This window comes from Coregonus clupeaformis, chromosome 10, assembly GCF_020615455.1.
Source record: "Coregonus clupeaformis isolate EN_2021a chromosome 10, ASM2061545v1, whole genome shotgun sequence".
Lineage (NCBI taxonomy): Eukaryota > Metazoa > Chordata > Actinopteri > Salmoniformes > Salmonidae > Coregonus > Coregonus clupeaformis.
In genome coordinates, this window is record NC_059201.1 from 53,952,295 (window position 1) to 54,096,473 (window position 144,179).

General features: G+C 42.1%; 2 protein-coding genes across 8 annotated transcripts in view; one reads left to right on the plus strand and one right to left on the minus strand.

Moving 5' to 3' along the window:
* Positions 1-9,379: 9,379 nt before the first annotated feature.
* Positions 9,380-72,967, minus strand: LOC121575568 (ral GTPase-activating protein subunit beta). 4 transcript variants are annotated; one of them, XM_041888746.2, is made up of 30 exons: positions 72,851-72,967; positions 64,819-65,032; positions 57,882-58,084; positions 50,221-50,390; positions 49,709-49,895; positions 46,659-46,790; positions 46,004-46,185; positions 42,830-42,975; positions 42,338-42,554; positions 36,761-36,962; positions 35,219-35,386; positions 33,003-33,117; positions 32,453-32,600; positions 32,176-32,237; positions 31,640-31,778; positions 29,200-29,333; positions 28,416-28,598; positions 27,853-28,004; positions 25,087-25,274; positions 24,716-24,822; positions 24,167-24,322; positions 23,176-23,385; positions 19,223-19,381; positions 18,186-18,363; positions 16,402-16,524; positions 14,917-15,053; positions 13,848-13,953; positions 13,523-13,601; positions 11,997-12,145; positions 9,380-11,225 (listed from the first exon to the last, which is right to left on the minus strand). In XM_041888746.2, exons 2-30 carry the CDS (start codon positions 64,993-64,995, stop codon positions 11,011-11,013), a joined length of 4,524 nt encoding a protein of 1,507 aa, XP_041744680.1. In that variant the 5' UTR covers positions 64,996-65,032; positions 72,851-72,967; the 3' UTR covers positions 9,380-11,010. The 4 variants fall into 4 exon arrangements, with proteins under 4 accessions (XP_041744680.1, XP_041744679.1, XP_041744678.1 ...); XM_041888745.2 differs by having other exon boundaries at positions 24,716-24,819; positions 32,173-32,237; XM_041888744.2 differs by having other exon boundaries at positions 24,167-24,319; positions 32,173-32,237.
* A 65,506-nt stretch (positions 72,968-138,473) lies between these two features.
* LOC121575570 (thymocyte selection-associated high mobility group box protein TOX-like) overlaps positions 138,474-144,179 on the plus strand; it is a 160,928-nt gene continuing 155,222 nt past the window's right edge. For all 4 annotated transcript variants that reach the window (XM_045223084.1, XM_041888747.2, XM_045223085.1 and 1 more), the window contains exon 1: positions 138,474-139,053. In XM_045223084.1, coding sequence (XP_045079019.1) covers positions 138,949-139,053 — 105 coding nt within the window. In that variant the 5' untranslated portion in view covers positions 138,474-138,948. The remainder of the gene's footprint in view (positions 139,054-144,179) is intronic.

The following is a 144,179-nucleotide window of genomic DNA, read 5'->3' on the forward strand; positions in this document are numbered from 1 at the left end:
ATTCCTTAAAGAGGTAGGGTTTCAAGTGTCTCCGAAAGGTGGTCAGTGACTCCGCTGTCCTGGCGTCGTGGGGGAGCTTGTTCCACCATTGGGGTGCCAGAGCAGCAAATAGCTTTGACTGGGCTGAATGGGAACTGTGCTTCCGTAGAGGTAGGGGAGCTAGCAGGCCAGAGGTGGATGAACGTAGTGCCCTCGTTTGGGTGTGGGGTCTGATCAGAGCCTGAAGGTAAGGAGGTGCTGTTCCCCTCACAACTCCGTAGGCAAGCACTATGGTCTTATAGTAGAAGCGAGCCTCAACTGGAAGCCAGTGGAGTGTGTGGAGGAGCGGGGTGACATGAGAGAACTTGGGAAGGTCGAACACCAGACGGGCTGCAGCGTTCTGGATAAGTTGTAGGGGTTTAATGGCACAGGCAGGGAGCCCAGCCAACAGCGAGTTGCAGTAATCCAGACGGGAGATGACAAGTGCCTGGATTAGGACCTGTACCGCTTTCTGTGTAAGGTAGGGTCGTACTCTGCAAATGTTGTAGAGCATGAACCTGCAGGATCGGGTCACCGCTTTGATGTTAGCGGAGAACGACAGGCCAAGGTTCTTTGCACTCTGGGAGGAGGACACAATGGAGTTGTCAACCGTGATGGCGAGATCATGGAGCGGGCCTTCCTTCCCCGGGAGGAAGAGCAGCTCCATCTTGTCGAGGTTCAGCTTGAGGTGGTGATCCGACATCCACACTGATATGTCTGCCAGACATGCAGAGATGCGATTCACCACCTGGTTATCAGAATGGGGAAAGGAGAAAATTAATTGTGTGTCGTCTGCGTAGCAATGATAGGAGAGACCATGTGAGGATAACAGAGCCAAGTGACTTGGTGTATAGAGAGAATAGGAGAGGGCCTAGAACTGAGCCCTGGGGGACACCAGTGGTGAGAGCGCGTGGTGCGGAGACAGATTCTCGCCACGCCACCTAAATGTCCATGTAACTGAAATGAAAATCATTGGGTGTTGTGCCTTCTTTGTATGAGTGTTGGAGTGGTGTTAGGTCTAATCACCATCCAGAGTGGGGGTAGTGGTGGTAAAGTAAGGGTATAGCTTTAAAAAATGAAAGTGCATAATGGGTAACGTAGTAAGTTAACTTTCGTTTTTGATGGAATTGATGTGTGACGGAGATGTAGCCGAACTGTGATCAACGCTCTTTTTGTTCCGTTAGCCAACCTCACATGGTGTACAAGTTTAATAAATGTCAACTACTTCAGTGGAATTCCAGACTAACCTGTCATTAGCAGCGGATAAGATCCCCAAATGTGGGAATTACCCCAGAGCATAGGTAAATTGCTCTGGCCCTGGAGCTAGCAAGTGAAGGCTCCCCTGAGCCGTCCCGACTACAGTCTGGAGGCGAGGCAGGAAAGGTAACAATAAGGACAACGAAACGTATGCCATTTAACTGTTGAAAGCGAGGAAGGAATGAAGCAACAATAGAGAGAAAAAGGAGGTAGGCTAATAACATTAGGGGAAATATTATGAAAGTATACAGTATACAGTGCATTCGGAACGTTTTCAGACCCCTTGACTTTTTCCACATTGTTACTTTACAGCCTTATTCTAAAATGGGTTAAATAAAACATTTTCCTCATCAATCTACACACAATACCCCATAATGACAAAGCAAAAACAGGTTTCTAGACATTTTTGCAAATGTATTAAAAATACACAAATGTAATATGACATTTACATAAGTATTCAGACCCTTTACTTTGTTGAAGCACCTTTGGCAGCTATTACAGCCTCGAGTCATCTTGGGTATGACGCTACAAGCTTGGCACATCTGTATTTGGGTAATTTCTCCCATTCTTCTCTGCAGATCCTCTCAAGCTCTGTCAGGTTGGATGGGGAGCATCGCTGCACAGGTATTTTCAGGTTTCTCCAGAGATGTTCGATCGGGTTCAAGTCCGGACTCTGGCTGGGCCACTCAACGACATTCAGAGACTTGTCCCGAAGCCCCTCCTGCGTTGTCTTGGCTGTGTGCTTTGGGTTGTTGTCCTGTTGGCAGGTGTACGTTTGCCCCAGTCTGAGGTCCTGAGCTCTCTGGAGCAGGTTTTCATGAAGGATCTGTCTGTACTTTGCTCCGTTCATCTTTCCCTCGATCCTGACTAGTCTCCCAGTCCCTGCCGCTGAAACACATCCCCAAAGCATGATGCTGCCACCACCATGCTTCACCGTAGGGATGGTACCAGGTTTCCTCCAGACGTGACACTTGGCATTCAGGCCAAAGAGTTCAATCTTGGTTTCATCAGACCAGAGAATCTTGTTTCTAATGGTCTGAGATTCTTTAGGTGGCGTTTGGCAAACTCCAAGCGGGCTGTTATGTGCCTTTTACTGATGAGTGGCTTCCGTCTGGCCACTCGACCATAAAGGTTTGATTGTGCTGCAGAGATGGTTGTCCTTCTGGAAGGTTCTCCCATCTCCACAGAGGAACTCTGGAGCTCTGTGAGAGTGACCATTGCGTTCTTGGTCACCTCCCTTACCAAGGCCCCCTTCTCCCCCGATTGCTCAGTTTGGCCGGGCGGCCACCTCTAGGAAGAGTCTTGGTGGTTCCAAACTTCTTCCATTTAAGAATGATGGAGGCCACTGTGTTCTTGGGGACCTTCAATGCTGCAGAAATGTTTTGGTACCCTTCCCCAGATCTGTGCCTCAACACAATCCTGTCTCTGAACTCTACAAACAATTAATTCGACCTCATGGCTTGGTTTTTGCTCTGACATGCACTGTCAACTGTGGTACCTTATATAGACAGGTGTGTGCCTTTCTAAATCATGTCCAATCGATTGAATTTACCACAGGTGGACTCCAATCAAGTTGTGGAATCATCTCAAGGATGATCAGTGGAAATAGGATGCACCTGAGCTCAATTTCGAGTCTCATAGCAAAAGGTCTGAATACTTATGTAAATAAGGTTTCTGTTTTTTATTTGTAATACATTTGCAGAAATGTCTAAAAACCTGTTTTCATTTTGTCATTCTAGGGTATCGTGTGTAGATGGATGAGGAAAAAAAATATTTTAATCAATTTTAGAATAAGGCTGTAACGTAACAAAATGTGGAAAAAGTCAAGGGGTCTGAATACTTTCCGAATGCAATGTAGCCACTGTTAATCTACACCTGTTGTTTACGAAGCATGACCAATACAATTTGATTCTCTGCTGCTCCCCACTGGCTCCAGTCACAGGGTTAAGGTCTGTAATGCTAGATAGAAGCTGATCCTAGATCTGTACCTAGGGGAAACTTTACCCCTGAGGCACAATCTATCTTTATTGATTAAAGATAGAAAGATAGATTGTGCCTCAGGGGTAAAGTTTCCCCTAGGTACAGATCTAGGATCAGCTTCTATCTAGCATTACAGACCTTAACCCTTAGTGGGAAAAATGCAAAACTGAACCAAAATCAGTCTGCGGGCACCTTCACCCTACTCCGATAGGGCGTTAGTTTTTGCATACTGGTTTATGATTCCTATCTTTCTTTGGAATGGGAGAGGAACATAAATTCCAACTGACCCATGCTTTTATTGGCCATATATGACCTTCATATGAACTTCATATGAGAAAATAAAGTTATAATCCCATGTGACCATGGAAATACACTGCACTTAAACAACACAATGTAACTCCAAGTCAATCACACTTCTGTGAAATCAAACTGTCCACTTAGGAAGCAACACTGATTGACAATACATTTCACATGCTGTTGTGCAAATGGAATAGACAACAGGTGGAAATTATAGGCAATTAGCAAGACACCCCCAATAAAGGACTGTTTTTGCAGTTGGTGACCACAGACCACTTCTCAGTTCCTATGCTTCCTGGCTGATGTTTTGGTCACTTTTGAATGCTGGCGGTGCTTTCACTCTAGTGGTAGCATGAGACGGAGTCTACAACCCACACAAGTGGCTCAGGTAGTGCAGCTCATCCAGGATGGCACATCAATGCGAGCTGTGGCAAGAAGGTTTGCTGTGTCTGTCAGCGTAGTGTCCAGAGCATGGAGGCGCTACCAGGAGACAGGCCAGTACATCAGGAGACGTGGAGGAGGCCGTAGGAGGGCAACAACCCAGCAGCAGGACTGCTACCTCCGCCTTTGTGCAAGGAGGAGCAGGAGGAGCACTGCCAGAGCCCTGCAAAATGACCTCCAGCAGGCCACAAATGTGCATGTGTCTGCTCAAATGGTCAGAAACAGACTTCATGAGGGTGGTATGAGGGCCCGACGTCCACAGGTGGGGGCTGTGCTTACAGCCCAACACCGTGCAGGACGTTTGGCATTTGCCAGAGAACACCAAGATTGGCAAATTCGCCACTGGCGCCCTGTGCTCTTCACAGATGAAAGCAGGTTCACACTGAGCACATGTGACAGACGTGACAGAGTCTGGAGACGCCCGTGGAGAACGTTCTGCTGCCTGAAACATCCTCCAGCATGACCGGTTTGGCGGTGGGTCAGTCATGGTGTGGGGTGGCATTTCTTTGGGGGGCCGCACAGCCCTCCATGTACTCGCCAGAGGTAGCCTGACTGCCATTAGGTACCGAGATGAGATCCTCAGACCCCTTGTGAGACCATATGCTGGTGCGGTTGGCCCTGGGTTCCTCCTAATGCAAGACAATGCTAGACCTCATGTGGCTGGAGGGTGTCAGCAGTTCCTGCAAGAGGAAGGCATTGATGCTATGGACTGGACCGCCCGTTCCCCAGACCTGAATCCAATTGAGCACATCTGGGACATCATGTCTCGCTCCATCCACCAACGCCACGTTGCACCACAGACTGTCCAGGAGTTGGCGGATGCTTTAGTCCAGGTCTGGGAGGAGATCCCTCAGGAGACCATCCGCCACCTCATCAGGAGCATGCCCAGGCGTTGTAGGGAGGTCATACAGGCGCGTGGAGGCCACACACACTACTGAGCCTCATTTTGACTTGTTTTAAGGACATTACATCAAAGATGGATCAGCCTGTAGAGTTTTCCACTTTAATTTTGAGGGTGACTCCAAATCAAGACCTCCATGGGTTGATAAATTTGATTTCCATTGATAATTTTTGTGTGATTTTATTGTCAGCACATTCAACTATGTAAAGAAAAAAGTATTTAATAAGATTATTTCATTCATTCAGATCTAGGATGTGTTATTTTAGTGTTTCCTTTATTTTTTTGAGCAGTGTACAATTACTATATTTCTACTGTAATTTCATTTTAAATGGGTGTGACTACCAGTAAATCTGAGTCGGTCAGTTCAGGTCAAACCCAATAATTAATCTTGGAAAGGTTAAAAATTTGTTTAAGGATGGTCAGTCAACTCTCAGGTTGAGGCCACACAGAAAGGTATGAAATAACATGAATTCATCATTGTCCGTGTTTTCAGCTCATCAAAAGTTCAGTTTATTAAACTTTTATCATACATAAAAAGTGACAGAAATACTATTTTAACTACAACTAACTGTGTAAGAAGAGAACCACACAGCATAAAAATCATAGGAAGTTAATTAAAATCTTTATTCGTTACATTGTGTTACATTCAATATCCAATGTGTTTCTTATGGACACATTTAATAAAAGAGCATAAATACAAACAAGCGGTTATTGTGCCTTTCGTAATGGAGGCGTGACAGACGACTGAAATATACTTCACGCGCTCAGTATGTACACATCTTCCAACTTTATTCAAGTTGATACCTTCAATATTTACAGAAGAAATTAGACATTTACGAAGAACGGGACAAAACCTAGTTCAGTTCCATGTGGCTCCATCGAGATGGTAGAATATTTGCAGAGCACAATAGCTGGCTAGAGTATCGATTCACTTGATAATATAAATGAATTGAAGCCATTTGAACAGCAATAGAGTGGACATTCCAGATTTAAAAAACTTGACACAAGTAAACTGACACCTGAAGTGACATTTTACTAGCCTGGTCGCAGATTTGGAAAGCACAAATTCTTATGTTGATAACCCCAGGAGTTAATACAGAATAATTATTGTATTTATTCCCCTCCTGATCCTCAAAAACACAGGACAATAAAAAAGTAACCTACAAAATGACTAATATTATTCTGTGGAAAAACAAATAACTCAAATGAGCTTTTAGCTTCCCCAAATACAGTAAGGCTTTCAATAGGTCAGTCTTCAGTACGATTCAGCTTTTCCTTTAACAGTCAAGAATATGGAAATCTTTTCAAATTAAATGTAACAAACATAATGAAACACATAATCAGTGATCTATGGAACAAAAGTGGAGGAAATCTTATATCCAGAAAATCCAAATGTCACAGTGGATCACCACCTCAAATATCATGCAAAAGATATAGTTCCGCATTATTTTCAAAAAACTGATTTATACTGAACAAAAATCTAAACACAACATGTAAAGTGTTGGTGGCATGTTTCATGAGTTGAAATAAAAGATCCCATACACACAAAAAGCATGTTTCTCTCAAATTCTGTGCACAAAATTGTTTACATCCCTGTTACTGAGCATTTCTTATTTGCCAAGATAATCCATCCACCTGACAGGTGTGGCATATCAAGAAGCTGATTAAACAGCATGATCATTACACAGGTGCACCTTGTGCTGGGGACTATAAAAGTCTAAAATGTGCAGTCTCTAGTTTTGAGGGAGTGTGCAATTGGCATGCTGACTGCAGGAATGTCCACCAGAGCTGTTACCAGATAATTGAATGTTAATTTCTCTACCATAAGCCACTTCCAACGTCATTTTAGAGAATTAGTATGTCCAACTGGCCTCACAACCGCAGACCGCGTGTAACCACACCAGCCCAGGACCTCCACATCTGGCTTGTTCACCTGCGGGTTCGTCAGACGAGCCACCCGGACAGCTGATTAAACTGTGGGTTTGCAAAACCGAAGAATTCCTGCACAAACTGACAGAAACAGTCTCAGGGAAACTCTTCTGCGTGCTCGTCGTCCTCACCAGGGTCTTGACCCGACTGCAGTTCGGCGTCGTAACCGATTTCAGTGGGCAAATGCTCATCTTCGATGGCCACTGGCATGCTGGAGAAGTGTGCTCTTCACAGATGAATCCCGGTTTCTGTACTGGGCAGATGGCAGACAGCATGTATGGCTTCGTGTGGGCGAGCGGTTTGCTGATGTCAACGCTGTGAACAGAGTGCCCCATAGTGCCGGTGGGTTTATGGTATGGGCAGGCATAAGCTACGGACAACAAACACGATGCATTTTATCGATGGCAATTTGAATGCACAGAGATACCGTGACGAGATCCTGAGGCCCATTGTTGTGCCATTCATATTTCAGCATGATAATGCACGGCCCCATGTCGCAAGGATCTGTACACAATTCTTAGAAGCTGTACATTCCCAGTTCTTCCATGGCCTGCATACTTACCAGACATGTCACCCATTGAGCATGTTTGGGATGCTCTGGATCAACGTGTATGACAGCGTGTTCCAGTTCTCGCCAATATCCAGCAACTTCCCACAGCCATTGAAGAGGAGTGTAACAACATTCCACAGGCCACAATCAACAGCCCGATCAACTCTATGCGAAGGAGATGTGTCGCACTGCATGGGGCAAATGGTGGACACACTCGATACTGACTGGTTTTCTGATCCATGCCCCTACCTTTTTTAAAGGTATATGTGACCAACAGCTGCATATCTGTACTCCCAGTCATGTGAAATCCATAGATAGGGCCTAATGAATGTATTTAAATTGACTGATTTCCTTATATGAACTGTAACTCAGTAAAATCCTTGAAATTGTTGCATGTTGAGTTTATATTTTTGTTCAATGTATAAAATCATCAGTGTCTAAGACAGATCCAGTGACATACACAGTAGTTAACGGGACGTCAGTTGCATCCATCCAACCCTTAACAGAACATTGCAAAACAACTTAATAAAACTGATGTTTCAGCCCTAAATAGCGATAAGTTATGTTGTCTCGAATAAAGTCGAGCACAAATAAATACACTAATTGGTGGAAAAAAGATGAGTACAACCTCTGCAGCTACACACGAGTGACTTAATGCTCTGAATTTGAAATATTATGGCCGTAAAATGCCGGTATGTATTAGCTTCTGTACAGTCATGGTCAATAGTTTTGAGAATGACACAAGTATTGGTCTTCACAAAGTTTGCTGCTTCAGTGTTTTTAGATATTTTTGTCAGATGTTACTATGGTATACTGAAGTATAATTACAAGCATTCCATAAGTGTCAAAGGCTTTTATTGACAATTACATTAAGTTTATGCAAAGAGTCAATATTTGCAGTGTTGACCCTTCTTTTTCAAGACCTCTGCAATCCACCCTGGCATGCTGTCAATTAACTTCTGGGCCACATCTTGACTGATGGCAGCCCATTCTTGCATGATCAATGCTTGGAGTTTGTCAGAATTTGTGGGTTTTTGTTTGTCACCCGCCTCTTGAGGATTGACCACAAATTCTCAAATGGGATTAAGGTCTGGGGAGTTTCCTGGCCATGGACCCAAAATGTCGATGTTTTGTTCCCAGAGCCACTTAGTTATCACTTTTGCCTGATGGCAAGGTGCTCCATCATGCTGGAAAAGGCATTGTTCGTCACCAAAAACTGTTCTTGGATGGTTGGGAGAAGTTGCTCTCTGAGGATGTGTTGGTACCATTCTTTATTCATGGCTGTGCAAAATTGTGAGTGAGCCCACTCCCTTGGCTGAGAAGCAACCCCACACATGAATCGTATCAGGATGCTTTACTGTTGGCATGACACAGGACTGATGGTAGCGCTCCCCTTGTCTTCTCCGGACAAGCTTTTTTCCGAATGCCCCAAACAATCGGAAAGGGGATTCATCAGAGAAAATGACTTTACCCCAGTCCTCAGCAGTCCAATCCCTGTACCTTTTGCAGAATATCAGTCTGTCCCTGATGTTTTTCCTGGAGAGAAGTGGCTTCCTCGCTGCCCTTCTTGACACCAGGCCATGCTCCAAAAGTATTTGCCTCACTGTGCGTGCAGATGCACTCACACCTGCCTGCTGCCATTCCTTCACAAGCTCTGCACTGGTGGTGCCCCGATCCCGCAGCTGAATCAACTTTAGAAGACAGTCCTGGCGCTTGCTGGAGTATCTTGGGCGCCCTGAATCCTTCTTCACAACAATTGCAATTCATCTGATCACTCTTCATAACATTCTGGAGTATATGCAAATTGACATCATAAAAACTGAGGCAGCAGACTTTGTGAAAATTAATATTTGTGTCATTCTCAAAACTTTTGACCACGACTGTAGTATCACATCTGGAAAGGGATGTCAAACACACCAGCCCAGGACCTCCACATCTGGCTCGTGACAAATCATTTTTTTATCATCCAAGATGAGAATTCTTCCAACTGTGAATAACAAACAATCAACTGAAACTCACCTTTAATATCACCAATCAAAATGTGTTTTATATGTATACATATTTTGCATTTTTATCTGATATGGAAAGAAACAAACCAATTAAGGATTTCATTTTCAAATCCATACTAAAGAAAGTATAATCCATCAGCGATTTTGACTTCCTGAAGTTCCATATCGAGACTACCATCAGCTTCAGCGAATGTAAAATGCCACACGTTTTAGAGTGCAAGGAACAGAGAGCTGAAACAAAGAATGCACTAAAAGGTCAGCTTGTTAGTCTCGAAAACCCGACCCTAGGCAACACAGTGACTATGGTCTGGTTTTAATGATTGACTCTTTCGGCATAGAGGAACTACTGTACGTCACTGCCTATGTCGATAAGAAAATAAAATGATATCTGGGGACTCTCCCAAAAAATGACGAGGCAGACATGCCAGAATGTCGCAATTCAAAACCAGTTGGCAGGCAACATCTTTGCAAGGGTTTTAATTAAGGTAGTTGATGCAAACTAGCCACTTGTGAAATGCACTCATTAAAAATGACCTCCATGATCTCCATCTTGCTAGCTACTATTTTGTATTTTATTCAAACGGATAAAGTAGTGGCGTAGGCAGTGTCGTATTTCCTCAATGCCAAAAGAGTACATCATTGAAACCAGACCCTAGTCACAGTTGGTTGGGAGTGCATTGAGTACATTACCAGGGTCACATTCATTAGGGCACACTAGCAAAACGCTGTGCAATGGAAAACACACAAGTTTTGGTAGTCTCTCCCTATTTTAGTATACATTTGATAATAATGAACACAACCCAGATGCCGATTAATATAAAAGGCTCAAACTACCTGAGATTTAAAGTAAAAGCAGAATTCCACACTTGAACTAACTGGTACAATTATGTATGTGGGAAGAGAGAATCCAAATTACTAGCGAAGTCAAAAATGACAATTTACTGAAGTGAGATTTGAGTTTTGTCAATATTAGTTTTTGTAGTGTCGTTGTTTAGTCAAATTAAAAAGTTGGATGTTTTGACCTCTCTTTTCCATTCCAGGCCAACATAATAAACAAAAAAACTGTTAGATATGGGAAAATGGACAAGACTGATGCATTTCATAGAAAAGCAAACTGAAGAATCGGACTTGAAATACCGCAGTGAGATGGCGGTGGGAACTAGTCACAGCCATAGAGTGGAAGCCATTTTGTATTGAGCGCCGATGGCAATCGCTTTGCCATGTGCCGCGTCACAAGTTTATAGTTAGTTGTTTAAGCAGATACCCTCTCCTCACAGCTAAGGTGCTTCCTTTGCCCAAGTCTGACGCCTCACAGCCAGGTGAGGTTAGTGCCACAACCAGACCCCATCAAAGAGTCCTACAAGGCTTGGGTAGAACTAGAGTAAGTTGCAGATGAGCAGTGTTGCAGCGCGGGGTGGGAAAAAACAAAGATGGCAGCTGCCGTGGCTGCGGTGACTCAACATAGAACATTTTTTAATTGTCGACCTCTAGTCGACTTGGAACGTGGCCACCAAGTGCTGATAATATAAATAACGAAGTAAAGAAGAAGAGAAAAGTTGTATAAATATATAGAATCTTTGCAGTCCCTTGTGACAGTCTCTCCCTGTGTAGGGAAGGGAGGTGAAAGTTCAAAGTTCACCGGTGGTGGGGTCACGGTTGAGGCTGCTCTCGCCGACCTCCTGGAAGAGTGCGGTGTAGAACTCGGGCTCCAGCTGCTTGTTGCGGTAGCGGTTCACCACCTCAGCGATCTTCTGTTTCCGACGCACGTGCGGCGGGTTGTACGAGTCGCTCTCCAGCCGCTTGCGCCGGCACGCGTTGATCACCGTCTGCCTTACCAGGAACCCTGAGACAGAGGGGGGAGGGAGAGAGTGAGGGGGAAGAGGAGGGGGAGGGAGAGAGTGAGGGGGAAGAGGAGGGAGAGAGTGGGGGGGTGGAGAGAAAGAGGTGGAGGGAGGGAGAGGGGGAAGCGGGTGATGGAGAGAAAGAAGCGAGAGGGGGAGAAAAGAGAGAGAGAACGAGGAGAGCCAGAGACACACAGTTGATATGTTGACGCTTGCAGAGCAGGACAGTGGGTTGGTTTCCCGGGACCACCCATACGTATGCACACACATGACTAAGCCGCTTTGGATAAAAGCGTCTGCTGAACTGCATATATTATTACAGTCTGCCTCACCAGGAACTCAGAGCGAGAGAAAAGAGAGAATAGAAGAGAGGGAAAGAGGCGACGGATGGCTCAGCACTGACGTGGAGAGAGACGTGGTGGAGCCAGGCATCTGCATCTGGGATGACTCACTCACACATTTGGCATGTGTGAAGACGAGAAGCGGGGGTCTCTAAGATCACCGCCTGGTAACAATCTCTCTCTCTGTCTCTTTCTCTCTCTGGCATAACTCATTTATATTCCTCAACAGTGATACTGTGTCAGACACATGACTGTTGAAGAATGCAGCATCTCTTGCAGACACTGGCAGTTTGCTCGCACACATACACACACACACACACAGTTGTCACGAGTCATTGTGATAGCTCACACACACCTTTCACCCCTCCCCCCTCTACCCATACCTTCACACACACCCCTTCCCCACACACCTCCTCACCCCCAACCTCTCACCTAGTGACCTCCTGCTGACCACCATGCCGTCCACCAGGGGGACGACCATGCTAAACTTGCCCTGGGCCCCGTGCAGCCGGATCCGGAACAGGCCCGTCCTCAGAGGGTGGATGAAGATCACCTGCACATCCTGACCGGACGTTGTGGGTCTAAGGAAGGGGGGGTGGAGGGGGAGGAGGAGGAAGAGGGTTGGACAGGCATAGAGAGAAAGGGAGAAATTAATTTGCCTCTCTTGCACACTCACTGGACTCTACCCACATATATTACACTGACACTCCAATACACACAAACACACACACAAAACACACACATGCATATTGATGCCACACACACACACTTTCACACTCTTCACGCTGCTGCTACTCTGTTTACTTTCTATCCTGATTGCCTGGTCACTTTTACACCAACCTTCATGTACATATATTACCTCAATTACCTCGTACCCCTTCACCTTGACTCGGTACCAGTACTCCTTGTATATAGTCTTGTTATTGTTATTTTATTGTGTTACTATTCACCTTTCTGCTATTCTTTCTTACTTTTGAACTCTGAAATGTTGGGAAAGTGCTCGTAAGTAAGAAAATCACGGTAAAGTCTACACCTGTTGTATTCGGAGCATGTGACAAATCACATTGATTTGATTTGAGAAAGAGGGAGAGAGAGGCAGAGGAGGAAGACGAGGGAGAGAAGAAAGGTGGAACAGAGCAGATATGAGACACTGTCCCCGCTGCAGAGGCGCTATGAGCACCTCTTACCATCCTGCCTTCTGAGGTCAGCCACCATGCACCATATTAGCTAGGTTTTGGTTCTGTACTGCCTCTAGTTCGACCCCTTGCACTTGTCTCCTGTTTTATATGCTGCCCTGGCAAGATCCCCAGCCCCCTGTGTCCCGTGACCTACACTGCGCTGTCTGTGCTACATGAACACTAGTACTCGTCTGACCCCGTTGGTCCCCCGCCACCATGCTGAGCCCACATCAATACGCCTTGCACTAACTTAATAATACATGCCATTTGTATAAGACTTTGCTGTAAAGGACAACTGTCTGGTCTTGGTGGTGGTATATACTTGGAGCTTCTACCTAGAATGTCAGAAGAGGATACATTTCTTTCTAGGGTTTTGTCCTTATCATAGTCACCCTCGCTTGCTAAAAAAATTAATGAACACTGTGAAAATGAATAAGTAAAAGGACATTTTGTTTGACTGATTGATTGAGAAGCCCTCAAATCTGCAGTGCTCCATAATCGTTGTAGCAACTACTTTCTCAGTCCAATTCTCCATCATCTGACTTAACTCTAAGTATAATGGATATAAAATAATAGGAATAGTGAATACAGCTATGAATCCTCTAGTTTCTAGCTGTCAAATCCTTGACGATCCAATGGTCCCTCCCTTGGCCTCCTCTTCCAATGAGCTTTGAGAGAGAGGCGAGGAATAGAGGGAGGAGGAAGCAAGGACTTCACAGCTAGAAAACATTTCAGACACAGTCTCTGTGTTGAGTAGTGATGGATGAGAGCCTTTAGTACCTTGTTGAGGCGCTACTGTTAGCCGTGGTTTCCACTCCAGTGCTCGTCTCGCCCAGCAGGTCGGCCAGGGGAAAGTTCTCTACAACACAAGAATTCAACATACATTGCGGTTAAACATTTTTAGATGCACAAAATCTATTAAGGTGAACTTAAGTCAGTAATTACAGAAATATGAGGACATTCATTTATAAAAGACTTATTAATAAAATATCAAAATTAATAGTTATATAGAATAGACTCATCAACTGGATCCAATTAATTTATAAAGAACCAAAATGGCTGCCAATAGAGGTCAGTTTCAGCATGACGCAGCAGGTTAGCCTACCAATATCATCGTAGCGCTCCACCCAGACCACCAGTACTTTGGTCTCTGGTCCCATTGGAGGGATGGTCCTGCCGGGAGGCATCGTCTTAGACTTCACTGTAGGACTCTGCGGGACAGACAAGCCAAAATCATGTAAACAAGCTAGAACAAGGAAAAACAGCAAAAAAGCTTTGTTGTTGTTTGAATTCCAGATTGTCCCTTTAATCCAACCTGCACATAACGTTGAGGCCTTTACACAATTTTGCCGAGCTATCATTAGTGCTTGAATTTGTTAGAAAAAAATGGCAAAAAGCACACCCCTTGTTAGCTTACAAATTTGAAGGGGAAAAATCAAGCCCGAGGGAGTGTGTGTGGTATATGGCCAATATACCATGGCTAGGGGCTGTTCTTAAGCACAACGCAATGCGGAGTGCCTGGATACAGCCCTTAGCCGTGGTATATTGGCCATATACCACAAACCCCCCCCGAGGTGCATTATTGCTATTATAAACGAGTTACCAACATAATTAGAAGAGTAAAAATAAAAGTTGTCATACCCGTGGTATATGGTCTGATATACCACGACTTTCAGCCAATCAGCATTCAGGGATCGAACCACCCAGTTTATAATAACCGATCTATAACTATGTTTTACTCAGTGATGCTATAGGCTAGAAACAAGCATGCCGCCGGACCCAGCTAGCTCCTATCCCTTGTTAACTTTTAACAATTCGACCCCTGGCTATCACCATTCATTAACCCCAGCTAAAAAGCTGTCCGTTGGAAAAGGCACAGCGTCCCTATTCAGAAGGTGAGAATGAAAACCAGAAGTTAGGGTTGTTTTGGCAATCCAGGAGCAGAATGAAATAACACTGGGGTAGGGTTCAGGTTTAGGTTTAGATGGGATTTGGGCTTTGATCAGGTGGGTCTGACTGAGAAATAGAATACTTGTATTCTTAAGGGGCACTTCACCACTTTTTAACCTACATATATTTTCACATATGTAGACACTGGTATGTTGTTGGAGATAATAATAATAATGTAAAAAAATGATGAAGTGTCCCTTATAATGGTTTGCGGTTCATCTTACCCTCTGTGCGGGGGCCACGTTGTCCGAGTGGTTGGGGAAGAGCTCCAGTGTGAGGTTGGACTGTTTCAGCAGGCTGGGCAGCAGTTCCATCTGAGAGTCAGAGTCCCCCGTGGGGAAACTGCTCTCCGACGACTCCGCTATAGGAACAACACAAAGACAAGTGAGAACACACATATAGTCTGCATCCCAAACGGCACCCTATTCCCTAGATGACCAGGGCCCCTATATAACATTAGTGCACTACTTTTGACCAGGGTTTTGGTCAAAAGTAGTGCACTATATAGGGAATAGGGTGACATTTGAGACACACCATAGATAAACCCACGCCATCAGTCACGGCATAATGTGGCTAAATGTTTTACAACAGAAAAAAAGATGAGGCTTTCTAATTGGACAGATAGTCCCTCCCTGTTTCAGTCCATTTTCTTCTGTTTGGTGCCTAATGAATCCACCCCTGCTCAATGACTTTCTAATGCAATTACAAAGCTCTAAAGAACATTTGTTGAACAAATGAGAGGAAGTCAATAAAGAGAGAAAAGAAGACAGGAAGATGGGAGAGCGAGATGAGGAGAATGGAGAGAAAGGGATAAGTTAAGATAAAGAGAGACGAGGAGTTTTTGGTTTCATTTAGGTTGAGAGGTTTATACCGCATAAAATGAAAGATAGTTGGGAAGATATTTTTGATGTCCCAAAACCATGGCATCAGGTTTATGAACTGATAAACAAAACAACATTTGGCGCATCAATCCGTTCTTTTCAATTTAAACTATTATCTAAAATTCTCCCCACAAAAATAAAGCTCAATATATGGGGGATTAAACAGTCAGCCCTGTGCAGACTCTGCAATGAAGAAACAGAATCAATAGATCATCTCTTTTGGTACTGTCCTTCGGTGGCTCGCTTTTGGAGTCAGGTCCAGAAGTGGTTGTTGAGTCATAATGTCTGTGTTCAGATGGACTTACAAACAGTACTGTTAGGAGATCTGAAAAACGACCATCAATCAAATGGGAAATATGATTATATTCTTAGGTAAAGTATTTATATTTAGGGCAATCTCGGTAGAAATAGTACAAATAGAGAGGTTCAAGACCTTCGTAAGACATCACAGTAAAATAGAAGGATGTATTGCAAAAGGAAATAGTGAAATGGCAATACTGGGAAAGATGGTTTAGTCTGTGGACATCTGAGGGGTGGAATTAAGATTAGAGGGATTGGTTGATTTGACGATGCACTAGTCCAGTAAAAATAGGAGGCTATTTGTATATATATTGAATTTGAATGTTTTCCACCAGGTCCTCTAACCCAGGGATCAGAAATTGTCATTTTATAGACTAATCTGTCTGCTAGTTTCATAGCTGATCTCCCCCCAACAACAACAACAAAAACAGATTAGGAGTGGAGGAGAGAAAATAAGAAGGGAGAGATAGATGAGGAGTACAGGAGAGAAAATAATAGAGAAAGATGGGAGAAAGGGACAAGGCCCACCGGAGGAGTCTGTGAGCGAGGGAACGACAAAGGCGATCTCGGTCAGGGCGTCGGCATAGTACAGCACCTGCTTCTCTCCATTGAACACGCCCCCGCCCGTGTCTCCCAGGGTGACAGTATCATCTGTGGGGACAGAGAGGAACTTCTTTACTACTAGGGATGGGCATTTGAAATATTTTCACTATTCAAATAAGACCATGAACGTTTTTCCGAATACACACGTGAGAAAAAAAGATGTGTTTGCTGCGTGACTCAGCAGAGAGGAGCAGCAGGGCGGGTGAAGGGCAGGTGCCCATGTGTGAAGAGGGAGGGAGAGAGAGAAAGTAGCCATACTTGCGCTAGTTAGACAAACTTTTTGCGGCCATATCTATACCATCTGGTAGTGCCTGTCTTGACTGCATCAAATCGATGTCAAGAAAAGATCTACGCTAGCCAGCTAAGTTAGCGAACTAGCTAGCGAGCAAGGCTAATTGAAGCTATTTTGCTAGGCATCCCGTCCATTTCTACAACAACTCCATTAATTTTAAACAACAGTACCTGTTGAAGGTAACTTAATTCCACAATTTTAATTCCATTTTGCATTGATTAGAAATATCTCACTTCATCTGCCAGGCTACATATGGAGTCTCTGACTGTTAAGCCTTGTTCACACAGTTTTGTTTTTCAAATCCATTTTGGACTACTGACTGTCCAAACAGCAAGTTACAAGTGACCAAATCGGATGTGCTTGTGTTCAGACCTCAGTCATTTGCTGACAATGCAACATTTGTTGTCATAGTAACAGCTGGTGTGTGTGCAGGGGTGTAGGCAGATTGGTGGTGGTGCTTCCTATCACTCAGAAGTTGTGTAGCAAGCTAAGGTGACAACAATGCCTGTGATGGACGTTTCCCAGATGCTTTGAATGTTAAAAATCATAGGGTAAGAACACTTTCAAAGCCTCAAAAGGATAAGATTATCCAACTTTCAAAACAAGTCCTTTTTGGCTAGCCACAGCAGTAACTGGCTAGCTAGGTAGCCGTTTAGCTTTCTAGCACATTCACTAATTTGTTTGTAAACAATTAACAAGCAAGTTAGCTACCACATGTTCTTGTCAAACTGTCAACAGAATAGCTAGCAAGCAACAAGATATGCCAAATAACAAATCCAAAAACCACTTGAGGGCAAATAAATCTGATTTGACCGTTCAGACAAGTCTCATGGCCAGAAATCAGATTTGTATCATACTTCAAACCACCTACTAAGGTGGTTTGAAATGTGGCTTTAAATATCAGATTCCATGTGCTTTTTGGCTATTCAGACTGCAGGAAAAATAACAGATTCGAATCGGATATGCAAATAAATAGGACTTGAGTCACTTTAAACTGCCAATGTGAACACTGCTTTAGTGCCACTTTGATTGCCCAACAATAACAACAAAATACATGTGTGAAATGTGTGATGTGCTGGTTACCGGTATGTATTTTATGGGGCGCATGTCATAAAAACTACATTCAAAAGTTTGTTGTTTTATTAAATTAGCAATGTCAAATGTCATGGTAAACTTATATGTAGCAATGTCACATTAATAATTGTATTTAATTCAGGTAAAGCCTTTTCATTGTTAAAATAGGCCTATAATTAATCCAAAAAATACAAATGAATACTCACGTAAGTAATCGTATACTAATGTCTGTTCGGATATCCGGATATTCTATCAACCGTGCCCATTCCTACTTAATACTGTAAAAATATATATATATTCTCAGGTTGGCATGATAATGCTCTCTCCTCCCTCCCTCTCTCACCTGGTGGGCTGCTGTCTCCATTATTGTTGCTGTTGTTGTTGTTGTTGATGGACCAGCTGGTGTAGACGCTGCCCGTCCAGCCCGGGTGCTGCCCCACCTCCACAGGCCAGCCCAGTGACATCAGGAACTCCAGGAAGTGATGCTGCACGTTGGAGCTTGACTCCACGTTTCTCAGGATCTGGCATAGGACCGTAGAGTTAGTTAGAGGAATCATCATGGATATAACCTGTTTTTGCATGGACATTGCCATTGAGAGCGTCCACCATTTTGAAGTAGTCAACTGGGTGGGGACTCCTATGGGTTGGGAGTGATCAGCCAATGATCAGAGCATTGTCTTATTTAAATTGGATGCTATGGTTTGTAAATGGCTTGAAACTATATCACCACCATCTAGTGGCCACAATAAATGAATGACAAGATTTTAGTTCAGGACTCCAGCACTGCAGATGGCTGTAAATCACCAATATTAGCTTTACAACTTTTTTCAAACACAAAAAAAATAAGAAAATGGACTACTTTAAAAAGGAGATAAGACTCAATGGTGCGGCCTGTGCTTTCACAGACGCCATTATGGGGCAGGTACAAAGATGATTTCTCTAACTAACTCTAAGCATGGGACACAGTGACAGACAGTCCATTAACAGAGGAGTAAATGGTTTTGTATTGTAAAAGTTTGTGGTCAATTGCAGTTGTATTTTGCTGGTTTTATTAATAGATAGGTTTGAAATGAGACAGGGAGTCTGCAGATCTACCAATAGACCAGACTCTGGCACCTAAACGTTTTTTCAACCATTTTAGAATAGTTTAGCGTAACTGTCTAGAAGGAATGTCAGAGAAAATAGACTATAATATCAGGGCATGTAAGAAGTTAATCAATCAAGACTTTAGCACCGGTCCATAACTCCTGTGCTGTGTTCATTAGGGCACACAGTAGCAAACAGTTTAAACGTAGCAATGGAAAACAAGTTTGACCTTTTTCTTCTGTTTCGTTCCTACTGAACACAACCCTGTTGACACCCTCCATTTAAACCTATCACCTCCTGGCTGCTCTTCTGGCCGGCCTTCATGTAGAAGAGGAAGACGGTGTCACAGGGCCGGCAGGGCAGCAGGTCCAGGTAGCTCATGTCGTCAAAGAAGCCCGGCAACCCAGAGTCCAGTGCAATCAGGTGGGGAGGTAGGCGACTGTTGCCGGGCTCCTGGAGGGCAGGAAACATCAAGTTAAATGTGATTGGCTGGTTCATCAGCCAATGCAACCCTAAAATGACTTTACACATGAATTGGCCGGTTTAACTGCTGTATTTGGTTAACTATAATTTGCTACTTGGTGATAACACATAGGATCAAAATAAGCTAAACTAACATCAGCTGAGATTGCACCAATCGGATTCACCTTAATATGGCGTTCTATTTAAGTTGACCAGTTCTGCACCCACATCCTCTGCTGTTGCCTTGCTGCTGCGCTAAGCTATGCAATCCGCTTTTCTTGGATGCTTAATACTGCTTCTGCTGTAACATCACTGCTGCTGTAACATTGCTGCCACCAGTTATGCGTCGTCTGTTTTTGGCTAGCCCTCCACCACCCCAGCTTCCACCTGTTTGGTTCTGCTTTTTGTTCCCATCAGGAGGATTGGTATCTTGCTCACTGCCTGTAGTTAATTATAATGGCAGTAATTGACGCATTGCTCTGGCAGCGAGCTCCCCTGAAGGAACAGAGCCTAACGCCAAGACCAAATGCATTGTCATCTATTTTCTAATAAATGGTTAAACTAAGATGTGAGTTTTCTGTCTGAAATGATGTTTTAACTGAATAAATATAGTCATTTATTGATTGCATACTTTCTAGTTGATATACACTGAACAAAAATATAAACGCAACATTTAAAAAGTGTTGGTCCCATGTTTTAAGAGCTGAAATACAAAATCCCAGAAATGGTCCATAAGCACAAAAAGCTTATTTATCTCAAATGTTGTGCACAAATTTGTTTACATCCCTGTTAGTGACCATTTCTCCTTAGCCAAGATAATCCATCCACCTGACAGGTGTGGCATATCAAGAAGCTGATTAACCTCTACAGGATCGGTGTCCCGTATACAGGACGGTTGAGCTAACGTGCGCTAATGTGATTAGCATGACTGTTGTAAGTAACAGCAAACTTTCCAGGACATAGACATGTCTTATATGTGCAGAAAGCTTTAATTATTGTTAATCTAACTGCACTGTCCAATTTACAGTAGCTATTACAGTGAAACAATTACATTATTTTGTTTGAGGAGAGTGCACAACAACAAAAAACTTATCACGGCAACTGGTTTGATACATTCACCTCTGACGGTAAATAATGTACGTACATTCAGTAATCTTGCTCTGATTTGTCATCCTAAGGGTCCCAGAGATAAAATGTAGCATCGTTTTGTTTAATAAAATCAATTTTTATTTTCAAATGTAGGAACTGGGTTCTACAGTTTGAACCCCTGCTGTCTGGCTCCACACCCACCCCGCCCGGCCATCTAGATGTGTGAAAGTTAGTGTATAAGCTAATGATCCTGTATGACATTCCTGGGAGTGTGTAAACTTACATTTTGTATTACCATATCATTTTTGTATGTTCTCTATAGTTATGTACTTGAAAATGTATCAATTCACCAATTCGGCACATTTGGGCAGACTTCATACAAAATAGTCCAGTATTGCAATGCTTCACTGGATCAATCTGAAGCTTTGCACACACTGCTGCCATCTAGTGGCCCAAATCTAAATTGCTCCTAAACTGCAATATTATATTGTGGCCTTTCTCTTGCATTTCAAAGATGATGGAACCATTTTCTTAATAGAAAACGCATGTTTTTTTGTTTGTATTATCTTTTACCAGATCTAATGTGTTATATTCTCCTACATTAATTTCACGTTGCCACAAACTTCAAAGTGATTCCTTTCAAATGCTATCAAGAATATGCATATCCTTGCTTCAGGTCCTGAGCTACAGGCAGTTAGATTTGGTTATGTAATTTTAGGTGAAATTTGAAAAAAAGGGTCCGATCCTTAAGAGGTTAAACAGCATGATCATTACACAGGTGCACCTTGTGCTGGGGACAATAAAAGGCCACTCTAAAATGTGCAGTTTTGTCACACAACACAATGCCACAGATGTCTCAAGTTTTGAGGGAGAGTGCAATTGGCATGCTGACTGCAAGAATGTCCACCAGAGCTGTTGCCAGAGAATTTCTCTACCATAAGCTGCCTCCAATGTTGTTTTAGAGAATTTGGAAGTACATCCAACCGGTCTCACAACCGCAGACCACGAGTAACCACGCCAGTCCAGGACCTCCACATCCGGCTTCTTTACCTGCGGGATCGTCTGAGACCAGCCACCCGAACAGCTGATGAAACTGAGGAGTATTTCTGTCTGTAATAAACCCCTTTTGAGGGGAAAAACTAATTCTGATTGGCTGGGCCTGGCTCCCCAGTGGGTGGGCCTATGCTCTCCCAGGACCACCCATGGCTGCGTCCCTGTTCAGTCATTAGATTAGGGCCTAATTTATTTATTTCAATTGACTGATTTCCTTATATGAACTGTAACTCCGTAAAAACATTGAAATTGTTGCATTTTGCATGTATATTTTTGTTCAGTAAAGATTGACATAAGCTAGTGCTGTTCGTTAGGCTTACTCCTAATTAGCTGACGAAAAATAGGCTAAATGTGGACAGTTCTTCTAACATCTTCAATATGCACCTCGGACGAGGGACGTGCGCAGTTGCGTCCCCAATGTGTTGGTCTTCACTTATAGCCTACTTCTTAGCTGTGAGAAGGACCCGATCATGTGACAGGCATTGGCTAATAAGAATGTAGATATCAGAGAGCCATGTCTGAGATGACTTCTCTAAGCTGAGTGGCCCTCTGTTAGTGTGTGTGTGTATGTGTGGACACCTAAGCTGAGTCATAGAGCAGGCTGAGCATGTACCACCCTACTAGTCCCCCACTTTTTATGTGAAATCACTGTCACCCACTGATTAACTTGTCATTTTGCAGATAAAAAAAAAAGTTTTGACCTAGTACTATGTCAATATTTATCTTTAGAAATGATCATGACATTTAGCCAATTAATATAATGCAACTGGATTTTACCCCCATCTCAAAAGCGAAATTGTTTAGACCGTTTGGTATTTTGCACAGCTCGCAAAAATGATTGATGTCCTTTATGATATTACCATGTTCATGTAAAAATGACCAAATAAACTGACTGTTTAAAGCAGAACTACCAAAACTATTGGTGAACCTGAACAATGTAATTAAAATCTGAATGATTGAAAACACCAAATCAGCAGTTGGTTGTGTAAAAAGAAAATAAAGTTTGATAGGCTACTGTAGCAGAGGATGCATAAATTCTGTCACATCAGATAAGAGGTATTTTCGTAATAAAACTATACGAGTAAAAAACATTAGTGAACGGTCAATTCCTAACGTTTGAATCGGTTTTCTGACTGATGCATTATTCATTTGGATCGGTTTGGGCTCCCGCGGACCGATGCACTTGTATCTTAAACATTTGAACCGGGGATGATGCGTATCGGTGAACCGTTACATCCATTAAAAGAGCCCCAGAATGAATTTAAGATAACTCAAGAAATCTGTAATTAATTTAGAAGTTTTTGCCGGGGATGTTTTAGTTGCGCAATTTTACATCTAACTAAGGTGTTTGGTGCAGTATTGTGCGACGTGTTGTCTTATGTAAACAGTCGGCGCCCTTGAGCAGGTCTGTCGCACCGTTTATGCTATTGGATAAAGCGCAATCACCGCAGCTGTTCACCCCATGTTAGTGGGCAAATGGACATCAGAATTATCATATTTACACTTTGTAGTCCGTTATGACACTAGAATAACTAACAGTTTCTGACTCATAGGCTGTTTTCAAAGGGATTCGTTGCTTTTTAAAGGCAGTCGCTTTTTTAAAACCTCTCCTCTCCCCCTCCTCCCCTCTCTTTCCCCAGTACCTTGAGTGCCTCCAGTGACAGGAAGCCAAAGTGCGAAAGGAAGAGGCGTGCCGTCTGGAACTCCTGCGAGGGAGACGGGGGCTTGCAGTCCGTCAGCGAGTCTGGGAAGCTCTTGTTGCCCCAGCGCTCCTCGCTGCTGTGCTCCAGCGTCGTCTCGTACTCGATCTGCTTGGCCATCACGCCTCGCAGCTTGTCGTGCTGCATCTCCAGCTGAGAGTGAGGAATGGATAATGGTATTGCCCCTTGACACTGATCTAAGGTCAGTTTTGTATTTTTCACCCTCTAAAAATGGTTATGATTAGAAGTGGCTGGTCATAGATCTGTGCCAAAGGTCAGTGGAGGGGATCCTATGGCTGTTGCTCATTCAGATCTTCATCTTATAGTAGCAATGAAAAATAGTAGTAAAAAATAGTGCCATTGCATTGCTGGCATGTGGCATTGTATACATCCACAGAAATGCACCCATCCACAGACAATCCCCTCCTCAAAGCACCTCACAAAACACCAAACACTCACCTGACATGAACGAACCATCAACGCAGACAAACCTTCACAAAACCCCCAACAAACTCTCACAAAACCAATACAGTGAGCACCCAATAACAACAACTTTCGCTCCCACAGTCATAGTGGGGTTTTGGGAAGGTTTGTCTGCGTTGATGGTTCGTTCATGGATGAGTTCATAGAGAATGAAAAAATCAAAAGTTAGCCTACATTTTGTTTAACATTTGTGCTAGTTGTGCAAATGGTCCCATCTGGGGGCCATATTCATAAATCGTCTCAGAGTAGGAGTGCTGATCTTAGATCAGTTTTTACGAAATAACGAATAACAGGGGGAACCTGATTCTAGATAAGCACTCCTATTTTGAGTCGCTTTGTAAATACAAGCAAGGGCTGATGCAAACACCATCTCTACTCTACAATACAATGCTCATTAGGGCGATGGAGACAGCATGATTCTAATAAGGATGGACAAACGATGCTAGCCTACCTCCTTATCTAGGATATCGTGTAGGTCCGGAATGCTCAGGTCTGCTTTCACAAAAGGAATTTTGTCCACTTCTTCCGGGAAGGGTCTGTGTTTGACGTTTAACCGGATCCCCACATCATTTTTAGGAGTGGGTCGACTCTCTGGGAGAAATACCTGCTACAGAGAGGAGTGAGAGAGACAGAGAGAAGGGGGGGAGAGGGAGATACTTCTGATGAGATACAGACCCCTGGGAAAGGAACTGGGAAGACTCAGCAAGAAACATGAACTGACATATGATCATTTAGCATTGTTAAAGGTCTACGATAAGCATCTGATGAATGTCAATGTCCTGATGCAGAATTTTTTTCAAAATAGATCTGGCACCAGCAATCATTAACTTTGAATGAGATTAGAGATAATTTGTTCATTACAGCAATGTGAAAAAACCTGCTTCCTAACAATGGAGTTGCTAGTTAATAAGACGTCAATGTGAACCTTGACACTAATAGAAATGTGCTGAAACATATCAACATAATTAATATAAAGGGTTAACTAAGGTGTGTGTGTTACCTTCTGGCTGGCACGGGCCCCCCTGGGCTGGTGGAAGAGCTGCATGGTCCAGGCATGTCTCCCAGACATCCCCCTGATCAACATGGTCACGGACGGACAGGGATCTGCTGAGACACACACACACACCAACACACAAGGCAACCAGGTCAACAGGGTTGTGTTCATTAGGCACAAAACGGAAGAAGACATTGTCCAATGAGAAACGCCAATTTTCGTTTTATAGTGCAAAACACTTTTAAACATTTAACATTTGAATAAATATGAGGATGATACCGTGAGGATGATGACTGATAACGTGAGGATGATGACTGAGAACATGTGGATGATGACTGTCAAAATGGTTCTGGGATAACATATGAAGGCTAACTGACTCTGTTCGTTGCCCAGCGGCTGCTCCAGCATGGCCAGGATGACCGAGTTGTCTAGGACGAAGTAGCGGAAGTTCTTGCGGCTGGTAGAGGTCAGCCTGGAGTACTTGATCAGGGTGTCCTCGTTCAGCAGGCTGCAGGGGGAGGCGGGGCCACTGGGTGACGGGAACGCCCCCAGGACCTGCATTATGCTGACAGGGACAGCAAAGACAGGGGATGAGGAGTGACTCCAGAGGTGCTGTGCATTCAAAATACAAAATATATACGAGGCAGGAATCCCCGCTATAAAACATTTCAAAAGCAGAATTGTATGAGTATGAATAAAAATGGCAACCCTGAACTAAGCGGATAAGAATACAGGATAGGTCAAATTACATTTTGGGGAATTATCCATAAATACTGACAGGTAAAATGGTTGAAACTAATTTAAAAGCTACAGTCTGCAATTGGTACATCCATTTTTGGATGTACCAATTGTGGCTAGGCCACTCCAGGACCTTAATGTGCTTCTTCTTGAGCCACTCCCTTGTTGCCTTGGCCGTGTGTTTTGGGTCATTGTCATGCTGGAATACCCATTCACGACCCATTTTCAATGCCCTGGCTGAGGGAAGGAGGTTCTCACCCAAGATTTGACGGTACATGGCCCCGTCCATCGTCCCTTTGATGCGGTGAAGTTGTCCTGTCCCCTTAGCAGAAAAACACCCCCAAAGCATAATGTTTCCACCTCCATGTTTGACGGTGGGGATGGTGTTCTTGGGGTCATAGGCAGTATTCCTCCTCCTCCAAACACGGCGAGTTGAGTTGATGCCAAAGAGCTCGATTTTGGTCTCACTTGACCACAACACTTCCACCCAGTTCTCCTCTGAATCATTCAGATGTTCATTGGCAAACTTCAGACGGCCCTGTATATGTGCTTTTTTGAGCAGGGGGACCTTGTGGGCGCTGCAGGATTTCAGTCCTTCACGGCGTAGTGTGTTACCTATTGTTTTCTTGGTGACTATGGTCCCAGCTTGACAAGATCCTCCCGTGTAGTTCTGGACTGATTCCTCAACGTTCTCATGATCATTGTAACTCCACGAGGTGAGACCTTGCATGGAGCCCCAGGCCGAGGGAGATTGACAGGTCTTTTGTGTTTCTTCCATTTGCGAATAATCGCACCAACTGTTGTCACCTTCTCACCAAGCTGCTTGGCGATGGTCTTGTAGCCCATTCCAGCCTTGTGTAGGTCTACAATCTTGTCCCTGACATCCTTGGAGAGCTCTTTGGTCTTGGCCATGGTGGAGAGTTTGGAATCTGATTGATTGATTGCTTCTGTGGACAGGTCTCTTTTATACAGGTAACAAACTGAGATTAGGAGCACTCCCTTTAAGAGTGTGCTCCTAATCTCAGCTCGTTACCTGTATCGTTACCTGTATAAAAGACACCTGGGAGCCAGAAATCTTTCTGACTGAGAGGGGGTAAAATACTTATTTCCCTCATTAAAATGCAAATCAATTTATAAAATTTTTGACATGCGTTTTTCTGGATTTTTTTGTTGTTATTCTGTCTCTCACTGTTCAAATAAACCTACCATTAAAATTATAGACTGATCATGTCTTTGTCAGTGGGCAAATGTACAAAATCAGCAGGGGATCAAATACTTTTTTCCCTCACTGTATGAGGGTAGAGTTTGCAAAACAAATACCCACTGGATTGATATGTAACTTTCAAAATACAGAAATCCTCCCCGTATGATGCATTTTGTAAAATGCATCATACGGGGATGATTTCTGTATTTTGAAAGTTACATGTCTTGAAAACTTGATTTCTGACAAACAAAACATTTTGGGACTATGTCAACACTAATGAAACAAATACCAAGATAGTTTTGGGGAGGACATTTCCTTTAACTACAAAGTAGCCTATGCTTACCTGGCAGAATGATATCATGATTATTTGCATCAATCCAGTGGGTATTTGTTTTGCAAACTCAACCATCACATGCATGCAAAAACACTGCAACAAAAACAGCCTCTTGCTGGTGCACACTGGAATTAAAGGTTTACAACACCCACACATTTTAATGTAAATTGAGTTTTCCTTTAACATTTAATTGAGAAGGTTTTTGAGAAAGCCTTTCCATCTACCAGAAGACTGTTTACATTAGCATCATCGCTAACGGCTACGCAAAGTGGTAGACCTGCGCACCCCACATACACAGACGAGGAATTCTTGTTGCCTCTTCAGAAAGTTGCCGGAAATACGAATCACTGATGCATTCTGTTCATGTCTTATGATAAACTTTGTTACCAAGTTCAATCCCCTACTAAGTCAAATGCGTTTTTAAAATTTTGTTGAATTCCGTTTTAATATCTGGGTTCAGTGATTCCGTCAGCGTTCTCCATATCGCAGAATTTATAGGGCCCTATACTAGCTTCACTTCTTCTAAGCTTGAAAAGGACAACTTCTAAATGTTATGCAGTGAAAACAGCTAAATATATCCAAATTTGCACTTTAGTAACCACATTGTGGGCCTGTTACAATACATAAATCATGACGGATTTGAAGAATATCCACTTTGTTAGATCAAATTGGTTGAATGTGTGCCAATGAAAGCGTCCTGCGTTCCATTGATATGTTATATTCTTCAAGAATCAATGGCTTTATATCATTAATTTAAAAGTCAGAACCAACCACAGATTGCCCTATTAAGAGAGAGCTAAAGGCAATGCATCTTTCCCTAAGAAACATAAATGTACATTCCCATTACTCCTCTCAGGTGGCACTCACCATGACAGGGTGGCCTCGGCAGCATCCTTCACCCTCATGGAGGCCGGATTGTGCTCCTTGTCCCCTTTGTACCTCACTTCCTGGTCACCGGTCTTAGACTTACTGCCTGATATGCCCAGCTCCACAATCTCCAGCACCTCTATCAAACAGTCCTGCAACAAAATACTATGTAATTGCATGGCACAAAAGTCGGGAGGTGAGTTTAGACTTTAGAGAGCTCAGCTCATAAGGCAGAGAATAATGACTATATAAGAGTCAATCATGACATGATGTTAATGGAGGATTTGGGACCATTTGAATGAAGATTGATTCAAAGGGGAGATTTGACCCACACTTCCCACAACTCAAAAGGTTGATATTTGCGTCTATAGTATTTAGTAGTAGCGTAGTCCAAGGGGTGAATGCTAACTTCCCCTTAAGTCTAATTCCCACTTCGTCATGCATTGAAATCAATGAGAGACAAAGTGAAGAGAGACTCTTCTGTCCATGCTTAGATGGACCGAACAGTAAGAGTAGTATTCAGTACTGTAGGTAGAAAGGAGGTGGTGTTGTTGTTCCCCTACCTTTTCGTTGAGCATGTCGGGGTGCTCCGTCAGCCACACACACAGGCACTGGAAGGCCGCCACGATCATAGAGTGCAGGTCTCGGGAGTGGAGGGGGGCTGGCCGGCTGCACTGATACACAATATAACTGCACACCGAGCTGACCGCACGTTTACGGTCCGCAGACTCCACACTCGCCCTCACCTGAGGAAGACCTTATTACTGATGAATGCGTTTTTTTTTTTATTGATGTGTGTATTTTCTGTAATTTATGTAATTCTGTAAAAGAGACCTTGGTCTCAGTATGACTCCCTGATGAAATAAAGGTAAAATAAAAATAAATAGGCTACTGTTTGTTGTTTCTCATACTATCACTAAGATGGGAAAGGCAAGTCATGTTGGCAAGTCATGTTGGCAAGTCATGGAGTGCTGTGCCCTTGTAGTTATGATGTAGGGCCCACACACTCAATGGTTCCAACCAATATTTTTAATTAGGTAATTCACAACGTTTCCATCCTTGTCTTGGAGCAACTGAGTGTGCTAGGGAGCAAACCACAATAACTGATATATGCATTTGACTATGTGCCAGCAGCGTAACCTTGGCCAGGCCAGCACGTCAGCAGCTTCAGGGCGGCCAGGGAGATGTGAATCTTCCCGTAGCAAAGCGTTTTCAAATGTTGCAAACCCTAAGGAAATGCGCATCTCCACCTACCTGGACTTGTCCAATAAGAACTCATTCTTCATCCCGTTGCAAGATGTTTGAAAATGTTGCATGCCTTAATGAACAGGACCCTGGGGCTCTTACCTTGGCTAGGCCGGCCAGCAGCTCCAGGGCGGCCAGGGAGATGCTCATGTCGGGCCTCCACTGGGAGTTGAGCCTCTGGGTGACCAGGTGGATGCTGCGGATCAGCAGGCCGGCGGCTGTATCTGTGTGGAGAGCTAGGGAAATGACCCCCCCAGATGACGACACCATACCCCGAGCAGAGAAGGAGAGCTAGGGTTAGTAACTACTGGACCAGGCAGAGCACAACTAATAAGCATCAGAAACACACACACACACACACACTTAGGCCTGTACACACACACAGCAACCGGCATGTCGACAGTACTGTATGAGGACAAACAGGCACACCCAAACCATTGTTAATTGAAGTAATGGCTTTTTTGGTAAGTATGAGGTTAGATATTGTGGTTGTATAAACCAGGGTTGGGGGTCAAATTCAGTTTTCAACTCATTGAAATCTAAAAATCCTCATTAAAAATGTTCAATTCATGAATTCACACCAACACTGGCATAAACCATGTCCAACGTTCCTTTTGCCAATAAAGTTGTAGCCAAAACTAGGACAATTTTATCAACCAAGAACATAATAATAATAATAATAATAATAATAATATGCCATTTAGCAGACGCTTTTATCCAAAGCGACTTACAGTCATGTGCGCATAAATTTTTACGTATGGGTGGTCCTGGGGATCGAACCCACTACCTTGGCGTTACAAGCGCCATGCTCTACCAATTGAGCTACAGAGGACCACATTGAGCTACAGAGGATATTTTGGTACATGCCATGTCTTTAGCTGCCACTACATGGCGATGTAATTTCGTTGGTATCAAATAAGTAATTAAGAATCTATGATGTGCTTTAAAGTCTTAAAGATGAATGTCACATTTGCATAAAAGTTACATACAAATCTTAATGCAATACAAAATGGTAGCTATATGATGACTATTTAGCTGAAAGATTCAAATTTACTGAGTTGTTAGTCTAGCGATGATATTGATATCAGCAATAAAATAAAGTCAGAGGAACACTATTTATATGTAGATCTTAAAGTAAAAGTTACTTTCAATAATGAAGAGGCAAGACAGATGGAAGTGTCTCGAGTTGCACACTGTTTGTTACATGTAATTTCTATACCTTAAAGTTAGCGGAAAACTATGTATCTGAAACCAGCTAAGTTGCTTCAATCGCAGTATAGGCTACAATGAATAATTATTGTCATCACAGACAAATAACAAAACCGATGTAGCCAAAAAGGGAGGAAATGACTATACACTTCTTTTAAGACTAAACCACAACCCCCGCCACTCCTAAAAGTCTACATCTTCATAATCTTCTTCATTGTCATTGTCGTTACTCAGAGGGCGTCAATAATAATAATAATCAAAGAATCAACAAATAGTGTTGTATGTAAGTGTTTCACTTGTCTTTCAGACGCTTAGAGGTGTTCATATTTAGATGAAAGACAAGGCAACAGTTAACATTTCAAAGTTTTTCAAAGATTCTGTTTGAAATAAACTTGTCAGAGAACACATAAGAAATTGCAGAACAAATGCTACACACAAGAGGGAGCCTGCATTTAGTGGATTTTTTGTGGATTTTCAGCACATTTGCCCATTATCTACTTATTATTATAAAATATATTTGCAGCCAGTCAGTGGGAATAACTTGGGATGAATCTCAATTGTATGTCCTTGATTCCTCATGTCCTCTCTCCTTACCACCTACTCAAAATGCATTGGAGGAGAAGATCCTAGGGACGGAACCTCAGATCTTCTACTCCAATGTGCTTTGAGAAAGAGGCAAGCAAGGATTATGTGAGGAATCGAAGAAATGCAATGACATTCAACTCCAGGTCTTGGTTCATATTCCAGCTCCCAAAAAAACGACATGCATATGCTGAATACCATAACGCATGCAGTTAAAGAAGATGTTTATGAACAAGTTGCACACGCTGTATAGAGAGAAGAGCTTGCAAGTGACAATACACACAACTGTCTCCATTCTGATAACAGTAGTATAGTATCATTCAAGTGACACGGCATCACTGCAAATATGAAAATAATAATGCATTTTTGGTTAATCAGGGAATCACCTTTACTCAACGTCATATATGTCCACTACACAATTAAAGCTTGGCTGACAGGAATGAAAAAAGGTGAAAACACAGTGTCAACATTCAAAACGATAAAAACATTTTTGTTTTTACATTGTGCCCGTCTAGCTTGTTACACTAGTTAAGAAACTTTGCTAAGGCCTCATCTTCAGAGCTACTAACAAAGAAGGGCTGAGGGTTGGTTGATTTTGGCACACCTAGGTCCAAATGTAATTTGTTTCCTTTTAAGATTCTTCAGGTGCGCATGATTGAGCTTCCCTGGCACACTTGTGCCAATTAAACATATTAACCCAGGTCAGGATTTTGGAAAAGGGCTCATGAGTGCGTTCTCGAAAGGTGCTCACCATAGTCTCTGAGGAGGGCCTGGGCGGGCCTCTCGCTGTCGGGGGTGGTGGCCTCAGAGCTGCCCCCGCTGGCGTTGCTGATGCCACTGTTGTTCCTGCTGTGGCTCTTGGCCAGCGCATGGCTGCCGTCCACACTGCCCTATTGGGGTGGCATTAGAATGTTCAGCGGTCATGGTCTACTCAGATGATTAAAGGAATATTTTACTAGAAAAAACATTTTAGCCTTTTGTTCATTAGTCCACTATTGATAAGGTCCCTTAAACATTTTTGGGGATAAACAGTGTACTAATGAACAAAATACTAAAATATGTTTGAGTAAAATATCCTTTATTTAACAAGGAAAGACCCTTGAGGTTAGAAACATATTTTATGGGGGCGACGTGGCAAGAGGTCATCAATAAATCTGTATTTAAAGGTTACATATTTTTTTATTAAATGATCTCTCTTAGCTACATGTGTAGTTAAGTTTGCTTTATTTACACGTCTTTCTAGTTGAGTGAGCGTTTCTACAGCGTGGAGTACAATAGTCTTACCACCTCCGCTTGGGCACCGATGGACTCCAGGAGAGCAGAGTCTTGGACAATGTTGAGCATGGCACCTGTACAGAAAAAAGGCCTTTAGTCTTTCCATTCTAGTTATGGAATTATATTAATTGATTCTGTATTACGTAAAAAGAGAAAGACATAAAATTACACATTAATAAATAATAATACATTTCATTTATAAACACATTTTTCATTGTAAACAATCAAAGTATTTTTGTTGTTGTTGTTGTTGTTGTTGTTGCTGCAGATAAAATTGAGATCAACTAACCCAGGATCATCTGCGTGTTGGTGGGGTCCGTCTCCGTCTGTAGGGCTCCTATTAGGATGTTGACCAATCGCAGCTTGAGGGAGAGGAAGGTGACGGCCTTGTCATGCAGCGAGTTGTCATCATTGCTAAATTTGCCCTCCAAGAGCACCTGGAACATACAAATGATTCATGAGGTTTACTTTGCACTTAAGCAACCTCAGAACTACAGGGCATTGCAAATGATTAACTAAAACAGACAGTTTAGTCGAAATCCTGAACAAGACAAAACAATTCATGTTGAGATAAGTCCAAGTCCCGGTCCATCTATTTTATCTATAGGCCTTGATCGAAAATGAATGTTAAATATAAGAGCTATATCATTTCCTAATTTTATGCTACTCTTTTCCATGTAATTGGGTTTGATATGAAGCATATTAGCGGTCTCTACACAACCGATGGTATGATGGGACTCGGTATCATCTTAAAAACTACGAGCTCTGAAAAATATCGGACAAATTCCGTTTTTGAAGTCTGCTGTCCCTTTAATTAGAAGAGAGTTTAACAGGTTTACCTCTGACTTGACCTTGCCAAAGTGGTGTGGCAGAGGCAGCATGGACAGCAGGATGTTAATTGAGGCTCTCCTCAGGTCAGTTGGGTTCACGTAGGTCTTAAACTTTGACAGCTCTCTGGAGGGAGGAAAGAACAAGTTAAGTTAACTCAAATGTCAAACATTCAAAAGATACAGCAGTCAGATACCATGTTTAACCAACAATCAATTGTCCACTGATAAGACTCTCAAACAATTGCTTACATTTACATTTGAGCTCGTTTTAAGCATTTACAGTTTGTTAATTTCTGGGCATTTCCCTTGTGTGACAAACATACAAAGGCGGCATACTTCACCCTAAGGGCAAAACAAGTCTATTCTGGTCAAAACCGCATTCCTTATTCATGCAGATGTCCTTAACACAGAAATAGAAAGACCATTTGACTTGAATTGTCTTCCAAACATCATAAGACTAATTAGACAAGGTACATTTCCTGAGGAAAATGTGTGTGCTTGCGTCAACTGTACAAGCAGTAGTGATGTCACGATTTTGCTTTAACACTAATACCAGGTTAAGTATCATGATACTCGATACCAAAACGATACCGTCATCTCCAGAACCACCCTAACATCAACATATGTGAAAATAGCACGTTTCAATGTTTTGTAGTAAAAAAGATTGTAGATAAGTGTTTCAAATGACATAATCAACCATTTAGTAGACAATTAGTAGGCAATTAGTAGGCAATGCCTACTCATAATTGGTTAAAAATCACACGATGCACACCAATGATGTCATTGGAAACGCATCTTGCTCTATCTGTTAAAATAGGGCTCCAGAATTTTTGGAATATTATTTTGTTCAATAGAGATGAATTTACCTTTATGGGCACCAATATCATAGGGTAATTTATTTGGGGCCAATTCACCATATGAGTAAGGGGAAACTCAAAACACATTAACTAGATCGCTAATGTTAAACATAACACCCACTGCTGGTAGCTATGTATTACTCTAACAGAAAATTAAAGGTCTTAAAACTTTGCAGTTGTAGCCTACTACCCAATGAGTCCTATGCACTCACAATGGCCGTTGCGTATTTCGCGCGCTCCGTATTTCAAAGCAATATCAAATATCTTGGTGGTAAAATAGTTGCAGAGAAATACAGTGACAACATTAGTTGCTTCCAAAGCTGTATTTTTCCCGCAATTGGATTTAACTGTTATAGCCTACTAATGCATTTTTTCTCTCAGAGTGCGGGGGAGAGGAAGAGAGTGGCTCTCATCACAGCAGCAGGCCTGAGCGAAACAGCCGCAGGCAGAGACTTTCATTACAGGAATCATAAGGATAATGCACATTACTGTTTGACCAAATCATGGTTTTAGCCTCCTAAAATAATAGGACGTTTGGAGTGAGGTGACCATGTAGAATGTGCAGCTCGCGCCAATGCGACCAATTTTAAAAAAATAACTCAAGTTAAAGGGTCGCAAAATACGACTTAATGGTCACAGTCTAGAGCCCAGCCTCCTGTTGACCTGGATGGAATCATGTGATCCTTCCTTAACACATAGGGGTTTCAGCCCATGCTAAAACTGGCTTTTGGGAACTGGAGTCCTCTATCCATCTCTATGATCTGATCTACAGTAGCCAAGAAGAATGCTAGGAGTCTTTCTGTAGCCTATTCCTAATATGTTTATAATTGAAAGTTTGCCTAAAATAAGCTCAGCGAGTGAACTGATGAGTACTTATTTTTTGCTAGTCTGGACAGTTCCTGTGTGCCGTATTGAATGCATCAACTCACTCACGTACTGCTTATTCAATTGTGACTCGCGTGGTGGTGTTTGAATGAATGGCCAATCATATTGCTCAATTCTAGCTTTTTCCATGTGTAATCTCAACAATGCGGTGCTGACTGGGAAGCGACACTTTTCTATGGCAGACTGTGACAGAGCGCATAAATGTCGAACTAGAACGGCAAATGCGCTGAGACGTTACTGGCCTGGTCGACAAATTACTAGACAGACTTGATCCTGTCATTCAGTGTACGGCATGAGACATCTGATAGAAGAACTGAAAGTAACAAATCTTGTACCGAACCGTTTCTCATGTTGTAATATTTGTTTCTAATAAGCAGTATAAGTGGTGTCAGCGCAGGAGAGTACAGAATAATGAGAAGTATGGGGAATAAACAGTATTGTTCTTTCAGCAAGTACACCAAATATAGATGGTCCATTCCTCACCGGTCAGGGAGGATGTTCTCCAGAGCTGAGATGAAGTAGGGGACCACCACATTGATGCCCTTAAGGTCGGAGCAGAAGAGGGCTGAGGAGTTGAGGATGATGCTGGCCAGCACCGGTCGGCAGATGTAGTCGGAGATCTGGAGGCCCTGGATCAGAACCATGTAGAACCTGGGGGAGGAAAGAGACCGGAGGAGTCAGTCTGAAGCTAGAACACGTGCATGGAAAAGCTGTGGAAAAGGGGAACACAGCCATGTGGAACAGATTTAGAAACGTCATAGTTTAAATAACTACATTCAAATTTTACCATGTTAACTATGTTACTACACTGAACAAAAATATAAACGCAACATGCAACAATTTCAAAGATTTTACTGAGTTACAGTTCATTGTAAGGAAATCAGTCAATTGAAATAAATTCACAAGGCTTAATCTATGGATTTCACATGACTGGGAATACAGATATGCATATGTTGGATGAACGGCACGACAATGGGCCTCAGGATCTCGTCACGGTATCTCTGTACATTCAAGTTGCCCTCTATAAAAATAAATTGTTTTAGTTGTCCATAGCTTATGCCTGTCCATACCATAAGCCCACCATGGGGCGCTCTGTTCACAACGTTGATATCAGCAAACCGCTCGCCCACACGACGCCATACACACGGTCTGCAATCTGCCAGTTAAAGTTGAAACCGGGATTCATCCGTAAAGAGCACACTTCTCCAGCGTGCCAGTGGCCATCGAGGGTGAGCATTTGCCCACTGAAGTCAGTTACAACGTTGAACTGCAGTCAGGTTAAGACCCTGGTGAGGACGATGAGCACGCAGATTAGCTTCCCTGAGACGTTTTCTGACAGTTTGTGCAGAAATTCTTCAGTTATGCAAACCCACAGTTTCATCAGCTGCCCAGGTGAATGGTCTCAGACCATCCCACAGGTGAAGAAGCCAGATGTGGTGGTCCTGGGCTGGCGTGGTTACACATGGTCTGCAGTTGTGAGGCCGGTTGGACGCACTGCCAAATTCTCTAAAACGACGTTGGAGGAGGCTTATGGTAGCGAAATTAACATTCAATTCTCTGGCAACAGATCTGGTCGACATCCCTGCAGTCAAAACTTGAGACATCAGTGGCATTGTGTTGTGTGACAAAACGGCACATATTAGAGTGGACTTTTATTGTCCCCAGCACAAGGTGCACCTGTGTAATGATCATGCTGTTTAATCAGCTTCTTGATATGCCACACCTCTCAGGTGGATGGATTATCTTGGCAAAGGAGAAATACTAACAGGGATGTAAATACATTTGTTCACAAAATTTGAGAGAAATAGGCTTTTTGTGCAAATGGAAAATTTGTGGGATCTTTTATTTCAGCTCATGAAACATGGGACCAACACATTCCATGATGCGTTTATATTTTTGTTCAGTATACTTTAAAAAATTCAATACAGAATCTGTGGAGATTTGGGTACTCATTTAAAAATACTTATATAATACTACTATATTGTGTTTCTGTTTTGACTGTATCACAGTAAAACATGTGGGTACCTGGACAGATAAACGGGCAGTATCTCCTCGCCAGTCTTCTTGCTGCAGAAGATCCTACAGAGGGTCCCACAGGCCTCGGCCCGGCCCGACTCGTAGTTGTCGGGGAACTCGTTGGCGTCGAACATGGGATTGGACACCATGGTGTCTGTGGACATCTGGGAGCCCTTCCTCCTCAGCTCCACTCCCGTCTGAGTGGCCAGGGCTGGCAAGAGAGAGGGGGGGATCACAGGAATAAGGGGGAGAGAAGCATACAAATGGAGGGGGGTGAAGGAGAGAGGGTGGAGGTAGAAAAGAGAAAGGACGGATAGAGAAAGAAGGGGGGAAAGGAAAGTGGCGAGAGAGGACAGAAGACCGGCGGAGAATAATATGAGAGATAAATAATGTGTTATGAAACTGTGGCACTAAAAGGTCATAGGTCAAAAGCGGAAACCACTGACACAAAGTGCATATGAAAAGTACCTGTTTTTCCAATTGAAAAGAAACTGCAAAAGTTGGGGGTAATTTTACATAATTTCCAATAGGACCTCTGTGAGCTCGGTGGTAAAATGAACAATTATTTCCAAATATGATGTTGTGCTAATGGAATCTTCCAATTGAGGATATTTACTTTCAAGTCCATTGTTACTTACTTTAGCCTGACTGCTCTACTGCTGCACCGTAGCGGGGGCGCACCATCCTGGCAGGACATTTCATCAAGGTTCCTTTCATGTGAAGCTGCACTCTAGGTCTCCATCCCAAATGACACTCTATTCCATACAGCAGTGCTATTAGCCCCGGTCAAAAATAGTGCACTTAATAAGGAACAGGGTGCCATTTGAAACGCAGCCCATATGGTTTGAAAGGGAGCATTTACAATACTTCTGCCTGGGCATTTTGCGCCGCCAACAACAACTGATTTGGATTACGTAAAGTTTCATTATGCTTTCTGAGCCAAAAAGATATGTAAAACACACAGCAGCCTATTTTGTGAGCTCTGTGTAGCAGCCTACAAAGAGCTGATACAGGTGAATATGTTTTCTCATGAATGGCTAAATTCAGTTTGCAATGTCTACTTATTAGCTCCTTGGAAATTCACACGAGGCACGATATATAGCACAGATATATGGAACAGACATCCACCACATGCATGGTGTAAAATACAGTACATACAAATTCATGGTAATCAACTGAGGAGCAAATTAAGCCACGGAAGAAAAACTGAACGTTTGTTGGTTACTTTGGAAAATAAGTATTAGTGTGTGAGATCGTTTGGGGAGGACATTACATGTGTATGATCCAGGTGTAGCAAGTCAGTTTGCTTCCAGACAGAATGTGGGGTGGTTTGGGACTGGAAAGTTCAGGGTCGTATTCATTAGGGCATACCATAGCAAAACGTTTTGCGACAGAAAACGAAAACAAGCGTTTCTTATTGGACAGATTCAGGTAGTCCCTCTCCTTGTTTCCGTCTGTTTTCTTCCATTTGGTGCCTAATGAATACACCCCTGGCAACCTCTTCCCCACCCCACCCCACCCACAGGAAGGAAATGGACACGTTCCCCAAGAAATCAGTGCAGCAACAACGACTCAGTGGCGATGACAAAGGGCACAAAAAAAAAAAAGCCAATCGAATACAGGAAAACTGCAAGTTAAACAATTTACGGGAAGCTTGTATTCCTACTTACAAGATTTATAAGAAAGAAGAATTTGGACAAATGTAGCTACAAAATAGAAATAAAATGGGAAACAAATCAAAGAACAGCAGTGATATGATAAGTTATGTCTTATTCGTGCTTCAAGGACTTTTCATTGTGATATTTCTTAACATCAGTGTCAACAAAGATATTGATAGTCGAAACAACAATCATGACAAATAACCAACATGCAAAAACTGAAAATTAAAACTAAACCTGAAGATAGATTATGAAATAGGCCTCCTGGATTAAAAAATATATAATTACTTTACTGACACTCAGCTCAGAATAGAGTTTAAAAACAGTTTATCTTGTCAATAAAGTTTAATGAAAAATGCAACAGCCTAGATTAGGGGTCGGCAACGTTTCTATGACTGGAAGAGCCATTTTTTCCACACAAAATATTTTGTTTTGAGGGAGCCGCACAAGACATTCAAGCCCTTTTCATGTGCAATGGTGGCAATAGCACCACAGATAACAGTCGGATAAAATTACCACGAAATCTGACATTCAGTGTCACAGAGCAGAGCATTGAACACAGCGGCTGTCTGGTGAAGTTGCAGAGAGAATCAAATCTTGTGAACATACAATAACATAGCGATATGACTTTTGGATTTAAAAACCTACCAACAAAGGAAATATTGTTCTCTAGTGATTAATTGAAATACCCACATCAAGCCCAGCAAGAAATGTAATAATAATTTGCAAAGAAAAAGCCATATTATAATAAAAATAAAAGATTAAGATGGGCAGTCTGAGATATGGCTTTTTCTTTGCAACTCTGCCTAGAATGTCAGCATCCCGGAGTCGCCTCTTCACTGTTGACGTTGAGACTGGTGTTTTGCGGGTACTATTTAATGAAGCTGCCAGTTGAGGACCTGTGAGGCACACTTAACCAGCATGGCTACCACAGCATTCTGAAGCGATACGCCATCCCATCTGGTTTGCACTTAGTGGGACAATCATTTGTTTTTCAACAGGACAATGACCCAACACACCTCCAGGCTGTGTAAGGGATATTTGACCAAGCAGGAGAGTGATGGAGTGCTGCATCAGATGACCTGGCCTCCACAATCACCCGACCTCAACCCAATTGAGATGGTTTGGGATGAGTTGGACCGCAGTGAAGGAAAAGCAGCCAACAAGTGCTCAGCATATGTGGCAGTTGAAGTCGGAAGTTTACATACACTTAGGTTGGAGTCATTAAAACTCGCTTTTCAACCACTCCACAAATTTCTTTTTAACAAACTATAGTTTTGGCAAGTTGGTTAGGACATCTACTTTGTGCATGACACAAGTAATTTTTCAAACAATTGTTTAAAAGACAGATTATTTCACTTATAATTCACTGTATCACAATTCCAGTTGGTCAGAAGTTTACATACACTAAATTGACTGTGCCTTTAAACAGCTAGAAACATTTCAGAAAATGATATCACGGCTTTAGAAGCTTCTGATAGGCTAATTGACATCATTTGAGCCAATTGGAGGTGTACCTGTGGATGTAATTCAAGGCCTACCTTCAAACTCAGTGCCTCTTTGTTTGACATCATGGGAAAATCAAAAAATATCAGCCAAGACCTCAGAAAAGAAATTGGAGACCTCCACAAGTCTGGTTCATCCTTGGGAGCAATTTCCAAACGCCTGAAGGTACCATGTTCATCTGTACAAACAATAGTACGCAAGTATAAACACCATGGGACCACGCAGCCATCATACTGCTCAGGAAGGAGACGCGTTCTGTCTCCTAGAGATCGTACTTTGGTGCGAAAAGTGCAAATCAATCCCAGAACAGCAGCAAAAGGTCCTGTGGATATAGATACTTTTGTACCTGTTTAATTTTTTTATAGGAAAAACTCCCCAAATACAGGTGTGCCAAGCTTATAGCGTCATACCCAAGAAGACTTGAGGCTGTAATCGCTACCAAAGGTGCTTCAAAAAAGTACTGAGTAAAGGGTCTAAATACTTATGTAAATGTAATATAAATCAGTTTATTCTTTATAAATTTGCTACAAAAATACAACAACCTGTTTCTGCTTTGTCATTATGGGGTATTGTGTGTAGATTGAGGGGGAAAAAACAATTTAATCCATTTTAGAATAAGGCTGTAATGTAACAAAATGTAGAAAAAGTGAAGGGGTCTGAATACTTCCTAAATGCACTGTAATCTATAAATAGCCAGGGAGCCGCAAGAGAGGGGTTGAAGAGCCGCTAAGAGCCGCGGGTTGCCGACCCCTGGCCAAGATCAACTGAAAGACCACAGTCCATCAAAATGGAGGATAGACCTCAAAACAATGATACTGGCTACCATCCGACCCATTTCTCACAATTGAAGATGAATACTTATATTATCATCATCATCTGCAATAGGTGGTGGCAAACACATTAAGATTGACTGCATTCCCAAATGAAATTCCCTTTGGTAGCTATTGACACTATTAACTGTCCATTACTAACAGTAAGACCAGCTCAGGGTTTTGTTTGTCGAGAGGCGAGTGGCAGCTTGAGCTCAGCCTACAATCCAGGATAAATCAACACCATTACTTTCACACACCTCTTTGCCTGCTACTTTATCCAACTGAAGACCACCACTTGCTCATATCCCATGCTAATTGAAACTGGCTCAATAGTGCCGCAGACACAGCCACACATGTATACAAATGTAGGATCTTAATTTGATTACTCTTTTGTTGCTGAGAATTTTCCTTTACCGCAGGAAATGCAGATGAGCTTCATGATTTACATAAATTCACTGAAAACACACAATAATACACGGTTATATTAACAGTATTGCACTTTTCATATAGCCTAATTTTGGCTAGCTAATAGCCTAACCACCTATGAAGCAACATTATGGACGAAACTATCTATAGCCTGTTGTTGCAGGATTATTTTGCTGCGATAGTACTGGTCAGATTAAGATCTGACATCTGTATACCATTGACTTGATCTCTCTGCTACCTTTCTAGTCTCCTCTTTACTGTCCAGTCCCAATAAAACCATCAAAAAGAAAAAAGAAACCTGTTCAATAATGTAAAGAAAGAGGCTGAATAGAAAAATATATAAGAAAATGAATTTGAACAAAAATAACACTATGGGTGCATCTCAATAGTTTGAAGTGGATTCATCTTATTGTTTCATTTGCTTCATATGCACTGGTGTGAAAGAGCCGAAATGTTGAATACCATTTCCCAGAAGAGCATCCTCCATATCCCTTTCAAATGGGCCACATTCAGTAAATTATTGGAATAGAGCTGACATTATTGTTCTATATAATCAATTTCTATACTGAACAAAAATATAAACGCATGTTTCATGAGCTGAAATAAAAAAATCCCAGAAATGTTCCATACGCACAAAAAAGCTTATTTCCCTAAAATGTTGTGCACAAATTTGAAGATGATTAAACAGCATGATCATTACACTGGTGGACCTTGTGCCGGGGACAATAAATGCCACTTTAAAAATGTGTCGTTTTGTCACACAACAATGCCACAGAGGTCTCAAGTTTTGAGGGTGCAATTGGCCCTTTTGTGGGGAAAAACGAATTCTTATTGTCAAGTGGGTGGGTATATGCCCTCCCAGGCCCACCCATGGCTGCATCCCTGCCCAGTAATGTGAAATCCATAGATTAGGGCCTAATTTATTTATTTCAATTGACCGATTTCAATATTTGAACTGTAACTCAGTAAAATCTTTTAAATTGTTGCATGTTGCATTTATATTGTTGTTCAGTATATATGAATGTTCCACAACATACCCTGCTTTTCACATTTTGCAAAGCTAAAGAAGAGGCTACAATAAAGGAGAGGAAGGTTCTTTAGACTATTGAGTACAGTACAACGCAATTCTAGTCAAACCAGTTTTTGACCAATTGTTGACCCTTAACCTCTGACCCTCGCCTTACCAGTCATGCTGTTGTCCCGGCTCAGGCCCGTGTGGAGCTTGCAGTGCACCAGCGCGGCGTCAAAAAGCCACTGGCCAAACAGGTTGAGGACACTGTTGACCTTGGGCCTGGTGGGGGCGGGCAGCGGCCGGGGCTCCGAGCTGGTCTGGTTGGGGCTGGACAGGGGGGAGGTGGAAGACGGCTGTTGGGACACTTTGGGTTGGTGTGTTATGCTCGCCTGGGTGGGTAGGGAAGGAGGGTGATAGATAACCAGGAATTTATTAAATTAACTATCAAACTGGCACAGTAAAAAAATTAATATTCAGTCACATTAACATTTATTCAAATTTTTTCAAACATTGGAAAAAACATTATTTGGCAAAGGTATGAGGTCTTTTTCCCATTTTACTTCAGTTCTCCATTTAAAATCTGATACAAATGAGCCAAATTAGGAAAGACCAATAAACAGCAGCTCATAAGAAGTACAACTGAGACTCTGGGGTAGGAACCTACCGTTGAGGTTTTACTGGCCGTCTTTGTGACCCCTGTGGGTTTGTGGCGGCGGCTGTGAGGGGGCGTGGTGTTGGTGGTGGGCGGCGGCATGCTCAGTCTGTTGACAGGGGTGGGCGGGGCACTGTCCGACCGAGGACGGGAGACACCTGAGGGAGAGAGAGAAGGGATGAGGCACAGAAAACATTCAGGTGTTTGAAGTGAAAACGGCAACAACCAAATCGCGGCCCGTTTCCCGTCCACTGGAGGGCGATGTTAGTAACATCAACGGTGTGTCATTTTTGCGTTTCACCTTTCCTCCACCGACAGAAAAATAACAGCTCAAAATGCACAAGCCATCTCATGTGGATGGATGTCTTCTTTGTTGCGGGATACTCACCACAGATAAAGGAATGTTAAAAATAAAAATCCACAGAGAAAAATGTCACATTTTCGCTTCATCGCCTTGGGGCGGCTAGACGACCAATTTTGATTGACAACAGTTAATTTATTTAGAAGCTTGGCATAGCCTATCAAACAGTTACAGGCATATACTTACTGTCCACACTTGCAACACTATTCCTGAGTACCACTCTCCATAAGTTCAAGCATAGTGGTGGCTGCATCATGTTATGGGTATGCTTGTAATCGTTAACAACTGGGGAGTTTTTTAGGATAAAAAGAAACGGAATGGAACTAAGCACAGGCAAGATCCTAGAGGAAAACTTGGTTCAGTCTGCTTTCCACCAGACACTGGGAGATGACTTCACCTTTCAGCAGGACAATAACCTAAAACACAAGGCCAAATCTACACTGAATGTTCCCGAGTGGCCAAGTTAGTTTTTACTTAAATCTGCTTGAAAATCTATGGCAAGACATGAAAATGGTTGTCTAGCAACGATCAACAACCAATTTAACAGAGCTTGAAGAATAACGGGCAAATGTTGCACAATCCAGGTGTAGAAAGCTCTTAAGAGATTTACCCAGAAAGATTCACAGCTGTAATCGCTGCCAAAAGTGATTCTAACATGTATAGGGGGTTGAATACTTATCCAATCAAGATAGTGTTTTATTTTTCATGAATTTTTTACACAAATGTTAGAAGTTTTCTTCCACTTTGACATTAGTATTTTCTGTAGATCGTTGAACAGAAATGACAATTACATCTATTTTAATCCAAATTTGTAGCACAACAAATATGGAAAAAGGTTGAGAGGTGTGAATACTTTCTGAAGGCACTGTACATCAAAATAACAAGAAATACAGGGGTAGAGAAGCAAGGTTTTTGAGACTGTTTGTCGCCGCTGTCCTGATAGTGATTATGGATTCAATTGTTTTGGACACAGCCACTAAGTGCATGCAACAGCTAGCTTCACCACACAGTCAGTTTTTGGTGAACCCCAGCAAATCCATCAAAATGCTTCAGCCCCCTTTATGATTGGTTGGGAGCACTCTACTAATGAGTACCATAGGAGGGCATGGAGGAAAGCCTTTCTTTGAAGTTGTTCCTAGACACAGCGAAACCTGAGGGAAAGAAAGCGGTCAAAGCTTTCGCAGCTTGTCATTCTGACACAGTGAATAATGTGTTTTTCCTAGATGTGTAAGGATAGGTTGTTTTTGTGACTGTAGAAGTGTGGCACCATTTGCTATTTGTCTTATGCCCAAACACCACTATAGGGAATCTTGTTTGATATATACATAAACCCCTGTGTGATGTTAGTGATTGGATTTCATTGGGTTAGGTCTGGTTTAGTGGTGTACCTAGAGAGGGAAGTTTGTCATGTATATTGGTCCTAGGAGACATTGTCACTCCTGAGGGGGAGATAGACACTAGTGGTGTTTCTGGGAAAGAAGAAAGAAAGAAAAAGAAAAAAATGAAGCAGAAACACAAAATTATGGATTAGTTATTGGGCTAAATTACTGTTAAACAACTCAAGCTATGTTTGGTATTTATTAGAGACAATATATGTGTTTAGGCACTGTAGAACATAATTGGCCACATAGCTAATACTAGTTTGTGATTTTCAAAATGAAAACTGACACATTAACCTAAATAAAAATCTAAGAAGTGCTACGCTGCCGTTTCTTTAAACATGGGGATGTCAAGAGATTTAGGGAGGTATATAGCCATCACCGTAACAGTGCTTAGATGACGTATAGGGCAAAAATGCAGGGAGGTCTGCTTGATGTTTTTTTTTTTACATGGTTGAAGTCTTCCACTATTATTAGGTGCAGGGCAATGGGCACAAAGCTTTTTGAACAAGTCCGGTTCTTGTTTAAAAGCCAGTGTACAGGCAAATACAATGTGGTGGGAGAACCCATTAATGTAGTTGCTGGTCATAAAATCAAGGTTTTACATTTACATTTTAGTCATTTAGCAGACGCTCTTATCCAGACTTACAGTTAGTGAGTGCATACATTTTACTAAGTAAAATAACATATTTCCATGTTTTACATGATCAATGTCCACAAAATCTAAACCCTTTTACCCCTGATTTGAATGACAAAGTTTATTGAGTACCATAGGAAGGCAGTTTCTCTCGAATCTCTCTCTTTGCGAGTCCGACACCTAGCGAGGAGGAAACATATACATGACCTCTTAGTTAGATGTGATCCAGCAAAACATGAGGACTTGTGTAGATATGAAAGTATTGGATAGGTTCAAGTAGGTTCAAGTAACAGGGCTAAATCTCCAGCCTATTATGGGAGAAGATGGAACTACTACCACATATGTTTTCAGGGCACGTATTCAGAAAGCGTCTCATAGTAGGAGTGCTGATCTACGATCAGGTCCCCCCTGTCTATGTAATCTTATTCATTATGATCTATAAGGCAAAACTGATTCTAGATCAGCACTCCTACCCAGATGCCTACTCTAAACTATTTAATGAATACGGGCCCAGATCTACATGAAGTGCCTAGGGCAGGGTTCTTCAATTCCGGTCCTGGAGGGCCGAAACACTTCTGTTTTTAATTTCTACCTGGTAGTTAATTGCACTCACCTGGTGTCCCAGGTCTGAATTAGCCCCTGATTAGAAGGAGAGGATGAAAAACAGAGGTGTTTCGGCCCTCCAGGACCGGAATTGAAGAACCCTGGCCTAGGGGAAAGGGCTAAGAGTTGTCTCTGGACAGGGCCAAAGTCAAATGTAACAGTATATGCAATGGAGAAAGAAAAATGATAAGGTGAGGTAGTCTTACCCAGGAAGGCATCCACCAGGCAGCTGACCCCCCGCATCGCCCTGAAGAAGATCTGGGGCAGCTGCTTGAGACAGGGGTGCTGCTGGATCACCTCCTGGGGCACGCCGCTCACCCCCAGCAGCTGCTCCTGGAACTTTGGCGTGGAGCTGACCGACAGCGGGTTGCTCAGGTCCACCGGGTTACTGCAAGAGGAGGAGAGGTAGGGGGGACTGTTAGCATAGGGGTGCAAAATGTTGGTCCTGGGCTGGATTTCCCAAAGTCTGTAGGTAAAGTAATATGTTATTTCTCTCCACAACCTAGCCGAAAACAACCGCTAGAGAGTAACAGTTAAATTGATGTGGCCCAATACAAGATTTTCTCAGATCACTTTCTTGGACCATCTGGGGGAGTGTTCTAGAAGATCTTTAGGTTACATTTTTGGAGGTCCATTAAGAGTCTAGAATCATTTTCGGATACATTTTTTGATTTTTTAGTATGTTCTTCATCAAAAAGACCTAAGAAGCTGCTCCCAGGATAGGTTTCTTAAATGATGATTGAAGAAAGTAATTATACTATTTAATAGGGGTGCAATTACATAGAATACAGTATAGATTTTAACAGAAATACCTCCCATACTGTGCCACACATAACAGATAGCTAGCTCCGTGGGTCTCACCTGAGCATGTGCAGAAAGCGGAACCAGGTCTGAGCCACACAGTCGTTGTCCATCTCAGTAGGGATCATGTTGGCGTCCTCATCTGGGACTTTGAACGGAGGGAAGGATGTACCGTAGGTGAACCGCAACAGTCTGTGCCGAAACAGAACATTTAATAAATCGTATGAACACATTTACATAATTAATGCTTAATATTAATTTGTGCTTATAATCCGCTAATAGTCCATTATCAAATACTTTAACCATTAGTAAAGTGTTTATAAATAATCCTGCATGTACGTGTACAGTGCCTTCAGTAACTATTCATAGCCCTTTACATTTTGCTGTGTTATAAGCATGAATTCAAAATGGATTAAATCAACAAAAAATCTCACCCATCTACACACAATACCCAATGACAAAGTGAAAACATGATTTTAGAAATGTTTACAAATTTAAAATGAAAAGCAGAAATATCTAATTTACTTAAGTCAATACTTTGTAGAAGCACCTTTGGCGGCGATTACAGCTTTGAGTCGTGTTCGGTATGTCTGTATCAGCTTTGCACATCTGGATTTGGGGATTTTCTCCCATTCTTCCTTGCAGATTTTCTCAAGCTCTGTTAAGTTATTGGGTAGCGGCAGTGAACAGCAATCTTCAAGTCTTTCCACAGATTTTTTATGGATTCAAGTCTGGGCCACTCAAGGACTTTCACATTCTTGTTCTGAAGCCATTCCAGCGTTGCTTTGGCTGTATGCTTGGGGTTATCGTCCTGTTGGAACGTAAATCTTCGCTCCAGTCTAAGGTAGTTTGCACTCTGAAGCAGGTTCTCATCAAGGATTTGTCTGCATTTGGCTCCATTCATTGTTCCCTCTATCCTCACCAGTCTCCCAGTCCCTGCCGCTGAAAATCATCCCCATAGCATGCTGCTGCCACCCCCATGCTTTACGGTAGGAAAGGCGTTAGACGGGTGATTAATTGTTCCTGGTTTTCTCCAGACATAGCACTTAGCATTCAGGCCAAACAGTTCATTCAGACCACAGAATATTTTGCCTTATGCACTCAGAGTCTTTCAAGTGCCTTTTTTCAAACTCCAGGCGTGCTGTCATGTGCCTTTTTCTCAGGAGTGGCTTCCGTCTGGCCACTCTCCCATAAAGCCCAGATTGGTGAAGTGCTGTAGAGACGGTTGTCCTTCTGGCAGGTTCCCCCATCTCAACCAAGGAACTCTGTAGTTCTGTCAGAGTGGTCACTGGGTTCATGGTCACCTCCCTGACCAAGGTGCTTCTTGCGCAGTTTGGTCGGACGGCCAGCTCTAGGCAGTCTGGGTAGTTTCATATTTGTTCTATTTCCCAATGATGGAGATCACCGTGCTCTTGGAAACTTTCAACACTCTATAAATGTTTTTATACATTGTAGAATAATAGTGAAGACATCAAAACTATGAAATAACACATATGGAATCATGTAGTAACCAAAGAAGTGTTAAACAAATCAAAATATATTTTATATTTGAGATTCTTCAAAGTAGCCACCCTTTGCCTTGATAACAGCTTTGCACACTTTTGGCATTCTCTCAACCAGCTTGATGAGGTAGTCACCTGGAATGCCTTTCAATTAACAGGTGTGCCATCTTAAAAGTTAATTTGTGGAATTTCTTTCCTTCTTAATGCGTTTGAGCCAATCAGTTGTGTTGTGACAAGGTAGGGCTGGTATACAGAAGATAGCCCTATTTGGCAAGAACAGCTCAAATAAGCAAAGAGAAACGACAGTCCATCATTACTTTAAGACATGGTCAGTCAATACGGAAAATGTCAATAACTTTGAAAGTTTCTTCAAGTGCAGTCGCAAAAACCATCAAGCACTATGATGAAACTGGCTCTCATGAGGACCGCCACAGGAAAGGAAGACCCAGAGTTACCTCTGCTGCAGAGGATAAGTTCATTAGAGTTACCAGCCTCAGAAATTGCAGCCCAAATAAATGCTTCACAGAGCTCAAGTAACAGACACATCTCAACATCAACTGTTCACAGAAGACTGCGTGAATCAGGCCTTCGTCCTCGAATTTCTGCAAAGAAACCACTACTAAAGGACACCAATAAGAAGAATACTTGCTTGGGCCAAGAAACACGAGCAATGGACATCAGATCGGTGGAAATCTGTCCTTTGGTATGATGAGTCCAAATTTGAGATTTTTGGTTCCAACCGCCGTCTCTTTGTGAAACGCAGATTAGGTGAATGGATGATCTCAAGTCTAGTCAACCCAATTGAGATGGTTTGGGATGAGTTGGACCGCAGAGTGAAGGAAAAGCAGCCAACAAGTGCTCAGCATATGTGGGAACTCCTTCAAGATTGTTGGAAAAGCATTCATTAAGCTGGTTGAGAGAATGCCAAGAGTGTGCAAAGCTGTCATCAAGGCAAAGGGTGGCGATTTGAAGAATCTCAAATATAAAATATATTTTGATTTGTTTAACACTTTTTTGGTTACTACATGATTCCATATGTGTTATTTCATAGTTTTTATGTCTTCACTATTATTCTACAATGTAGAAAATAGTACACAAAGAAAAACCCTTGAATGAGTAGGTGTCCAAACTTTTGACTGGTACTGTATGTAAATTAGATATTTTTTTTATCATGTTCTCTTATTTAGAAAATAATAGATGATATCCAAAAAATTAACAATACACTGAATTCATACATATTCAGTCATATAAATTGTAAACACCATATCACAACTAATTTTTCTAATCTGGGAGGTAAACCCAGTAAAGTATTCAATAATTTCGCTGTGTATTTCGGACAGAATCAAGGCATTAGAATGTACCAGAGGCTTGTCTTAACCGCCAGAGGGGAGCCTGGCTGGCTGATTTTCTATTTGGCTGGATACTCCATGTGCTTGTAGAAAACACAGATTAGTGGTTGACAGAAATAACTCCTACTGCCTGTCTTACATGAAGGTGTCCAATAAGTAAGCTCACATTTGTTTAAAAAAGTTAACCATATGTTTAAGCTTAAACAAAAGCCTGCAATCCCAGGATTGGCGACCACTGGTCTTGTTGTGGTGTGGCTACCTGGAGGTGAGGGCGGCAATGACCTTGCTCCACTGCTCCACCACGGGCGGGTGGTGCCTCCAGTTGGCCAGCATCTCCCTGGCCGTCTTCCAGTAGGGCGGTGTGGGGAAGCAGCGCATGCAGGCCAGGAACCACACCTCGAACAGCACGCTGATCAGCTTCTCAGCCAGCTTCTCCGCTATTCCACCTGAGCGAGTTGGCGGATGGGGGACGGGTGAGTAATGATGAATAGGAAGAATGGGTGAATTTGCATAATCCAAAATGTCTAGGTGTAGAAAAACACAGGGGAAAAATGCTCCCGCACAGCATCATAATTTGCATCTAAATAGTAATATTAGCAACAAAGTTATTTAATTGAATCAAAGCCAAAAAGATTATGCGGCGAATCCTAACATCCACGTATTAGTCATGGTTTGATATCAATGGGATAAAATGTGACCTAAGTGGAAGTTAGGAATTGCCCCACGACACTACAAAAAGTACTCTAATTGAATCTGTTCCGGTGGGCTGACCTCCGACTGTGGGCGGGGCCAGCAGGGTGTCGTTGATGCGCAGCAGGAAGAGCAGCAGCACCTCCCAGGTCTCCCGGGCCATGCCGCCGCCCGATTCCCTGGCCAGCTTTTGCACCGCCGTCAGCACCTGTTGGCACAGCCGGAAGTGCATGGGGCTGTAATGCTCCGGCCTGAGAGAAGGAGTTAAAGAAAGAGAGTAAATGGACCGTTTTGTAAAGGGAAGCGGTAATATACACGCCATTGACTATTCCCTCTTCAATGCTCCGTTTCCTCTAAGCCTTGTGATTTAGTTTGATGAACTAATGGAGGGAATATGTCCCTATTTAGAATTACCATGTTATTTAAGCAATCTACTACAACTTCTTGAGGTTCAAATAATATCTTATTGGTCGCATACGCATATTTAGCAGACGTTATTGTTGGTAAGGCCTTAACAGGATAGTTCACCCACCTTACAAAATAACATATTGTTTTCCTTACCCTGTAAGCAGTCTATGGACAAAGTATGACAGCAATCCATGTTTTGGTTTAGTTTTCCTGGCACTGTTTTCAAACGCTAACGTTTTAGCATTTGTGGCACAAATCCCATGCAAGTCATGGTACCTACATTAGCATTTTTCGCACAAAATCTCCAAATCATCCTAAAGTATCTAAAATTGATAGTTTTTTTTTTTTTTTCTGGGGGATGGATCAGCTTAATATTGCAGATAGATTGTATCTTCTATCAATGTAATTGTCTGCATCACTTCCAATCCCCCATGTTTTTTATATATATATATATATATATATATATACTCTCCTTTATTACTTTTCAAACCCGCGATCCTTTCCCTACTTGGAGTAAATTAGTGAACAACAATGCCCAGGCCTCTACTTCCGGCCTATACTTACTATCTACACCTTATGGACACAGTTAATTTTACAATAATTCTATTATATATATATATATATATTTTTTTTGCTCCTGAATTTCTTCTACTCTCAACCTCTCCGATCATTTTCATGATGTCCATCCGGTTTGCTTCTATATGCCATATCTTTCTAACTGTGCTCTTTTCCAAAAGCTCCCAACATACAACCTATATACTTATTATGGACACAGTATGCATACATTATTAGCTATCTTTGTTATTATTTGTTGTTATTTGTTATTAGTCTCATCCTTCAACTCTATTCAATACCTCCCATCTATCTCTTAACACCATCCATATAGGATTTATATTTGCCATTTATATTTCAACCGTAAAATTGATTGTTTAGCTAAACAAAGTCACTTATAGATGATTTGGTTATGATGTGCGAAATATTAATGTGAGTACCATGACTTGCATGGGACTCTCCTGCGATCTCTCTCAGAATGACCTTCTTGATCCAAACCAGTCAGGTTTCAAGACTGGTCATTCAACTGAGACTGCTCTTCTCTGTGTCACGGAGGCTCTCCGCACTGCTAAAGCTAACTCTATCTCCTCTTATACAGTGGGGGGAAAAAGTATTTAGTCAGCCACCAATTGTGCAAGTTCTCCCACTTAAAAAGATGAGAGAGGCCTGTAATTTTCATCATAGGTACACGTCAACTATGACAGACAAAATGAGAAAGAAAAATCCAGAAAATCACATTGTAGGATTTTTAATGAATTTATTTGCAAATTATGGTGGAAAATAAGTATTTGGTCAATAACAAAAGTTTCTCAATACTTTGTTATATACCCTTTGTTGGCAATGACACAGGTCAAACGTTTTCTGTAAGTCTTCACAAGGTTTTCACACACTGTTGCTGGTATTTTGGCCCATTCCTCCATGCAGATCTCCTCTAGAGCAGTGATGTTTTGGGGCTGTCGCTGGGCAACACGGACTTTCAACTCCCTCCAAAGATTTTCTATGGGGTTGAGATCTGGAGACTGGCTAGGCCACTCCAGGACCTTGAAATGCTTCTTACGAAGCCACTCCTTCGTTGCCCGGGCGGTGTGTTTGGGATCATTGTCATGCTGAAAGACCCAGCCACGTTTCATCTTCAATGCCCTTGCTGATGGAAGGAGGTTTTCACTCAAAATCTCACGATACATGGCCCCATTCATTCTTTCCTTTACACGGATCAGTCGTCCTGGTCCCTTTGCAGAAAAACAGCCCCAAAGCATGATATTTCCACCTCCATGCTTCACAGTAGGTATGGTGTTCTTTGGATGCAACTCAGCATTCTTTGTCCTCCAAACACGACGAGTTGAGTTTTTACCAAAAAGTTCTATTTTGGTTTCATCTGACGATATGACATTCTCCCAATCCTCTTCTGGATCATCCAAATGCACTCTAGCAAACTTCAGACGGGCCTGGACATGTACTGGCTTAAGCAGGGGGACACGTCTGGCACTGCAGGATTTGAGTCCCTGGCGGCGTAGTGTGTTACTGATGGTAGGCTTTGTTACTTTGGTCCCAGCTCTCTGCAGGTCATTCACTAGGTCCCCCCGTGTGATTCTGGGATTTTTGCTCACCGTTCTTGTGATCATTTTGACCCCACGGGGTGAGATCTTGCGTGGAGCCCCAGATCGAGGGGAGATTATCAGTGGTCTTGTATGTCTTCCATTTCCTAATAATTGCTCCCACAGTTGATTTCATCAAACCAAGCTGCTTACCTATTGCAGATTCAGTCTTCCCAGCCTGGTGCAGGTCTACAATTTTGTTTCTGGTGTCCTTTGACAGCTCTTTGGTCTTGGCCATAGTGGAGTTTGGAGTGTGACTGTTTGAGGTTGTGGACAGGTGTCTTTTATACTGATAACAAGTTCAAACAGGTGCCATTAATACAGATAACGAGTGGAGGACAGAGGAGCCTCTTAAAGAATAAGTTACAGGTCTGTGAGAGCCAGAAATCTTGCTTGTTTGTAGGTGACCAAATACTTATTTTCCACCATAATTTGCAAATAAATTCACAAAAAATCCTACAATGTGATTTTCTGGAGAAAAAAAATCTCAATTTGTCTGTCATAGTTGACGTGTACCTATGATGAAAATTACAGGCCTCTCTCATCTTTTTAAGTGGGAGAACTTGCACAATTGGTGGCTGACTAAATACTTTTTTTCCCCACTGCATCTGCTGCCTTTGATTCTGTGAACCATCAGATCCTTCTCTCCACCCTCTCCAAGTTGGGCATCTCCGGCGCTGCTCACTCTAGGATTGCGTCCTACCTGACAGGTCGCTCCTACCAGGTGGCGTGGCGAGAATCTGTCTCCGCACCACGTGCTCTCACCACTGGTGTCCCCCAGGGCTCAGTTCTAGGCCCTCTCCTATTCTCTCTATACACCAAGTCACTTGGCTCTGTCATATCCTCTCCTATCATTGCTACGCAGACGACACACAATTAATTTTCTCCTTTCCCCCTTCTGATAACCAGGTGGCGAATCGCATCTCTGAATGTCTGGCAGACATATCAGTGTGGATGTCGGATCACCACCTCAAGCTGAACCTCAGCAAGACGGAGCTGCTCTTCCTCCCGGGGAAGGACTGCCCGCCCCATGATCTCGCCATCACGGTTGACAACTCCATTGTGTCCTCCTCCCAGAGTGCAAAGAACCTTGGCGTGACCCTGTACAACACCCTGTCGTTCTCTACCAACATCAAAGCGGTGACCCGATCCTGCAGGTTCATGCTCTACAACATTCGCAGAGAACGACCCTACCTTACACAGAAAGCGGCACAGGTCCTAATCCAGGCACTTGTCATCTCCCGTCTGGATTACTGCAACTCGCTGTTGGCTGGGCTCCCTGCCTGTGCCATTAAACCCCTACAACTTATCCAGAATGCTGCAGCCCGTCTGGTATTCAACCTTCCCAAGTTCTCTCATATCACCCCGCTCCTCCGCACACTCCACTGGCTTCCAGTTGAAGCTCGCATCTACTACAAAACCATGGTGCTTGCCTACGGAGCTGTGAGGGGAACGGCACCTCCTTACCTTCAGGCTCTGATCAGACCCTACACCCAAACGAGGGCACTACGTTCATCCACCTCTGGCCTGCTAGCCCCCCTACCTCTACGGAAGCACAGTTCCCGCTCAGCCCAGTCAAAGCTATTCGCTGCTCTGGCACCCCAATGGTGGAACAAGCTCCCTCACGACGCCAAGATAGCGGAGTCACTGACCACCTTCCGGAGACACTTGAAACCCTACCTCTTTAAGGAATACCTGGAATAGTATAACAGTAATCCTTCTAACCCCCCCATAAAAAAAGGAAAAAAAGGGGTGGTTGTCCAACTGGCTATCCTAAGTTGAATGCACCAATTTGTAAGTCGCTCTGGATAAGAGCGTCTGCTAAATGACTTAAATGTAAATGTAATTTGTGCAACAAATGCGAAGAGCCCGAGCTCTCCTACAATCCAATTAGATGCGAACTGCACGTATTGGACAAAGACTGGGACGCCACTCTTGGGAAGGCAACAGGCAAAAAGCCATGGCTCCATGGTGCGACAATGGGAAAAAGTTGACCCGGGCCAAAGACAGGGTTAGGTAAATAAACCTGAAAAACCAGTGGGAAGACTGCAGGCGCAAACAGTATACGCATAAACGCTCAGGGATGCCAAGGACAGTAGTAAAGCGAAAGATGGAGGAATATTACATCTACACACTTTTCAGCAGATAAAAGCTGCTATAAAAATGATTCTTAAGCACAATAGACACGTCCCAGAACGAGCTAAAAGCTTAGAGACGTGCCCCCCTTAGAGATGGCATAACAGTCATGGTAAACTGTATAACTGCCAGGTCCTTGGCAGGCCGAGAAAGCGGCTAAAGGACCTAACAACGATGAACCTTCTCTTCATCCAAAAGATCCTACAAGGAGCATAGAAAAAAGATTGTAGGAAGGAACAATCTGTATAGTCACACCACTTCTCCACGAAAAAACAGACCAAATGTAAAACAGAGCGTACATAAGGGGCTGGCACTCTTTTCCTTGCTTCGTTCACTAGGGTATGACGATAGCTGAAAGGACTGGTCATAAGCAGGGTTGTAATGGCCAACCGGAAAAACACTGGTGTTTTTTGGTGGAAACTAGGAGAGGAGAAGAAGTAGCAACCGTTATACCCAAAGAGAGATGGTAGGGCAGAGAACCGTAGGCCCTGCACACTATTCTCCTCAACCGCAAGGGATCCAACCTAAGTTGGCCGACCCCTCTTACCTCCCTTAAGAGGGTTAGAGGGGTGGATCCTTTCTGTGGCGCAATACTGCTTCCCTACAGGTTTGGCCTGGTTCAGGGGCTTAACCTGAGTCTTGGCAGACTGCTGCATCGCCGGGGACCTCAGTGCCCCAAGGCCAGTCTGTTGCCCACTCCCAGCTGTGAGGCTGGGGCGAGATGCAGGAACCAACGGAATGCCACAGGGCCCAGGTCTGCGGGGCTGGCAGTAGTTGAAGGCTTCGCCTTCTTTCTTGCGCATGTCGGCTATTGAAAATAGAACCCAGTAGAAAATGGGTGATTTCATAGCGAACTGAAGCTTGTATCTGTGCTTGCGTGTCAATTCTCCGCTATGAGAAAGAGCTGTCCACAAGCCTGATGACTCGCACTCACCAGATGTAGTGGGGTGGCACCCCCTAGTTGCGTCAAAGAGAGACACTTTTATCAAAATATCATGGCCCTGTGCCCTTGTTACGAAGGGACAGAGAGTGATGCATTTCTGGAGGCACAGTGCTGTTAGGCACGGAGTGGGAACAGTGCTTGTTGGTTTAGCACAAGCCGGTACTCGTTAAAACTTAACACTCGCAGGACTTGTTGCAGACCTGCATGAGCATGTTAGTTTCCCATTGCAGGGCCATAATAACTCTGGGGGAAAAGCATTGCTTAACCGGGTTATGCGTGTGCTAGTCGACGCTTAGCTGTGAGGCATTTGGTGTTAGCTAGCTAGTGTTCACCTAGCTAGTTAATAGCCTAGCTAGTTAGTACCACGTTAGCCGAAAACAACAACATGAAGAGTTGTTTCTTCGGTCATGAGAGTCTCTTTTGATCATAGTAACGTGAGGTGTCGCTGGTCAGTTTAGCCAACGAAAACGGGTGAACGTTAGGTGTACTAAACGAGAGAAACAAGCTGGCCAGTAGTAGCTAGCTTTTCAGCATTGCTACGAATTAACCTTGACAGGCGTGAGCTAGGCATCTGCTGAAGCATGCACTGTGTATGAATGCTATAGCTGTGAGGCTAGCGTAGGCGTTAGCTAGCTAGAAACGACCTCGTGAGGCTAAGGGTAAGCTATAGCTAGCACAGTGCTAGCCGAACAGCATGGGTGCGTTGTTAGAATTCGTGATGAAAATCTCCCACGACCATAATGGCGTAAGGCAAACCGTCAAGTCTAGTCAACACAAACGAGTGAACGTAAGTTGCACTAAACAAGAGAAGGGAGCTAGCAATACTACAGTCTGGGCAAGCAGGGAACTTGTTTCCGAGTTACCTAGCCCTGCTAATGCAACCATATGTGCAGGTAGGAATGCTAATGTGGTTAGCTTGCTTTCCAGAAAGCTAGCCACTATAAGCTAGCTAGTAGAAGCCTTGCGGCTAATGCTAGCTAGGATGAGCATAGTAATGTGTAAGCTAGCTAGCAGCTACCTCGTGGCTAAGGTATGCTGTAGCTAGTATAGTGCTGGCTGAAGGGAACCGCGTGGGGGCAGTTCGACTTCGGTAGGTATTCTCTCACGACTACAGAGCCGTGAGGCTAGCCAGTCAGTCTAGTTAACGCAAACAAATTAACGTAGGTTTAACTACACTAGAGAAGGGAGCTAACAATATGACTGTGTTGCAGGTAGTAATGCTGGTTTGGTTAGCTTGCCTGGGCGTTAGCTAACTGGCAGCTACCTCGTGGTGAAGGAGTGTTGTGGCTAGCTCAGTGCTGGCTGAAGGAAACTGAGTGGATGCAGAGTTAGCCTTTAGATAGCGTGCTCCCGCAACCGACTGAGCCATGAGTTAACACAACGGGTGAATGTAGGTTAAACTAGACGAGAGAAGGGAGCTAACAATGCTACCATGTTGCGGGTAGGGTTTGCTAGCCGTGACACTAGCTACCAATGGTGACTGAGAAATAAAAATACATTTCTACACAAAACAAAAAACCTTCCGGTTAGTACTCAACCTCTCAACAGGGTCTGAAGACCTACGCTCAGCAGCGATGTCCTTCACGGTTCACTTGTAGCAGGAAAACAAGTATCCAGTCGATATGAGGAGAACTAGAATAGAGATACTCTTTGTGAGGAAGAGAAACAAAAATTACCAGAGGCCAGGAGAGTGGCTCCTTTTATTGGAGTGGGGATCTCACCTCATTCACCATTCTACCAGTCTCCAACATATGTTTTTGATTGGTACTTTTGGGATTAGGCAGTCCATAGTGAACCCCCATATGTGATACATTGAAACAAGTATTTGAAAGAGAACCAATGTCATTTTGTAATTTGGGTGAGCTATCCCTTTAAGGTCAAGAAATTGTAGTACGTTACATAAGATATCCTCCATTAGTTCATCAAACCAAATCAATACACAACATCATCCATCCTCAAACAGCTTTTGTGAGTGGCCAGTATGCAACACACAACTTAGACACACCGTTAGCGGTTAGCCAGAGCGTAGACACACAGTTAGCGGCTAGCCAGAGCATAGACACACAGTTAGCGGCTAGCCAGAGCATAGACACATAGTTAGCTTGTACCTGGGCAGAAAGAGGTTGTGGAGGTGTTTGAGGATGGTCTGCACGTAGAGGTTGGGCTCCTTGGCGATTGGCTGGGGGATGGAGTCGCGCGGAGACACCAGCGCCATAATCCAGTCCGTGTAGACGTCCACGCACAGCTTGACTGTGTCCCCGTCCAGAGGCAGGGTCAGACCGTAGCACAGCACCTCCATCGTCCATTTCACCTGTCAATCACACCACACCAAGAACTCTGCTGTTAGAAAGAGACATTGCACAATGGACTGCTGCAAGCTAGACAGTCAGATGTCAAGTCAGTCATTGTCAGAATACTTGGGGAAAGGGAGAATGAATGACTTAACACTTGAAAGATGACCACAATAAGATTAACTATTGGTGCATCAAGGTAAACCATTTTCTTTAGGCTTAATTATGCTGATTGTAGTGAAATTAACTTATTTCAAACACAGGGGTAAAGGGATGGTTCATCCACATGAGTGACCGTGACTACATGTAGCATTCTAAACCTAGAGTGTGGATCAAGGCTACTTTCAAAAATGAATTCAAGTAATTCAGAAATGTAGGTGAACTAGGCCTATTGCCTGGTGGAACCAGCCTGATCGCTGTGTTCACCCTTCTGGCATGTCTCAAAAGACAGCAATCAGGCTGGTTCCGCCAAGCTAGGTGAACTACCGTCTTTATCTACCAACTACAGGGTTCTACACTAACTTTTTCGGTTGGTGGCACCAGCACATGATTTGGTCGCACTGATAATTGATAATGACCTGGCCTGTGTCCCATAATGTGCCTGCATTCCATACAGAACCAGGCTAATAATGACTAGCCATCTTTTAAATTAGCATGCCCTTGTGTTCTTACATTGATTTGGATAGATTTACTGTAACAGCAAAGAAAATAGACTTAAAATATAGTGCTAAATGCGAAATTCTCTAGAGGGCAGAATCTGAAAAAAACAATACTTGACACCAAAACGACACCAAAACGGTACTAAAAAAAAACTGGGAGAAGGACTGATTTCCCTCATCTTTTTGTTTTTGTTTTTTGCTCTCAAAAACACAATAATAGAAAAACAACAAAATTGGATGTTCTAAGTTCACAACAATGCTTAAACCACATAAGGGGAATTTTTTCTTGAAAATCTGAGAAATGTAGATTTTTTTGTGTAGTAACACTAACTCAGGTGAGCACCAGCCAGACAGTTGTGCTTGGCTAGCTGGGTTTCTGCAGCGCACTTGTGATGGAGTTTTCAAAACAAATTGATGCAAATAATGATGATTCTGCCAAGTAGGCATAAGCTACTTTGTAGTTATTTACCTTTTAATGGCCTTTCCATCTACCCGAAAATAGTAAGGTCATCATTAGCATCTCTAACGGCTACACAAAGTGGACATATAGGCCCTATGTGTACCGCACACAAAGCACTTTTCAAGCACTTAAGTGTCATTTTTAAGGACCTACACTTTATATTTAATTGTTGTAATAGCCTATTTAAAAAAAAAATAACCCAAAATGTATCCAAAAAAGTATGCATTACCACTAAGAATAATGCATTTTTTAATAGGCCTACTACTAAGCTATATGTAATTGTTTTAAGGTCATACCAAAGATAATTTTGCTATTTGATTTTGAACTTTAAGACCCCTTGAAGTATAAAAAAAGTAATGTAAAAAAGGATTTAATGAAAACACATTATTTTTGTCACTAAACAGTCTCCATAATATACGTCATTAAATTTTTTCAACTGTTACCGGGGGACCTTCAGACGAGTCCTGTGAGGTCGGTGGGCATCCTAGAGCAAAACAACCGACATGTACGTGTTCATGAGTCTCACCTTCATATTAGTGTATAGCCCAAAATGTTTGGACGCTACAGACAGAAGTTGGCAGATCGGCTGTACCGACTTCAGTTGAGTCCCAAGACGTGGGGGTCGTAGAGCCAAACTCAGAACACCATCGTGTTCGTGAGTCTCTCATCTTTCCTTAGAGATCTCATAATAGTTTGTAGGCTAAACCATTCGGACGCTACAGACGATTGTGTGAGAAGGGTGATTTTCGGGATGTCTCATGGTCTGTCACCTTTCACCGCAGATGCGGAAGTGTTACATAGGCGGTGGATTGAGACATCCAATGCAAAAAACTGCTTAAACTGACAGATTATTATTTATTTTTTTACCCCGTTTCTCCCCAATTTCGATCTTGTCTCATCTTGTCTTGCTACTTCCCAACGGGCTTGGGAGGCGAAGGTCGAGTCATGCGTCCTCCGAAACATGAACCGCCAAACCGGACTACTTAACACCCGCCCGCTTAACCCGGAAGCCAGCCACACCAATGTGTCGGAGGAAACACTGTTCAACTGACGACCGAGGTCAGCCTGCAGGCGCCCGGCACGCCACAAGGAGTCGCTAGAGCGCGATGAGCCAAGTAAAGCCCCCCCAGCCAAACCCTCCTCTAACCCGGACGATGCTGGGCCAATTGTGATACAGCCCGGGATCGAACCCGGATCTGTAGTGACGCCTCTAGCACTGCGATGCAGTGCCTTAGACCGCTGCGCCACTCGGGAGGCTCAAACGGACATATTTTTAAATGGGGATTTTTGTATTATGCTAAAGCTGGAGACTCTTAACTCCCTCACTAACTTTAAGCATCAGTTGTCAGAGCACCTTACCGATCACTGCACCTGTACACAGCCCATCTGAAATTAGCCCACCCAACTACCTCATCCCTATATTGTTATTTATTTTGCTCTTTTGCACCCCAGTATCTCTATTTGCACATCTAGCATTCCAGTGTTAATACTAATTGTAATTATTTTGCACTATAGCCTATTTATTGCCTTACCTCCATAACTTGCTACATTTGCACACACTGTATATATATTTTCTGTTGTATTTTTGACTTTATGTGTTTTACCCCATATGTAACTCTGTGTTGTTGTTTCTATCGCACTGCTTTGCTTTATCTTGGCCAGGTCGCAGTTGTAAATGAGAACTTGTTCTCAACTGGCTTACCTGGTTAAATAAAGGTTAAATAAAAAAATTAAAAAAATTGATTTCCACGGGAGCACGGACATCGACCTTAGGGGGTTAAGAATAAATAATAGTCCACACATGCTAGGACGTGATAGTCCGGCGTCCCATTGTGACATAGCTACACGGCTCAGAGACTACCATCTGCGGGGGACGTACAGCACAAAAGCGCCTCCCCACAATTCCCAACCAACGCCTCTCTAGTACATGTCCTCTATTCATTTGAATGTGTGGACAGTTGGAGAAATTGCTTGAAGCGTAAATCATAGTCCACATACGCTAGGACGCGATAGTCGAAAAGTATGAAAGCCAATGGTCCAATATTCTAGAACACTGCTGTGTGTACGCGTACATGTTTTGGATGATAAACGCTGCGCTGAGAATTCAAAAAGTATGAACGCCAACGGTCCAATATTCTAGAATACTGCTGTGCATACACGTTTGGTAGTCTGATAGACCCTTTATGCATTGACATTCAAATTTTTACATTCTAAAATATGTCAAAATATTGTGGGCATTGCCTGACCAAATAGACAACATGCTCCCGATACAAACACACTAATGAAGTCTGTCCATGTGGTAGCTAGTCAGTCTCGCCCTTTGAGATGTTGAAGAGTTATTGAGGGGTTATCATGTATTTAAACGAGAAAGCGACCAAAAAACGGGTTCCCTTTGTAATGGAACACTTTGAATGGAAAACCAAGTTGAAGCCAACATTCGATGTTGTCTTGCTCATAATAGCTGCACATGGTTTTACCGCAACTAGCGCAACAGAAGCGAAGGAAAACAAACCTAAGCACTTAAATCTCTCATAGAAATTCATCACTTACAGTGCCTTCAGCAAGTATTCACACCCCTTGACTTTTTCCACATTACATTTTAGTTGCATTACAGCCTGAATTTTAAATGGATTAAATTGAGATTTTTTGTCACTGACCTACACACAATAAGTATTCAACCCTTTTGTTATGGCAAGCCTAAATAAGTTCAGGAGTAAAAATGTGCTTAACAAGTCACATAATTAGTTGCATGGACTCACTGTGTGCAATAATAATGTTAACATGATTTATTTATGAATACCTCATCTCTGTACCCCACACATACAATTATCTGTAATGTCCCTCAGTCGAGCAGTGAATTTCAAACACAGATTCAACCACAAAGACCAGGGAGGTTATCCAATGCCTCGCAAAGAAGGGCACCTATTGGTAGATGGGTAAAAATAAAACAGACATTGAATATCCCTTTGAGCATGGTGAAGCTATTAATTACACTTTGGATGGTGTATCAACACACCCAGTCACTACAAAGATACAGGCGTCCTTCCTAACTCAGTTGCCAGAGAGGAAGGAAACTGATCAGGGATTTCACCATGAGGCCAATGGTGACTTTAAAACAGTTACAGAGTTTAGTGGCTGTGATAGGAGAAAACTGAGGATGGATCAACAACATTGTAGTTACTCCACAAAACTAACCTAATTGACAGGGTGAAAAGAAGGAAGCCTGTACAGAATACAAATATTCCAAAACATGCTTTAGGTTTGGAACAAGGCACTAAAGTAATACTGCAAAAAATGTGTCAAAGCAACTGATGTTATGTTTGGGGAAAATCCAATACAACACATTACTAAGTACCACCATATTTTCAAGCATGGTGGTGGCTGCATCATGTTATGGGTATGCATGTAATCGTTAAGGACTAGGGAGTTTTTTCAAGATAAAACATTTAATGAATGAGCTATGCACAGGCAAAATCCTACAGGAAAACCTGGTTCAGCCTGCTTTCCACTAGACACTGGGAGATGAACTCACCTTTCAGCAGGACAATAACCTAAAACACAAGGCCAAATCTACACTGGAGTTGATTACCAAGAAGACAGTGAATGTTCCTGAGTGGCCGAGTTAAAGTTTTCACTGCTTGAAACTCTATAGCAAGACTTAAATGGTTGTCTAGCAATGATCAATAACCAATTTGACAGAGCATGAGGAATTTTGAAAATAGTTATGGGCAATTATTGTACAATCCAGGTGTGCAAAGCTCTTAGAGATTTACCTAGAGAGACTCACAACTGTAATTGCTGACAAAGGTGATTTCATTTTCAATATACTTGAAGAAAGTATGGGGTATAGTGTGTAGATGGGTGAAAACCTATTTAATCCATTTTGAATTCAGGCTGTAACACAACAAAATGTGGAATAAGTCAAGGGGTATGAATACTTCCTGAAAGCAAAACTGATCAGAAATGAAATCACAGAATAATTATATTGGAGCAGTAGAACTTATAAAATACCATAATACCGGCTACCATAACTTCAATTACTTTTCAAGGACCAAAATGAAATGTCTGATTTTAAAAAAGGTAGGCTATTCCATGATGAATGAATTGCGCATCGCAAATATTTAACCAAGAAACTGAACTTTTTAAATACTTGGTTTGCATACCCATTTTTGCCTTAGCATTTACTAGTAGATATCATAACTTGGAAATCTTTCTTACTGCTTTCCTACCCCTAGTGCCGTCGGTCTTCACTCCACGCAACAAGCTGTTCGAGAGCTGCGCGCTCTCTCTGCCCGACAGATTTTTATACAGTGCCTTCGGAAAGTATTCAGACCCCTTGACTTTTTCCACATTTTGTTAGGTTACAGCCTTACTCTAAAATTGATTAAATAGTTTTTTCCCCCTCAATCTACACACAATACCCCACAATGACAAAGCAAAAACAGGTTTTTAGAAATTTTTGCAAATGTATTAAAAATTAAAAACTGAAATATCACATTTACATAAGTATTCAGACCCTTCACTCAGTATTTTGTTGAAGCACCTTTGGCAGCGATTATAGCCTCAAGTCTTCTTGGGTATGACGCTACAAGCTTGGCACAACTGTATTTGGGGAGTTTCTCCCATTCTTCTCTGCAGATCCTCACAAGTTCTGTCAGGATAAGAGACTTATCTGGCAAACTAAAATTAGCAGGAAAGACAAAGAGGAGAGACTTAAGGCCATGCATGTATTCTTTGGCAAATGGCTTACATTTTCCTTTGCCTGGCCGTATTACAAACAAGCCTTATCTGGCTGCTGGGACTGAACTGGGGGTGAGCTCAAGGAGCCGTTGTCCACTGGGATGGAGAAACACTGTCACTATAAAGTCGCAGGGGTTGAATGCCCCTGGGGGATACACAGGAAATCCTCTCATTGTTATCAAGCAAGCCCAGAGGCCTGGGGCTGTCCGAGCTACAAGGCAAACATGATGGGGAAGTGAGCAGCACATTTCCCACAGACAAAAGGGGGACCAAGCTATTTTTCACCCAGCAGCAAATCAGAGAGAGAAGAGATTTGAAAACAACATAATTTACAGAGGGAGGTGGTGGTATGTGTGTGTTTTTCAATCAAGCGCAGTAGAAGAAAAGAAAACGTTCAATATCCAGGATGTAGCCTAGTCCTAATGTGCAGGTGACCGTTCAGCCTCCTTGGTTTTCTAAAAATAAGGGACTGACAAAGCCTAGCCTATCAAAGGTGTGTTGGGTTTATCATGTAGCCTATGTTTTTGAGGAAATAGGCAGAACAATGTCAAGATGAACTTGGAGCTAAAGAGGGAAGAAACTTCTAATGAGTGACAATGAAGTTGAGCTTGACATTAATACACCCTACCCATACCTACAGCAAAGAATCAAGTAGGCCTTGTTGGGGAACTACCCTAGAAACCCAACATTCCAACTTCACTTTCAACTGACAGCTTTAGCTAGCTTTAATCCCCTTGAATGTAGCTGTAATGTTGGGTTTCTAGGGTAGTTCCCCAAAATGCAATGTAAAATGGGCCATGTCAAGAAAGTCTTCACCCTTATGGCTTACACCTGCATACACATCTGATTCAGCCATGCAAAAACACCTGGGATGTTTTCAGCACAGTCTGCCTACCTCTTTGTCGGTCTTGAGCAGGCTGTCAGTGGACGGGGTGCCCAGGGTCACCCCCAGAGGTCTAACCACTGCATTGGCCACGTCGCGCCCCACCACCGGAGGGTACGAGTGAAGGACACTCAGGTGGCCTAGGTCGCTCTGCACCACCAGGTGCAGAGACCTCCATTCCGAATACATGGTGGTGGCTTTCGCTTCTACTGGGTCCAATTGCTACCTGTGTGTACAGAGGAGTGGAGTCAGCACATGGGGAAACAATAAAGTGGACTCAGAGCCAGCCTGATGTAGACTTATTAAAGCAACAAGCAGTTACAACAAATGCCCATTACATATAAGGTGGACCCTGATGCTTGATATTCCCATAAGTTGACATTCAGTTTGAACTTTTCATGTAGCTTGAAAAGTACAAATATGTCAAAGGCAAACTGTGTGAAAAAGCACATTTGAAGTAGACCCATGCTGTGAATAGGCTACATGACATTGAACAGAGAGAGCCTTGATGTGTTATCTCCAGAATGATCTGAAAGGAATGCTAATATTAACAGAAAGGGCTTCACTGAGAGTCCCAAATGCACTTTGCAAGTGACAAATAGTGGACTGGAGACAGACACTCAATGTTCAGGTGCAGAGCAGTAAAAGGTCATCTTGAAAAGCATAAAAGACATGCAAAGCAATAATTTAGTGCAACAATTTAGTGCACAGTTCGTTCTAGAGATAAGTTAGCTAGCTAGCTAGGTGAGCCTACAAATTAAATAGAAGTAACATATTAGCTAGCTAGCAAAGTTAGCTAAAGGTGTTTTGACTCAAGGTTAGGCCAAACCAAATTATCGCTGGGTAACGTTAAAAAGAGGCAACCCTGAACCCATTGACAACTGCATGATAAACTGTGAGACATCAGGGCCAGATTGCATGAGCCACAGACACACACTGGCTGTTTTGCTCTACTAGCTACACTGAACAAAAATACAAACGCAACAATTTCAAAGATTTTACTGAGTTACAGTTCATAGAAGGAAATCAGTCAATTGAAATGAATTCATTTGGCCCTAATCTATGGATTTCACATGACTGGGCAGGGGCGCAGCCATGGGTGAGCCTGGGAGGGCATAGGCCCACCCCTTGGGAGCCAGGCCCACGCACTGAGGAGCCAGGCCCAGCCAATCATAATTATTTTTTCTCCCAGAAAAAGGGCTTTATTACAGACAAAACTCCTCCTCAGCGATAGGAGAAATTAACATTTGATTCTCCGGCAACAGCTCTGTTGGGCACTCCTGCATTCAGCATGCCAATTGCATGCTCCTTCAAAACTTGAGACATCTGTGGTATTGTGTTGTGTGACAAAACTGCCCATTTTAGAGTGGCCTTTATTCTCCCCAGCACAAGGTACATCTGTGTAATGATCATGCTGTTTAATCAGTTTATTGATATGCCACACCTGTCTGGTGGATGGATTATCTTGGCAAAGGAAAAATGCTCACTAACAGGGATGTAAACAAATGTGCGTATTGAACATTTCTGGGATATTTTATTTCAGCACATGAAACATGGGACCAACACCTTACATGTTGCGTTGATATTTTTGTTCAGTATAGCTAATGCATTCAGAAATTATTCAGACCCCTTTACTTTTTCCACATTTTGTTACGTTACAGCCTTATTCTAAAACTGATTCAAGAATTGTTTCCCCTCATCAATCTACACACAATACCCCATAATGAGAAAGTGAAGTGGTTTTTAGAAAATTTTGCAAATTTATAAAAAAAAAACTTTAAAAACAGAAATACCTTATTAACATAAGTATTCACACCCTTTGCTATGACACTCGAAATTAAGCTTTCCATTGATCATCCTTGAGGATGTTTCGACAACTTGAGTCCACCTGTGGTAAATTCAATTGATTGCACATGATTTGAAAAGGCACACACCTGTCTATATAAGTTGCCACAGTGCACATCAGAGCAAAAACAAAGCCATGAGGTCAAAGGAATTGTCTGTAGAGCACCGAGACAGGATCTGGGGAAGGGTACCCAAAACATTCTGCAGCATTGAAGGTCCCCAAGAACACAGTGGCCTCCATCATTCTTAAATAGAAGAGGTTTGGAACCACCTAGACTTTTCCTAGATCGTCCACCCGGCCGAACTGAGCAATCAGGGGAGAAGGGCGTGACCAAGAACCCAATGGTCACTGACAGAGCTCCAGAGTTCCTCTGTGGAGATGGGAGAACCTTCCAGAAGGACAACCATCTCAGCAGCACTCCACCGATCAGGACTTTATGGTAGAGTGGCCAGACGGAAGCCACTCCTCAGTAAAAGGCACAACAGCGCGCTTGGAGTTTGCAAGAAGACACCTAAAGGACTCTCAGACCATGACAAACAAGATTCTCTGGTCTGATGAAACCAAGATTGAACTCTTTGGCCTGAATGCCAAGTGGTCTGGAGGAAACCTGGCACCATCCCTACTGTGACGCATGGTGGTGGCAGCATCATGTTGTGGGGATGTTTTTCAGCGGCAGGGACTGGGAGACTAGTCAGGATCGAGGGAAAGATTAACGGAGAAAAGTACAAAGAGATCCTTCATGAAAACCTGCTCCAGAGCGCTCAGGACCTCAGACTGGGGCGAAGGTTCAACTTCCAACAGGACAACGACCCGAAGCACATAGCCAAGACAACGCAGGAGTGGCTTCACGACAAGTCTCTGAATGTCCTTGAGTGGCCCATTCAGAGCCCAGACTTGAACCTGATCGAACATCTCTGGAGACTTTGAGGTTTGTCACTTCCGTTTTGAGCGCGTCACTTATCTCCGTGCTACGCTGTTTGTTGCTGCTTGGCTACCTGCCAAACTTGACGGTTTTTACTTTTTTATCTCCGTTTAATCTATCTTCATTTAACACATTTTACCAACGTCTTAGTTATTTTTATATTTTTTACTCACTCAACTTTTTTCATTCAACCTTTTCACACCGGACGCTTTAGCTGGACATGGTTCTACGGGACCTCCACCAGCCGAAGCTAAGTAGTAACATTAACACTATGCCATCTAATTGCAGTCGCTGTACTCATAATATACAGGAGAACTATCGCCTTATGGTGAGGATAGCCGTGCTGCAAGCACAGCTTCAAACGCAATCGTTAGGCAAGGCAATGTAAGTGTAGGAAAGGATGAAACAGCGTCTGTGCCACCAGTAAGTACAGATAGTAGTATAAATCCCCTCGCACAGTCCCCGCAGCCGGACAATTTTCTCAAGGCTTCTGAAAAGAAATGCTGTCGGCATACTCAACCGGTGTCGCTCATTCAGCCGACAGAAACTTTCAAACGGTTCTCCCCATTAAGCTCTGACAAATTGAAAACCCTAGTCATTGGCGACTCCATTACCCACAATATTAGACTTTAAAAGAATCATCCAGCGATCATACACTGTTTACAAGGGGGCAGGGCTACCGAGGTAAAGGCTAATCTGAAGAGGGTGCTGGCTAAGGCTTAAACTGGCGAGTGTAGAGCGTATAGGGATATTGTTATCCACGTCGGCACCAACGATGTTAGGATGAAACAGTCAGAGGTCACCAAGAGCAACATAGCTTCAGCGTGTAAATTAGCTAGAAAGATGTGTCGGCATCGAGTAATTGTCTCTGGCCCCCTCCCAGTTAGGGCGAGTGATGAGCTCTACAGCAGAGTCTCACAACTCAATTGCTGGTTGAAAACTGTTTTCTGCCCCTCCCAAAAGATAGAATTAGTGATAATTGGCCCTCTTTCTGGGACTCGCCCACAAACAGGACCAAGCCTGGCCTGCTGAGGAGTGACGGACTCCATCCTAGCTGGAGGGGTGCTCTCATCTTATCTACCAACATAGACAGGGCTCTAACTGCTCTAGCTCCACAATGAGATAGGGTGTAGGCCAGGCAGCAGGCTTTTAGCCAGCCTGCCAGCTTAGTGGAGTCTGCCACTAGCACAGTCAGTGTATTCAGCTCAGCTATCCCCATTGAGACCGTGTCTGTGCTTCGATCTAGGCTGAGCAAAACTAAACATGACGGTTTTTGCCTTAGCAATCTCACTGGAATAAAGACCTCCTCCATTCCTGTCATTATTGAAAGAGATTGTGATTCCTCACATCTCAAAATAGGGCTACTTAATGTTAGATCACTCACTTCCAAGGCAGTTATGGTCAATGAACTAATCACTGATCATAACCTTGATGTGATTGGCCTGACTGAAACATCAAATCAAATTGTATACAGTAAAGTACAGAGCAATATCGAAGAGCCCTCACTGCTGCTTGATCATCCTATTTTTCCAACCTAATTGAGGAGAATAAGAACAATCCAAAATGTATATCTGATACTGTCGCAAAGCTAACTAAAAAGCAGCATTCCCCAAGAGAGGATGCCTTTCACTTCAGCAGTGATGAATTCATGAACTTCTTCGACGAAAAGATCATGATCATTAGAAAGCAAATTACGGACTCCTCTTTGAATCTGCGTATTTCTCCAAAGCTCAGTTGTCCTGAGTCTGCACAAAACTGCCAGGACCTAGGATCAATGGAGACACTAAAGTATCTCTTGACACATTCATGAAAATTGTAATGGCCTCTAAACCTTCAAGCTGCATTCTGGACCCTATTCCAACTAAACTACTGAAAGAGCTACTTCCTGTGCTTGGCCCTCCTATGTTGAACATAATAAATGGCACCCTATCCATTGGATGTGTACCAAACTCACTAAAAGTGGCAGTAATAAATCCTCTTGAAAAAGCCAAACCTTGACCCAGAAAATGTAAAAAACTATCGGCCTATATCAAATCTCCCATTCCTCTCAACATTTTTAGAAAAAGCTGTTGTGCAGCAATTCACTGCCTTCCTGAAGACAAAAAAATGTATATGAAATGCTTCAGTCCGGTTTTAGACCCCATCATAGCACTGAGACCGCACTCGTGAAGGTGGTAAATGACCTTTTAATGGCATCAGACCAAGGCTCTGCATCTGTCCTCGTGCTCCTAGACCTTAGTGCTGCTTTTGACACCATCGATCACCACATTCTTTTGGAGAGATTGTAAACCTTAATTGATCTACACGGACAAGTTCTTGCCTGATTTAGATCTTACCTGTCGGGAAGATATCAGTTAGTCTCTGTGGATGGTTTGTCCTCTGACAAATCAATTGTACGTTTTAGTGTTCCTCAAGGTTCTGTTTTAGGACCACTACTGTTTTCACTATATATTGTACCTCTTGGTGATATCATTCGGAAACACAATGTTAACTTTCATTGCCATGCGGACGACACACAGCTCTACATTTCAATGAAACATGGTGAAGTCCCAAAATTGCCAACCCTGGAAGCATGTGTTTCAGATATAAGGAAGTGGATGGCGGCAAATGTTTTACTTTTAAACTCGGACAAAACAGAGATGATAGTTCTAGGTCCCAAGAAACAAAGAGATCTTCTGTTGGATCTGACAATTAATCTTGATGGTTGTACAGTCGTCTCAACAACAAAACTGTGAAGGACCTCGGCGTTACTCTGGACCCTGATCTCTCTTTTGACAAACATATCAAGAATATTTCAAGGACATCTTTTTTCCATTTTCGTAACATTGCAAAAATCTGAAACGTTTTGTCCAAAAATGATGCAGAAAAGCTAATCCATGCTTTTGTCACTTCTAGATTAGACTACTGCAATGGTCTACTCTCCGGCTACCCGGATAAAGTACTAAATAACCTTCAGTTAGTGCTAAACACTGTTGCTAGAATCTTGACTAGAACCCAAAAATGTGATCATATTACTCCAGTGCTAGTCTCTGGCCTGTTAAGGCTAGGGATGATTTCAAGGTTTTACTGCTAACCTACAAAGCATTACATGGGCTTGCTCCTACCTATCTCTCCGATTTGGTCCTGCCGTACATATCTACACGTACGCTACGGTCACAAGACGCAGGCCTCCTTATTGTCCCTAGAATTTCTAAGCAAACAGTTGGAGGCAGGGCTTTCACCTATAGAGCTCCATTTTTATGGAATGGTCTGCCTATCCATGTGAGAGACACAGACTCGGTCTCGACCTTTAAGTCTTTACTGAAGACTCATCACTTCAGTAGGTCCTATGATTGAGTGTAGTCTGGCCCAGGGGTGCGAAGGTGAACGGAAAGGCACTGGAGCGACAAACCACCCTTGCTGTCTCTGCCTGGCCGGTTCCTGTCTCTCCATTGGGATTCTCTGCCTCTGACCCTATTACGGGGGCTGAGTCACTGGCTTACTGGTGCTTTCCATGCCGTCCCTAGGAGGGGTGCATCACTTGAGTGGGTTGAGTCACTGACGTGACCTTCCTGTCCGGTTTGTCGCTCCCTCTGGCTCGTGCAGTGGAGGAGATCTTCGTGGGCTATACTCAGCCTTGTCTCAGGGTAGTAGGTTGGTGGCTGTTGATATCCCTCTGGTGGTGTGGAGGCTGTGCTTTGGCAAAGTGGGTGGGGTTATATCCTGCCTGGTTGGACCTGTCCGGGGGTATCGTCAGACGGGGCCACAGTGTCTCCCGACACCTTGCTGTCCACCTGGTCGTGCTGCTGCTCCAGTTTCCACTCTTCTGCCTGCGGCTATGGAACCCTGACCTGTTCACCAGACGTGCTACCTTGTCCCAGACCTGCTGTTTTCAACTCTCTCGCTCAACCGCATCTGCTATTTCAACCTCTAAATACCCGGCTATGAAAAGCCAAGTGACATTTACTCCTGATGTACTGACCTGTTGCAACCTCTACAACCACTGTGATTATTATTTGACCCTGCTGGTCATCTATGAACGTTTGAAAATCTTGGAGAAAAATCTGGCCTTAATGGCCATGTACTGTTATAATCTCCACCGGCACAGCCAGAAGGGGACTGGCCACCCCTCAGAGCCTGGTTCCTCTTTAGATTTCTTCCTAGGTTTCTGCCTTTCTAGGGAGATTTTCCTAGACACTGTGCTCCTACATCTGCATTGCTTGCTGTTTGGGGTTTTAGGCTGTGTTTCTGTATAGCACTTTGTGACATCTGCTGATGTAAAAAGGGCTTTATAAATACAATTTGATTGATTGATTGGAGAGACCTGAAAATAGAGAGGATCTGCAGAAAAAAATGGGAGAAACTCCACAAATACAGTTGTGCGAAGCTTGTAGCGTTATACCCAAGAAGACTCGAGGCTGTAATCGTTGCCAAAGGTGCTTCAACAAAGTACTGAGTAAAGGGTCTGAACACTTATGTAAATGCAGCTAGATATACCTACTTACATTTTGGATGCTAATAGTTTGCTTTTATTTAAAAGATTAGACATAATTGTAATCAAAACCAAAAAGTGTATGCAGGGTGGGGGCTAGGACCGAGTTTGGGAAACCTTGGTCTGGTGTGAGGTGCGGGAATAATGACAAGCGAACCTGGGGAGCATTGTGTTCACATTGCCCTAAAAAAGGGAACCGGCCCGCGGAATTCAAGCGAACCGAACTCAGACCACCTCTCGAGATGGTCTGAGTTCGGTTCGCTTCGGGGCTCTTAGTTCCTTTGCAGTGTTCACACTGAACAAAAAAATTAAGAGAACCGCACTGAGTTCACAAAGATTGTCTGAAAGTGATCAAGTCTGAAAACACCCTTAAACCGAACGAACGGGGAAGGACCTGCCTGAATTTGTCCAATAGAAACTCGTTTTCTCTGCAAAACGCAACTGTTTGGACTATTGATTACACACACCCCAGTTAGCTAGCTGATGATATATTCAACAGGCGCGAGCTAGTTAGCTATGTCTTTAATGGTACCAATGCATTGGGACATTTAGCTAACTAGCAAAATTAGCCTTATAGCAGGTAGCTAACACCGTGAACATAATGCATGGCTAATTTGGCTAGCTATAGGCAACTTACGCTGTCACAACCTGTACAACCAGGAAAGCGGGCTAGCAAGCAAGTCACTGTTATTGTAGGCCGCACAGGCTACACGGGCTAGCTGGAGCTAACTGTAGCTAGTTGGCTAAGCTAATGAAAACAATAACACAACAGATAAACAGCAGCTGGCTGTATGTTGCTATTTACCTGTGTCAGAGGGAAATACTGTCATATCAACCGTCCGTTTTCTCAGCAAACTGTACACCAACGAGGATATTGCAGAACCACCTTTGAAGCAAATTCACATCCAATGACAAGCATACATTCACGTCAATCGTCATGCGGTTGACGGCTAGCCTCAGTTGCTACTGGCAACTGAACATAGAGATAGATAGAGGACTCATCATGGATATAACAACGATTTACATTTACATTTTAGTCATTTAGCAGACGTTGCCATTGAGGGCTTCCACCATTTTAAAGTAGTCAACTGGGTGGGGATTCCTATGAGTTGGGAGCATTGACTACTTGAAATAAAATGGAGATAGGCAGTGACATTGAGGCTATGTTGTCACAGACGCTACAATGGCACAGATACAAAGATAAGTCCTCTATCTATTTCTATGCAACCAGAGACGGAAGAAAAAGTGAGACATTTCACTGGCTTCTTTTTTCTGCTTCATATAGACAGGTTATACGATACCATGTGTTTTGACTCATGTCATGTCTATGCTAATATGGCAAATATTCCCTAGCTAGCTAACCAACAACTGTAAGGATGTATTTGAGCGACTACAAGTGCGAATTGTACAAATGTATTTATGTTTTAAATAAACATTTGGTGACAAAATATAGTTTACATGTTGTCAACAATCTAAGCCAACGCTGTATGTTTTGCCTCATAGCTGTGCAAGCATCAGTTTTGTTGCCAAACAACCAACCCCTCTATACAGTTACTGTACTAAGCAGACCAGTCCCAGGAGTGGTTTGTTAAGTCACAATGTTTGTGTTCAGATGGACCTACAAACAGTACTGTTAAGAGGTCTGTAATACCATGATCAATCAACTCTTAGGTAAAGTATTTATTTTTAGGGCAATCTTGGTGGAAATAGTACAAATGGAGAGGTTCAAGACCCTTGTAAGACATCACAGTTATATAGAAGGATGTGCAAAAGGACATAGAGTGAGGTATTGGGACAGTGACACATGTTTTGTTGTTTTGGCTCTGTACTCCAGCACTTTGGATTTGAAATGATACAATGACTATGAGGTTAAAGTGCAGACTGTCATCTTTAATTTGAGGGTATTCAAATTCATCCTTATCAGGTGAACCTTTTAGAAATTACAGCACTTTTTGTACATAGAAATAAGCTTTAAAGCTGCAAAAGTCTCTCCACCAACAAGAAGGGGATGAACAGTTTGTGTCATCAACAGTGCTTGTGTCCATAGAAATAGATGTGGGGCGCGGGATGTTCCCCAATGCTGGAAGGGGGGCCCCGAGTGAAAAGGTTTGGGAACCCTGGTGTAGGCGACCAGTGTGGTGTCAGACAAGTGGACAGTTTTACAATGTTTCAGAGGCTACTGATGCCACAATAATCATACTGACACAAAACAAATACTACTAAGGTTGTGTTTACACAGGCAGCCCAATACTGATCTTTCCCACTAATTGGTCTTTTAACCAATCACATCAGATCTTTTCGCATCAGATCTTTTTCAGAGCTGGTCTGATTGGTCAAAAGAAAAAAGATCAGAATTAGGCTGCCTGTGTAAACGCAGCCTAAAAGATACATGTGGGTCTAGGAGATGCACTGTGTAGTGTTAGATATCATTTTTTTGTTTAGGATCTGTACAGGGTGGAATTTAGGAAATGTTGTAGTTTTGCAACGTTGGGACTCACATGGTTAAATGTTTGCATGCTTTTCTCCTTCGAGAAATCGACAGCTGATTCAAAGCGTGTGTGGTGGGTATTAAACACTTATGTGCTTGCCATAGCGAGGATGCTCACCATATTGCCTAGACCCATCAAATCATCTCAGATCTCCACAAGTGTATGTAGGGTCTAGGGGTCGATTTGGGACCATAGATACTTATTTACTACTTCCCACAAGTCTGAAAACATTGGATTGGAGGAGACATTTTGCTTTCCAACTTGGGCTTCTCCCGCGATTGTATTTGAAATATTGCAAAAGGCCTGTTTTGGATGCTGTTCAGACAACTGCAACTCAACATCAGCTGATTTTATAGCCTATTTGCTGTACATTCCCGACTATAGGCTGTACTTTGTGATTGGGCTACACTGTAGGCTAGCCTACAAATGTCGGATCTTCATTTGGTCACTCTTTTGTGTCAAATTAGCCTCTTGATTTACTAATCAAATCAAATCAAATTGTATTTATCACATACACGTGTTTAGCAGATGGTATTGCGGGTGTAGCGAAATGCTTGTGCTTCTAGCTCCGACAGTGCAGTAATATCTAACAAGTAATATCTAACAATTTCACAACATATACCCAATACACACAAATCTAAGTAAGGAATGAATTAAGAATATATACATATATGGACGAGCGATGTCAGAGCGACATGGACTAAGATACAGTAGAATAGTATAGAATACAGTATATACATATGAGATGAGTAATGCAAGATATGTGAACATTATTAAAGTGGCTAGTGTTCCAACTGTGGAAACCCACTGTTCTCTTTCTCTCCATGTGGGGGCAGTCAAGCCATTTCAGACCAGGGCCTGCTATCAAAATCCTCCTCTCTCGCTCGCTCAAACGCTAAAGCATTCATTTTATTACTAAATGTCCTACTGCTACTGTAGACCTAGGTCCTATTACTGCAACATTCAAATGTATAAACATGTATCTGAAATGCATCCATTACACATCAACAACTTTTGTTTTATATAGCTTAAAGTGTCACTCCAGTCTCCTTTTCACCTCATATAACACCTGATTTACTTAGCAAGAGGAACATCTCAATAGGTGGTAATCACATAGCACAAGTGGGGGGGGGGCTTTCCTCTTTTGTTCTCTATTGCTCCTCTATTGTTCCTCAAGCAAGGGGGAGGCCGAGGAAATCAAGGACCATTCATGATATCAAAATGATAGTTTTAACCATGTTTTGAGGCTATATACTGCTTGTTTACGTTTACTTTGTTTACAAACAGAGTGAAACAAGCTTATATTTTGAGTTCGGATGGGGTACGACAGTTGAACTAAGCTCATGACATTTATAAGTTATATTCGTCAAGAATCAGTGGGTACATTTCATTAATTCAGAAGTCCAAAAATAGATGAAGCAACTGCTGATTGGCCCTTTAATGTCGTCTCCTTTTCCACTCATTTAACACCTGATTTACTTAACAAAATGCACATCTCAATAGGTGGTCCAGAGAAGTCATGACATAGCACAAGTGGGGGGGTGGGCCTTTCCTCTTTTGTTCTCTATTGCTCCTCTATAGACGGGTTAACTGACAACGTCACAAAAACAATGCACATGCTTCAATGGGGCAGAAGTCCATGTGTTGTTGTGATTCTAGATAGCCAGATAGCTAGCAACAATGACAAGAAGCTGCCATTTGGGGAATCGTAGGTGGCTCGTTTCAGCTAGTTTTATCTTGTGCTTGATACCATGTCTTGTTTTGAGGTGTTTTGACTGATGTCACGTCTATAATAATATGGAAGAAATTTGCTAGCTAGCTAACCAACAACTGTAACAATGTACAGTACATTCGGAAAGTATTCAGACCCCTTGACTTTTTCCACATTTTGTTACGTTACAGCCTTGTTCTAAAATGGATTAAATAGTTTTTCCTTCATCAATCTACACACAATACCCCATAATCACAAAGCAATAACAGGTTTTTAGAAGTTGTTGCAAATTTGTAATAAAAAAAAACTGAAATATCACATTTAAATAAGTATTCAGACCCTTTACTCAGTACTTTGTTGAAGCACCTTTGGCAGCGATTACAGCCTCTTCTTGGGTATGATGCTACAAGCTTGGCACACTTGTATTTGGGGAGTTTCTCCCATTCTTCTCTGCAGATCCTCTCAAGCTCTGTCAGGTTGAATGGTGAGCGTCAGTGCACAGCTACATTCAGAGACTTGTCCCGAAGCCGCTCCTGCGTTGTCTTGGCTGTGTGCTTACGTTGTCCTGATGGAAGGTGAACCTTCACCCCAGTCTGAGGTCCTGAGCGCTCTGGAGCAGGTTTTCAACAAGGATCTCTCTGTACTTTGCTCCATTCATCTTTCCCTCGATCCTGACTAGTCTCCCAGTTCCTGCCACTGAAAAACATCCCCACAGTCAGTGGTGTAAAGTACTTAAGTAAAAATACTTTAAAGTACTACTTAAGTAGATTTCTGGGGTATCTGTCCTTTACTTTACTATTTATATTTTTTACTTTTACTTCTGTACATTCCAAAAGAAAATAATGTACTTCATACATTTTCCCTGACACCCAAAAGTACTCGTTACATTTTTAATGCTTAGCAGAGCAGAAAAATGGCAAAATTCACCGCACTTATCAAGAGAACATCCCTGGTTATGCATACTGCCTCTGATCTGGTGGACTCACTAAACACACATGCTTCATTTGTAAATTATATCTGAGTGTTGGAGTGTGCCCTTGGCTATCCATATTTATTTATGTTTTAATGGTGCAGTCTAGTTTGCTTAGTGTAAGGAATTTGAAATGATTTATACTTTTACTTTTGACACCTAAGTATATTTTAGCAATAACATTTACTTTTGACACTTAAGTATATTTAAAACCAAATACTTTTACTCAAGTAGTATTTTACTGGGTGACTTTCACTTTTACTTGAGTCATTTTCTATTAAGGTATCTTTGCTTTTACTCAAGTATGACAATTGGGTACTTTTTCCACCACTGCCCACAGCATGATGCTGCCACCACCATGCTTCACCATAGGGATGGTGCCAAGTTTCCTCCAGACGTGATGCTTGGCATTCAGGCCAAAGAGTTCAATCTTGGTTTCATCAGACCAGAGAATCTTGTTTCTCATGGTCTGAGAGTCCTTCAGGTGCCTTTTGGCAAACTCCAAGCGGGCTGTCATGTGCCTTTTACTGAGGAGTGGCTTCCGTCTGGCCACTCTACCATAAAGGCCTGATTGGTGGAGTGCTGCAGAGATGGTTGTCCTTCTGGAAGGTTCTCCCATCTCCACAGAGGAACTCTGGAGCTCTGTCAGTGACCATCGGGCTCTTGTTCACCTCCCTGACCAAGGCCCTTCTCCCCTGATTGCGCAGTTTGGCCGGGCGGCCAGCTCTAGGAAGAGTCTTGGTGGTTACAAACTTCTTCCATTTAAGAATGATGGAGGCCACTGTGTTCTTGGGGACCTTCAATGCTGCAGAATTGTTTTGGTACCCTTCCCTTGACACAATCCTGTCTCTGAGCTCTACAGACAATTCCTTCGACCTCATGGCTTGGTTTTTGCTCGGACATGCACTGTCAACAGTGGGACCTTATGTAGACAGGTGTGTGCCTTTCCAAATCATGTCCAATCAATTGAATTTACCACAGGTGGACTCCACTCAAGTTGTAGAAACATCTCAAGGGTGATCAATGGAAACAGGATGCACCTGAGCTCAATTTTGAGTCTCATAGCAAAGGGTCTGAATACTTATGTAAATAAGGTATCTGTTTTTTGTTTTTAATAAATTTGCAAACATTTCTAAAAACCTGTTTTTGCTTTGTCATTATGGGGTATTGTGTGTAGATTGATGAGGACCTTTTTAAAAAAAAAATCAATTTTATAATACGGCTGTAATGTAACAAAATGTGGACAAAGTGAATGGGTCTGAATACTTTCCGAATGCATTTTATATTGATAAAAGTCACCTTTCCTAGAGAGATTTAAACGGTTATCAAAACGTCACGCCAGGATAAGCTTACACAAAACACAGCCCTTATTTTAAGTGTTTCTAAAATCCCCTATGGGAAAAATGAATGGTGGAAAAATTATTGGAACCATTTCCTTGTTTGACTGCTAGGTTTTGTAGGTGTTATGACTCATACTGTTGTACTCAGTAAAAGTTCAAAATCGCTGGAGGACTTTAATAACACAAGATAGGCTATTGGTCTCCACCATGACATACAAGTGTGTCCGAAATGCAGCTGTAGGCTACACCTAAAATATAGCCTACTGTAGCTTATCAAAAACGAATTGCACACATAGGCCTATAATATTACATGTGAAGACAAGATGAAATTGAGAATAGTGAGGTAGCCTACTGAATGCAGCGCAATGACGCATGAAGACTGATTTTAATCTCCCCCACCAATAAAACACGCAAAAAACACAGCCCATGATTTTTTTTCTGACCCGTTGACTTTTTACACATTTTGTTACGTTACAGCCTAATTCTAAAATGCATTAAATACATTGTTTTCCTCATCAATCTATACACAATACCCCATAATGACAAAGCAGAAACAGGTTTTTAGAGATGTTTGCAAATATATATACAAAAAAATAAAAAATAAAAAATAATTCAGAATCTAATTTACATAAGTATTCAGACCCTTTGCTACGAGACTCGAAATTGAGCTCAGGTGCATCCTGTTTCCATTGATCATCCTTGAGATGTTTCTACAACTTGATTTGAGTCCACCTGTGGTAAATTCAATTGATTGGACATGATTTGGAAAGGCACACACCTGTCTGTATACGGTCCCACAGTTGACAGTCCATGTAAGAGCAAAAACCAAGCCATGAGGTCGAAGGAATTGTCTGTAGAGCTCCGAGACAGGATTGTGTCAGGGTACAGATCTGGGGAAGGGTACCAAAACATTTCTGCAGCATTGAAAGTCCCCAAAAACACAGTGGCCTCCATCATTCTTAAATGGAAGAGGTTTGGAACCACCAAGACTCTTCCTAGAGCTGGCCGCCTGGCCAAACTGAGCAATCAGGGGAGAAGGGCCTTGGTCAGGGATGTGACCAAGAACCTGATGGTCACTCTGACAGAGCTTCAGAGTTCCTCTGTGGAGATGGGAGAATCTTCCAGAAGGACAACCATCTCTGCAGCACTCCACCAATCAGGCCTTTATGGTAGAGTGGCCAGACGGAAGCCACTCCTCAGTAAAAGGAACATGACAGCCTGCTTGGAGTTAGCCAAAAGCACCTAATGACTCTCAGACCATGAGAAACAAGATTCTCTGGTCTGATGAAGTCAAGATCGAACTCTTTGGCCTGAATGCCAAGCGTCACGCCTGAATGAAACCTGGCACCATCCCTATTGTGACGCATGGTGGTGGCAGCATCATGTTGTGGGGATGTTTTTCAGCGGCAGGGACTGGGAGACTAGTCAGGATCGAGGGAAAGATGAATGGAGCAAAGTACAGAGAGATCCTTGATGAAAACCTGCTCCAGAGCGCTCAGGACCTCAGACTGGGGCGAAATGTTCACCTTCCAACAGGACAACGACCCTAAGCACACAGCCAAGACAACGCAGGAGTGGCTTCCGGACAAACCTCTGAATGTCCTTGAGTGGCCCAGCCAGAGCCCAGACTTGAACCCAATCGAACATCTCTGGAGATACCTGAAAATGGCTGTGCAGCGACGCTCCCCATCCAACCTGACAGAGCTTGAGAGGATCTGCAGAGAAGAATGGGAGAAACTCCCCAAATACAGGTGTCCCAAGCTTGTAGCATCATACCCAAGAAGACTCGAAACTATAATCGCTGCCAAAGGTGCTTCAACAAAGTACTGAGTAAAGGGTCTGAATACTTATGTGAATGTGATATGTCTAAAAACCTGTTTTTGCTTTGTCATTATGGGGTATTGTGTGTAGATTGATGAGGGGAAAAAAACAATTCAATCAATTTTAGAATAAGGCTGTAACGTAAAAAAATGTGGAAAAAGTCAAGGGATCTGAGTACTTTCCGAATGCACTGTATATATTATCGATAAAGAGAACATCTTAAGGTTTCTAGTGAACCTAAGGTTGCCAACTAACTGTCAAAAATGGTTTCATTTCAGTGAATGAACAACAGGGACAAAATGCAATGTCAACGTTTTGGGATGGCACCTCTCCGAAGGAAGAATTGATGGCAGGGAGCCCTATGTCACATTAATGGATGGTGTGAAAACCGATAATGTTTGTGTTTCCCTGGCTGAGTTGATTAGCTGATTTGAGCTGATGGCCCATCATTGACAGCTGACTGAACAGCTTCTTGATTTCACCATCCCCACTCCTGCAATTCGTGCCAACCATGTCTCTTTAATCATATGACAATGATTTGGTCATTATCATTCAAAAATGTGATCACAGATGAAGATACATTTGGATGAAATCCAAACGACTGAAAATGAAAATCACTTCATTACATGTACAGTTTAGTATTATTTTCAGTTGTATCTGCAGCACTATACCAATGAACATAGCCTACCCTGATAGCAGTGGAGGCTGCTGAGGGGAGGACGGCTCATAATAATGGCCACTTATTCTCCTCCAGCCATTACCACAAACCTGTCCTCCCTAATTAAGGTGCCACCAACCTCCTGTGCCTGACAGCACTATTATGCCATACCACCTTATTAATAGGTATATAGCCTACAGCGTGCAGTAGAATGCATTGATCAGTAAATTGACAGGTGTAGGCCTAGGCTACTGTAGAATTATTAACTTTCCTCAAGTGTGGATGTTCGCCCACGTTTTATAGTTAGGCTGTGTATAATTTGTTGGTGTGGATGCCCCTTAGGTGTGATTTCCATCGGAAAGCTGTTATGCGCCTGCTAAAGTAGCATACTGTACTTTCAGTTTGATGCCGGCATTTGAAATCATCCTTGTTGTGCATTGAAAGCCTGTATTGTGTGGCTTTTATATGCATATTTTTATTTTGTAAACTGTCAAGATGTTTATGCATTTGAGCCTATGAAAGAAATGCAATTAACTTGTAGGCCTATCTAAATATCTAAATGAAGAAATAAATATACTATCAGATGGTGGAACTCCACTCATTCAGTGTGTGAATCAAAGGTGAAAGGGCAAACTTGCAATGCATTTGAGGCTTAAAAGTCCTTTGACGTTTTTAATTTCCACCTCAAAATCTCCAACCTGAATCTCAGCATAGTTGTTTGTTTTGTCTTTCAATTGTGGAATCAGTTAGCATAGCATTTATTGTTGCTTGCTAGGTCTGTGCATGGTCTATGAATTTACTGTGTATTATTGATAATCATGTTTTAGGTTGGATGTGCGCTCACAATCTAATTGTTATTTGTCCAATGATTTATTCTGCTTATTGCTTGCCTTGAACATATAATAGCATAATTGATTTTTTTAAAACTGATTTTCCCTAAGGAAAAATACCCCCCACCCCCTACAAATATGTCAATTTATCCAGTACCAGATAAGAAGTCACACGAGATGCGCTGTAGCTGCATGAAATGGCGCCCAGTGGACCTGCAGTGTAAAGTACAATGTAGGTAGTAGCTAGGCTATGGTACTGTATTGTATACAAACACTGCTTCCAGCTGCCCCCTGGCAGCGATTCTAAATATTTCTTTAGGCATTCAAATCCTCCTGCTGCAGGATTATTTTACTCCTGTGACAAAACGGGTCAAATTAAGATCCAACATCTGTACACAATCCACAGCTATTTTTAAGAGAAGCTATTGATCCTCTGTGGCTAAATTATACTCTGATGTAGTATTTTGAATTGAATGTATTTCTGTACAGAAAGGAGTAGCTAATTCTATAATTTTGTCAAATGTATTTCAATGTAGCACCTCCAGAACCCTATAAGAAAAATTATATAATTCTATAAGTGCAACACTGGCGAGATGAGTTGCAGCTTCATGTCTTTTAGAGCAGAGTGGGAGAGAGGTCATAGAAATTGAATTTCATTCTATACTGAACAAAAATGAAAACGCAACATGTAAAGTGTTGGTCCCATGTTTAAGAGCTGAAATAGAAGATCCCAAAAAGCTTATTTCACTAAAATGTTGTGCACAAATTTATTTTACATCCCTGTTAGTGAGCATTTCTCCTTTGCCAAGATAATCCATCCACCTGACAGGTGTGGCATATCAAGAAGCTGATTAAACAGCATGATCATTACACAGGTGCACCTTGTGCTGGGGACAATAAAAGGCCACTCTAAAATGTGCAGTTGTGTCACACAACACAATGCCACAAATGTCTCAAGTTTTGAGGGAGCGTGCAATTGGCATGCTGACTGTAGGAATGTCCACCAGAGCTGTTGCCAGAGAATTGAATGTTAATTTCTCTACCATGAGCCACCTCCAACGGCATTTTAGAGAATTTGGCAGTAAGTCCAACCGGCCTCACAACCGCAGACCACATGTAACCACGCCAGCCCAGGACCTCCACATCTGGCTTCTTCACCTGCAGGATCGTCTAATAAAGCCCTTTTGTGGGGAAAAATTCATTCTGATTGGCTGGGCCTGGCTCCCCCATGGCTGCGCCCCTGCCCAGTCATGTGAAATCCATAGATTAGGGCCTAATGAAGTTACTTCAATTGACTGATTTCCTTCTATGAACTGTAACTCAGTAAGATCGTTGAAATTGTTGCATGTTGTGTTTATATTTTTGTTCAGTATAGTTGTGAAAGATACAGGCTTCCCTCTTACCACAACAACATGTTGGTCACCCGCAAGAAACCAAATGTCACTCAAACACAAGGAACTAACAAAGAGTCACTGAGAACAACCAAAAACAAAACAGGTGGGGTTTTAGGAGGGGTTCTGAAAGATACTCATGGTGGTGTCCACTGAAAGTTGACTAGTGACAACATTGGGAACCCAAAAAACACCCACCATGAGCGGCCACTAAATTTGCCCAAGAAGAGGCAAACAAAAGAAAAATCTACACCAAACATAAAGACAGGAAAAAGGCAAAAAGGTGGCGCAAAACAAAATCAGATAAAGGATTGTTTGTATAAACATCTAAATAGGGCACGCCAACTAAAGGTGTTAACCCTCCCCATCTATCAAGACAAATGGAGCACTGGGTCAGCCACTGTTAAATAGCACCTGGGCCAGCACAGATGAAACACTTTCCCACTAACGAGATGGCAACCAGCACAGGTGTAATACATACTGACTAACGAGGTGACACCAATTGGGGCTCCCTATGTGCTAACGAGGTATACGTGCTAGTCCAACCTCAAAACATAAATGGAAAAACCAAAGCCTGTAACAATATGAATATATCTCTAGACTATGTTGCACAAACCTAAGCCCGGGCAGGCCCAACCTGAATCAAATCTCAGAATATCAGGTGCGGGCTGAAAATTGAAGTTTTCACATGACGTTTGGCCAGGAGGATTAACGAGGAGGCAACTTAATTAACTCTGATCGATTTTATTAGAATTTTTACATTGCAAAATGAGAAATGTATTTGTCATGCCATGAGAGGTACCGAATCCTGCTAAATTTGTTCCGGAACGCAACAGTCCAAAACTGAGAGGTGCTGGATACTGTTCAAATAAAGCACTGTATGTATGTCCTGGACAATGTTGATTGTAAGTCATAAAAAAAATAGAAAAGGCTATATATAGAAATACCCCTTGCCTCAAGTATCTTGTTTTGTCCTTTTAGTGTTTCAAGTCGTCAAGTTTTCAATGTTCATTCAACTTTCAAAGCATCCGGAATACACCTGACCTGTGACTTTTATTTATTTATTGCACCCTGGTCATAGGCCTGAGCCCCCAGGAGTCCTCAAAATTGACCAATTAACAGCTGCTTTGACAAAAATAAAATCTCCACGGGGGAGCATTCCCCCGGATCCCCCAATAGCTTGGGGTTTTAATAATTCAACCCCTGGCTAGAGGGAATTTCCAGCATATTACTTAAAAAAGTAATTTCCTTTCAAATCAGTGACGGGAAGTGAACAACTGAACACTTTCTTTGGAAGGAAGGAGAGATAATTGGGACATAGACTGTATTTGACCTGAAAACAACATTGTAACAGGGTAGGAACTATAGTTTCGGTCAATGTTTCCTTTGCGACCATAATAAGTGGGGTTACTCCTATTCATACATGTTCAGATGAGAACGTGTCCAAGAGGTCACGTGTAGTCTGTGCTGTGTTGTTAATGTGCAAGTTCATGATCGTATTCCCCTGCTCAGACGTTGCATGCATCAACAAATGGTTGCGTCCCACCTCATCGACTGTGCCGTCGGGCACCAGATTGCAATAACATATGATGTGGTTAGCTGAGACTTAAAATACCTAAACAGGCGTTGTAAGATCTGTCAAGCGTCAGCAAAATCTGAGCAGGGAAACCAACTTTTGCAACCAGTTTGGGACCACGCTGTGTTTAAATGTTTGTGGAGTGGTCCGGTGTTCTGAGAGGGGAAGTTTGTTTAGCTGTATCAGACTATCAGTGTTTGTTTATTCGAATTTGTCAATTAAAAGGATTCTTTAAATGTATGCCTCTGCAGTAATGTCCTTTGTTTTAAATGTATTCCATGTGTCTGGAGAGTGTCAGAAACAATATAGCCAATCAGTCTCGAACCTCATAGCTAAACTAGCTTGTGCTGGAGGTCGATCCGATGGTCTATTAACAGCACAGTAAACTAATTTTCAACCAACCTTTACTTGGCTATACATCCTTAATTCTCAATTTAGATGGCACCAGTGTTTTATGTTTCCAGTTGCAGGTGGAACTCCAAAAACAGGAGAATATCAAATCCACTCTTTGCACCGAGTGAGGAGCTCTGAAATACAGTAAATGCATCCTAACTCTGATGGACAGTCAAGTTCTATTCTAAATTACAATAATATAGAGCTACAGTTAAAATAAGAACAAGATCATAAAGTATCTTGGTTTCAACCCATAAACAGGCCCCATGCAGCTCACCCACTGGGGTGTAATTTCCCCCAATTTCATAGTCCTGGTACAGTTTGCATGACATTCTGATCTATGTTATAAAAAGTAAAATGTTGTGATTTGATTCGGCCTTTGTGGGGAATTGGGATATCAAATAAATACATCAAAATGCTCTTTACTAATCAGCCATCTCAGAGTTAGATTTGCTGGGTGATGTCGTCCTCCTTATATAAACATTCTAATGGACATACTTCTCTCTTGAATACCCTTCACTTTTTTTTACCAAATCAAATGTAAAATACACATTTCTAAGACAACTTTGTCCTCTCATGTTGCTGGTTTGAATGTTAGTAGAAATCACCCAGTAAGATAATTTGTAACCAGCAGATGGCGCCATGCACACACAAACCAATAGTCAAAAGGAGATGAGCGCTCACTGCAGGTGGAGAATGTTCATTATGGTTTGTCCACATCATACCATAAGACCACACAGTGCAGTGTATACTAAGATGGAATGCTGCAGAAAAGAGTAGCCTATGTTCTAAGAATATGCAAAAAGACAACAGATCATGTCAACAATCTGCAATATGCAAAATCGAAAACATTTTCATGCATTCAGTTTTGGTTAACATGATGATTTGCATTCTTTTCTTCAGAATAGAATGAATACATCTGTTAAAAAAGGTTAGTTATTTTGTTGGACACATAAACCAGAGGTTGGTAAAGTTGTCTTGAAGTGGCCATTTGATGTGATAGATAGCCTATCAATTGTTAGGATAATTTCCAAATATTGAATTTCAGTTACCTAATGGATGGCGTAGCTCATGCAATAAGCAGGTCTAGATCTTATCTACATAGACGGTACAACAAAATGCAATATCCCATACAACCCTTTTGACCTTTGGTTATTGGTCCTTGTCCCCAAACAGCGACATAACTACATTTGATTTGTGGGAGCACATTCTAGTTGAACCCATCAAAGACAGAGAATCAGATTTGGTCCTTTAAGCCCTTGGGTGTATTCTGGTGATGGGCAGGCACGTACAGGGTTAAAGGCTTGTCATATAAATCAGGTGGAATCACTTCAGATGTGAAAACATGCATGATCCTGTCTTCTCCAGGAGGCACAGTTTAAAACACAGCAGCCTATGTCCATTGTTCTAAAGAAATACTCAAATGTTCCAATGTCATATCTCCCACTGAAACAAGACTGTGCTCTGTATTACATTGCATTGGGGTCATAATCAGACAGTAAACATAGAATAGAGGATTGCTTTCCACATCAGTGAGCTGAAAATTGTCTCCCTGAGTAAGATTAATAATAAATTGATCAATTATGACTGTGACACAATATACTGTAGATGCATCATCATAGAGGCGTTGTTGGGATGAACTCCAACACACACAATCCCTTTGCAGAATTGCTTGTGTTCCAGTCTGTTTCATTCCATTGTTTCAGCATCACGATGAGAGAGAGACCTGTCATCTTTTAGATCGTACTCAGAATGACGGTTATCGGAGTGGGTGTGGAGATCAAAGGTTGACAAATACCTAAATAGATGAAAATAAATCATAAAAAATATGATATATTTTAAGGACATATTAGTGGCCTTGATAAGCACATAAGAGTCATGTCGCTCATAAAACCATGGTATGACCTATACATAGATGTTTTGATGAATGGTCATGCACACAAGATGTTTCCTATTGGTTCGTTCACCTGTTCAATCTGGTTTTATGTCAAATGTAATTTTCTGTGTTTATCCAATGACTGCACTTCATGTTCTCTTCATTTATCTAGCCATTTTAATCCCCCCCATAAAGCTTTTAAAAGCTTTTCTAATCATCCATAATTGATCAGTGTTTTCACTTATGCACTACTTTTCTCACTGTCATTATTACTTGAGGGGTTGCTCTTAAGGCTTGAATATGTCCGGCCCCATTTTTCCATTTCATTGTACTGTAAAAAGAAAGATCTGTCTGCCGCACTGTAAAAATATGAATGACTATGATTAACAGACATGACAAAAAGGTAATTCCTTGGTTTATTGTTTCTTCATGTTGAAGGCTCCTATTTTTATATTCTTTCCTCATTGGGGATTTAGCAGGTTATCCAAAGTGATGTATAATGAGTAATTTTGGCTAGTTTTGTAGTTGCCGAACCTCAATTAGTTGGTACAATTTAAAATATAGAAATAATCAAATTCTATACTTTGAAATAAATTGCCGCCAATGTATCAACCAACATTCTGTGGAACACATTGACTGACATGGCTAGAAGTAATGTTATGTCAATGTACCTTTATACACTAACCTTGACAAATACAATGTTCATATATGAGCATCAGCCATGCAGCCATGCATTTAGTGGTCTTTCATTGCTGATGGAAAATTCAAACTTTCTGAAACTGGTTCGTGTCTCCCACACCATAGCACTCTGTGTGAGTTTATATTACTTGTCTCTTCTAAGGGACTCTCCCTCCCAAACCCATTTCTCTCAAAACACCTATTTTTTCCTCAGTATGAGCTCTTAGACCACATCTGAAACCTATGGTGGTATAAAGAAATGACTTCCTCCATGACAGACTAAGAGACAGCTAGTCCTCTCTCTCTCAGCATATCCATGTATAAGTGGACAGGTTCTTGTATGTTTCTTTTCTTTGGAAATGAAAACGAATTAATGCTGCCTACTCACATTCATAATGCTTTGAATGTGTGATGGAACATATTTAACATGAAAAGTGTTGTTTTGTGTTCAGATGAAGCTAGCAAAGAATCTGTAGAAATTGTTTTGTTTGATATGCACTGAGTTGGTAAGAAATGGCATGACTTTGGTAGACTTTTTACAATATACTTTACACTGATTTGTCATGCCAAATCATATTGCTTAGTTACTGTATGCCTGTTATGCTTATACAGTACTTACACTTACACAACCATCACGTTAGCTACTGGGTAAAATAACTGCATTGTTAGAAATAATCACATCCCTTAATGAACTCAAAGCTTTTGTTCACTTACAAGGGCAAAACCACGTTTACAAACCTAGTTTTATTAAGGCCTAAAAGCATGTGAAACAACATGACAACACTTTGGTCTGTGGTTTCAGCCCCAATCCCATTTAATGGGCTTCTATGGCAATTACTGCTCTTTAGAATCAGGTAACCTTTACAAGATGATTTCACAAAATGACTCATCACTATCTAATTTTAGAATCCATTTGGCTCTTGATTGACCTTGAAATAGACAATTAAATCAAATCTAACACAAAACGACAAGGCCGGAGGACGGAGAGGCAGGCCGTTTCGCCACAAATTGCCGCTTTCATATGTGGCTTAGTTACGAAACGCAGGACAAATATACACATTAGAGCTGGCGTATTAACTTTGTAATGGCTAGTATTTACAACATGATGAAATGCCAGGAGGACACAAACTTCACAAGTTTCCTGAAGATCTATTTCAAGAAAGTCGTAAAAGTTTGATCTTCAAGCTAGACATACCATGGGCTGGTTTTCCGGACTAATTAAACCTTCTTAAGTCTTCCATTGAGAATTTTCTTAGTCCAGGACTAGCTTTGATTTGTGTCTGGAAACCAGCCTCATAACATTTTGTTACTAATGCATGTGACAGTGAAACTGATTAAAATATACAAAGTTCTACCCCTTAATTTCTCATCATTGGAAAGAGGTGGATTGTTGTCTGTCGCAGGAAATCTAAACCAGCTATCTAGTTTCGCAACAGTTTGTTTGACCTTTACCAGTAGAATGGGATGGGGTTGTGTCAGACAGGGAACTCAGAACAGATTAACACAGCATTTCCACGAGCCCTGCCTTCACAATCAATGAATGTTACCTAGCCGATGATATTTGTGGCTGGCCGCAAATTCAGACATTACGAGCTTCTTGACTTTCCATGACAACAGGTAGGTTAAACCAACTGTCATGTTTCAAAAATGATTTCATTAGAGGAATCGGGACAATGGCAAGGCCTCTTACAATCGAAAACAAAATCACTGTTGTAAAGTTCAAGATTGAGTCAAACTTCTTTGTTGACCAATATGTCATTATAGTGACATTATATGTCACAGTTTTGACATGTTATAATGACACCATGTTCTAAACATTGTCTGAGTGTTTTGGGGAGTGGGTTTGGGGGTTGTTGATAATAGCATGTCGGTATTTTTAGCATGATTAATGTTGCTAATCTGTTGATTCCTCGAACAAATATGGACCAATGACAACAACTGTCCTCCTGCCTTCTGCACATGCAATATGTTGACAAGTAACCTCAAAGTGTGTGCCTCTTGTAATTCTGCTTTCAGACCATTCGATTGGTTGATTATTAAATATAATATATGCCATTATCCAAACGCTTTTATCCAAAGTGTCTTACAGTAGTGCATGCATAGCCTACATTTTCATACTGGTGCCCCCAACGGAAATCTAACCCACAACCCTGGTGTCGCAAGCACCATGCTCTGCCAACTGAGCCACAAAGCACAAAAATAAAATCCAAAGACTATAGAAATACATTATAGGCTTGGTTTTATGAAAGCTTCTTTCAAGGTTTTCCTATGCAAGTTTTCACAAATCACCTAAAGCAGAAAAGGAGGTTGATAGAATTGTCATGTGGCCTACATATAGAATTACCCTCAGGTATGAGGCTAGATGACAGGATTGAGAGAGAAATTAACCATGAAAGACATGCACCAACTAATTAGAAGGATGCGAAAATAACTGCTCCTAGTTAGCAGGTCACTGGTTGGAGTTGTACTGGAAGGGCATGACTTATGAACTACAAAACAGTTCATAAGCAATGCATGGACATTTACGTACACTACCAGTCAAAAATTTGGACACACCTACTTATTCAAGGGTTTTCTTTATTTGTACTATTTTCTACATTGTATAATATTACTGAAGACATCAGAACTATGAAATAACACATATGGAATCATGTAGTAACCAAAAAAGTGTTAAACAAATCAAAATAGATTTTATATTTGAGATTAGTCTTTGCCTTGATGACAGCTTTGCACACTCTTGGCATTCTCTCAACCAGCTTCATGAGGTAGTCATCTTGAATGCATTTCAATTAACAGGTATGCCTTCTTAAAAGTTAATTTGTGGAATTTCTTTCATTCTTAATGCGTTTGAGCCAATCAGTTGTGTTGTGACAAGGTGGGGGGGGGGTATACAGAAGATAGCCCTATTTGGTAAAAGACCAAGTCCATATTATGGCAAGAACAGCTCAAATAAGCAATGAGAAACGACAGTCCATCATTACTTTAAGACATGAAGGTCAGTCAATACGGAACATTTCAAGAACTTTGAAAGTTTCTTCAAGTGCAGTCGCAAAAACCATCAAGCACTATGATGAAACTGGCTCTCATGTGGACAACCACAGGAATGGAAGACCTAGAGTTACCTCTGCTGCAGATGATAAGTACATTAGAGTTACCAGCCTCAGAAATTGCAGCCCAAATAAATGCTTCACAGAGTTCAAGTCACAGACACATCTCAACATCAACTGTTCATAGGGGACTGTGTGAAAGGGACTCCAGTCCTTTGGTCTGGAGTCCAAATTGGAGATTTTTGGTTCCAACCGCCGAGTCTTTGTGAGACGCGTGTGGGTGAACGGATGATCTCCACATGTGTATTTCCCACCGTAAAGCATGGAGGAGGAGGTGTGATGGTGTGAGGGTGTTTTTTGCTGGTGACACTGTCTGTGATTTATTTAGAATTCAAGGCACACTTAACCAGCATGGCTACCACAGCATTCTGCAGCGATACGCCATCCCATCTGGTTTGGGCTTAGTGGGACTATCATTTGTTTTTCAACAGGACAATGACCCAACACACCTGCAGGCTGTGTAAGGGCTATTTTAGCAAGAAGGAGAGTGTTGGAGTGCTGCATCAGATGACCTGGCCTCCACAATCCCCCGACCTCAACCCAATGAAGATGGTTTGGGATGAGTCGGACAGCAGAGTGAAGGAAAAGCAGCCAACAAGTGCTCATCATATATGGGAACTCCTTCAAGACTGTTGGAAAAGCATTCCAGGTGAGGCTGGTTGATGCCAAGGGTGTGCAAAGCTGTCATCAAGGCAAAGGGTGGCTATTTGAAGAATCTCAAATATAAAATATATTTTGATTTGTTTATCACTTTTTTGGTTACTACATGATTCCATATGTGTTATTTCATAGTTTTAATGTATTCACTGTTATTCTACAATGTAGAAAATAGTAAAAATAAAGAAAAACCCTTCAATGAGTAGTTGTGTCCAAACTTTTGTGTCACGACTTCCGCCGAGGCTGCCTCCCCTCCATGTTCGGGCAGGTTTCGGCGTTCGTCGTCACCGGCTTACTAGCTGCTGCCGATCCATTTATCATCACTCTACTAGTCTTGTCCAATTAATCACACCCACCTGGTCCTTATCCCCGATTAGTCATTGTATAAGTGTTCCCTCTGCTTCTTTGTCTGTGTGGGTGATTGTTGGTTGTGAGCTGTGTGTATCTCGGTTGAGCTACCCTTACCTTGTTGTTGCCAAGGTAGATATTTCCCCTGTGCCTGAGTTTTGTTGTCGCATGCTTGCGCAACTGTTTATCGACGGAATAAACTTTTTGAATGCGTATTACTCTCCTGCGCCTGACTCATTCTATCACACGCATTACATTTACACTAGTACTGTATGTAAATAGATCTTTGTCTCCAAAGGGAAATTATTGTACAACATTGTAAGGGGATACCTAGTCAGTTGCACAACTGAATGCATTCAACCAAAATGTGTCTTCCACATTTATCCCAACCCCTCTGAATCAGAGAAGACATACGGAAAAGGTTGAATAAAAACATCCACACAGCAAATATACCTTGAGGGGGAAGATTAAAAAACATGAACAAGCATACTACATATGTTACATTATGTAACATACTACATGTAGCATTATGTCAGGTCAACCAGTGGATTGCACATCTCTAATAGTAGCTAGTGTATTTTATAAAGAGTGTGTTTGTGTCTCTCTGTGTCACTTTCTATGTCTACTGTAGACATTATTACTAAATTCCAATTAATAATACATACAAGTTCACTGAAGTTGGGTGTTTGTTGACCGCCTGGGTAATATCAGAGATGTTGCACTGGGAGGACTTCTAGAATGATCTAACAATGTCAGAGATCATGATTGTCCTTTTAATTAACAACAATTATGAGTGGCCTGGAACGACTTCTTGACCTAGAATCAAAGAACAGATTATGAATGATCCTGAATTATTCCTAGAACTATCTTCAGTATCTAAAAATAGAGATGATAAATTACACAGAATTACTTCAAGAACTAGCCAACTCTAACAACATTGGGAGATTATGACCTCTAGAACCATTTTACAGCACTGGGTTCTCCTCTATAGCTAACGTTTAGCTGCTAGCGGCGCTAACCCTGTTAAAAACAGGAAATGGGAACCACAGAAACTGGTAGACACATTCTCCTAAATTTTTTTGGAGGGGGGATGCAGTCTTTGAAGTGTTTTGTCCTGTGCACATTTTATGATTCTCTGTAGCAGTGTTTCCAAATTCCTCGCCATCTGTGCAAACGTGATATCTCTCTTTAGTACAATGAACTGGAAAGGGAGGCTGTGTTTGATATAATCCCCAAATCCATCCAACTCTCACATCCCATCATGCAAATGGGGTACAGTTTGAAGCAAATCCGACTCCAACCATATGCCTGAGCCATGTAAGATACAACAATTTATTATGCATGCATTGCACCAGGCTTATGGTAATAAGGTATTAAATGAGTGCTGGTCATTATTGGTTCCTCTATATCATTTCTGCTCATGAGATTTTCGTACAAGTCACATAAAGCAAAAGGAAACAGATTGTAACCCAGATGAGCTGTGCTGCGATGCTTCTCTGGTAATATTTGATCATTTAGATGACTGTTTGGGAGTTTATGATAAAATATCTCCTAGACACAAACTCTGAAGTGGACGCACATTCAATTACTCTGCGGTTGGCTCAGTTAAATTGATCCCCCAATGTAGCAACCACTCAATTTACCCAAATGAAATGAGTGTTCTTGTATTAAAACTCCTCTGTTCAAGAAATGAAATCACTTTAGCTCAAGGTATTAACTTTATTCCACAACATAGGACTGATTCACAAATATTAATTGAGGAAAACATATTGGGGTGAATATAATTACAGAGGTTGTCCGGAACATAAGGACATATTTCAAATTCAATTTAAACCACACTATACAGTCCCATACAACATGATAAGCATACAGATAGATATATGTATCTTTCAAAATGTATCTAACAAATCTAGCAATAGATTTACAGTGCAAATACTTGGCTGTAAAGCTAGTTTCATTGAAAGCCTGCATGGGATTCGTGCTCCATGCTAGTTTAATTGAAAGCCTGCATGGGATTCGTGCTCCATGCTAGTTTCATTGAAAGCCTGCATGGGATTCGTGCTCCATGCTAGTTTCATTGAAAGCCTGCATGGGATTCGTGCTCCATGCTAGTTTCATTGAAAGCCTGCATGGGATTCGTGCTCCATGCTAGTTTCATTGAAAGCCTGCATGGGACTCGTGCTCCATGGCCCATTTTCTTCAATATTTCAATGACAAAGTCACAATGACATCCTCTAATCCACCTATTGTGATCATAGCCAAGCAAACATGCTCATTATAAAACAAACTTCCTGAGCAGATTGTGTTTTTTTATTTTATGTTTCCCTCTCTCTCCCTTTACCCATTGGGGTGGGTCCCTTGGGCCAAGCGAAAGCTTGTAATCGCAGAGGTCTTCTGTACATTTTGCCCTGAGGGGAGGGGGAGAGCGGGTGGAGGAGAGAGAGAGGAAAGAGAAAGAGAGAGAGCGAGAGAGGTGGAAATAGAGCGAGGGAGGAAAGGAGAGACAGAGACAGACAGAGAAAGAGTAAGACGGAGAGAGAGAGAGAGAGAGAGAGAGAGAGAGAGAGAGAGAGAGAGAGAGAGAGAGAGAGAGAGAGAGAGAGAGAGAGAGAGAGAGAGAGAGAGAGAGAGAGCGAGAGAGAGAGAGAGAGAGAGAGAGAGAGAGAGAGAGAGAGAGAGAGAGAGAGAGAGAGAGAGAGAGAGAGAGAGAGAGATTCAAAGCAATCAGAGGCCTCAACAACAAGACCCTGTACATTGCAATCAGTGAGCTCCAAAACATATAAATATCAAACTGACAAAGCAATCCTATACTTACTCTGGACAAGCATCAGATCCTTCATAGGCCCAATAATAAATGCGTAGGGATTAATGTAGGTATTTCAGTTAGAACTCAATCTCAGACTAGTGTTACGGTAGCTTACAGTATCCACCGAGCTTGATTTGAAGTGTCACTGCATTACACGGGTGTGAACAATGTGATAAAAACACCTACATTGTCTTCTACTGATTATGTGCGACCCAAATGGCAACCTATTCCCTATATAGTGCACTACTTTTGACTAGGGCCAATAGGGAAGTAGTGCACTATGTAGGGAATAGGTTGCCATTTGGATTTGGGACGCAGTCATTGTCTCTCCCTTGTTGTGTGAAAGGCTCTTTCAGCCACCATTATCAAGCATCCTATTATTGCCATCATGAACATACAACACAGTGCACCACAGATATCAACAGTTGTGTAATGCTATTACACACAGATACTACCACTACAAGTCCTATTAGCCAGACTGCCATTAACTGCACTGCTGTTGCTATTGTTGTTTATTCTCTGATGTCGCAGCTGTGTACTGTATGCTCACACACAGCCATAAATCTTTTACAGGATTAGTGTGTATAAATCATATAATCTGTGTAGACTAGAGTCATCAATCAGGAGGGGAATGTTTATGTTGCAACTGCCGCTTTTGGTGATGGACGAGGCAGGGGTTTCTTAAAAGGAAACTGTGGTGCTGGAGGTGGGGCTGTGTGTGTGTGTGTGTGTGTGTGTGTTTTGTATGTATGCATGTATGTGTGTTCAGGGAGCGGGGCATTGTGGGGGTGATGTAGCATTGTGACACTCATTATTTCCATGGCTGCCCAGGATGATTGAACACGCCACATATTAACTGTATTTTCTTCTTAATCCCATTGTATTTGGGAAGGAGGCGGGGGGGGGATTAAATCCTAACATTAATAAACGTTTTTCATGACTAATTAATGTTTTCACCTTGCCAAGAATCATTTTCTTCCTCCACTAATTCTAATTGGTCCAATTAATCATGCAAAAGGTAATTAGCATAGTCTGATGTAAAGTAAAGCCACTTATAGCCCTCGGGATTCGAGGGCTTTGTTTCCCGATACAAAAAAAAATTAGTCAAGGGTGGTAGTTGCTTGATGCCGAGGCGCATTGCGCATAATACTAATGACTCTGTTCTATTGTGACGGTTTGTGGGGGAATGACAGCTGCATTCACAATTCACACACTACCACAGGCAGATGTACATTGAAGTCTCAATGAAGAGGATGGGCTGTTTGGAACAATCCACACACTGGAAGCCTTCAGAGAGTAGGAGAGCGAGACACAGGGAGAAAGGCAAAGATCGCTCCCCAGTTCACATGGATTTCCTATGGCTCCAATGGCAATCTCTATGCACAGCCCCAGACTTCTGGTAAATAATATAATTGTCTGAGGCCCGATTGTGATGGCTAGCAAGCTAGTGAATTTGGCAGTGGAGCATGTCCTAGGAAAGGAAAGGGGGATACCTAGTCAGTTGTACAACTGAATGCATTCAACTGAAATGTGTCTTCCACATTTAACCCAACCCCTCTGAATCAGATGCCTACACCCTAGAGACATTCTAACGCAAACCCATTTCACGGGCCATCTATGGGGTTCTGATAGCAGGGACTGAGTTCACGTCGCCTTTGGCCCCTCTGTTGTTGTGCGTGAACATTTCACAGGTTTTCATGTGTCAATGCAGCGAGGCCAAAGCGGGCTGCAGGGAGGAAGTGATGCAACCACAATGCCATGTGAGCAAACGCTGACACCAAATGTTGGAGGAAGTCTCAAACAGTGAGGTACTTGTAAAGGGAAAGAAAGAAAGAAAGAAAGAAAGAAAGAAAGAAAGAAAGAAAGAAAGAAAGAAAGAAAGAAAGAAAGAAAGAAAGAAAGAAAGAAAGAAAGAAAGAAAGAAAGAAAGAAAGAAAGAAAGAAAGAAAGAAAGAAAGAAAGAAAGATGAAGTTACTCAGGTGGTCAGGGGGGCTAAATGTCAAAGTGCAGAAGCAACGGTTAAGATAGTTGAAAGTCAAACATATCACATTTTCATGGCTTGGACGGTTTGGTTAGCTTAGCACTGATTTTTTTTTTGCTAGCATCATCAATTCTCACACTCAAATCCAAATATCAGTTTAACATCTTAAGGTCAAACTAACCATTTGGCCTCTTAGATGACTTAGGACATAGGCAGTGCCATGACAAACACAAATAAATCATATTCAAATAACATTGACATTGTAAAAGATTGCATTTAGATACTGGCCCATAGAAGGTCATTGCATTGCATTAAATATACAGTGCCTTCAGAAAGTATTCACACCCCATTACTTTTTCCACATTTTGTTGTGTTATAGCCTGAATTTAAAATTGATTCAATGTAGATTTTTTTTTGTCACTGGCCTAAACACAATACCCTATAATGTCAAAGTGGAATTAGATTATTAGAAATGTTTACAAATTAATTACAAATGAAAAGCTGAAATGTCTTGAGTCAATAAGTATTAAACCCCTTTGTTATGACAAGCCTAAATAAGTTCAGGAGTAAAAATGTGCTTAACAAGTCACATAATAAGAGTTCAGGTGGGCCTTCCCTCTCCAGCAAACAAAGAAAAGGAGAGGACCTCAACAACAATGACAGAAATCATGAGAACGGCTTACCAAGAAACACTTCCAAAACGACTAATTCGAGGTAAAAGGCAATTGGAGCACTCAACCAAAAAAGGCAGAGATTGTTTTCATTTTGCTCACTTTAACCCATTGTACAGGAATGCGAACAGTTGACTGACGTCTTCCTCAGAGTGTCCTGAACATTGCACTTAGCTCATATTTATAGTCTAGTGGCCCATTGAGACACAACAATGTAAACAAATTATAATGATAATATGTTTCAAGGTCAATGGCAAATTATATCACAAAATAATAAGATAAATAGTGTGTCTCGTTAATCAATAGGCGATGTCAAAATATACTTAGGTGATATGTGGGTGTCTATGAATCCGGTGACACAGAGACCCAAAAAATCAAGCCAACAACATTATACAAACGAGGACAGTGAAAAATAATCGTTTAGCCCCTTAGGATCCACAGTGTCTAAGGAGTACTGCCAGAATGCCTCTCTTTGTTTTAGTTTACGTACGGTGTCACCTCCTCTTGGTGAGGACATGTGTAGATGTTCTATGGCTACAAAGCGCAGGGAGGAAGGTGAGCCATGGTTGGCTTCGATGCAGTGGCGCTCAATAGCATAGTCCTTGTTTTTATTTCCAATAGCAGCCTTATGTTCTGCGATAAGAAGTTTCAATGCATTTGAGCATGTATATGACATTTATGATGCTACAATAGATGAAGCTTTGGATTTTGTATTCTTTACCTGTTCTCGGTGGTAATTTGTTTTAGTATTGTTCGTATTGTCACAATGTACACCGTATCCAGCCACACGTGTAATTGCCATTGGGCGGGCCTGGGAGCCAAGTGTCACGCTTCTTGTGTAGCTGCATACTGTGCGTAACGGAATCGGCTAGATTGCGCGCACGCGAAAACAAATGCAAGGGGGCAATGTTGTGAACTCTCGTAGATTTGGATCACTTTTGAGGATGTTCCAGTGTTTCAATACAATGGATTTGACGCGACCGGCGCATGGCCTGTATTCCTTGGAAAAACACAAACTGGGGGCGTTTTGTCCTCGTTTCTATTAGTGCCAGTGAATTGGCTTTGACGTTCAGCCTCTATAGCACGGGTGGGTATAGGCCTGTTCAATGACACACTTATCATACCCGCGTTGCAGGAACCTGGTGCGCATATCATTAGCTTTGCCCTCGAAATCTGTCTGTACTACAGTTACGTTGGAGTCTTAGGAATTGACCCAGTCTTAGGAATGTTCCGCTTAAGGTGTACTGTGTGGTTACTGCCTGCGCGTAAAAGTCTATTCCTACTCTGCGGCTTGCGGAAGATAGTAGACTCCAACTTGTTTTCTTTATTTTTGTGGATTGTAAGATCCAATAAGTATATTTTCTCCCGACTTCTCTCTGCTGTGAATTTGAGATTGGGGTCAGATAAGTTAATATAATAAATTAAGTATGAGAGGAGAGCTTCAGTACCGTTCCATACCAGTAGGATGTCGTCGATGTATCTTTTCCAAAGAGCGACATTCTGGAAATATCGCTTTACCCCGAATCTATTGGCAGAAATTGGCCGCATATTGGAAGTCATTTGATGTGAGGGCTTTGTCAGTGAGAGACAGAATAAAGTTAGTGTTGAGATAGCGAGAGAACGCTCGTAGGCCTGCGTCATGCGGGATATAGAGAGACTGAACATCAAGTGTCACCAATATTCTTTCGGTGTCGCATCTATAGTTATTGATGATCTTAAGCATATCCCTGGTGTCTCCTAAAAAGGCTGGCAATGCTGGAACACATTTTGAGATGAAGAAATCAACATACTGAGATAGGTGTTCAATAGGGCTACTGTTACCTGACATTATGGGACGTAGTGCGCTTTGTAGCCATTGAACACGTCCAATTTCACCAAGAGGAGGTCACATCGTACATAAAGAGAGGAATTCTGGCAGTACTCCTTAGACACTGTGGATTCTAAGGGGTTAAATATGATTTTTCACTGTCCTCATTTCTATAATGTTGTTGCCTTGATTTTTTGGGTCTCTGTGTCTCCGGATTCACAGACACCCAAATATCACCTACACTCCTAGAACTAAAAACAGTTATTAGGCTGTCCCCATAGGAGAACCATTTGAAGAACCCCTTTTTGTTCCAGGTGGAAGCCTTTTGGGTTCCATGTAGAACCCTTTCCACAGAGGGTTCTACATAGAACCCAGAAGAGTTCTAACCGGAACCAAAAATGATTATCCTATGGGGACAGCCAGAGAACCCTTTTGGAACCCATTTTTCTAAGAGTGTATGTATATTTTGACACAGCCTATTGATTAATGAGACACACTATTTCCCTTACTATTTTGTGCTATAATTTGCCATTGACCTTGAAACATATTATCATTATTATTTGTTTACATTGTTGTGTCTCAATGGGCCACTAGGCTATAAATATGAGCTAAGTGCAATGTTCAGGACACTCTGAGGAAGACGTCAGTCACCTGTTCGCATTCCTGAACAATGGATTAAAGTGAGCAAAAATAAATCAATCTCTGCCTTTTTTTGTTGAGTGCTCCAACTCCTTTTTACCTCGAATTAGTCCTTTTGGAAGTTTTTCTTGGCAAGCCCTTCTCATACAGTAAGTCACATAATAAGTTGCATGGACTCACTTTGTGTGCAATAATAGGGTTTAACATGATTCTTGAATGACTTCCTCATCTCTGTATCCCACACACAATTATCTGTAAGGTCCCTTCGTCGAACAATGAATTTCAAACACAGATTCCACCACAAAGACCAGGGAGGTTTTCCAACTCCTCGCAAAGAAGGGCACCTATTGGTAGATGGGTCAAAATAAAAAAGAAGACATTGAATATCAAATCAAATTTTATTTGTCACATGCGCCGAATAAAACAGGTGTAGATCTTACCGTGAAATGTTTACTTACAAGCCCTTAACCAACAATGCAGTTCAAAAATAGAGTTAAGAAAATATTTACTAAATAAACTAAAGAAAAAATAAAGAGTAGCACAATTAAATTACAATAACGAGGCTATATAGAGGAGGTACCGGTCAATGTGCGGGGGTACAGGTTAGTTGAGGTAGTTTGTACATGTAGGTTGGGGTAAAGTGACTATGCATTGATAATAAACAGTGAGTAGCAGCAGTGTAAAAACAAAGTGGGGGGGGGGGTCAATGTAAATAGTCCGGGTGGCCATTTGATTAATTGTTCAGCAGTCTTATAGCTTGAAGGTAGAAGCTGTTAAGGAGCCTTTTGGACCTAGACTTGGTGCTCCGGTACTGCTTGCTGTGGGGTAGCAGAGAGAACAGTCTATGACTTGAGTGATTGGAGTCTTTGACAATTTTTTGGGCCTTCCTCTGACACCGCCTAGTATATAGGTCCTGGATGGCAGGAAGCTTGGCCCCAGTGATGTATTGGGCCTTACACACTACCCTCTGTAGCGCCTTATGGTCGGATGCCGAGCAGTTGCCATACCCGGCGGTGATGCAACCGGTCAGGATGCTCTCGATGGTGCAGCTGTATAACTTTTTGAGGATCTGGGGACCCATGCCAAATCTTTTCAGTCTCCTGAGGGGGAAAAGGTGTTGTCGTGCCCTCTTCACGACAGGCCTGGTGTGTTTGGACCATGATAGTTTGTTGGTGATGTGGACACCAAGGAACTTGAAACTCTCGACACGCTCCACTACAGCCCCGCCTGTTCGGCCCTCCTTTTCCTGTAGTCCACGTTCATCTCCTTTGTCTTGCTCACATTGTGGGAGAGGTTGTTGTCCTGGCACCACACTGCCAGGTCTCTGACCTCCTCCCTATAGGCTGTCTCATCGTTTTCGGTGATCAGGCCTGCCACTGTTGTGTCTTCAGCAAACTTAATGATGGTGTTGGAGTCGTGCTTGGCCACACAGTCATGGGTGAACAGGGAGTACAGGAGGGAACTAAGCACGCACCCCTGAGGGGCCCCGTTGTTGAGGATCAGTGTGGCAGATGTGTTGTTGCCTAATAATATAATAATATTTTATCCAAAGCGACTTACAGTCATGTGTGCATACAATTTTACGTATGGGTGGTCCCGGGGATCGAACCCACTACCCTGGCGTTCCAAGCGCCATGCTCTACCAATTGAGGGTGAACAGGGAGTACAGGAGGGGACTAAGCACGCACCCCTGAGGGGCCCCGGTGTTGAGGATCAGTGTGGCAGATGTGTTGTTGCCTAATAATATAATAATAATAATAATAAATAATAATAATAATAATAATAATAATAGGGGGTGGCCCGTCAGGAAGTCCAGGATCCAGTTGCAGAGTGAGGTGTTTAGTCCCAGGGTCCTTAGCTTAGTGATGAGCTTTGAGGGCACTATGGTGTTGAATGCTGAGCTGTTGTCAATTAACAGCATTCTCACGTAGGTGTTCCTTTTGAGCAGGTGGGAAAGGGCAGTGTGGTGTGAGATTGCGTCATCTGTGGATCAGTTGGGGCGGTATGCGAATTGGAGTGGGTCTAGGGTTTCTGGGATGATGGTGTTGATGTGATTCATGACCAGCCTTTCAAACTACTTAATGGCGAACGATTTGAGTGCTACGGGCGGTAGTCATTAAGGCAGGTTACCTTTCTTGGGCACAGGGACTATGGTGGTCTGTTTGGAACACGTGGGTATTACAGACTCGGTCAGGGAGAGGTTGAAAATGTCAGTGAAGACACTTGCCACGCATGCTCTGAGTACACGCCCTGGTAATCCGTCTGGCCCCACAGCCTTGTGAATGTTGACCTGTTTAAAGGTCTTGCTCACATCGGCTACGGAGCGCGTGATCACACAGTCGTCTGGAACAGCTGGTGCTCTCATGCATGCTTCAGTGTTGCTTGCCTCGAAGCGAGCATAAAAGTCATTTAGCTCGTCTGGTAGGCTTGTGTCACCGGGCAGCTCGCGGTTGGGTTTCCCTTCGTAGTCTGTAATAGTTTGCAAGCTCTGCCACATCCAACGAGCTTCAGAGCCGGTGTAGTAGGATTCAATCTTAGTCCTGTATTGACGCTTTGCCTGTTTGATGGTTCGTCTGAGGGCATAGCGGATTTCTTATAAACATCCAGATTAGTGTCCCGCTCCTTGAAAGCGGCAGCTCTAGCCTATAGGTCTTTGAGCATAGTGAAGTTATTAATTACACTTTGGATGGTGTATCAATACACCCAGTCACTACAAAGATACAGTTGTCCTTCCTAACTCAGTTGCCAGAGAGGAAGAAAATCACTCAAGGATTTCACCATGAGGCCAATGGTGACTTTAAAACAGTTACAGAGTTTAATGGCTGTGATAGGAGAAAACTGAGGATGGATCAACAACGTTGTAGTTACTCCACAATACTAAACTAATTGACAGAGTGAAAAGAAGGAACATCTATGGCAAGACCTAAAAATGTTTGTCTAGCATAGATCAACAACCAATTTGACAGAGCTTGAAGAATTTTGAAAATAATAATGGGCAAATGTTGCACAATCCAGTTCTGGAAAGCTCTTAGAGACTTACCCAGAAAAACTCACAGCTGTAATCGCTGCCAAATGTGATTTTGACATGTATTGACTCAGGGGGTTGAATACTTATCTAATCAAGATATATTAGTGTTTTATTTTTCATAAAATTCTGACATTTGTAAAAAATGATTACCCCATGCTGCCACATTACAAAGACTTTAGACAATACATTACACACATTATGCTATCGAACAATGACATGGGACACTATAGTTAGAATAATGACAACAATAATGCAGATTTTCACCTGACAAGACATATAGGGATGGTTTCCCGGACACAGATTAAACCTAGTCCTGGATTTAAAACACATTTTGAAGGAGATTCCCTATTGAGCATGCTTTCTAGTCAAGGACTAGGCTTAATCTGTGTCCGGGAAACCACTCCATATTGTTGACATATTGTTAGTTTATTACTTTTTTTAAAAACTTTCAAAACGTTCTGATGAAGACCAACAGGCTGACAGGTAAGCCTGAATAAAAATAAGTGAAACTAGCAAGAGTATTGTGCAGGTTTCTCTTTTCTTGACAAATTGTTACTTAAAATCTACTACTTTCAGAAAGGTATAATCAACTTGAGACTAGATGAGCGAAGCTGATAAAGACATAAATATCTACATGTACGATTCCGAATTTCCTGCTTATTCCCTCCTGATTCTGGAAATCTTCCAACCAGGATTACTGGAAAACCTGGGAATTTTGTGAAAGTTACCGGAAATAGTTACCGTATCATGACATCTGCTATTGTGTCTCAAGAGACAGTCATGGTAAAAGACGACCATGTGAGTGTAAGTGAATAAATGCTATAAACCATGTGTTCATTTGTCTATGTGTTGTTGAATTCTAATTCATAATCTAACTAGAGATAATTGGCGTCCTTTCACAATTTCTCATCACACATCGAAGAAAAATGACATGAACAAAGCAATAGCATGATGCCTCACTCTGCCACAACGCAACAATTGGAGAGAAAAAAAATTGTATTCTATTTTTAACCTGTAAACATTGTCAATTGAATTGCGGCAAACCTACATTTTTTATATTAAGCTAATTAGATCAGTGGCTAAAAACATTTATGTAAAAGGAATGTTATCTGCAAGTCAATGCCATTAGCAGCTCCAGTCAGAGTTTCCTCAGGGGCTGTAATTAACTCTAGTCAAGCGCAGCTAAACATCTTTGACATTTTTCCTAGTCCAGAATCAACTGTCACAGCAGAGAGAGAAAGTAACTGTCTTGTCACATTGAGTTTATTTAAGGATTGTGGAAAGCTCTGCCTGCTCTGTTTCTCCCATCCACGGATCTCATAGCAGTAATGTTTCATGATGAGCGAGATGATCGAAAATATGAAAATGAGAGAGTCGACCTGCTGGTATGTTGTGAAGGGAGGCAAGGCTAGGGAGTTCATTTGTGGAGCTATACATTACTGTGTTGAGTTAAGGCAGTAATGAATATGCACTAAATGTATTGCGCTTAATGTGGTTCCATTTCAACATGGCCCAGATATATCTGCTTAGAAATATGTCATCATGTCCATTTTAGCCATAGTAGTTATGTCACTTTAGGTGACATATTACTTATATCATATAACTTATGTCACTGTGATGACATACTATAAGGTATTGCGCTTATGTGGTTAAATTCCAACATAGCCACCTTTATGTCTAGTGTTGAGGGTCAAATCAACAACTGCATGCTCTCCCACATATGCCTACCGTACAGTACATGTATTAAACATACAGCTGCTGTAAAGCCAATCCAGTGGCATGAATTCATAAGTCAGACACACAGATGTCTTCCCTGGACCATCTGGGTGAAGCAGGAGGCTCACGTTTGATTGGTTTAGCCGAGAGCGAGAGGAATGAGCTGGCATATATGAATGGAAAGGCCCAAGTGGCGTAAATATCTGGTGACAACAACATGGAACTAGGAGCTGCTGTTTCCAGTAAAGAAACATGGGTTTGTAACTGCACAGATGGAGTTAGTGTTGACATACAATATTTCAGGCAGCAGAGAAACATGATGAAACAGGATGATCAGTAAAATGTTAATTGTTATGTATTGTACTGTATAGCATTTTGCCGCAAAAAAACACAAATTTTAATACACACCTAAAATCTATGAATTAGAAATCTGAGAACAGTAATATTTTACACACACATGAAGGAATAAGCAATCATTTCTGGTGAAAGAACACAGATGTGTAAAATTGGTGGAAAAAATGGTGTTGTGGAAATAAACTCTTCAATTACAGTAGTTACAAGTGCTGTACTTATAGAGAAGCTACTATGGTATGAGTGAGTAACTCAATGGCTAGTGTTGTCGATTATCACATCATCATGTCAATCAAAAAGCTTTCTGACAATCACTATAAGCAAACCAGGAACCAAAGAATACACTTACATACCTGAATTCCCAGGCACTCTAACTGCCTTTTAATGGTAGCAGAAAGAAGATCTTTCATGGCGTATCCCTCCTACGCATAATTTAAACGAATGACTCAATCAACGCCTCAGAATCATTTCAGTTTGGTTTCATTTATTGAGAAATACAACTTCTTCAATCATCTAAAAACTACTATTTGAGAATATTTGAGAACATTTTGGGCGATCATGCAAGTCAAGCCACAAGGTTTGACTTATGCATTGACGTAAGGTTTGACTAGCACCAAAATAGCCAAAATGGACTAGATATGATGTACCTCCAGTTGACATTAAACACAGGACATTAGGCATTTCCAATCTGCTGCCGACTATTATCTAGTCTGTAATTATGGCACATATATTATTCCCTGTATTACGGCAGAATGAAAGAATGCCAATTATGGTCCTTTTACTCCAGCTCTAACTACTCACACTGTGGCACTGATGCGTCCATAAAAGTATGGGATTAAATTACCCAGGGAAAGCACTCACTTTTTATTTGACAGCCCCTGACGCATCCCTCAGTGCTGAATTGCCCCACCACCAGCAAATCTTTCTGAGATGTCTGTAGTGAGGATAGTAAGGACACTTGGTCCAGATGAGGACTGCAGGTCCTTTAGCCCTAGATGCTTTTAGGGTCCTGGTCTGTTACTTTAGTGGTCGTTTGCTGTCCAACCATCTTGGCTCATTTGATATAGGTGTAATGACATGTCGATGTCGGTTTCTGTTGCCTTTCGATGGTACAATGCAGTTTGAGAGAATCAAAGGATTCTAGCCAAAAAATGTTTTACTTATGTCATGTATTTTATTGTGTACATTGCTTTTATTCAGGCACAGCACATGGAAATGCATGTTCATATAAGTCATATAAGTCATATGTTTATTGAGACTATATGTTGGAACAATATACTGTAATATATAGTATCAAAGTAGTAACATAGTATCAGAATTGACAAGCAAATTCAACCCTGCACCCTACACTATTATGTAGGAGATTTTGGTACTTTTTTTTACATACTCATACATAATCTCACAACTTGTTTCAACATTGTACTTCTTGTCTGAACCACGTTACTTTGCTGTAAAATCCCACTTGTAACTTCTTAACTAAAATCTTCTCAACTTACTGCTTGCTTAATAAAGGCCTAAATGAATAACCATGGTCCTCCCACACATTCAAATAACACCGAAAATTCCCTTGTTTCTACATTAGTGGCCACACATACTGTAGTTAAATGGGCCATGGCTGTGTATGTTCAGTGAAAATGAAACTGTTCAAACCACACTGAAGCCAATGGAGAGTTGGAGACCAATGACTCTTATGCAACACTTTGACTGCCATCGCTATTATTTTCTTGCTTTCATTCATCGTATGGATGCACATTGTGAAAATATCCTGAAGATTTCCTTTCATTTTTGTGCAGTGAAAGTCAGTGGACACTGAAATGCAAGAAGATAATTCTGGGAAGATGGGGCTAAACTAACAAGCCCCTCTGACAAGGTAGAGAGAATAAAATACCAAACTGTCAATCATATCACTCCACTGTCAATGAATGGTTCATCCTCTGGTGAAAGATGTGGTTGCAGACAGAGGTCCCTCTATTCCCTACATAGTGCACTACTTTTGAACAGAGCCCTGTGGGCCCTGATCAGAAGTAGTTCACTATGTAGGGAATAGGGTGCCATTTGAGATTAAGCCAGATAGGGTTGTGAGAGGTGTTCCTTGTGACAACCTCTAAATTGATACAGTCCTCCTTCGGTGCATATTTGGCTGAAAGGTAAATAGTAACTTAACCAAGCCTAACCAACCTAACCAACTGACCTACCTACAGGTAAGTGAACACTACACTAACTAACCTAACTTAACCAACCTTACCAACCTAACCAACGGTCCAAGTGACTGTAAACAAAAACAACTTCTCATTTTTTCTCCTAAAGGCACCTTATAATTTCAGCACGTAATATCTATATTTTGTACAATACAACTTGTGTATATTTACCAGTGGAAATCTGTATGTTAATTGAAAGCCAACCTCTGATTTTATACGCTTAATTATAAACTGGGTGGTTCGAGCCCTGACTGCTGATTGGCTGAAAACCGTGGTATATGAGAGCGTATACCACGGGTATGACAAAACATTTCTTTTTATACTGTTCTAATTACTTTTGTAACCAGTTTCTAATAGCAATAAGGCTGCTCGGGGGTTTGTGGTATATAGCCAATATACAGTACCACGGCTAAGGGCTGTATCCAGGCACTCCACGTTGTGTCGTGCAGAAGAACAGCCCTTAGCCGTGGTATATTGGCTATTTACCACACCCCCTCGTGCCTTTTTGCTTGTGTTGTATCAATTTCTAGCCTCGGTGTGTCTAGAAACAAATCAAAATTAAATAAGGACAATTAAAAAATGCAAGCTCCTTTTGAACCAGACTCTGTTTTGGGCTTAAATAAATCCTATCATCTCCATGACAACAGTTGTACTGGTAACATGGAAACATATTCATGTAATACCATGGCAACATTTTCCAATTGAATTAAGCTGCACCTGCGCACATTATAGAAGAGAGGGAGATAATATATATGTATTTTTAAAAGAGATTGTTGCTCTCTGGACAGCTGTGTCTGAGTCGGTTTGATATTACTTTTATTTCCTCTAAATTGGCAATACAGCTGTCTTTTCTCCAAAACAGAGAAATGCAAGAGGACTCAATGTCTCAGTGTTTTGCTTTCTGCTCTCACTAGTACTGTCTGTTCAGTATCAATTGATTGATGTTGACTAAGTGGATTAGCGTTGAAACTATTATGTCATTTAGACACCGCTATTTATTTCGCTTACCATTTGTTCAACATTTGCACTACAAATGATGGTCTGACTAACTAGCATTTTGAGTTAGAGGTGCTATGTGAGTAATAGAGAGAGGGGGATAGATCTAGAGAGAGACAGAAACGTATTGTTTCTCTCCACACACAAATCATACACTTAGTGGATTATTCTGTACTCTGTATTATTCATTCTAGGAATTATCTCATTCTCACGCTGTTACATTCCAGATGAGTGGTTGTAAAACCCCAACTCTCCTCGTATTGATTCAGCATCAGAAAAAAATCCAGTTGCTAGAAGAAACCATATTCATATGAAGATGAATGCATGGTCCTCACATACAGTAAAACAAACCAATAGAAATCAATAGACTCACCCATGTCGACTAACCATGAAACTAAACATTGTATTTCGACATGTTTTTAAGGAGTAATTCATCAATAGCAATACTAAAGCAGAATTGTGATGTAGTGAGGCTTTGCTGAACTGACCTGTTGAATAATTGCAAAATGTTATGCCAGCACTGTCAATACATTTTCTCAGAAAATAACAACCGTACTGTTATGAATATTTATGATTAATACAGCTATTTGTGATAAATATTTTATACAACCTTATTCAGGGGGCTGCTTACAGGAACTGTACAATAAGGAACGGAATGACTGAAGTATTCCATTAGGTTCACACTGTTGTTTGAGCTAATAATTATTTTATGCTTTTCAAATGCAATTTAGGGTTGAAAAACATCCATCTTTATTGAATTATCACACGTTAAGTATACCATAAGGGGATTTCCTTTTCAGGGTTAGTGAAATTACTATATAACATATTGCAAGTATATGTATAATATATGAAGCATATGTAGGCATATATCTACATATCAAATTAGGTGTATATTTAAATCCCAATGCTGTGATATGAATCATGCTGACTGGTGACTTTGGAGTATCCGGGTGGGGGTGAGGGGATTCTAGCTAGCAACCAGGCTGGGGGATTCACATCACTTCTAACTATGCAGATTATGACTGAAACGATACCTACCTTTTTTGGCACAGGACCATTACTGTACAGTTTATTGAACAGGCCCAGCTACTGTATAAGAGTAAGGTGTATATACAGTGAGAGAGAGTACATCTAAATATTTATATATTTAAAGCACTAAATATATCTCACAGCATTAATCGTATTATATGTCTGTAGTTTGAGACATTAATGGATCTGTCAGAGAGAATTCTCTTGGTGCCAGCAGTCAGTTTGTAGATACGTACGGCTTGCAGGAAATGTGCATGGACAGCATAAAATGTTGATCAGCTAATTGATCACTTTAATGAGATCCAAGAATGGGGATTACTCTGGGAATGGGGAGCCATTACATCGGCTGGTATTTTCAGTGGAGCCAGCGTCAGCTAAACCAATGCATCAAGGACCTGTAGCCTGCTATAGCAAAAATGCTACCTACAAATAGGTATTTTTGGACTCAATTGCAAATTATATTTGGTGTAACAATATTACATATTAGGATATTACAAGTATTTTTAACAACAGAGTGGATAAATCATATACAGCTTTTACCTAATATTATTCCCTTACAACTGATGGGAACACCACCAGAATATAACAGTAATAACTGATTGTGATAATGAGAGAGATAAACACTGAGTGTACAGAACATTTCCAGACATAGAAAGAGCGGCCTGGCACCTACTACCATACCCCGTTCAAAGGCACAAAATCTTGTGTCTTGCCCATTCACCCTTTGAATGGCACACATACACAATCCATGTCTCAATTGTCTCAAGGCTTTAAAATCCTTCTTTAACCTGTCTCCTCCCCTTCATCTACATTGATTGAAGTGGATTTAAGTGACAGCAATAAGGGATCATAGCTTTCACCTGGATTCACCTGGTCAGTCTATGTCAATGAAAGAGCAGGTGTTCTTAATGTTTTATATACTCAGTGTATATATATACACTACCGGTCAAAAGTTTTAGAACACCTACTCATTCAAGTGTTTTTCTTTATTTTTACTATTTTCTACATTGTAGAATAATAGTGAAGACATCAAAACTATGAAATAACACATATGGAATCATGTAGGAACCCAAAAAGTGTTAAACAAATCAAAATATATTATATTATTTGAGATTCTTCAAATAGCCATCCTTTGCCTTGATGACAGCTTTGCACACTCTTGGCATTCTCTCAACCAGCTTCACCTGGAATGCTTTTCCAACAGTCTTGAAGGAGTTCCCACATATGCTGAGCACTTGTTGGCTGCTTTTCCTTCACTCTGCGGTCCGACTCATCCCAAACCATCTCAACTGAGTTGAGGTCGGGGGATTGTGGAGGCAAGGTCATCTGATGCAGCACGCCATCACTCTCCTTCTTGGTAAAATAGCCCTTACACAGCCTGCTGGTGTGTTGGGTCATTGTCCTGTTGAAAACAAATGATAGTCCCACTAAGCCCAAACCAGATGGAATGGCGTATCGCTGCAGAATGCTGTGGTAGCCATGCTGGTTAAGTGTGCCTTCAATTCTAAATAAATCACAGACAGCGTCATCAGCAAATCACCCCCACACCATAACACCTCCTCCTCCATACTTTACGGTGGGAAATACACTTGCGGAGATCATCCATTCACCCACTACCGCATCTCACAAAGACATGGCGGTTAGAACCAAAAATCTCCAATTTGGACTCCAGACCAAAGGACACATTTCCATTGCTTGTGTTTCTTGGCCCAAGCAAGTCTCTTCTTCTTATTGGTGTCCTTTAGTAGTGGTTTCTTTGCAACAATTCGACCATGAAGGCCTGATTCACACAGTCTCCTCTGAACAGCTGATGTTGAGATGTGTCTGTGACTTGAACTCTGTGAAGCATTTATTTGGGCTGCAATTTCTGAGGCTGGCAACTCTAATGAACTTATCCTCTGCAGCAGAGGTAACTCTGGGTCTTCCATTCCTGTAGCGGTCCTCATGAGAGCCAGTTTCATCATAGCACTTGATGGTTTTTGCGAATGCACTTGAAGAAACTTTCAAAGTTCTTGAAATGTTCCGTATTGACTGACCTTCATGTATTAAAGTAATGATGGACTGTCGTTTCTCTTTGCTTATTTGAGCTGTTCTTGCCACAATATGGACTTGGTCTTTTACTAAATAGGGTTATCTTCTGTATACCCCCCTTTTAAGAAGGCACACCTGTTAATTGAAAGCCATTCCAGGTGACTACCTCATGAAGCTGGTTGAGAGAATGCCAAGCGTGTGCAAAGCTATCATCAAGGCAAAGGGTGGCTATTTGAAGAAAATATATTTTGATTTGTTTAACACTTTTTTGGTTCCTACATGATTCCATATGTGTTATTTCATAGTTTTGATGTCTTCACTATTATTCTACAATGTAAAAAAAAAACTTGAATGAGTAGGTGTTCTAAAGCTTTTGACCGGTAGTGTGTATGTGTGTATGTATGTATATATATTTATATACACTACCGTGCAAAAGTTTGGGGTCACTTAGAAATGTCCTTGTTTTCGAAAGAAAAGCAATTTATTTGTCCATTAAAATAACATCAAATTGATCAGAAATACAATGTAGACATTGTTAATGTTGTAAATGGCTATTGTAGCTGGAAACGGCTGATTTTTAATGGAATATCTACATAGGCGTACAGAGGCCCATTATCAGCAACCATCAGTCCTGTGTTCCAATGGCACGTTGTGTTTGCTAATCCAAGTTTATCATTTTAAAAGGCTAATTGATCATTAGAAAACCCTTTTGCAATTATGTTATCACAGCTGAAAACTGTTGTGCTGATTAAAGAAGCAATAAAACTGGCCTTCTTGAGACTAGTTGAGTATCTGGAGCATCAGCAATTGTGGGTTCGATTACAGGCTCAAAATGGCCAGAAACAAATAACTTTCTTCTGAAACTCGTCAGTCTATTCTTGTTCTGAGAAATGAAGACTATTCCATGCGAGAAATTGCCAAGAAACTGAAGATCTCGTACAACGCTATGTACTACTCCCTTCACAGAACAGCTCAAACTGGCTCTAACCAGAATAGAAAGAGGAGTGGGAGGCCCCGGTGCACAACGGAGCAAGAGGACAAATACATTAGAGTGTCTAGTTTGAGAAACAGGCGCCTCACAGGTCCTCAACTAGCAGCTTCATTAAATAGTACCCGCAAAACACCAGTCTCAACGTCAACAGTGAAGAGGCGACTCCGGGATGCTGACCTTCTAGGCAGAGTTGCAAAGGAAAAGCCATATTTCAGACTGGCCAATAAAAAGAAAAGATTAAGATGGGCAGTCTGAGATATGGCTTTTTCTTTGCAACTGTGTACAGACTCAATGAGCATAGCCTTACTATTGAGAAAGGCCGCCGTAGGCAGACCTGGCTCTCAAGAGAAGACAGGCTATGTGCACACTGCCCACAAAATGAGGTGGAAACTGAGCTTCACTTCCTAACCTCCTGCCAAATGTATGACCATATTAGAGACAAATATTTCCCTCAGATTACAGAGAACCACAAAGAATTCGAAAACAAACCCAATTTTGATAAACTCCCTTATCTACTGGGTGAAAAACCACAGTGTGCCATCACAGCAGCAAGATATGTGACCTGTTGCCACAAGAAAAGGGCAACCAGTGAAGAACAAACACCATTGTAAATACAACTCATATTTATGTTTATTTATTTTCCCATTTGTACTTTAACTATTTGCACATTGTTACAACACTGTATATAGACATAATATGACATTTGAAATGTCTTTATTCTTTTGGAACTTCTGAGTGTAATATTTACTGTTAATATTTATTGTTTATTTCACTTTTGTTTACTATCTACTTCACTTGCTTTGGCAATGTTAACATACGTTTCCCATGCCAATAAAGCCCTTACATTTAATTGAATTGAGAGAGAGAGAGAAAGAGAGAGAGCGAGAGCGAGAGCGAGAGCGAGAGAGAGAGAGAGCGAGAGCGAGCGAGAGAGAGAGAGAGAGCGAGAGAGAGAGAGAGAGAGCGAGAGCGCGCGCGCGCGAGAGAGAGAGAGAGAGAGAGAGAACAACTAGTGGATGAACTGAGTAAAGAAGAATCAGAATGCCCTGTGTTCAATTTGAGACAAACTTATATTCTTGATTTCTAAAAGGGGGGATGATGTAGCAATGGTGGCTGATCTAGTAATATAATCATGTGAGATAAAAGCAAAAGCCTGTAATTCGTAGTGACACAAAGCTTACATCAAGAGCAGAGGAGAGAAATGGGGAACATGTTCTTCTGATAAAAAAGCAATGTTTCTGTTAAAATATTAATCAGTCCATGAAAGGCTTTACACATACACTAGCCATTCTGAATGTATAAGCAGGCAGAGTTATACATAATGGTGAAAAATAACACTTCCTAGTACCCCTCCCCCCCTGCTGGCAGCCCTGTACTGCTCTACGTTCCAAATGGCACCCTATTACCTTTATAGTGCACTACTTTTGACCAGATTCTTATGGACCCTGATCATTAGGGTGGCATTTGAGATGCAACCCTGATCTGCTGTTCACTGTGTTGTGTTGGAACAGTACTGCTGTGTGTGGGGTTGTGACTTATTTTTTACTTTTCCCTAACTTCCTGTGAGTCATCAGTGCAAGAGGAAATACTTTACAGCTGTACCTTCTTTTTATGTGAGAACAGCGGCTTAATGCATGTCGAGAACAAAAGCAGGAATCTGGTACAATGTTTTGCTTCACTTGTAAATTCCTTTGTACCTACTTAATTTGCTTTGCTTTTCAATGGCAAAGTGCAGTTAGGGGGAGTTGCATAACCTTTGCTTATTTAAGTCTGTCGTGAGCATAGAGTGGGTTATATAACGTTACAAGGCAGTGTAAATCTGTAGAACCCTTGTTCATGTATCTAAAATTCAAGATACTTCTTTTGTACGCACAGAATTGCTCTCAGAGAATAAGTATTCTTGATTATCACACATGAGATTAGCTTAAGGTGTAAATGAAGGCTGTGGTATTGCGAAAGGTAGTTGGGAAAAACAGTCGTAAGATTGGAGAAATTTGAATTGTGCCCTCATCTAAAGTGACTAATAGCTGTCGTGTTACCTCAAAATGGAAGAGTTTGTTTGTCAGAAGACCATTTTATCATCCAAACTACTAGGGCAAATGGCAGGTGGTGTTATGGCAGAGGTCTTTAACCCTGTTCCTAGAGAGCTACTGTCCTGTAGGTTTTCACTCCAACCTAAATCTAGCATACCTGATTCTAATAATTTGCTGGTTGATAATCTGAATCAGTGTAGCTCTCCAAGAACAGCGTTGGAGAGCCTTGTGTTATGGGGTGTAGGATTTAGTCAAATGTAGTTTCCTAACATTGCCACTTTCCTGGGGAGTTAACTATATGATACAGTAAAGATAAATCTGTCATTCTGAATACTTCTGGATGAGTGGTTGGAATGTTGCCGGGGTGTTACATAACCTAAATGGCATTGCTCAAACTCTAAAACTCCATGTGGGATGGTAAAGTTACCATTGTCCTGTCTATTGTGTTGAAAGATGAGGATTCTTTCTTTAGACTAAAATACTTAAGAGTAAATGTACAGTTTGTATGATATTGATTTGTTGGACCATTCAACAGCAAAAAAATACTAATTTTTCCTGACAGCAAGACATTGGGACATAATGCTGTAGGTACGTTTGCCCTCCAGGAAAATGTATCTTCATTCAAGAGTATGAGCATTGGTCCACATTTCTCAAAGCAGAAATGTGCATACCTAGTATTATCCCAGCGGTTAAAACTAGTTGCAATGACATCATTCTGATGTCTTTTATATAAAGTCATAATAAAGTTGCAAAGAAGCAACAAGAAAAAAATTACATCTCTATTGGGTTGTAATCTGACCAGGTAACAACCTAAATATTACATATTTCCCATTCAATTTGAATCTTGTCATGAAAAACACATATTCAAACTAGTGCTACATTTTGACTGCTGGGATTGGGATTTGGTGAAATATGTCTTAGAAGTTCTCTCCATACTCAACAAACACCTTTTACTTGAATTCCAATTGCATGTTCAGTAGACAATGAGAGGCAGGCACCAGCAGTAAGCCACACATCAACAAGGCTGTCAAAGGCAGTCACAAGCTGATCCATCACAAAAGCCACTGACCATCTCTGTCTGATGAGAGACATTTTAGGTCAAACTAACAGAAGAATGCAACACTCCTTATCCCTCACCCATTGAAGTAATAGCTTTTTAAGTCTTACTGATGTTTCAATAATTGTTTAATCAGCTATTGTCTCAAACATTTTAAAACATAAAACACTCACTGAGTGTTGTGGAGATATGGTACCACAAAATATATCCTATGGCTACCCATTACATGGTGGTGTGCTACCTCTTCATCTTCCAAATGGATTCAAATCTTTTTTCAAAACCCTTTAAACTTCCATCGTTGGCAAAAGACCTACATGTATTGCTAGGCAAGACAATGTTAGGCAAGACAAGACAAAAACATATTGCATTTTCTACCTGGTCCTTATTGTTACTATAGGAACAATCTTTCTGAGTGACTCACAACTCTTCTGATCCCATGCTGAGCTCCACATTTAGGTTATTAGCTTTAGCGAGGTGGACCTAGTGCTACCATGCCAGCGCCACTTTGTGTCCTTACCTCAGCTGAGCTCTTTTCACAACAGCACACAAGGACACTAGACGATTGCTTGAGACGATTCCACAGCCCTGAGAACGCTGGCTGCTGTCATTCACCTCAACAATATAGAGTGTATCAAACAGAGAAGGTCAGAGTTCACATGCTCTGGAAAGCATTTGGCTCATTCAAATATCTGGCTGCGGATGATTGATACCAAGAGGGGGAAATATTTGTAAAATTCATAATCTTGTAAAATCGTAGAGCGGAATTCCAGAGGGGGTATGACAGGAATTTCATTCGTGGTGTCTCAAGGTCTTTACAAACATGTCATTTCTCAATGGGTTTTCCCTCTTTTCATACAGGTTTCAGACATTTTAATAAACCTGATGGATTTAGATTTGACTTTTGCTATGCTGTATGGTTTTGGAAAGTAATGTTTTTCAGATATTCTCAAGCAGGAATGAGATTAAATAGCTGGTCTTTTGGAAGTTCAAATTACATTTCCAAGCAATCCAATTGAAAATATAAATGTTTAACTCAATTCGAGCCAGTCCACAATCTATTTTCCCTGTAACACAATTACAGATATTACTGTCCATTTTCAAAGATTTCCAAGCATGTTTAAGAATTGTTTCAATTATTGTACCTCCCAGTTAAGGGCTCCTTTAGAAAATTATAATTATTTCAACAAATCTTAGATCTTAAACATCATAAAACTGAATTGAATATTGTAAATATATTTGCTGACATCTTGTATAGCAAAGCATCTCCAAGGCTCTCATTGAAAAGCAATACATTCAAGAGCAGCTGAAGGGTACCCGTGAGAGCCTCCACCATCCTCCACCTCCACCATTTTCTCTGGATAGCTGCCTGATTATTTGGATGTGTCCCAAATGGCACCCTATTCCCTATACAGTGTACTATTGGGCCCTGGTCAAAAGTAGTGCACTATATAGGGAATACGGTGCCATTTGGGATGCCGCCTGTGTCTCTGCTTTACTCTTGCACCACCCCCACCAGCTGACCTTTCATACTTAATATAACATGTTTCGTAAAGGTCACTATTGTTTTGGTTTCTTTCCACTGGTTTTGATGTGCAATTGGAAATGCCAGGTGAATCTCCCTGATATATAAATATTTCCATGTCGCTGTCAAAAACATGGAAAGGGCAAATGATCATGATGAAATTCAACGTTTGTTTTTAAGCTTATGGATTTCATTAGCTTATACCTTGAAAACAATGTACTTTGCTGTATGTTTGATAATGTAATTATTATATACTGTATTTATTTATTTATTATTATTTTATTTTGGGGGGGGTAGATCAGCTTATATATTGTATTATATACAGTATGTTGTAACAGAATAGAAACAGTTTCAATTAAAGCTGTTCAAAATTAAGGACAAAATGTTACATAGCATTGTACAATAGCAATGGCTGCCAGGTACATAAGTACAGTGCTATGAAAAAGTATTTGCCCCCTTTCTAATTTTCTCTACTTTTGCATATTTGTGATACTGAATGTTATAAGATCTTCAACCAAAACCTAATATTAGATAAAGGGAACATAAGTGAACAAATAACACAACAATTACATATTTATTTCATAAACAAAGTTATGCAACACCCAATTCCCCTGTGTGAAAAAGTAATTGCCCCCATACACTCAATAACTGGTTGTGCCACCTTTAGCTGCAATGACTCCAACCAAATGCTTCCTGTAGTTGTTGATCAGTCTCTCACGTCGCTGTGGAGGAATTTTGGCCCACTCTTCCATGCAGAACTGCTTTAACTCAGTGACGTGTGGGTTTTCAAGCATGAACTGCTCGTTTCAAGTCCTGCCACAACATCTCAATTGGGATTAGGTCTGGACGAGATGGTTCCAGTACTGCCTGGCGAAAACCAAACTCTGCATTCCACAGTAAGAACATCATACCAAAGGTCAAGCATGGTGGTGGTGGTGTGATGGTTTGGGGATGCTTTGCTGCCTCAGGACCTGGACGACTTGCCTTAATAGAAGGAACCATGAATTCTGCTCTGTATCAGAGAATTCTACAGGAGAATGTCAGACCATCCGTCTGTGAGCTGAAGCTGAAGCGCAGCTGGGTCATGCAGCAAGACAATGATCCAAAACACACAATCAAGTCTACATGAAAATTGCTAAAAAGCAACAAATTGGAAGTTTTGGAATGGCCTAGTCAAAGTCCAGACCTAATCCCAATTGAGATGTTGTGGCAGGACTTGAAACGAGCAGTTCATGCTTGAAAACCCACACGTCACTGAGTTAAAGCAGTTCTGCATGGAAGAGTGGGCCAAAATTCCTCCACAGCGACGTGAGAGACTGATCAACAACTACAGGAAGCATATGGTTGGAGTCATTGCAGCTAAAGGTGGCACAACCAGTTATTGAGTGTAAGGGGGCAATTACTTTTTCACACAGGGGAATTGGGTGTTGCATAACTTTGTTTATGAAATAAATATGTAATTGTTGTGTTATTTGTTCACTTATGTTCCCTTTATCTAATATTAGGTTTTGGTTGAAGATCTGATAACATTCAGTATCACAAATATGCAAAAGTAGAGAAAATTAGAAAGGGGGCAAATACGTTTTCATAGCACTGTATGTTATAATATACAGTGTCTTAAGAAAGTATTCATACCCCTTGACCGATTCCACATTTTGTTGTGATACAGCCTGTATTTCTCTCACCCATCTACACACATTACCCCATAATGACAAAGTGAAAACATGTTTTTAGAAATGTTTGCACATTTAATGAAAATGAAATACAGAACTATCTAATTTAAATGAGTATTCACACCCCTGAGTCAATACTTTGTAGAAGCACCTTTGGCAGCGATTACAGCTGTGAGTATTTCTGGGTAAGTCTCTAAGAGCGTTCCACACCTGGATTGTACAACATTTGCCTAGTATTCTTTTCAAAATTCTTCAACCTCTGTCAAATTGGTTGTTAATCATTGCTAGACAACCATTTCAGGTCTTGCCATAGATTTTCAAGTAGATTTACGTCAAAACTGTAACTCGGCCACTCAGGAATATTCACTGTCTTCTTGGTAAGCAACTCCAGTGTAGATTTGGCCTTGTGTTTTAGGTTATTGTCCTGCTGAAAGATGAATTCATCTCCCAGTGTCTGGTGGAAAGCAGACTGAACCAGGTTTTCATGTAGGATTTTGCCTGTGCTTAGCTTCATTCCGTTTATTTTTTATCATAAACGATTACAAGCATACCGATAACATGATGCAGCCATCACTATGCTTGAAAATATGGAGAGTGGTACTCAGTAATGTGTTGTATTGGATTTCCCCAAACAAAGGACAAAAAGTTAATTGCTTTGCCACATTTTTGCAATATTACTTTGGTATTTCTTTGGTATTTTATTAGGATCCCCATTAGCTGTGCAAAAGCAGCAGCTACTCTTCCTGGGGTCCACACACAACATAAAACATTACATAATACATAACATTAATAGACAAGAACAGCTCAAGGACAGAACTACATACTTATTTTTTAAAGGCACACGTAGCCTACATATCAATACATACACACAAACTATCTAGGTCAAATATGGGAGAGGCGTTGTGCCGTTAGGTGTTGCTTTATCTGTTTTTTTAAACCAGGTTTGCTGTTTATTTGAGCAATATGAGATGGAAGTTCCATGCAATAATGGCTCTATATAATACTGTACGCTTTCTTGAATTTGTTCTGGATTTGGGGACTGTGAAAAGACCCCTGGTGGCATGTCTGGTGGGGTAAGTGTGTGTGTCAGAGCTGTGTGTAAGTTGACTATGCAAACAATTCGGGATTTTCAACACATTAATGTTTCTTATAAAAAGAAGAAGTGATACAGTCAGTCTCTCCTCAACTCTAAGCCAAGAGAAACTGGCATGCATAGTATTTATATCAGCCCTCTGATTACAATGAAAAGCAAGATGTGCCACTCTGTTTTGGGCCAGCTGCAGCTTAACTAGGTATTTCCTTGCAGCACTGGACCACACGACTGGACAATAACCAAGATTAGACAAAACCAGAGCCTGCAGAACTTGCTTTTTGGTGTGTGGTGTCAAAAAACACAGAGCATCTCTTTATTACGAACAGACCTCTCCCCATCTTTACAACCATTGAATCTATCTGTTTTGACCATGATAGTTTACAATCTAAGGTAATGCCAAGTAATTTAGTCTCCTCAACTTGTTCAACAGCCACACCATTCATTACCAGATTCAGCTGAGGATTAGAACTTAGGGAATGATTTGTACCAAATACAATGCTCTTGGTTTTAGAGATGTTCAGGACCAGTTTATTAGTGGCCACCTATTCCAAAACAGACTGCAACTCTTTTTTTTTTTTTTTTTTTTTGGGGGGGGGGAATGGACTGCAACTCTTTGTTAAGGGTTTCGGTGACTTCATTAGCTGTGGTTGCTGATGCATATATGTCACGGATTCTGCCGAGGCTGCTCCTCCTCCTTGCTCGGGCAGGCTTCGGCGTTCGTCGTCCCCGGAGTACTAGCTACTACCGCTGGATGTTCTCGATGTTTGTTTGGTCTGGTCTTGTGTGTGCACCTGTTTCGTATTGAGTATTGATTATGTCACCTATAAGTTTCCCTTTTGGTTTGTTTGCAGTTGTGTGTAATTGTATGCCTGTCCTATTGGTGTCTCGTTGGATGTTTAGTGTTTTATGCGTGTGTGCGTAATCGTTTGCCTCCTTTGTTTTGAGGCCTTTTGTTTTGTCTTTGTGCCTACTAAGTAAAGTCATTTTGGACTTAGCCTCCTTGTCCTGCGCTTGACTCCACCACTGCATCCACATCAGTAATCTTGACAGAATTACACACCCCTCTATGGAGTCAGCAGGAGCAGCGGCGGCGCCCGAGTCGCTGGAGGATCGGGTCAGCTGCCAGGACGCCAGGATCCAGCAACTCGGGTCAGCCATGCAAGAGGTGATGAACACCCTGCGCCGATGGGAGAGAGGAGGCATGCCCACACCTCCTCCTCCCTTACCACCACCATCGGCCAGTCCTCCCATACCAGCACCGGAGTCCAGTGGGATTCGGCTCTCGCTCCCGAGGGCGTATGATGGCACCGCAGCCGGTTGTCAGGGGTTCCTCCTGCAGGTGGAACTCTACCTGGCTACCATACACCCGGCGCCCTCGGGATACGAGAGCGTTTCCGCCCTCATCTCCTGTCTCTCCGGCAAGGCGTTGGAGTGGGCCAACGCCGAATGGAGGGGAATAGACGCCGCCACCATCACCTACGCGGAGTTCTCCCGCCGCTTCAGGGCGGTTTTCGATCATCCACCTGAGGGTAAAGCGGCTAGGTGCTGGGGAGGGTTTCCAGGGAGTCGGGGCAACAGGTCACGCACTGGGGAGTCATTCCAGGTGAGTAGGCGCCCCACTTACCCAGAGCTCTCTGTTGTTCACTTGTGTATACCTGTAATATTTCCCCAGGTTGCATCTCATTCCCAGCATAAGGCGCTAGTCGATTCAGGCGCAGCTGGGAATTTTATTGATCGGAAATGTTGTGTTAAGTTAGGGATTCCCCTCCTGCCCGTTGATGCTCCCTTCCCTGTCCATGCCCTAGATAGCCGTCCGTTGGGATCTGGGTTGATTAGAGAGGTCACAGCACCACTAAAGATGAATGCGCAGGGGGGTCATGAGGAGATCATTCAGTTATATCTGATTGACTCTCCTGCGTATCCCGTGGTGCTGGGGCTTCCTTGGTTAATCGCCCATGATCCCACCATTTCGTGGCAACAGAGGGCTCTCAAGGAGTGGTCTGCCCAGTGTCTTGGGCGATGTCTAGGTGTTTCCGTAGGGGCGACCACGGTGGAGAGTCCGAACCAAGTGCCCGCAATGCACATTCCCCCTGAGTATGAGGATTTGGCACTCGTGTTCAGCAAGACTAGGGCGACGCGGTTGCCACCTCATAGACAGGGAGATTGTGCGATAGACCTCCAGACAGGGGGCAGCACTCCCGGCTGAGCCATGTGTATCCTCTGTCTCAAGAGGAGACGGCGGCTATGGAGACATACATAGCCGAGTCCCTGAGACAAGGATACATACGGACCTCCACTTCCCCTGCATCCTCAAGTTTCTTTTTTGTGAAGAAGAAAGATGGAGGGTTGCGCCCGTGTATTGATTACCGTAGTCTCAATCAGATCACTGTTAAATACAGTTATCCTCTTCCTCTGATTGCGAGTATGACTGAATCATTACGCGGAGCGCGTTCCTTCACAAAACTGGATCTCAGGAGCGCCTACAACTTGGTGTGCATTAGGGAGGGAGATGAATGGAAGACAGCATTTAGTACCACCTCGGGTCATTATGAGTATCTCGTCATGCCATACGGGTTAATGAATGCTCCTTCGGTCTTCCAATCCTTTGTGGACGAGATCTTCCGGGACATGCATGGGCAGGGTGCAGTAGTGTACATTGACGACATCCTAGTGTACTCTGCTACACGGGCCGAGCATGTAGCACTGGTGCGCCGAGTGTTGGGTAGGCTGTTGGAGCATGACTTGTATGTCAAGGCAGAGAAATGTCTGTTTTTCCAGGAGTCCATCTCCTTCTTGGGTCATCGGTTGTCCGCGTCAGGGGTGAAGATGGAGGTTGACCGTGTGTCAGCCGTGCGCAATTGGCAAACCCCAACCACTGTTAAAGAGGTGCAGCAGTTTTTGGGTTTTGCCCATTACTACCGGAGGTTTATCCGGGGTTTTGGACAGGTGGCAGCTCCCATTACTTCCCTGCTGAAGGGGGGCCCGGTGCGTTTGCAGTGGTCAGCTGAAGCGGACAGGGCGTTTGGTAAACTGAAGGACCTGTTCACTTCGGCTCCGGTGCTGGCGCACCCGGACCCCGCCTTACCGTTCCAGGTAGAGGTGGACGCGTCAGAGGCCGGAATTGGGGCAGTGCTGTCGCAACGGTCAGGCACGCCACCTAAACTCCGCCCCTGTGCTTTCTATTCTAAGAAGTTCAGCCCGGCGGAGCGAAATTATGACGTAGGGGACATGGAGCTGTTAGCCGTAGTTCAAGCCCTAAAGGTGTGGAGGCATTGGCTTGAGGGGGCTCAACACACTTTTCTCATTCTGACTGACCACCGTAACCTGGAGTACATCCGGGCAGCTAGGAGATTGAACCCTCGTCAGGCTAGGTGGAACACGTTTCTGACCCGGTTCGTGTTTAAGATAACGTACATCCCAGGGTCCCAGAACGGTAAGGCAGACGCCCTGTCCCGGCGGTATGACACAGAGGAGAGGTCCATTGAGCCCACTCCCATACTGCCGGAGTCTTATCTGGTGGCACCGGTTGTGTGGGAGGTCGATACGGAAATCGAGCGGGCGTTACGTACCGACCCTACTCCCCCAGAGTGTCCAGTGGGTCGGACGTACGTGCCGCTCGAGGTCCGTGATTGTCTCATTTATTGGGCTCATACGTCACCCTCCTCTGGACATCCAGGTATTGGCCGGACAGTGCACTGCCTTAGCGCTAAGTACTGGTGGCCAACTTTAGCTAAGGATGTGAGGGTTTATGTCTCCTCCTGCTCGGTGTGCGCTCAGTGTAAGGCGCCTAGACACCTGCCCAGGGGGAAGTTACAACCCCTGCCTGTTCCACAACGGCCGTGGTCTCACCTCTCGGTGGACTTTGTCACGGACCTTCCCCCCTCTCAGGGGAATACCACTATTCTGGTCGTTGTGGATCGGTTCTCTAAGGCCTGTCGTCTCATCCCAATGCCGGGTCTCCCTACTGCCCTAAAAACCGCTGAGGCTTTGTTTACCCACGTCTTCTGGCACTACGGGGTGCCCGAGGATATAGTGTCTAATCGGGGTCCCCAGTTCACCTCTAGAGTCTGGAGGGCGTTCATGGAACGCTTGGGGGTCTCGGTGAGCCTTACCTCGGGTTACCACCCAGAGAGTAATGGGCAGGTGGAAAGAGTGAACCAGGATGTGGGTAGGTTTCTGAGATCCTATTGCCAGGGCCGGCAGGAGGAGTGGTCGGGGTATATCCCCTGGGCAGAGATGGCCCAGAACTCTCTTCGCCACTCCTCTACTAGCCTAACCCCTTTCCAGTGTGTGTTAGGGTATCAGCCGGTTCTGGCACCATGGCATCAGAGCCAGATCGAGGCTCCTGCGGTGGATGAGTGGTTTTGGCGCTCGGAGGAGACGTGGAACGCTGCACACGTCCATCTGCAGCGGGCCGTCCGTAGACAGAAGGCGAGCGCAGATCTCCACCGCAGTGAGGGTCCGGTGTACGCACCTGGAGATCGAGTCTGGCTCTCGACTCGAAACCTGCCCCTTCACCTGCCCTGCCGGAAGCTGGGTCGGCGGTTTGTGGGGCCATTTAAAGTCCTGAGGAGATTGAACGAGGTTTGTTACAAGTTACAACTGCCTATTGATTACCACATTAACCCCTCGTTCCATGTGTCTCTCCTCAGGCCGGTGGTAGCTGGTCCACTCCAGGACAGTGAGATAAGAGAGACTCCTCCGCCCCCACTGGACATCAAGGGGGCTCCGGCATACTCAGTCCGGTCCATCGTGGACTCGAGACGTCGGATGGGGGGTCTACAATATCTCGTGGAGTGGGAGGGGTACGGCCCGGAGGAACGGTGCTGGGTGCCTAGGAGGGACATTTTAGATCCATCCCTCCTGACTGAGTTCCACCGTAGTCATCCCACGCGCCCTGCTCCGCGTCCTCCTGGTCGTCCCCGAGGCCGGGGTCGGCGCACGGCTGGGGCCGCGCGTCAAGGGGGGGTATTGTCACGGATTCTGCCGAGGCTGCTCCTCCTCCTTGCTCGGGCAGGCTTCGGCGTTCGTCGTCCCCGGAGTACTAGCTACTACCGCTGGATGTTCTCGATGTTTGTTTGGTCTGGTCTTGTGTGTGCACCTGTTTCGTATTGAGTATTGATTATGTCACCTATAAGTTTCCCTTTTGGTTTGTTTGCAGTTGTGTGTAATTGTACGCCTGTCCTATTGGTGTCTCGTTGGATGTTTAGAGCATTACGCGTGTGTGCGTGATCGTTTGCCTCCTTTGTTTTGAGGCCTTTTGTTTTGTCTTTGTGCCTACTAAGTAAAGTCATTTTGGACTTAGCCTCCTTGTCCTGCGCTTGACTCCACCACTGCATCCACATCAGTAATCTTGACAATATATGGTTGAATCATCAGCATACATGGACACACATGCTTTGTTTAATGCCAGTGGCAGGTCATTGGTAAAAAATAGAAAAGAGTAGAGGGCCTAGAGAGCTGCCCTGTGGTACACCACACTTTACATGTTTGACATTAGAGAAGCTTCCATTAAAGAAAACTCTTTGAGTTATATTAGATAGATATCTATTAGATAGATAGCTCAGAATCCACGATATGGCAGAGGTTGAAAAGCCATAACACATACGTATTTTCAACAACAGGTTATGGTCATTAATATCAAAGGCTGCACTGAAATCTAACAGTAGAGCTCCCACAATCTTCTTATTATCAATACCACACTAACTTGCAATGCTTTTCTTTCATTTTTTTTATTTTTTTTTATGCATGAATACGATGGCTCACTGTTCATTGTTGGCATTTCCTGCCTAAGTTTGCCCACATTACCAATGAAAGATGAATTTGTCTTTCTACCCATCATTTCATTTAAAGTACTCCAAAGTTTTTTTTTTCCCATCATTCTTTATATCACTGATCTTGGCTTCATAATACAGTTTATTTTTCTTTTTGTTGAGTTTAGTCGCATAATTTCTCAATTTGCATTAAGTCAACCAGTCAGATATGCAGCCAGACTTATTAGCCACTCCTTTTGCCCCATCTCTTTCAACCATACAGTTTTTCAATTCCTCATCAATCCATGGAGCCTTAACAGTTCTAACAGTCAGTTTCCTAACAGGTGCATGTTTATCAATAATTGGAAGAAGCAATTTCATAAATTCATTGTCACGCCCTGGCTCTGGGGACTCTTGTATGTTGAGCCAGGGTGTTAGTTTCTTTGTGTAGTGTCTATGTTTCGTTTCCTATGTTCTGTTCTAGGTTATGTGTTTCTATGTTGGCCGGGGTGGTTCTCAATCAGAGGCAACGAGAATCAGCTGTTGCTTGTTGTCTCTGATTGGGAACCATACTTAGGCAGCCTTTTGTGCACTTGTGATTCGTGGGATCTTGTTCCGTGTTGGTTTGTGTTCATAACCGAGGACTTCACGTTTCGTTTTGTTGTTTTGTTGTATTGTAAAAGTACTATTAAAGTATGTACTCGTATCACGCTGCGCCTTGGTCCACTTTTCATGACGATCGTGACATTCATCAAGTGCAGCATCTGGATGCTCCTTATTAATCACATCAGAACAACACATTTATTTTTTATTTTTTTACATCATCCACATATGAGTCACAGCAAAATCTTTTGTATGATCTTTTATACACTATTTTAGGCCCAACTGTTGGAACTTTGGCTTTCCTGGATATAGCCACTATATTGTGATCACTGCATCCAATGGGTACGGATACAGCTTTAGAACAAAGTTCTACAGTATTAGTAAAAATGTGATCGATACATGTGGAGGATCTTGTTCCTGTAGTGTTTGTAAACACCCTGGTAGGTTGATTAATAACCTGAACCAGATTACAGGCACTGGTTACAGTAAGAAGCTTCCTCTTGAGCGGACAGCTTGATGAAAACCAGTCAATATACAGGTCCCCAAGAAAGTAGACCTCTCTGTTTACATCACATACACTATCAAGCATTTCACACATATTATTTAAATACTGACTGTTTGCACTTGGTGGCCTATAGCAACACCCCCCAAAAAAAGGTTTTAGATGTGGCAAGTGAACCTGCAACCACAACACTTCAATAACAGAATTGACATAAGATCTTCTCTAAGCATCACAGGGATATGGCTCTGAATTTATACAGCAACACCTCCCCCATAAGCATTTCTGTCTCTTCTATAGATGTTATATTCTTGTATTGCTACTGCTGTATCATCAAATGAATTATCTGAGTCTCAGAAATGGCTAATATATGAATGTTATCTGATGTTAGCAAGTTATTGATTTCATGAACCTTATTTCTAAGGCTACATATATTAATATGGGCTATTTTCAGCCCTTTCCTGGGTATCTTATCAGAGATAGACATAATACTGGAAAGACCAAACAAAGCAAGAGAAAAATATATACATTCAGCAGTCCATTAATCAATTGGTGTGTGTGTGTGTGTCTGTGCTGCGGGGTTGAAGCTACGAACCCATAGGCTTGGCTCTCTCATCCCTTCCAGGCTTCTGGGAGGGAGGGTGGACAATGAGCCTGTCATAGCGGATGTAAGCAATGTCCCCACGCCCTCTGGCAGCTTTCATGGCTGGGATAAGTTATTTCCTCTTCTGGCGCACAGCTTCAGGATAGTCCTCATTGAGAAAGATATACGTTCCTCTCAAGTTCTTGGCTCTTTCCAGAACAGCTACCTTGTCCTTGAACCTCAGGAACTTGACCACTATCGGCCTGGGCCTGTCACCTGGGCCGGTGGTGGGTTTTCCAGTACTGTGGGCGCGCTCCACCTCAATCTTCCTGTGGCCCATCTTCAATTTCTCAGAGATCATTTCCCTCACTTTGTCCTCAGACTCCGTCCAGGTCTCATGTGGAGATTCTGCAATTCAGTCCACAACCATGTTGTTACGCCTTGATTGTCCCTCGAGATGTTACGCCTGATTTATCCGTCATTGCTTTCATGGATTCACAGACAGAACTGATGTCCTCTCTCAGTGACTTGTAGATTGCTGTAATCTTGCCGTTCTCCTGTTTCAACTCATTGAGCTGACCCTGGGAGAACTGCAAACTGTTCTTTAGGTCCTGGACCTCTCTGGTTAGGTCATCTTTTCTTTTATTAGACAAAACTGCACATTTTAGAGTGGCCTTTTATTGTCCCCAGTGCAAGGTGCACCTTTGTAATGAACATTCTGTTTAATCAGCTTCTTGATATGCCACACCTGCCAGGTGGATGGATTATCTTGGCAAAGGAGAAATGCTCACTAACAGGGATGCAAACAAATTTGTGCACAAAGTTTGAGAGAAATAAGCTTTTTGTGCGTATGCAACATTTTCTGGGATCTTTTCTTTCAGCTCATGAAACATGAGACCAACACTTTTCATGTTTTTTTTTGTTCAGTATAATAACTTCACCATGCTCAAAGGGGATACTCAAGTAATACTGCAAAAATACTGCAACCAAATCTCGATAGGGCCCCCAAAAGGCTAGGGCTGGCCCTGGCTGCCCTGATTTGTAAAAATATTTCCTCCCTGTCAAAATTTGTAAACGCTAGTCCTCCATCGTTTTGGGAATGTTTTATACTCCCTGACTGTCTAGCTTAAATTTCCGTGATTATTAGCGCCCCCCAGATTGGACCCCCTCGCGATTTATCAATCTCAATGAGTGGCTATGACCAGCACACTGTGTTGCCTGTGACAGGTGCAAACCTCCTACCCAGTCTTTTTGTAAAATTAATAAACATTACCAATGCATATACTGTATGTCATTACAGTGACACAAACACTCCTACCTAATGGCATGTATATAGGCCTAAGGATAGTGATTTTTACATCTAAAATATTCACAATTACTATATTAAAATGAAACCTTCTTTGTTAGATACTGATGATTTCCATAATTTTCCCTTCTTTCTTTCATTCCCACTGTCATCATCTCTTTCTCTCATTTGGTGTTGTTTAAGGCATGGGATGTAAAAGTCTTCAGTTAAGCTTCTAATGGTACCCGATTCCAATGAGATGGAAGTCATTAATCAATTAGGGAATCCCTTAAAGGATATGAAAAAGATTAATCTCTCTCTCTCTCTCTCTCTCTCTCTCTCTCTCTCTCTCTCTCTCTCTCTCTCTCTCTCTCTCTCTCTCTCTCTCTCTCTCTCTCTCTCTCTCTCTCTCTCTCTCTCTCTCTCTCTCTCTCTCTCTCTCTCTCTCTCTCTCTCTCTCTCTCTCGCCACATGAAATCCCACCGACTTTTAAATCCAGTCAAAGGGCATTTCCCTTCCATTTTGCTCTCTTCCTTTTCCTCCTTTCATTCCCCATTCCCTCTCTCATTCATCTTCTCCCATCCCCCTCTTCCTGCTCCATGTGCAACACTAGCAGAACACCCTGAGAATGACTGGATGATGGTGATGGGGTTTATTCAAGAGGGTCGAAGATGAGGGGGCTTGTAAAGACAGGGAGTTAAAAATATGTCTTGAATCTTGGGGCTAAACAACCTAAACAACTAGTTTCAAAAGAGCTGAGATCAAAGCATTTTGTGGAATTCAAGATGATAAAACTGCTGATTATGACTATTTCAATTCTCAAAGTCAAATGGCAAGTTGATGAGTTTTAAAAAGAAAACGTTGTAGCTACTTATGGTAAAGTTGCGGTAAAGTTGTGAAAAAGTTATGCCCCATCCATTATTCACACATATGAATAGTATGCATACTGTACTGTCAACTGTGCCACAGTAGTATGCAGTGTGTGGTCCATCGACACACAAGAGAGTGTAGACGATTATAAAGCCTATATTTGAATTTCCTACCAACAAATGAATGGAATATTGTCCGCAGTGGGTTTTGTGCTTTAGAAATGCAACTGCAAGCTAATTACCAGTTTTGAGAGAGGTCACCCAAAGGGTGGAGAGGGACTTGAATGAATGGCAGTTGTTTCAATGGATGATTGTCTCAGGAACAAGAGACAACATATTCTCATTATTGAAGGTCAGTGGCTAGAAAAGGTTAGCAAAGGTTCACCACTGAACAGAGCTTTGTGGCACTCTGCTACAGCCTCAATTTATTCAGACATGCTTTGATATGACCCCATGCTTTGGCAGAAAAGTGCAAATTCTGCTAAACATGGCTCCATGGTTGTTGGTATGCTGGAACTATCGTCAATTTCATTTCAGTTGGTTTCATTTCAAAACATGGCTCAGGAAGAAGCTATGAGTATTGAATCAAAATGTGTTCCAAGTTCAAAGCTCTCACTTAATTAAAACAAGTAACTGTAAGTCGTTTATTTTAATTATTACGTACTAACTCTGTGCTAGTTTTAGTTAATTTACTAGTCCAGTGTTTCCCAAACTCAGTCCTCGGGACCTCAAGGGGTACACATTTTGGTTTTTACCCTAACACTACACAGCTGATTCAAATGAACAAAACTTGATGATTAGTTGATTATTTGAATCAGCTATGTAGTGCTAGGACAAAAACAAAACCTGCACCCCTTGGGGTCCTGAAGTTCGAATTTGGGAAACCACCCTGCACTAGTAGCTGTCGTTGTCGCTTCTTCCTGGAAGAGAAACAACAAAACTATGGAAATAAAACCGAGCATCTCATAAATAAGCAAATAAAAGCAATATCTACCGGCTCAACAGCTCTTAGCCATGGAATCATTAGCATATCCTGTGTGTAGAGTAGGATCCCCCGTCTTGAGAAAGCCTTGAGAAACAAAGACGGTGACCTCGATGTAAGAGTGGTCATATGTAAAGCAGCTTCCTGCTCCAACTTAATACTTGAAATGTACAAAGATGCTCAGAGTATAATGCAGTAATGCCATTAGCTTCTGGCGCTCCCATTATAGATATTGGTTAACACTTGCGTAGTATACACATACCTGGTCAATGGACACAGACAATATTTTAGTCGTAATTTACTGATTATTATACGTAATTATGTTTGATTGTACAGATTTGAGCCAGTTTGCTACAGCAGGAAAATAATCCTGCAGCAACAGAAAATTTGAATTATTATATGGATTATAATTAATGGAAGAGTGATCAAATTAATAATATATGCCATTTAGACACTTTTATCCAAAGCAACATCCATGCATACATTTTATGTGTAGGTGGTCCCGGGAATCGAACCCACTACCCTGGCGTTGCAAGTGCCATGCTCTACCAATTGAACTACAAAGGACCACCAAATAAGACCCTACATCTGTACTTTTTTCATTTAAACCTGCCTGGTATATGAATGATTATCATGTTTATTGGATACAATTATCTCCATAAAGTTGCAAACTTTGTTCATAGTCATGCTGAAGAAAGAATCTGAAAATTACTTGAACAAAGAGATGAGCCCCCATGTAGCTGGGCTAGCAGTAGCACTAACCTATTCATTCACTCTCATTGATTCCAGCTGCTAGCTTTAGTTGCAGCTGCTCTGATGGCAGGTTGACGTTTATTGTCCCGAATCTTGCCGTGGAGGCAGAACTGATTGATTTCCGCTAAATGGGCCAGCTGCAAAGTCAGAATTGGCTATAGGCCTATTGTAAAAATTCATGAAAACAAATATTTGCTTTTTGGTCTTAACTTAAGGTTAGGGTTAGGCATTAGGTTTAGCAGTGTGGTTAAAGTTAGGGTTAAGGTTAGGTTTAATATCTGATTGTATTACTTTGTGGCTGTACCAGCTAATGACCGCTCTGCAGAGCTACCTCCAGAACAAGATTCATGACGAAAAAACGCTAACCTGCACTCTGATGGGGGGCTAGATTAATGTAGCCTGTAGTTAATGCTATGGTGAAATGTTAAAAGTCTCTTGATTGACACTGCCCACTCAGATAGAAGAGTTAAAGGGTTAGTCCAGTGATTTAACATATTTTGATATTTGTTTCCTTACCTTGAAAGGAATCTACTGTTACCAAATGATGCAAAGAATACTAATGTCGCTAATTGTTGGCAGTGGCAAAACCAAAGTGTGGATTCCAGGCACTCCTTGTTCATGGACTCCTTTCAAGGTAAGGAAACAAAAATCTCTAGCAAATATGCAAAATCGCTGATCTATCCATTTAACTCTTCTATCTGAGTGGGTGGTCCCTGGAATCGAACCCTCTACCCTGGCGTTACAAGTGCCATGCTCCTGGTATAATAGTGGAATGTAAAAAGATGAGGGGTTTGAAATACTGTATTGGTGAAATGTTAAGTCTCTTGATTGTCAATCAAGAGCCTTTTAACATTTCACCAATACAACATTTCAACCCCCTGATCTTTTTACATTCTACTATTATACCAGGCTTGAAAATACAACTTCATTTTGTCAAAGAAGTGGAAAAAAAACATGCATTAATTATATTTATGCACTGATTATAACACGTGGGCATGATGTTGAATTGAATCAAACTCACTCAAAGATATGTAATACATCCATTTACATCCGTGTTCATTCACTGTCTCATTTTGAAACTCACATTCCCTTCAGTATACAGGATTTATAATGATTACTTTTTTGAAAAATAGTGCTTGTTTTGAGCATGGAGAGAAAGCGTGCTTGAATGCCATACATTTACTGTGAATTATAGTGAAATAAGACTTTCACTGCAGATTCTGATCATTAGTGACTCATTGTCTTGCCTAATGGTGCTTTTGAAGTATTTCCTGTTTACCATTGGGCAGTTTGCAGTATTTCAAACGGCCATTTATGGCAATATACAGCCACATGTGGGAGACATTTCTATATCACTGTTTAGATAACTAATAGATTATCTCCAAGTAAAAGGTAATGGAACGGAACATTCAAAGTTTAAGTCGGGCCTGTTCGTAAATTAATACGGCCTCTGTAAAATAAGTACACCATTATGTTTAGAGATGGAAAATAATCAAATCAAATCAAATGTGCCGAATACAACAGGTGTAGACCGGGTAGCCATGATTAGCTGTTCAGCAGTCTTATGGCTTGGGGGTAGAAGCTGTTAAGGAGCCTTTAGGACCTAGACTTTGCGCTCCGGTACCGCTTGCCGTGCGGTAGCAGAGAGAACAGTCTATAACTAGGATGGCTGGAGTCTTTGACAATTTTTAGGGCCTTCCTCTGACATAATGTAAGTATTTATAACCATTTTCTTATATGCTTAAGTCGAGAAATCACACATAGTTTCTGCATCGAAGGTCAAGTGCGTACATTATTTTTTGATGCGGAAACTGCCAGCGATTGCTCAACTTAAGTCTATAAGAGAATGGTTATAAATACTTAAGATGCAGTAAGACAGGTGAACCCTCTTATAGGAGGAAGTAGCCTGTGATGGAACTGCGTCTTGACAACTTCAGCTCTAATAACCACCGAGGGTACTGATGGGCTTATTATCATGACGTTAAATTTCACTTGCATAACGCTGCTTATTTGTTACAGATGAAAGGGTCACACATTAGATAAACCAACGAGAAAGCTACAGTTTACCTGAATTAACTACAGTCATCTAAGAGAGATTATTATCGGTTGAAGTAGTTTCTTAGTTAAATGTTATACCAGGTAAGTACCAGCTTAAACCAGGCTGTAAAATAAAGCACTACTCATATGTATAATGTTGACATCTATTACTTTACACTTTATTTATTTGTTTGTATTTAAAATTAAATCAAATCAAATCTTATTTGTCACAGACGCTGAATACAACAGGTGTAGACCTTACAGTGAAATGCTTACTTACATGCAAATAGTCCAGGTAGCCATTTGATTAGCTGTTCAGGAGTCTTATGGCTTGGGGGTAGAAGCTGTTAAGAAGTATTTTGGACCTAGACTTGGCGCTCCAGTACCGCTTGCCATGCGGTAGCATAGAGAACAGTCTATGACTAGGATGGCTGGAGTCTTTGGCAATTTTTAGGGCCTTCCTCTGACACCGCCTGGTATAGAGATCCTGGATGGCAGGAAGCTTGGCCCCAGTGATGTACTGGGCCGTACGCACTACACTCTGTAGTGCCTTGCGGTTGGAGGCCGAGCAGTTGCCATACCAGGCGGTGATACAACCAGTCAGGATGCTCTCGATGGTGCAGCTGTAGAACCTTTTGAGGATCTGAGGACCTATGCCAAATCTTCAGTCTCCTGAGGGGGAATAGGCTTTGTCGTGCCCTCTTCATGACTGTCTTGGTGTGTTTGGACCATGATAGTTTGTTGGTGATGTGGACACCAAGGAACTTAAAACTCTCAACCTGCTCGACTACAGCCCTGTCGATGAGAATGGGGACGTGCTCGGTCCTCCTTTTCCTGTAGTCCACAATCATCTCCTTTGTCTTGATCACATTGAGGGAGAGGCTGTTATCCTGGCACTACACGGCCAGATCTCTGACCTCCTCCCTATAGGCTGTCTCATCGTTGTCGGTGATCAGGCCTACCACTGTTGTGTCGTCTGCAAACTTAACGATGGTGTTGGAGTCGTGCTTGGCCATGCAGTCATGGGTGAACAGGGAGTACAGGAGGGGACTGAGCACGCACCCCTGAGGGGCCCCCGTGTTGAGGATCAGCGTGGCATATGTGTTGTTACATACCCTTACCACCTGGGGGCTTCCCGTCAGGAAGTCCAGGATCCAGTTAAAGAGGGAAGTGTTTAGTCCCAGGGTCCTTAGCTTAGTGATGAGCTTTGAGGGCACTATGGGGTTGAACGCTGAGCTGTAGTCAATGAATAGCATTCTCACGTAGGTGTTCCGTTTGTCCAGGTGGGAAAGGGCAGTGTGGAGTGCAATAGAGATTGCATCATCTGTGGATCTGTTGGGGCGGTATGCAAATTAGAGTGCGTCTAGGGTTTCTGGGATAATGGTTTTGATGTGAGCCATGACCAGCCTTTCAAAGCACTTCATGGCTACAGATGTGAGTGCTACGGGTCGGTAGTCATTTAGGCAGGTTACCTTACTGTTCTTGGGCACAGGGACTATGGTGGTCTGCTTGAAACATGTTGGTATTACAGACTCAGTCAGGGACAGGTTGAAAATGTCAGTGAAGACACATGCTCGGAGTACAGCGCATGCTCGTAGAACACGTCCTGGTAATCCGTCTGAATGTTGACCTGTTTAAAGGTCTTACTCACATCGGCTACGGAGAGCGTGACCACACAGTCATCCGGAATAGCTGATGCTCTCAGGCATGTTTCAGTATTGCTTGCCTCGAAGCGAGCATAGAAGTAATTTAGCTTGTCTGGTAGGCTCGTTTCACTAAGCAGCTCGTGGCTATGCTACCATTTGTAGTCCGTAATAGTTTGCAAGCCCTGTCACATCCGACGTGCGTCGGAGCCGGTGTAGTACAATTCAATCTTAGTCCTATATTGACTTTGATGGTTTGTCATAGTGGGATTTCTTATAAGCTTCCGGGTTAGAGTCCCGCTCCTGGAAATCGGCAACTCTACTCTTTCACTCAGTGCGGATGTTGCCTGTAATCCATGGCTTCTGGTTTGTGTATGTACGTATAGTCACTGTGGGGACGATGTCATCGATGCACTTATTGATGAAGCATCTGCATCATTTGACCACTTCTGTATTGAGCAAGTCACTGGTATTTCCTCCTTTAGTTTTGGCTTGTAAGCAGGAATCAGGAGGATATAATTATGGTCAGATTTGCAAATGGAGGGCGAGGGAGAGCTTTGTACGCATCTCTGTGTGTGGAGTAAAGGTGGTCTAGAGTTTTTTTCCCCCTCTGGTTGTACATTTAACATGCTGGTAGAAATGAGGTAAAACGGATTTAAGTTTCTCTGCATTAAAGTCCCCGGCCACTAGGAGTGCTGCCTCTGGATGAGCATTTTCTTGTTTGCTTATGGCCTTACACAGCTCGTTGAGTGCGGTCTTAGTGCCAGCATCGGTTTGTAAAGTTTATTCCAAATAAATAAACACTTATTAGACTTTACAGTCTGTAACTTTAAGTAATTTTTACCTCTTAATTTTCACAGAATGTGAATGTTTCATTAAAAGTTATTTCAAACTGGACCTGATAAATATAATAGAAAATCATATATGCTGAGGTTCCAATCTATTAACAGACAGAATCAGAAAATAAATGCTGACATCATCCAAAATACAATGTGCTATCCTTTAATGGGCCATATTTTATTTTTTACAATTTCCAAATGACAGCCTCAGCTCTTATCGAGGCAATAAAAATGGGACTGCATTTGTTCTGCCGCTAATTGCCAAAGTGCTGGTAATTAAAGGAAAATGAAGTTGTGGTAGTAATTAGTTTCCGTCGTTGGGGAGGTAGGGAACGCGCCATCCTCCATCAATTGTTCTTATATAATCCACATTTTTAGAGTTCAGTGGCCATGTGGGATGGGTTCTCTCTCTCCCGCTCCTCTCTCTCTCTCTCTCTCTCTCTCTCTCTCTCTCTCTCTCTCTCTCTCTCTCTCTCTCTCTCTCTCTCTCACACAAACACACTCTACCTCTCTCTTTCTCTCCCTCCCTCCCTCCCTCCCTCTCTATCTCTTTCTCTCCCAGGCTAGTAGTGAGGGATGCTGGGGCACTACACAAGCACTACACATTCCATTCCCATGAAGCCATTTGGTATCCCTGTGCCAGTTAACCCCTGCGCTGGCCTCAGTCACTAGAGCTAGCCTCGCCAATGGCTAGAGCTAGCTGGCAGCCAATAGCAGGCGAGCTCGGCATGCCCACTGAGCGACCCATCTGTCGCTGGTATTAAACAAGTTCGCACCCCAGGGCCTGTGCCACCACGCTGAGTAATAGCCATACTGATGAAGGCCTGTTTCTAAGTGTGGGGGGGGCAACAAGTCACCCACTGTGATGACAATGAGAGTTCACTCCCGTCCACACACACATATGCAGGCACACAGCAACACACGCACTTAGGCAGACACACAGAAACACACACACACACACACACCTGAATGAAGGCACACAAACGCACATAAGTACACACACACACAGGGTTGTTTAATCTTGTTGTTTTTGTATTCTTAGAGAGAAGGAGAGCAAGATCAACACTTAGCTGTAAGCGATGTTATTTTTCTCGCTGCCTTTTTTGAAGGACGTGAACATGTAATGTTTTCATCCTGTTTTGACGGCTGTGGGGACGGGCTAGGTTGGACCAGGGATGTGTGACCGGGTCAGTGCTGAGGTGTTGCAATGACATTGCTGTACTATCTCCCAGGTCATATCTATCAACACCCCGGAGGTTACAGGGACTCTGATAGAAAAGGACGTCCATTCTCAGTGAAAGCCGCTCCTTGAATTGAATTGCATGGCTATGCAAAGGCTCACTGGGAGATCTGTTACCCTTTGTTGTCTCTCTTTTTTTCTAACAATCTACCCAATTTTATATATTTTGGTTTGAGTCATTTAGCAGACAATCTTATCCAGAACGACTTACACATTTCAGTTTTTGCAAGTAGACTCTTCAAATCAAATACATATACTACTGATTGACTCATCATCAAAGATATCTATCATAATTGGGCAGAAAACAGAATATTGATGTGCAAAACAACTGTGTCCAGAAGATCTCCTATTGAGTAAACTACCACATGTTACGTATGACCTTGTTGCAGTTAGAAATTGTCAGTTTAATCAGTTCACAACGAACCTATCTATCTCTAAATGTTGGCCACCATAAAATATTATTTATCTTGTGTGTCGAACCTACACTATATTCATCATCAAAATTCACTGTGACCCAAATATGTGCAAACTGGTTTGTCAAGGAAGGACAGTGAAGCATGTCAAAAATGACACGTCCCCAGATAAACTAGATTCTTCTCCCCTAATCCAACATTTAACACAGCGCCATGTTTTGAGTGTCATAATGAAGCTACTGAAATGTATACCTTTACTTACTGATTTGAAGTGTTGCTACATGTTTGTTACCACGGTAAATACATAGATATAGAACACATCATTTAGAATGGTCCCAATGTTCTGTATGGAGAGTAGACTCAAGATAATCACAAAGGGAAGGTAGGCTACAGTGTAGATCTACAGTCTGATTTTAGGCTGCGTTTACACAGGCAGCCCAATTCTGATCTTTTCCACTAATTGGTCTTTTGACCAATCAGATCAGCTGTTTTGCCAATAATTGGGCAAAAGATCCGATTTGGGCTGCCTGTGTAAACACAGCCATTGATACATAGTACTGAGTTAACTGAGAAACCTGTTTGCAGTTTGTTCAATTGGACATTGACATTGACAGACAAACTATAATACATGGTACCCACCCTAGTTCATGGAAAGCTACAGGATGAGCAAAAAACGGACTGGCAATAAAGCAGGTGCATGGGCTGGTCTCACGGGAGAACAATTAATATTTTGGTTAAAAAAGAGCGAGAAAAGAGATGCAGAAGCGGCCCATGAGCATGTTAAGAAACGTCCAACCCAGCAACTGTCATGATTTTTGTGCAAAATGATTATAAATCATTTGGCTAATTGGCTGCTGTCCCATTAAACACACACGGGGCCAATGGGCTGGTGTTTCAGAAATGCCCAGGAGGATTTCTGGTCCCAGTCCAACCCTGGGATCTTGTTCCACCACTAAAACACCTGATTCCACTGCACTGATCAAGGTCTTGATGATCAATTGATTAGTTGCGTTGGGTGTGTTAGAAACAGGCATGAAGACTTCATATGTCCCACAATTAATATGTAGGTCTTACTACGTTTTTGTTGTTGTTGTAAAAATGCCTGCACTTGTCCCTATTACCATTTAGCGTAATTACTAGCCTAAAAAGTGAAGCAAAAAGGAGGTTGGGGTCAATATCCATGATAGTAACTTAGCCTATAGAGAGCCCTAAATTGGCCGTGGGGTAGGCTTTCCGAATCGTCTGGCTCTTTTCATAGCTACATCATCTCCATAAACTCTGATTTCTCCGAACCGCAGTGTAACTCGAGCGGTTGTCAATCAGCCAGATACTGTAGCCCCCCCCCCCCCTTCATCTAGCTCTATCTCTTTTTCTCCCCCTATTCCCTCTGTTGTCGGTAGGGGTCGCATGGCATTCAGTATGAAAATAAGTAGTCGAACTATAACTCGAAGTGAACACATGGATAAACACTCCTACATGACAAAGCGGACAGGGAGTGAGCGCGCGACTGGAAAATAGAAACAGACGAACGTTTTGGGAGAAAATAGAACTATCTTGGCTATATCTTTTACATGCAACGTTGATGCTGGGTTGTTGTAAACAATTTCAGTCAACGTTGTTTCATGTTTAGTTGCTGAAACATCTACATTTTTCTCTCAAAGTGAACTTTGAGAGTATTTTTCCTGCAGCGAACATAAATATATGTATTTATCGATAGAGCATCATTGCAGAAGCTTGATAGTGTTGAAGTGAGAGCACCAGCGGTTGTGAGGAGAGAGTGTTTTGAGAGAAACAACCCCTTTTTCTTTCAACCCTTCTGTTTCTTTTTGTTTGGTCAAACAATAGAGAGAGAGAAATAGGGAGAGAGAAAGAGAGAGAGAGAAAGAGTCACAGACATTGGAGCTGCTTTCATGCCGTCAGTCTTGCGGACCCTGAGATGGACGTGAGATTTTATCCAGCACCCCCTTCAAGCGTGGGCTCATGTACATTACCAACTGATTCAAGTTGCCTGACCTCTTTGGACTATTATCACTGCAACAAGGTAATTACAATTAACTAGTAATTTGTAAGGCTATACATTTAGATAGGATGTTACATCATTTTTTTCAGTTGCGCAAATGTGTTGCATGCGGCTATACTGCATTTATCAGCCATGCATATTGACAAATGTGACTTCACCTGAAATATAGTCTCATGATATGCATTGCATACAGCCTTCAAAGAACATTTCATAATTGAGACTAATGCATTTTCCAAAACTTTCCTGCATCTTTGTAGCCTACTGCTCCGCAGTAACTCTTTGGAAGTTGATATCCTTGGAGATGTTTCCTCAAAAGGTGTATTGCTATGAGCAAGTTGCCAACCCTTTCACTGTGTATATAAATTGTAGGTAAAGACGCCGTGCTGTAAAGTCCCATGCAGAAATATGGTGCGTACGGTGCCTGCCCTGTCCAGTGCAAACGAATAGCCAAATAGTATTCGAAAACGGACGTAATTGCGCACAGTTTTCAGGGATTACTTTCAACTGCTCATAATTAAGACAAAATTACGCCTAAGTTTTCCCCTGCAGAAGAACATTACTTTATTTCATGACCTATTTTACACAATAGGTAATAACTGCATTCTCCACATAGTAAAAGTAGCAATGACTAATTCATACCAAAGCCACTCAGCATAACACATTTAAACATAATCCAGACATTATTAGCTTTTCACAGTTAGGCTTCCCCGTAAAAACTCGCCGTGTCACATGAAATTGATAGGAGTTGGCTATGCTTGCACACATATGGTAATGTTAATAAGGATTTGCAGAATTGCGTGTCTCTATTAATGTCAATAAACCTGCAACGCATATACGAAATAATCAGAAAACCCTCATGATACACAATGGGAATTCACTATGTTTAGGGTAGACTAGCATATATGCCTATGTTTTATAGCCAATGGTAGGCTACTGATAACGCAATATGTGAATGCTTAGCCTACTATTATCCTTTTCGCATCTATTTTCCTTTATCTCACATATTCACAGCCTATATGTATATGGCTGCATGATATCCATGACAAGTAGTCATATTTGATCGGAGCAGAAATGGGAACTCTTCCTGATTAGTTTATTGCCCTTGGGATAAAAATTGCACCTGCTGGCAAAGTTTCTCACAACAGTTACTGGGTGGAGGAAAGCTAAAAAACTAACAAAGCAATTGAAGCCAAACATTTATGATACTTTATTTTCATCCCACATGGTAAAAGGCATGATCCATATGTTCCATATTACGCAATCGCCTATACCGCATCGATCTCATCGATCTCATATAGGCACATTTCCCCCCCATTTTGAACATATTACAAACATTCTTCCTCATGTTGATTTTTAGTCTAGATTCGAATTGATCGTGGGTACATTACTTATGACCGCTTCCTTATATGTTCCCTTTGCAAACAGTTAAAATATGCCAGCCTGAGAATTTCTAGTGCGCACTATATAGCCTATAGGACAGTGTATTGCTCACAGAAAGAACTACCAGTAATAAAATACCATTGAGTATGTTTCTAAATGCCTTAATTTTGGAATTAGATTGTACAATAATGGCACAATAAGTAGCCCGACATATTTTGAATTTTAAAAAGCATGTGTCTTACGTAGACAGCAGTGGCAATGAGTATTGTTTCACAATACTGGCAAGTTTGTCTATGAGCTCTGTTATTATCAGATTTCCTCAGTCAAACATAAAGCATTATCAGAACGCCAATTTTCTCAAACCTTGAAAAATGTATGCATAAAGCATTAAAATAGTTGCTTTGTTAATTTTCCATTTGGCCCAATGCGCTCCAGTTATAAGCTACCTAATAATATAATGTTGGATATTGAAGCACCTTATAGCACAAGTCTTCTTTATATAAATAACACCACTTTAAGAGAGATGAAAAGTTGTGTTTATATTGAAGCCATGATGGTTCAGAGGCATCTGGATTTTGCTATCCATTATGTCCAGTTGACAGTTGATCGAATCTGGCTGCCTGTCAATGCTGTGGTCAATGTGAAAGTTATGTAAATATTTTGTCAGTAAATACAAAGCTACGTGCTCCCAGAGAGTGGATTATATAAATTAAATGTGTTTGCTTAGCATAAGTCTGTATATGATAGCTATTCTTCTTAGATAATAAATGAAAACAGTATGTTGTTTTTAATCACTTTGCACTGTCATAAACTTGTAGTACTTTTAGATCGAATGTGGATTGCCTTTCTATGATTTGGGCCCCATGATTCAATGAACTCTTGTTTGCACTAATTTTGCCATGTTGGGTAAGAGGAGATGGGGTTAGGTTGCATGGAGAGCATCATATAGCCTTGTCATTACTAAATTGACGTGTGTCCACACTGTACATTGTGACATACTATATGTGCACTGTCACAGTGCACCTTAAGTGGCAAAACTAATTTATTTTTTATGACAATTCACATTTGGATCAATCTTTTAACACCTATGAAACTGTAGATGTGTGCTGTCTATGAGACTACCATATGGGAGTGAGTTATCACAGAAAATTCAGTAATTGTAAAGAATTGACCCTCCTAACTATGACTGATACAATGTCTTACAGTGTTGCTGCTGAACCGGAAGGGGCTATGGAAACCAGGCCATCCAGTATAAACAGCTTGTAGGCTACTTCCTGTGCTAGCTAACATGCTAACATGCTAAAGTGAGGTGTTTGCATTCCTGCTGGTTTACTGTAAACGGGGCCTCAGGTAAAATGGCAGCAATGTGCACATACATGTACAGGTCATAAACACCAAAAACCACAATAGACCCTATCGTAATCTCAATCTAGAACAACCCAAGCATCCTTCTGAAACCAGACAATAAAATATGAACAATAGTATATTGCACATTTTAAAAGGGAAAGGAAAGGGGGATACCTAGTCAGTTGTATAACTGAATGCATTCAACTGAAATAAAGGAGAACCAAATCTACATCATAGCAGTGAAGAGTCAAAAAGAGAGGAGATAAATCCATTACTTCTCAATGCGAGTATATTTATTCCCATTTTAACTCTCTGCGCCTATGCCTTTTTCAAATCTCCAAGTTGCATTGTCTTGTATTGGTTGTGTCTCAGATGGCACCCTATTCCCTATATAGTGCACTACTTTTGACTAGGGCCCATAGGGTCCCCCATAAGGCTCTGGTCCAAAGTAGTGCACTATATAGGGAATATGGTGCCATTTGGGACGCACACATTGTCACTGCACTTCGCCGTGAGTCATCCTCACTTTTAACCCCAGATTCTCTCTTAATCTTTTTGAAGCCTCTCTGTATCTCTCCCCCCTCTCTCTCTCCTCCATGAGTGGGTGTATTGTTTGTTCAGTATAGCTCCATACACTTGGCGCATACCAGCGCTAAAGGGACACTACTTCTTCACAAATGCATGTTTCGTTGAGAGACTATTTGTCAAATGTATTATGACTTGTGCATACCCCGAGGCAGAATCACTTCTGTGAAATGAAGTTGGATAGATTACTGTATCTAGCTAGCTGCTCCAATTTTCTCCAGATCCTCCTCCAACATCAATGTGTCAGAAAGGGGACTTGGATATATAACTAGATAGGTTTGATTGGAAATTTGGTGGCGGAGATGTAGTGTACTGTACATATTTGCACTACGTAAGTATACAGTACAGTGTGTACAAAAGTACACAGACAAAGGTATTGTGGCTCTGTTAGTCGTAACGCTCTATGGTGGTGTGTGTGGGTGTGTGTGGGTGTGTGTGTGTGTGTGTGTGTGTCATGCATTTCTAATTGGTGTTATGCCTCGAGGCAAGATCTATGGAGCATATGATTTAATGGGAGTAAGCCTCAGGTGTACAATTTTTCCAGTGTTTCCTCCATACACCATATATAGTGTACACTCTGAAGTCCACACAGTAAGAACTGCCCTGATTAAGGCTGACTTCCTCATTCCCAATTAGCCACCACAAGGTACTCAATGCTATTTGAGTATCGTTTAACTGCTTTTTACAAATAGGGCATAACCCCTATTTTAGTTTGGGACATACCAATTTCACCCATATCTACATAAAACAATTATTGATGGAATAGTCCAAAATATGACCACAGTGGGGGTGGTCTTTCTCATGTTTAATCTCACAGAACATCATATTTTTTTCCCTTCTCTCTCGTAACAAGACCTTAACATGACCTTAATGGAAATAGAAAATTAATTGTTATTCTATTCTAGCATTACCACATTCTGTACACAGAAAAGTTAATTAAGTGGAAGTAAGCGGTCTTGGGTGTTTTACCCCCCCATTCATACATTTTGCTGACTGGCGAATCCGAGCAAGCATTACTATTCTCCCTGGAAAAGCGTTAACCCATGCATACTGTAAAGGAAGGAATGCCAGGCAGAAGAGCACACACAAAAATCATTCTGCAGCTCCACTGGCACTGGAAGTACTCCCAACAGGCCACCGTACGTCACAATCAACCCAAACCACCTCAAACTAAAATAGTATCAAATGAAAAAAGTACACATACATTTGGGGGTAGTCCGTACAGTAGGCTACATTCGCTGGATGTACAGTACAGTTCGTTCATGTTCTGGTTGGCACCACTTCCTGATATTAATCAGGCATTCCTCCAATGTGCCCGAGCATCTCTTTATTTACGTTGCCGGCAATGGCAATGTCAAAAGGATACGGGGAGAAATCAGGTAGCCTGGAGCAGATTACGTCTCTGAGTTAATGATAAGTACAGAGCCATTCTCTGGGGAAGCTGAGCTGAAATTGCCTTCCACACAGTGCCTACACCATTACCTCTGAAAATGATTTCTAGCCAGCCTCCCCTCGTCGTTGTGGTATGACTTATTTATTCAAAACACAACAACAAATAGCAACAAGGAGCAACGGGGAACTGCGATCAAAGCAGTTTCATAAAAAATACATTTAAAGCATTTTAAGCAAGTTAATCATATTTTTGGATGATAGCAAAGTATCAGTTATGGAGGAGAGATGGTTAGGTCAACGTGCTTCTCATATCTTTCACATAATTTGAACAGGCAAAAAATAAGGCATCTAAAAAGAGATGCAGTGCCAGTGTTAACCTGATTGATAGCTGTCCTGCTTTTATAGGCCTACCTGGCATATTACTAGTCACAGACAGTGGCTGT

Coding starts and splice junctions, on each gene's coding strand:
- LOC121575568 (XM_041888743.2), bottom strand. CDS start 64,995: ATGTATTCGGAATGGAGGTCTCTGCACCTGGTGGTGCAGAGCGACCTA. Junction 35,387..36,760: donor CTGCCCGTTTATCTGTCCAG/GTACCCACATGT, acceptor TTCCTCCCCCAG/GTTCTACATGGTTCTGATCC. Junction 23,386..24,166: donor ACGATATCCTAGATAAGGAG/GTAGGCTAGCAT, acceptor CCTCACTCTCAG/CTGGAGATGCAGCACGACAA.